At 43.8% G+C, this 141,379-nt stretch overlaps 3 protein-coding genes across 5 annotated transcripts; 1 reads left to right on the forward strand and 2 right to left on the reverse strand.

Annotated features, from left to right (window-relative positions):
* On the forward strand, positions 9,857-97,968 carry STK4 (serine/threonine kinase 4). Of its 3 annotated transcripts, XM_021077861.1 has the most exons (13): positions 9,933-10,000; positions 15,556-15,636; positions 16,694-16,919; positions 17,571-19,670; positions 21,780-21,908; positions 25,149-25,263; positions 28,467-28,631; positions 31,663-31,830; positions 34,158-34,295; positions 36,894-37,022; positions 37,786-37,972; positions 58,257-58,414; positions 93,853-97,968. In XM_021077861.1, exons 5-13 carry the CDS (start codon positions 21,892-21,894, stop codon positions 94,009-94,011), a joined length of 1,236 nt encoding a protein of 411 aa, XP_020933520.1. In that variant the 5' UTR covers positions 9,933-10,000; positions 15,556-15,636; positions 16,694-16,919; positions 17,571-19,670; positions 21,780-21,891; the 3' UTR covers positions 94,012-97,968. The 3 variants fall into 3 exon arrangements, with proteins under 3 accessions (XP_020933519.1, XP_020933518.1, XP_020933520.1); XM_021077860.1 differs by having other exon boundaries at positions 9,857-10,000; positions 15,556-16,919; positions 17,571-21,908; XM_021077859.1 differs by lacking the exons at positions 16,694-16,919; positions 17,571-19,670 and having other exon boundaries at positions 9,857-10,000.
* Positions 106,206-113,334, reverse strand: KCNS1 (potassium voltage-gated channel modifier subfamily S member 1). The gene is made up of 2 exons (XM_013985402.2): positions 111,288-113,334; positions 106,206-108,613 (listed from the first exon to the last, which is right to left on the reverse strand). Exons 1-2 carry the CDS (start codon positions 112,419-112,421, stop codon positions 108,143-108,145), a joined length of 1,605 nt encoding a protein of 534 aa, XP_013840856.1. The 5' UTR covers positions 112,422-113,334; the 3' UTR covers positions 106,206-108,142.
* LOC100739507 (WAP four-disulfide core domain protein 5-like) lies at positions 122,063-128,561 on the reverse strand. Its single transcript, XM_003483964.2, has 4 exons — positions 128,405-128,561; positions 123,794-123,934; positions 123,562-123,702; positions 122,063-123,171 (listed from the first exon to the last, which is right to left on the reverse strand). Exons 1-3 carry the CDS (start codon positions 128,487-128,489, stop codon positions 123,563-123,565), a joined length of 366 nt encoding a protein of 121 aa, XP_003484012.1. The 5' UTR covers positions 128,490-128,561; the 3' UTR covers positions 122,063-123,171; position 123,562.

Consider the following 141,379-nt stretch of genomic DNA (forward strand, 5'->3'; position numbering starts at 1 on the left):
AGCCAAATTAGAGGATTATAACCCAGGAGCAGCATGTCAGAAAGCTCCAACAACTGTTTCACCCATTGGAAATTAAGGCACAGTTATGTATGTTTGAGACCGAGGGTTGTACACTAAATGAGGTATTATTGACAGTTACACAATCCCAATTAAGGGTCATTGTCCCTTACAAGATCAAGGAATGCTATCTTTTAAGGAGCTGTCTTATTGCCGGTAGGAGAATGTTGCTCTTTATGGCTGAGCAGGTATTTCTGCTGATGGGGGAGGTTTGCATGATGCATAATGCAGTACACAGTGCCCAGTAGAGAGGAGGCCAGAGGCAGAGAAAATTTTTTATTTTTATTGATTGATTGATTGCTTTTTAGGGCCACACCCGAGGCATATCCTAGGCTAGAGCTTGAATCAGCGCTACAGCTGCAGGCCTACACCACAGCCACAGCAACAAGGGATACGAGCCTCGTCTGCGACTTACACCAGAGCTCAGGGCAACGCCAGATCCCTGACCTACTGAGCAAGGCTGGAGATCGAACCCGCATCCTCATGGATACTAGTTGGATTAGTTCCACTGCACCACAACAAGAACTCCAAAAGAAAATTTAAAAAATTTTTCTTATCTTGCCATAAAATGTGAATTTTATTTCACATCAGTTAATGGTTTTTGTCAAAGACTGCAAGGTCTTTAAAGGCGGGAAGATCTTTACCTTTCTTTCACCAGACATAGTAAGTTCTGGCAGCCAACATGCACTTATAAAGGTTTGTTGAAAAAAACCTGGTCTCAGAGTTCCTGTCGTGGCTCAGTGGTAACGAACCCACCCAGTATCCACGAGGAGGAGGGTTCGATCCCTGGACTTGCTTGGTGGGTTAAGGACCAGCACTGCCATGAGCTGTGGTGTAGGTTGAAGATGCATCTTGGATCTTGCATTGCTGTGGCTGTGGCATAGGCCAGCAGCTGCAGCTCCTATTCGACCCCTAGCCTGGGAATTTCCATATGCCATGGATGCAGCCTTAAAAAAGACAAAAAACGGAAACAACAAAAAAAAAACCCAAAAGGGAGTTCCCATTGTGGCTCAGTGGTTAATGAATCCGACTAGGAACCATGAGGTTGCAGGTTCGATCCCTGGCCTTGCTCAGTGGGTTAAGGATCCGGCGTTGCCATGAGCTGTGGTGTAGGTTGCAGATGCAACTCGGATCCCGAGTTGCTGTTGCTCTGGTGTTGGCCAGCGGCTACAGCTCCGATTCGACCTCTAGCCTGGGAACCTCCATATGACGTGGAAGTGGCCCAAGAAATGACAAAAGAAAAAAAAAAAAAGACCAAAAAAACCAAACAAACCCAAAAAACAAACCCAAAAAACCCAACAAACAACCCCTCCCCCCAAAAAAAAAACAAAAACCCTGGTCTCTGCCATCACATACTTAGTCATACAGTTGACCCTTGAACAAGGAAGGAGTTAGGGACAACAACTACATGACTGAAAATCCCTGTGCTACTTCACACTCGGCCCCCTCTGCCCAAGTTTCTGCATCCTCGGATTCAACCACCCTCGGATTGTTTAGTAATGTAGTACACATAAAAAAAAAAAATCCACGTGGAACCATGCAACTCAAACCTGTGTTGTTCAAGGGTTAACTGTAATTATTTGTGTAAACTCATAACCCAACCAGACCTTAAACTTTCTGAGGGTTGGGTGGCTATTCCATCTGAATCCCCTCAGCCCAGCACAGGCCACACAAAAGCAAACAATGAACACAGTGTGGTGAGGAAGCTGGAACACACACACACACTCTGCTGGTTATCTACCCAACAACTTCCATCTTTACTTCCAGAAGTCTGATTTTGCCTGAGATTCTCCTGGCCCAGAAAGTGAATCAAGATTTCTCTAAACCAATCACAATGATCTTGTCCTTAATTGGGCAAGGGGTGAGCATGTGACCCTGATCTGACCAATGAGATAAAAGGATGTGTGCTGGGTGCTTATGGGAAAGTTATCCTTTCCTGATAAGAGAGAGGTACAGGACTTCACAACAGCCTTTTTTTTTTTTTTTTTTTTCCCCCACTCTCTTTCTGTTGGGTTAAGGACATGGTACCTGGAGATGTGGCAGCCATTTTGCAACTGTGAGTCAAGAAGCACAAGTATGAAAAGCCAACATGCAGAATAGGGCCAGAAGGGGAAGATGAAGGTGACACTTGGAGGGGAAAGATGAAATCAACATTGCTGAGCCACTGAATCAACCCCAAAACTGCTAACTTGTAGACTTCTTAGTAATGAAATGCCATGGTGCCTTAAGCCACAATTTAGATTTTTCTTTTTCAGTTGCTTGAAACTGAATATATTCTAAGTAATATACCAGACAAGTACATCTATGGCAAGTTGTATTTTCCCAAAATGGCTGAAAAAATAATTCCAATTCTCCATGCTCTTCCAGAATCTTGCAACCCTTTCATGAGATGGAATCTTATGTCTATTCTCCTTGAAACTGAGCAAGTTTTTGAGATCCCTTCAATGGAAAATGACATTATGTAAGTTCCAAAGCTATGACATTGAAAGGCATTAAAGCTTCTTCCTGGCTCTCCCTCAGAAATATACATTAGAATCCAGCCTTTGGAGTTCCTTCGTGGCTCAGTGGTTAACAAAACTGACTAGGATCCATGAGGAAGCGGGTTCGATCCCTGCTCTCTCTCAGTGGGTTAAGGATCTGGCGTTGCTGTGAGTTGTGGTGTAGTTCGAAGAGGCGGCTTGGATCTGGTGTTGCTGTGGCTGGAATGTAGGCCGGCAGCAGCTGTAACTCCGATTTGACCCCCAGCCTGGGAATTTTCATATGCGGAGGGTGCAGCCCTAAAATAGAAAAAGAAAAGAAAAAAAAAAATCCAGTCATTATTCTGTGAGGAGGCTCAAGAAAAATGAAGTCAGCCTCCCATCCTTGATCACCAAGTGGGCTTCCAGCCAACAGCCAACACCAACTTGTCAGCCATGTGAATGAGCCATTTTGGACAGGGATCCGAGCAAATGCTGACTTTTCCCTAACTGACACCATGGAGTAGAGATGAGCCTTGCCTGCTGATCCAGGCTCAAACTGAAGATTAATGACACAGAAAACAAAGATTGTTGTTTGATGCCACTAAATTTTGGGGGTGGTTTCTTACACAGCAGTCGATTACTAGAAATCTCTTTCCACAGTGCTTCTCATAAATGCCAGGAGTGATGAAAGCAGGATTAAAGGAATTTAGGGGAGGAAGACTTGGGGGGTGCGGTTAGGAGGAAGGGGCGGAGGGGAATAGGGAAGAATTTTAGGAGGAGTTGACTTTTTAATTTTTTTTTTGCCTTTAGTCGTGTGCCCCAGGCTAGGGGGCAAATCGCTGTAGCCACCAGCCTACACCACAGCCACACCACACCAGATCTGAGCTGGGTCTGCAACCTATACCACAGCCCACAGCAACGCTGGATCCTTAACCCAGGATTAAGCAAGGCCAGGGATTGAAGCCTCATCCTCATGGATACTAGCCATATTCATTTCCACTGAGCCATGATGGGAATTCCGAGATGAGTTTTTAAAAACAGCTTTATTGGGAATTCCCATTGTGGCACAGCAGAAACGCATCCAACTAGGAACCATGAGGTTGCAGGCTTGATCCCTGGCCTCTCTCAGTGATCCAGCGTTGCCATGAGCTGTGGTGTAGGTCACAAAAGTAGTTCAGATCCTGCATTGCTGTGGCGTGGTGCAGGCCGGCAGATGTAGCTCCAGTTCAACCTCTAACCTGGGACCCTCCATATGCTGCAGATGCAGCCCTAAACAGCAAAAACAAAAACAAAAATAAAACAAACCAGCTTTATTGGAGTTCTTTTGTGGCGCTGCGGTGGCCAAAAAAAAATTTAAAAATCTAAACACAGCTTTATTGAGAAATAATTCATAGAGCATATAATTCACCCATTTAAAGTATACAATTTAATGGCTTTCAGTGTACAGAGTTGTGAATCACCACTACAGTTAATTTTAGAATATTGTCATCACCCCAAAATGAAGCCCCACACTCTTTAGTCATTGCACCAGATTCACCATTCCCACCTCTCCTACCAGCCCCAAGCGTTAGACAACTACTAAACTGCTTTATGATAGATCTGCCTATTTTGGACATTTCATTCAAATAGAATCTTATAATATATGATCCTTTGTGATTGGCTTATTTCACACAGAATAATATTGTCAAGGTTCATTCATGTTATACCACGTATTGCAACTTCATTCCTTTTTATTGCTGAATAATACTGCATTTTGTTTATCCATTTATCAGTTGGTGGACATTTAGGTTCTATTTAGTTTTTGGCAGGCGGTGACTTTTTGACATTTATTAAGATTTTCATCTCCCTCAGAGTTAACTATCTCATCCAAGCCTCATTTAGGAGTTCCCCTGGTGGTACAACGGGTTAAGGATCCAGCCTTATCACTGCTATGGTTTAGGCTGCAGTTGTGGCGTGGGTTCGATTTCCAGCCCTGGAACTTTTGTATGCCTTGGGCACAGCCAGAGAGAGAGAGAGAGAGAGGGAGAGAGAGCGCGCGCAAGCCCGCGCACGCGCCCCACTTACTGTATTCAGCTCTGCTGGGGAAGGAATAGATATTAGAGCCATGGTCTCCCTAATGAATTACTGGACAGTTTTTCACTGTCGTTTAAACACTTCTTTCCAGGGTTAATTGATAGTATCTTTAAACGATATTTCTGCTTTCCTTGGTTGAGAGACACTGGCAAGTAAAGATGTGTTAAGATCAGGATAAGAATTACATTTCATTCGGTTGAGCTGGGCTCAGCCAATGCTTTTTATTTGTTGATTCCAAATCACGAGGCTGAAAACAATTAGTCTTGAGGAAAGAAGTATCAACAGCATCATAATTTGCCCATGTGCTATCCTGGATGATTTTCAACTCGGGTGTATCAATCACAGTGTACCCTGAAAACACACTCACTCTGAAGACGAGGCTTAGGGAAGAGATGTGAAAGAAACAAGGGGAATTTAATGCAGGGCATTGGCTTCACAGGTGACAAAAGAGCCAAGATGACAACAGGGGACAGTGACGCAGCCCACAGGCTAGCAACGGCAGGAAGTCACTGGTTTGGTGAAGCCCATAATATAAACAGGAAGTGGTGATATTAACAAAGTTTAGAGGCTGTTATAGAATGGAAGCTGGAACCAAGGCCGGCGTGTCTAAGAGCAACTGCATACGAAGTCACTGCTGGATACCTGATCAGAGGCAAAGAGGACAGACAAAGGCTCTGTCTTTTCTCTTATTCACACCAATGCCGGTAGAGACCAGCCAGAACTCAGCTGACATGGGAACCTGGGAAGTAAGCCTTCAGGGACAGTCTCCTCCTCAAGATTTCTTAGGTATGACCACAAAAGTATGACCCATAGGAGTTCCCATGGTGGCTCAGTGGTAAGGGAATCCGACAAGGAACCATGAGGTTGCAGGTTTGATCCCTGGCCTTGCTCAGTGGGTTAAGGATCTGGTGTTGCCATGAGCTGTGGTGTAGGTCGAAGACTCGGCTCTTGGATCCCTCATTGTTGTGGCTCTGGCATAGGCCAGTGGCTACAGCTCGGATTAGACCCCTAGCCTGGGAACCTCCATATGCCACGGATGCAGCCCTCAAAAGGCAAAAAGACAAAAAAAACACAAAAAACAAAAAACCACCAAAACCCAAACAACAACAACTATGACCCATAAAAGAAAAGAAATGGATAAATCTGACTTAATAAAAATTAAGGATTACTGCTCTTTGAATAACACTGTTAAGAGAATGAAAAGACAAACCTCAGAAAATGTTTGTAAATCATCTATCTAATAAAGGACTTGCACCCAGAATACTAAAAACTCAAAAAACTCAGTAATGAGAAAACAAACAATCCAATTTTAAGAAGGGCAAAAGACCTGAACAGATATTTCCAAAAGGAAAAGAGACAGATGACAAACACTTCAAAAGATGCTCCACACATCATTAGTGGCTGGGGAAATGCCAATTGCCACCTACAATGAGTTACCACTACGCACCTATTAGACTGGCTGAGATCATCAAGATTGAGCTTATCAAGAGTAGGTGAGGATGTAGAGCAATTGGAACTCATGCACCGTTGGTGGAAATGGCAGTGGAACAATTACCTGGGAAAGTAGTCTCTTAACCCATTAGACATTGATCTGCCACATGACCCAGCTATTTTGCACCTGCATTTTAACCCCAAAGAAATGAAATGTATGTTACGTACGTGTGCCTGTTAGGCATGTCTATACAGAGATTCGAACACAAATGGGCATAGCTGTTTTATTTGTAATAACCCCAAACTGGAAAGTAATTACCATTTTAAACCACTGGGCCTTGGGATGGTTTCTAACTTCTAATAATTGTTTGTACTTTTATGTGGCCCACATTCAATCTGGCTCCAGCTCATCTACCTCCTGTCCTCCTTTTCCTTATTCACTCTGCTCCAGACATGCCACCGTCTTGCTGCTTTTCTACCGTAAGCCTTTGCACTTGCTGTTCCTTCTTCCTTCAACAATCTTTCTTTAAATATTAGTGTGACTTACTCTCTCACTTCAGCCACATCTCTGTTCAAATATCACCTCCTCAGAAAAGCTTTCCTCAATCACTTAATCTAAATTACTTCCCGCCCCGCTTTCCATACTCTTAATTTGTTTCTCTTCATGTAATTTTAAATATCAGCCATATTATACATCGGGTCCTTTTTGGCTTGTTTACTATCTTTCCCACTTTACTATGAGATCTGTGAGGGTAGAAACTTGCCTGACACCTAGTACTGTGCTTGCCTCACAGCAGATACTTGGCATATGTTTGTTGAATGAATGACTGTTTGGCTTTCTCAGAGCTCTCCTGATCCTACTAGACTTGGTTAGGTGCTCATGTTTTTGTTTTCTATCACCATTTATCACTAAATTAATTAATTAATTATCTAATAACTATCTGTTCTATTACACTGTAAACTGCAAAAATGCTAGGACCCACAAATGCCTTAAATATTGTCATATACCCAGATCCTAGCCCAGTCCCGGACACAAAGAGCTCAGTAAGTGTTGAATGAATGAAGCATGAGTAGCCCTGCTCATCGGTCCTTTCTCTTAGGCTATTAGCATATTACAGTTGGCTGAGGTTTGCTATTTAAATGAAAATCAATTAATTAAATAAAAAATCCAGAGTTCCTGTCGTGGCACAGCAGATACGAATCCGACTAGGAACCATGAGGTTGCAGGTTCAGTCCCTGGCCTTGCTCAGTGGGTTAATGACCTGGCGTTGCTGTGAGCTGTGGTGTAGATCACAGATGCAGCTCGGATCTGGCATTGCTGGGGCTGTGGCGTAGGCCAGCAGCTGTAGCCCTGATTAGATCCCCTAGCCTGGGAATTTCTATATGCTGCAGGAGCAGCCCTAAAATAAAAATAAAAAATAAAAAAAAGAAGAAAAAACAAAAAAACCCAGTGTTTTAATCACACTAGCCACACTTAAAGTGCCTAATAGCCACATGTGGCTAGTGGCTACTGTTTTGACCATATGTAGAATATTCCATCACTGCAGAAATTTCTATGGGGCAGTGCCGGGCTGGATATTATGTGGAAAAAGAGGGTGACCTTAATACCCCTCCATCTTCTGGAAAGATCCTGGGAAGCAGACAAAGGAAGGATGTTTGACATTGTGCACTGGTAAGTTAACATTTGTTTTTAAAAAATGTTTATTGTGTGGACACAGTGGGAGCTTAGATTCAGAGCTGCCCTTCACGGAGGCAAAAATTCAGTGGGCAGCAGGGTCTGAACACCAGGTTAAAAGTACAGGGGAAATACAGGAAAAGTGCTAGGGGATTTCAGAGGACAGAGGTGACTTCTTGCAGGACGGATCCACCATGACTTCCTAAACTGTGTGGAAGCTTTTTCCTGATCTTAACTTCCCCAGGGTTCCCTCTGCCATTTGCCCAGATTCCTAACAGAGCAAAGTGGCAAATAAAATGTGGATTTTGTGGAGTCAGAAAACTGTTAGGTTAAAACCTTTGCTCTCACTAGCTGTATATATGTGAATCTCAGCTTCTTCACCTGTAAACGGAGGATAATAATTCTTACTTCGTGGGACTGTTTTGAAGATGAAGTATTAGCCTAGGATTGCGCCTGGCACATAGTAGATTATAAACACGTTCTCCAACTGTATCAGGGAATGCCTGTTATTCTTTTTTTTGTATGGCTTTATTATTTTTTTAATTAATTATTTTACTTACTTTTGTCTTTTCTAGGGCTGCACCCGCAGCATATGGAGGATCCCAGGCTAGGGGTCAAATCGGAGCTGTAGCCGCTGGCCTACACCACAGCCACAGCAACACCAGATCTGAGCTGGGTCTGCAACCTACACCACAGCTCACGGTCACGACGGATCCTTAACCCATTGAGCAAGGCCAGGGATCGAACCAACAACCTCATGGTTCCTAGTCGGATTCGTTAACCACTGAGCCATGACGGGAACTCCTTATTATTTTTTTAAATTTATGTTTAGCTTTTTTTTTCCCCTCCTTTTTAGGGCTGCACCTGCAGCATATGGAAGTTCCTGGGCTAGGTGCTGAATCGGAGCTGCAGCTGCTGGCCTATGCCACAGCCACAGCAGCGCCAGATCCAAGCCAAGCTTGCACCAATGCTGGATCCTTAATCCACTGTGTGAGGCCAGGGATAGAACCTGCATCTGCATGGATACTAGTCAGGTTCTTAGCAGCTGAGCCACAATGGGAACTGCTGTTACTCCATTTTTAGCATATGGAGTCCATACCTGGGTCGCCCTGAGAGGTTGCTCAGGTGTTGTTCTGAAGATGCTTTGAGAAAAACAGGACAATTAAAAATGGTGAGAGGTTGCTTTGGGTAAATTTTCTCCGGTAACGTTATGAGTGAATTGGGCGGAATCTTCCTTTTTCTTAATATTCACTGATGGTGGTGGCAACCGAGGATTTATGAATTTCTATAACTGGAACTGGAGCTCTGAGGGGACAGGAAGCTCTGAATCTCATGCCCAACCAAGGGTCCACAGTGACTGTCTAGTTTGATGGTGCAGGCTCTGGAATCAGGTCTATCTGGATATAACTCCCCAAACCTATACTTTTAGCTATTTGAGCTTCACCTCTCTGGCCTCACGAGAACAACAAAAGTATGCACCTTACAGCCTTAAGAGTATTAAATGAATTAGCATTAGTAGGGCATGAAAACGTGGTAATGGTAAGAGTGTCAAAAAATTAGCAGAGAAGATTGGGGTTAACGTTACAGGCTTGATATGAGGATTAAATGAAACAACACTTGAAAGCCAGTACATGGTAAGAGTTTAAAAAATAATAGCTATTTTTTATGTACACAGGTGAGGCTGTCAAGAGGGTGGAGCAATTTTCAGGCTGATGCTCTGTTACATCCACGAAGCGGTTTCGCACGTTCGAGCTTCCACCTGGAACAGGAATTCAATTAGTTCAGACCTGTAGAGTACCATAAATACCTCTGGGAGTCCCTGGAGCAGTGCTTCCCAGGAATCGCGCAGAACTTGGCTGGTTAAGAATCGACAGTTGTTATCAAGTATGTTGCTTCGCAAGAAACCTCAGTATCTCCGTCTGAGATATGAGAGGCGCGGCCCGAGGCAGCGATGGGTTCCAGGTCTGGGGGACCAAGTGTCTCGGGCTAACACCACCGCAAGAAACAACGCCGCCGAGACTCCAGTCTGCCTGACGACGTGCCCCAAGGCTGTCTCCGAGCCTCCTCGTTCCGCCCCAGCGTGCCACGTGACTCGAGTCCGCACCACGTGATCCAGGCCCGGCCCTCGCGGCCCCGCCCCTCCCCTGAGCAGCTCGCCGCTTCCGGTAGGGGCGGAAAGCGGAAGTGTGGGAGGGTCTGCGGGGCGGGCTCGGAGAAGTCCCGGGGGAGGATGGAGCACTGAGCGGGTCTGGGCGGCTGCCGGCAGCGCCATGGAGACGGTGCAGCTGAGGAACCCGCCGCGCCGGTGAGAGGCCGCTCGCTGGTCAAGAGGAAGGGGGGCGGGGAGGGAAAGGCGGGAACCGGCCGGAGGGGTGATGGGTGTGTGAGCCCGTGGAGCAGATGGACCTGCGGGGCCAGGCGACCGGGCTGATGGGGCACCTGCTGAATGGGCGACCCCTGGCCGGCGGGGGTCTGGACGAGGGGGGATAAACATGGGGCTGGTTAGAGATCACTTGTTTTTGGAGGGACAGCCTGGCAGGAGGGGAGCGACAGCCGGGGGGAGCAACTGCTGAGGAACGTGGGGACAAGTTAGGGAAAGCACCTGCTGAAGGCGGGGGTTGCCGCTGGGTGAGGGCTACTATACCAGAAGGGACTCATTGAGGTAGAGAGGATGCTGAAGCTGGGTGAGAACCAACGAGGGGGGATCTGTCTAAGGGATGGATCAGGAACAAGGAGAGAGAAGGGTTGGGTAGACTTTCTAAGGGACCGAGTCCCGCCCAACGGGTGCAGTGGGGAGGATCTGCTGAGGAGAAAAGCTGTGCGCCTGAGACTGAAGATGTGCCAAGAAAGGTTGAGAATGGGTGCCAAGCAAGGGTGGCTTCATGGAGGACAGCATTAGGAAGATGTTTTTGGTAGTGTCTCCACTCTAAGATAATGACACCTTTCCTTCCTGATGTCCAAGGTCTTCCTAATTTTCTTTACATCTGACACTGGGAGGTAGATAGGGAAGTAAGAGACAATTTTCTTTTTCTTTTTTTCCCTCAAGTATAGTTGGTTTACAACGTTGTGAGACTATTTTCAAGATGGGCAAACTGAGGCCCAGAAGAGTTGAGACACAGTCCTGTATGTTTCCTTCTTTGCTCTTGATCTGGGTCACTGGACCCGGCCAGACTTGCCTTTTTCAGATCTCTCTTGTTTTGCGTCGGTTCCAAAGGCTGCTGCTGCCTGGAGTTGTTTTACAACAAAATGGGGGGGGAGGGGGTAGCCTATCCTAGAAAGTCTCACCTCCTGAGGGGTTGCATTTGTGTCAATGATTTATTCAGTGGATGCCAGAGTCTTAAAGCACTCTGCCACATCTGGAGAAGAATCGAGAGTAGAGATTGAGGTGCCGTGCAGTTTGCCTCTGTTTCGCAGAGACCTCTGACTTCCTGCAGTAGAATGAGCTCTAAAGTAGGAAGTGTTCAGTGTGTGGGAGTATGGGGCAAAGGAGAGGTGAAAGGAAGGGATTGACAGCCGGGGCTGCGCCCATGGGTTTGTTTGAAGTGTACAAACAGTGCAGAAGGCAAATAGCTGGTTGGGATGGATTCATAATTCATCATATAGCGTGCTGAGTCTGACATTGAACTCACAGCACTTACTGGGTGCTAGACACTGTTCTTAGTGCTCTCCATGTCTCCTGTTGAACCGTATGAATTTGCTGATATTTGGCCATTTTGATGTGTAAAAATAGTGGTTTCATATGGTTCAACCTGTTATTGGCTCATTTGACCCTCACAACAATCCTATCACCTGTATCTCTGTATTTTACAGGTGATGCAACTGAGCCCAGAGAGGCTAGTGATTGGACAGGAGTTTCTCAGTTACTAAGTGACAGATCTGGGATTTTAATCCGAGCAGTCTGGTCTAAAGTCCATGCTGTTAGCTGCCTCACTCTGATGCCTCTCTGGAAGTACCCCTGTTTCACAAAGCCTTGTATACGTTAGCAGATATTTGCTCTAGTGCCATAGATCCAGTGATAAATGGACATGGTTATATTTCTTCCTGAATGTTCATTCTTTCTCCAAGGCCCTGGTTTAATTGAGAAGAGAATCGGGAATCTGAGTTTAGTTTTTACTTTGGTCTTATGTTGTGTAATCTTGGGCAAAAGAGTAAACCGTTTTGGTTTTCGACAGGCTCATTCCTAGACCTTTTAAATATTTCATTAAGTGTGCAAGAGAAAAGTATTGCAGGGCTGAATGACTGGTGCTTTCTGCTCATCATAACTAGTGAACTGCCTAATTTGCAGCCAATTAACTTTATTAGCATCTTATTAGTTTCTTAGGACTGCCTTGTCAGTTTCACAGACTGGGTGACTTAAATAACTGGGAAATTTATTTTCTCACAGATCTGGAGACTAGATCAAGGGGTCAGCAGGGTTGTTTCTTTTGAGGCCTCTCTCCTTGGCTTGCAGATGGCTTTCTCCTTCCTCTGTCTTCACATAATCTTCCCTCTGTACCTGGCTGTGGCCTCATCTCCTGTTCTAAGGACACCCATCATGTTGGATTAGCGCCTATGCATATGACCTCATCTTTACCTTAATTACCTCTTTAAGGGCCCTATCTCTAAATCAGGTTCTAAGGTATTGGGGGTTAGGACTAACATGAATTTGAGGGGATCAGTGGGGGGGGGCACATCGATTTTATTATCATTTAAAAACTTCCTTTATATTATAAAATGTTTGTCATAACCCATAAAAATTATATGCGGAAAGAAGGGTAAGCATACATAAGTAAAATGGCCCTTATAAGAGTTCTAGGATGGGAGAAAGAGGTTAGCCAAACCTGTAACTACTTCTTATTGGTGTTTGAAAAGATGTGGGTCTCTTTTCGGAGATTCAGATGGCATGTGTTTGCAACAAGGGAAAGCAATCCCAATGCAGGAAGTGCTCTTTGTGTTCAGGAGTTTGACACTTGTGTGTGACTAAGTGAATGATAATAGGCAAAAGTTGATGGTTTACAGGGGAGTTTATGATTTTTAAAAGTGAGTCGCCATTAGATAACAATAGCGTGGTGGAAGGTGTAGCGTGCGCGTTTCCGGGATGCTGGCTGGCCACGTGGCCATCTGCTTTAGCGGGGAGCCTCCACCTGTGTCTGGTCCACAGAGGCTGTGTGGGCCAGGCCTGTTCAGTTATGAGCAAGCAGTGAAACTACCAGGACCTGGGGAAGTCCAGCTGAGAGGGCTGAATCATCAGAGTTGGGCCATTTGGTTATAGCGCTTTTCCCAGAAAGACTCATGTATAAATGATCATGGAGACCCCTGTCAAAAGATTTTCCATGGAAATCTTATTTGTTGATAACACAGTAATACTTTTTAGGGTGAAATTGTTTTTTTTTTTTTGAAACCTCAGAAAGATTGCTGAGAAGGGTTTATGATTCTCATCATTGCTTTCCTTAGTCCCTTTAACAAATGTTTTTGCTGACCACTCTTAGTTCAGGTGCCAGAGATAAAAAGATCCCTTAAGGAGTTCCCGTCGTGGCGCAGTGGTTAACGAATCCGACTAGGAACCATGAGGTTGCGGGTTCGATCCCTGCCCTTGCTCAGTGGGTTAACGATCCGGCGTTGCCGTGAGCTGTGGTGTAGGTTGCAGACGCGGCTTGGATCCCGCGTTGCTGTGGCTCTGGCGTAGGCCGGTGGCTACAGCTCCGATTCGACCCCTAGCCTGGGAACCTCCATATGCCGCGGGAGCGGCCCAAGAAATAGCAACAATAACAACAACAAAAAAAGACAAAAGACCAAAAAAAAAAAAAAGATCCCTTAAGCCGGGACCCAAACCAAACAAAAACCCACTTAGATTGTTTTCAAGACGTATCTGAACAGTCATATAAAGTTTGTCAAAGTATTATCAGAGGCCTGCAGCTGTCCATCATGGCAGGAGCCGTTTCCTTTGTTATGCTGAGTTGAAATAGTGAATTTTGCTTTTTGTAAACCACGGAGTCAACCCTTCAAAGGAACACATTTGATCTTCCTTTATGCGGGCTGTTTATAAAACTTTAATTATACTTGAGAAATGAGGTATTGTCCATTGTTTGTACAGTTATAAATCCATTGCTTCACCCAAACCTCCCCTTTGTGCCCCGGGTTATGAGTTGTTCATTCTCGTTTCTGAGTTCATCAGAATTTCACTTCCGAAGGTGAGGAAGAGTTTCACTTCAGCCCTTTTTGTTTTGAAGCTGGGAGTTTTTGTGAAGTCATTGGAATTTTAATTTTAAGGACCTTTTGATTTTCAAAGGTCAGTGTGGTCATTTTGTTTTGCTATTTTTCAAGTTATGGCAATTATTGACTTGGAGCAGTTCTCCATTTCTTTAGTCTTTGATGTATATAAAATTCTCTAAGTTTGTGTTTTTAAATGAGATCAGTGTTTATTGGTAGGTCCACTTGGTGTGTTCAAGTGTGTGGGTTTTTGTTTTTTGGGGGGCTTCTCTTCTGGTTTTTCTCTAGGAAGGTACACATTTGTGTGTGTGTGTATTTTAAAAATATTTTCTTGTAAAAATTAGTATTGTCCAGCTAGTTTAAACATTTTACTTTACAAAGACATTGCCAGTGGACTACTTCCATATTTCACCATTTCCTGAGCTCTCCTTTCTTTGTTGTCCTTTGTAGTTTCAGGAAGCCCTTGTGTAGCACAGACACACGCACAAATATTCCTTAGCAAGTTCCTTCTTTATGCTGTTAGTAATTTTCAGAGGTCTCAGAGTTAGAGGGGAAAAAAACCCTGTTATTCCCTTTTTTTTTTTTTTTTTGTATTTTTAGGGCCACACCCATGGCATATGGAAGTTCCCAGGCCAGGGGTTGAATTGGAGCTGCAGCTGCCGGTCTGTGCCACAGCCATAGCAATGCAGGATCCAAGCCATGTCTGTGACCTACGCCACAGCTCACGGCAATGCCGGGTCCTTAACCCACTGATGGAGGCCAGGGATCGAACCCGCATCCTCATGGATACTCGTAGGGTTCATTACTGCTGAGCCACAACAGGAACTCTAAAAAACCCTATATTTAATTTTGGGGTCATGTTTATCAGGTTGTCATGTTCAGAAAAGTCTGAATTACCTGGAAGGTGTGTGCAGTATCTGTCTCTGATTTTGGGGAATAGTCAGGTACATGACTGCCTCTGGGTGTCTTGGTGAAGCTATTTGAAACTCCCAGTTGCCTGGTTATTTTTCACTTTTGATCATGTCTAAGCGTATATTCTCCACTTTCTGTTTCAGTGATACCTTTAGAATCCATGTGCTTTGACAAAATTACAAAATCTTGCTAACGAGAGCGAGACTCTTCTATGTCTTCCTTGGCCCCCACTCTAAGACCATGTTGCCCTTCATAGCTAAGCTTGCATTAAACATCTTTTCTGAACAGATCCTTATGCCATCTTCATTCTTGGGATCTCAAGATTGGAAATGGATTCTGAAGGTTATAGCTAATGCTCGAATCCACTTTACAGCGTTTCAGCTACCTGAGGACTCAGTTTCTGTTTCGGTTCTCCAGTGATGGGGATCTAGGGACTTCTTAAGGCAGTCTAAACCATTTTAGAACACCTTGTATTGTTAGAAAATTGTTACAGCTGTGAAACTGAAGCCAGCCTCGTGGTAACTCTTCACCTTCTGGTCCTGATTTGGCTCATCAAGGTGGCCCAGGACATGCATAACAGTTCCAGAGAACGGCCCTTCAGCTTCCTTAAAGGTCTCTTAACTTGCCTTTACTGTCACTGACTTGCAAAAACTTTGCAGAGAAATTCCCAAGAGGCTCACTGTAAAATAAATAATGCATTTTGGGTTCTAGTTGCTAGCAAGCAAACTATATTTTATGTTTATGTTTCTTCATTCACAGGCAGCTGAAAAAGTTGGATGAGGATAGTTTAACTAAACAACCAGAAGAAGTGTTTGATGTCTTGGAGAAACTTGGAGAAGGGTGAGTGCACAGAAAATGTAGGTGGACTTGTAGGTCCCAGTCTTTTTCCTGCCCCAAGACCAGAAGGATAGGAACCTTTCTCATGGCAATCATTTGCAAAGCTAGGAAAAAGAACGGGGCATGCTGCATAACAGCTCTGCTCTGGGTGGGAGGTCAGTTTACAGCTTGGAGTGCCCTTTCCCTCTTCCCCTAGTCACTGCTATGGGCAGATTTAGTGATTCCTGGTCTTTTTAACACCGTGGACATCTTTTGTTTTCTGTCTTGTAAAAGCTGTGGTTTGCATGATTTTATCTATTTAACAGATAACACTAGTTAGTTTATACTTCATTTAAAAATTTTTATTAATCAGATGTATTTTAATTTTCTGTTCATAGCTTCTGAGAGATAAATAACTTGTTTCTTTAAAAGAAACAGTGGAATTCAAGAAGGACTGTCACTACCTTTATAGCTTCCTAAGAGATCCAGAATCCTAGATTGGGAACCATTGAACTTCTTGAAACACAGATTTGTGTATCCGTTTATAAAATACTGGTGAAATGACATCTAGTGACAGAGTGGCCATCCTTGGCTTTCGTGATACAATAAAGGTTACATCATAATTTTTTCTACTTTTACATATACCTTTAATTTAATCTTTGTATGTATGTTTATTTCCTTTTTGTAATGATCGAGACATTAAAAGATTAGATACCCTTTAGTTTTTGTTGTTCATTTTTGAATGATCAAGTCATATGATTCAAAATTCAGAAAGCATAAAAGTGTTGCAATGAAAAATCTCCTTCCCATCTCTCTCAGCCACACAGAAGCAACCAGGCTAGCAGGTTTTTTAAATGTACTCTTGAGATCTAGTTTATGCCTATATAGCAAATAAGTGTGTGGGTGTGCGTTTGTGTATTTTTAAAAATCTCTTGGGAGATTTTTTTAAAAATCTCAAAAGAAGACCTAAAATGTTAACTTGTAAAAATGGCTATTGTCTAATTAATGTGCATGCTTTAAAATCAGCTTTTATATATCATTAGATTATTTTGGAGTTTGGTGTTATTTATGCCTAATATAGATACGCAGTGTTAAACCCAATCTTGGATTACACGGAATGGATTTTCATGGACCACCTCCTTGTAAAAAACATTAGTCATTATCTTTTTGTAAGTTGGAAAAATACTCTTTGGAATCAAGCAAGGAATCAAGCAGAGACAAGAAGCAAAAAGATGACACCAGCTGTGCTGCTAAAAGACAAGTACAAGATGAATCTGAAACCACGAGTTGATTTGGCATCGTTAAAGGTACGGGGGAAGGAGAGGGGAACAGTCCCTCTATATCTCTCGCCTGCCCTTTTTAGCTTTCGTTTGATATCTTTGGTATTTTCCTCGAGGCAGTGAGTCCAAGGCCCTTAGTCTAACCATGTTCACAGGTTGTACTTAGAATAAGATAAAGAATGGTAGGCGCACTTGACTATGTGTGTAACTAACTTGTTTCTTTCATTTTTAATGGAAGTGTGTTACAGCAGTAAAGAGCACAGACTCGGAAGTCAGACATACCTGGGTTAAATCTCTTGCTGAGCTAATTGCTTAATATTTTGAAGCTTTGCAAATCCCAGCTATAAAGTGGGGTTGTTAGTATCTCCTTCATAGAGTCATGTCGAGGATTATGTGAGATAATGGGAGTCAGTCCTTAGAACAGTGCTTGTCACTTATAAATGCTCAGTAAATGGCAACTATTATTATTTTATTTTTAAATGCATCAACTGAAGCATTTTTCAGATCTTATGTCAAATCAAAGTTAAGTCTTCAAGCATATTTAGGTATTCTTAAAGGGAACTTTGGGTTGATTGCTTTCAGGGAATGTCAAAAGAAAACTACAGCTAGAGATTATATCAGAAATATAAAATAAGGAAAAACTAAGCCTAATTATAATTATTTTAAATTATGTTTTAGATCTATGGGTGTCTTCATGAAGGATCTTGGAAATTTCCCTGTAAAGGTATCACCAGAGAGAAAACAAGCAAAGCTTCAGATCTTCCCATCTGATCACCGTATTGTTTTCTTAAGGGATATCACAAATGTTGGATTTCTGTCATGAGCCTGAACAACCTTCATTTAAGTAGCAAAATTCCGAAGGAAAACCCAAGCTGCACCTCCTTTCCAAACACAAATCGCCATGCTATCCTTAACTGGTCCTGGAAAACGAATGGATCATGAACTCTCACTGGCTTGGGCCTTGTGAAGTGAACTCCAGCTAAAGGATTGCACTGGATTCCTGAGGCTGCAGCCGTTTTGCATTTTGAGGAAATCATGTGGATCCATGGCAGAGCAGAGCCAAAGCTCCAGACCGGGATGAAAGGACAGCACTCAGAAAGTGTTTGGGGTTGAGCCTAGCCCCTTTCTTCCTTGTATTACATTTGAAGTTTTTACCCATTGACTCATTTAAATTTTTCCCACAGGATAGTAACAAAACATCCTGCCCATGGTTTCATAGCTAGTGAGTGGTATTGTTAAGACTTGCGCCTGGTTAATCCAGCCTCAGTTACTGTTTCATTTCTGTTTTTCTACATCGATCCTTGCCTCATATCGCTTGTGTGAAGCACCTGCTTCCCCACCATCTTCTTTTCTCTGCCAGTTATCATTCATGAATCACTGTAGTTTTTGTTGTAGGGAATCCGATCTTAAGGGTCTTGCTTATAAGGGAGTATGAGTGCTGAAGTGCAGTCTGTGGAATTGTGCATCTTAAGTGTTCATACATGAGCTGTTGGAGTTCTCTTTGTTGTCAGGATAGCATAGAGAGATGTAGAGGGTGTTCTGGTCCAGATTGCTGAGGAAATTGCAGGCAGAGACCTCTCCTTTCTGCTTCAAATATGTAAGAATAATGAATGAATATTAAGTCTTAAGATATAAGGATACATAGCCAGCTAGAGCCCTGGGATAGAAAAAGGTAACTGTAACAGTAAGAGGAGGTAAAGCATGCCTTGTCCTTGTTGAGAGGTAGGTGGGCCTTCCTGTATGAAGTTGTGGTATCATTTGCCTAGGGCCTGGGGAAAGGCAGCCGGACTGGTCTGACTATAGAAACTGGGCCTGGACTACATTCAGTGTGGTTTCTTGAAGGAGCAAAGCCCCAAATCCTAGTGCAAGACCTGGTTTAAGTTGTACAGCCTAGGTAACTGAGTTAAGGGAGCCATCAAACCATCGTGACATCATGAAACACTCTTGACAGTGAGCTTTGTCGAGGAGAATCATTTCAAATAAAAGGAAACCCATACAAGGAAATCCACTGCCGGGAGATAATCAGCAGACCTAATTAGCAGGAGAATTCCCACCCAAGGAAATAGAAAGAATGGGGCAATCGGAAATGGGATTTAATGTTTGTCTCTGATTTTTAGAAAGAAAAAAGGAGGGACTGGCATCCTTAAAAGAAGAACGTGAGATGATAAACATGAACAGTTGGTCCCATGAAAAAGAAAAAGTTGGGAACCTTGACAATGAACACTATAATAATTGAAATTCTAAAGCCCAGTAAATTGGATAAACAGCTAGACAAGCTGAAAAGAGAATTTGTGAATTGAGAGCTAGAAATGAGGCTGATCACAAAATGCAGGACAGAAATATAGCATTGGAAACCAGGAAGTCTGTATTGACTGAGGAGGCCCAGTAGGAACTCTCGAGGGAGATTGGAAGAGGTAGAGAGGAATTAAAAAGATAATGCTGAGAATTTTCCAGACTTGAAGAAAGACATATGCCTTTGAGTGGAAGAAGCTTCTGAAGTACCAAAAACTGACTCCGAGTTATGGTATAGTAAAATTACAGAAATGTTAAAGATAGGATATTTTAAAAGCTACAGAAAGAAAAGATTACCTATGAAAAATGGTAACAGCTGACTTCTTTACAACAAAAGAAGCTGGAAGACTGCAGTAAAAAAGCTGAGGAAAAGCCATTGTCAAAGAAGAGTTCTATATCCAGGAAAAGTTATTCCAGGGTGAATGTGAAATAAAGACCTTTTCACACATACAGGACCTGGGGTATCAGGAATAATTTTGGAGGAAGGTAACAGATTACCCAGTTAACCGTGGTTTACTAGTAAGGACATTTAATAACTAAGCGACAGTAAATCCGGGGGTGAAAGATTTCCAGAATGGCCTGCTGGCTTGGTAATAGTTTAACATTTGTTTAATTTTCATAGTCTCAAGATGGCCATGTTAGTTTCAAGCATCATTCCTCACATGTCGGTAACCAAAGCAGGAAAGGAAGTGGCAGGTAAAAATGGGCCACCATGTGTATTTCTCTGTTATCAGGGATGAAACTCTTTCTCAGAAACTCTTCAGCAGAATACCCTTCAAATTTCATTGGCCAGAATTAGGTCATCGGCTCACTGCTAGTTCAGTCACTGGCAGAAATCCTGTGACTGGCTTGGACCACCACGATATATCCTCTAGGACCAGGCATTTGCCACCCTCATTGATCGGGGGTTGTCATATCAGGGGAGAAGGGTCAGTGGTTGCATCTTCTGCATGTGGTCAGTGGTTGCCTTGCTCTGTCAAAAAGAAAGTAATTTAGGCAACATTTAAATATTTTTCTAGTTTTGCCAATATAAGGGATCGAAGAAATGGAAATGAAAATTTTTTATGTGTGCTGCATAGACTTTATTTTTTTCTTTTATTTTTATTTTTTCTTTTTAGTGCTGTACCCTTGGCATATGGAAGTTCCCAGGCTAGGGGTTGAGTCAGAACTGCAGCTGCTGGCCTATGCCACAGCTACAGCAATGCCAGATCCGAGCCACATCTGTAACCTACACTTCAGCTTGTGGCAACACCGGATCCTTAACCAGAGCGCAAGGCCAGGAATGGAACCCGCATCCTCATGGATACTAGTTGGGTTCATTATGGCTGAGCCACAATGGGAACTCTATTTCTATAGACTTTTTGAAATAATTCTTGAGCATCATTTTGTTAGCTAGAGCACTCAGCTACTTTAATGAATGAGGTGGCACTGTTATTTTGATCTTTTTTTCACCAAGAGAGTATGAAGAGACAGATGTTTGAGAAATACGAAGGTTTACTCGTTATTTTTTCACTGACAGCCAGGCAGGGTTTTAGTGAAGATATAAGCTATGCAAGATGATGATCTCTCATTTAACCATCACAATTGTCTTGTGAAGTAGCATTGTTGTCATTTTGCAGGTAAGAAAGTTGAGGCACAAACTTAATAACATGTCTGTAAATGACAGCTAACATCTAGTGGCGGTAGAACTCCAATCCTGGGTCTTTAAATTCTAAATCTGCTTCACTTTTAGCCCCCCAGTTAAATGGCTACATAAGCTTTTTATTTGTTTTGGTAGTAAACGCTTAAGGGAAGATGGAGCAAAAGGCAAAGGATGCCTGATCCTTAACCCACTGCTCTGGGCCAGGGATTGAACCTATGCCCCAGCAGCAACCTGAGCCACTGCAGAGATAATGCCAGATCCTTACTTAACGTGCTGCGCCACAGTGGGAACTCCAAAGGGCAGAAAAGAATCTGCATGTACTCTGTTCACCTAACACTAGCATGAAAGAGGCTTACATTTTTGGTTTTCTTAATCTTTTATGTGTTATTGCAAGTAAGAGGAGCACAGGGACTCAAAGACCTTGCGGCCCTAGAGTGAATGCAAGAAAACAGACTCCCATTTTTGTGCCCCAGTATGGATGTGGAGAGGATATAGGCTTTGTGTTCTGACACACCTGGATTCATATCCTGGACTGACCACTTAGGTATCACTTATGTGACCTTGGGCAGGTCATTTAACCTTTCTGAGCCTTTTCTCATTTGCCTGTAAAATAGGGATAATGACCCTCTCATTGCTTTTTTTGTAAGGATGAATCGCAGATGAGGAAATGCCCAGCCGACATCGCACATCGTAGCTGCTATAATTATTGTTTCATGCTAATATGGTCAGTAAAATTGCAATGTGAAGTTTTTTAAGATGCCGTTTTGTGGTAGTTCTCTTCATGACGATTTTCCCCCAAAGCCCTTTTAGCAGGCTCAATTTTGCAAGTGTAGCTAAGTACATATGTTTGGGGCACTTAAGGTTGTAAATTAGAACTGTGAGTTGCTTGTGTTTTACCGCTTTTTATCCTTTGACTTGCTTTGACTTTGTAAATGTTCTTCCCCCAATCGTAGGTCCTATGGCAGCGTGTACAAAGCTATTCATAAAGAGACCGGTCAGATTGTTGCTATTAAGCAAGTTCCTGTGGAATCGGACCTGCAGGAAATAATCAAAGAAATCTCTATAATGCAGCAATGTGACAGGTAAAGGCATCTGAATTTGCTGTGACTATTTAGAGTTTGACACCAGAGTTGCATTTACTTAGGTATTTTGCAAAAGGGAGAGTGCAGGGGAATCACTCTGCATGTTCTTTTCAGGAAAAAAAAATGATGAAAAAGTTTGTGTGTTTTAGCAGCTAAATCTTCATCGTTTCTATTTTTGCATAGTTTTGCTTTGTTTTGTTTCAGTTTAGACCTTTTCAAAACTAGGAAGAAGAGGCAAGAGGCAGAAGGTGGTGTTGACTAGCCCTTTTTTTTTTTTTTTTTTTTTTTTTTTTTTTGATAATGATCTCTTTTACTTCCTTTTGAGAAAACATTTCTACAGAGACAGCTAAGAAGAGATAATTCAAATGCTTTTAGTTCCAGAAACCTTAGGATATCAAATGGACTTATGAAAGAGAACACTTATTGGGGTATTACTATTCTGATCCTTCCTTCACAATTTTAAGAAATTATTCCACCTAGGAGTAGTTAAGTATTTTCTTTTTGAGGAACTAAGATTTGTCAAATGCTGCAAGCAGGAAGTCAGGCCAACAGCCGACCACAGAAAAGCACGTGGTTTGCCCTAAGTTCCATGACAACACTGGGGGGTGGTGCCACTGCAGTGGAGCTGGTTTCCTCAGTTTAGATCAGTGAGAAACAGGGGCAGTGCCCACTCTAGGGAGTTGAAAGGAGAATGAGAAAGTCTTGCAGCTTGGGGCTGCCTTCATTTTTTCTTTTTTCTTTTTTGCCTTTTAGGGCCTCACCTGCAGCATATGGAAGTTCCCAGGCTAAGGGTCGAGTTGGAGTAACAGCTGTCAGCCTACACCACAGCCACAGCAAGGCAAGATCCGAGCTGCTTCTGTGACCTACATCACAGCTCATGGTAACACTGGCTCCTTCACCCACTGAGCAAGACCAGGGATCGAACCCGCATCCTCATGGCTACTGGTTGGATTCGTTTCCACTGAGCCACGAAGGGAACTCCCCCTTTTTTTTATTCTTTATACCATTGTGGTTACTTGCTAGATAAAACCCTCCTATTTCTTCATTAGAGGGACCAGAGTGTGGTAGCAGTTTTTCTTTTTCTCGTCCATAAAATGCATTGTAGAAACTCTTTCCAGTTGGTATACTGAAACTTTGCCACTGAAAATTTTTTTATTTTATGGCCACACCTGCAGCCTATGCAAGTTCTGGCCAGGGATTGAATCTGAGCCACAGTTGTGACCTGCACTGTAGCTGTGGTAACACCAGATCCTTTAACCCACTGTTCCAGGTTGGGGGTTGAACCTGCTCTACCCCAGCTGTTGCACTTGGATTCTTAACCCACTGTGCCACAGCAGGAACTCTGAAACCTTGCTACTTAAAAAAAAAAAAACAAAAAACAAAAAAAAAAACTATTGAAGTATGATGTTGTATTAATTTCTGCAGTACCTCAAAGTGATTCACTTATACATATATATACATTCTTTTTCATATTCTTTTCCATCGTGATTTCCCACAGGATGTTGAATATAGTTCCTTTTGCTATACAGTAGGACCTTATTATTTATCCGTTCTATATATTATAGTTTGCATCTGCTGATCCCAAACTCCCAATCCATCCCTCCTCCACCCAGGACTTCTGCCACTTTTGATAGACTGTGCAAGAACTATGTTCCAAACAGGATATACAAATATCTCTAATTAAAGAGGAGATTTCAGGGAATTCCCTGGTGGTCTAGTGGTTAGGACTTGGTGCTTTCACTGCTGAAAGCTGGGTTCAGTCCTTCGTCCGGGAACTGAGATCCTACATCAGGCCACTGTATCCCCCCCCCCCAAAAAAAAAGAGGAAATAAAGAATACTCTGTTCTGAGCACCGTAAGAAATACAAAGAAGGAGTGCTGGTCCTCTTAGAGTTTGTAGACTTAAATTGGACAAGAAAATCTAGTTGACAATATAAGATTGTATAGGACATATTCAGCAAGTTCCTGACAGTGATTGTCTTGTGGAGGCATCCAATACTGTAGAAACAGGGAAGGGGAGCAGGTGTGGCTATCTGTATCTTAAGAGACCTATCCGTGTCTTCATAATTATTCATTTTGTGTGTATGTGTGTTTTTTTCCCTGCTGTCCTTGTCATTGGCATGTTTCCCAAGGATGAAAGAGCATTTGAAATTCTGAGAGTTAATGCCACTGAGATGGTTTTAGCATCTTCAGTTACTGTATTATGTAATATTATTTAGCCCTGATCACTGTCTAGCTAGTTAAAGCTAGTAGCTTTAGAGGACAAGTTATTTCGTTTTAAAAGGTTGTTTGACTTTTCTCTGAAATCTGTCTTTGAGACTCCAAATTCCAAGTCTGATCCTGAGTATTTTTTCTTTTTGATATATTGTAGTGTGATTTTATTTTTTTTCCTTATTACAAAGTATATGTGACCTCTTGGGAAAAATGCAAAGAAAAACAGGAAAGAAAACCACATTTTCCTTTGGAGAAATAATCGTTGTTAAGTACTACTTAGTATACATATCCTTCTGTGTCTCTTTTTGGAGTTCCACTACGCTTACTGTTCTGTAACCTGTGGTTTTTTTGTTTGTTTTTTGGTAAACTAGTATATCTTCCCATATTACCAAGTATTCTTCTATAACATTTTCCATGGATTCATGGTTATTCCATTATACAGATATACCATTACTTCTTCTTATTGCAATAAACTCCCTAATGTTAGACATCTAGATGGTATCTAAATTGTCACTTTTCTACACAGTACTATGATGTTAACTATTTCTTTTTGAATATCTGTACTTCTTTTCTTAGGATGAATTGTAGAGTTAGAAATGCAGGGTTAAGGGACCCACACAGTTTTTGCACTATTGTTACTCATTGCCCTCTAGGAATCAGTACTGTTTTACATTCTTATCAAGAGGATGACCATTTTAACCTTAAATATGAATAATCAATCTTTTTTTTTCTTCTTTTTTGGCTGCCCCTGTGGCACATAGGGTTCCCCGGCCATGGATCAGATCCGAGTCACAGTTGCAACCTGCTCCGCAGTTGCAGCGACACTGGATCCTTTAACCCACTGTGCCAGGCCAAGGATCAAATCTGCCTTCTGGCACTGCAGAGGCGCTGCTGATCCTGTTGTGCCACAGTGGGAACTCTGAATAATTGATCTTTGGAGCTGAAATTAATTTTCATGTATTTATAGCATGAATTACTAGAGCTGTTTGGAGGCCATTCCACTAACTTGTATTGTGTTTCTGTCTAGCCCTCACGTAGTCAAATATTATGGCAGTTATTTTAAGAACACAGACTTGTGGATTGTGATGGAGTACTGTGGGGCTGGTTCTGTGTCCGATATCATTCGATTACGAAATAAAACGGTAAGTTTACCTTCTGGAATCATGCGGCTGAGCTAGGCTCTTACACTGTCTTCTCTGCTTTTTATTCATGTACGCTCTCTGTGCTGTATCCAGAGAGAAGACTGTCCACTTTCCATGCTTCTTTCCCCCACTGCTTTTCTTTTTAATATCTCCTAAAGGCAGCAGTTTTATTTCTTTTTAAATTTTTTTTACTTTTTTTTGGGCCATACGCATGGCATATGGAAATTCCCGGGCCAGGGATCGAATTCCAGCTGCAGCTGTGACCCGTGCCACAGCTGTGGCAGTGCCAGATCCTTAACCCACTGCGCCACAGTGGAAATTCCTAAATGAAGCAGTTTTAATACCAACCAACAAAATCCAGTGAAATGCTCAGCTTAATTCTTCCTGGAAAACAAAATGGCCATCAAATCTTGGTTAAGCAGTGAGTTCTGAGTGTTGAAATTTGGTTGGGTTTTTCCCTTCCTCCCCAGCAAGTACATAGATTAGCTTCCACAAGGTTGTCCTTCTCAGTGAAAATGCCCGGTGAAAGATGATTCGCTTATTGTGATTGCTGGGAGAAAGCTAGGAGTCATGGGTTCTAGGCTCAATTCAGTTACTTTTTGTTTATTCATTCAGTAAGTGTTTCTGGAACACTGGTCCAGGCCTTGGGGATCCAGTAGTAAATAAGACCACAACTGTGCTCTCATGGTAGCATGTTTTCTATTAGGGCAACAAAAAGCAAATTAAAGGGAACCAGAAGATAAATACCAGATAGTGATAATTGCTCTGAAGAAAAGGCGTGGGGATAAAGTGATGAGTGTTTGGTGGGCTCTCTGAAAGGAGATGGTTGAGAAAGGATACCCAGAGACCTTTAGTTTTTAAAGTTTGAATGCAGTGAGTTCTAAAAGAACATGCCAGGTAGGCGAATGACCAGTGCAGAACCCCTGAGGCTGGAATGATTTTGGTGTGTTTAAGTGCTGGAAAGAAGGCCACTGTGACTTGAGGGGGGGATAGGTAAGGGGGAAACTGTAGGAGATGAGGTGAGGCAGGTGGGCAGGGCCAGACTATGTTGGGTATTGTTGGCCATCATAATGAGTTTGAATTATATATAATTATATATTATAATTACAATTATATATAATCCTCACCCTCGGCATATTGAGGTTCCCAGGTCAGGGGTTGAATTGCAGCTGTAGCTGCCGGCCTATGCCACAGCCACCTACTGGATCTGAGCCGTGTCTCTGACCTATACCACAGCTCACGGCAACGCCAGATCCTTAACCCACTGAGCAAGGCCAGGGATCAAACCCGTATCCTCATGGATACTGGTCAGGTTCGTTAACTGCTGAGCTACAACGGGAACTCCCACATGGATTCTTATATACTTTATTATATCATTTGATTTTTATGACCTTTTTTTTGGTTCTATAACTGAATACTTTTAATGAGTTTTATGCATATATCACTCATTAAAACCTTTCATAATAGCAGCTAATGTGTGTTATGGAGTTTCTTTTAAAAATTTTTTTTATTGGAGTTAGTTGATTTACAATGTTGTATTAGTTTCAGGTATACAGCAAAGTGAATCCGTTATGCATATACACATATCCATTCTTTTTTCCCATATAGGTTATTACAGAGCATTGAGTAGACTTTCCTGTGCTATGCAGTAGGTCCTTGTTAGTTACCTATTTTATATATAGTAATGTGTATGTGTTAATCCCATCTTCCCATTTGATCTCTCCCCACCATAGTTATCCCTTTGGTTGGTTCTCTTGACAGTCTTGAAGAAAGGTGATTTGTCTATTTTATAGATTGAGAAACTAAGAGACATTAGATAACTTACGTAAGTCACACATCTAGAAAGTAGAGCCAGGAGTGAAAACTAGGTCTTTCTAGTCCCACATCCCGTATTTTTTTCACCACAGCATATTCCCTTTTAAATGTGAGTTGTTTGTCATAAAGGGGGCCGATAGAGAGTTTGTTGATTGAGTTTGTTTAAGACTGGGTTTGGATCAGCACAAAGTCACCATCAGGCTGATCAGATATTCTTTGTTGATTGCCACCATTCTTGCTTACATTCATTCATCATCATTCAGCAAATATTTTTTCAAGACCTACTGTGTGCCAGGTGGCTTTCTTGGTGCTAGATTCAATAGTAAACAAATCAAATACATCTTTTAATGGAGCTTATGTTTCTAAAAGGGAAGACATCACATAAATAGGTATACAGATCATGTATAGAGTGTCAGCTGGTGATAATGCTACATTGACCAATAAGTAAGGTAAGGGAATAGAGAATGATTTAGGAATGAAGGGAGCTCTGATTTTCTGCTGAGGTGACATTTGGGCAGAGACAGTGAAGTAAGGGAGCAACTTACACAGAAATCTGGTTGAAGGGCATCGCAGGGAGAGAGAACAGCAGTTGAAAAGGCCCGGAAGTGGGAGCATGTTTAGTGTTCGAGGAAGATCAGAGACACCTACATGGCAGAAACAGGACAAGCAAGGTAGAAAGTGGAAGAGGATGAAGGTGGCCAGAACCCAGGTCATGTTAAGACCTTGGTGAGGACCGGCTGAATAGCTTAGGAAGCCATTGGTGGCTTTTGAGCAGAGCTGGCTTACATTATAGAAGATGCATTATGGCTTCCATGTGGAAAATACATTGTAGAGGATCAAGGGCAGAAGCAGTGAGACCAGTTAGGAGATTGTTAGAATAGCTCAGGCAGGACATGATGGTGGCTTGGACTAGGGTAAATACAGAGGATATAGTTGCATATATTTTGAAGACAGAGAAGAGCAAAGGTGACCTCAAGGTTTTTGGCCAGAGCAACTGGAGGAATGAAACTGCCTTTTACTAAGAGAGAGAAGCGTGGGAAGAGTAGAGTAGACAGGTGTGTGGTGAGAAGGTTAAGAGAATGGTAAAAATGAAGAATTCGATTTGGACATGTTATGCTTCTGATACTTGTTAGGTATTCAGTTGGAAGTGTTGTATAGGCAAATATATGAATCTGATATTTGGGGAGAGATCTGGGCTGGAAATATAACTTTAGGAGTGGTCAGCATAGTGATAGTATTATAAGCTGTCAAATGCTGTTCACTCGTTGCATGAGATCTTAAATTTATATTCTAGGAAAGGAGTTTGGGTCTAAATTTGTTTTCCTTTTTCAAAATGTGCTGATTTAAACAAATAGAATTTTAACTTCTCATTTTTTTTTTTTTCCCAGTTAACAGAAGATGAAATAGCTACAATATTACAATCAACACTTAAGGGACTGGAATACCTTCATTTTATGAGAAAAATACATCGAGATATCAAGGCAGGAAATATTTTGCTAAATACAGAAGGACATGCAAAACTTGCAGATTTTGGGGTAGCAGGTCAACTTACAGTAAGTAACAATGTTACTTGGTTTTTTTTTTTTTTTGTCTTTTTGCTATTTCTTGGGCCGCTCTGGTGGTATATGGAGGTTCCCAGGCTAGGGGTCGAATCGGAGCTGTAGCTGCCAGCCTACACCAGAGCCACAGCAACGCAGGATCCGAGCCGCATCTGCGACCTACACCACAGCTCATGGCAACGCCGGATCCTTAACCCACTGAGCGAGGCTAGGGATCAAACCCACAACCTCATGGTTCCTAGTCGGACTCGTTAACCACTGTGCCACGACGGGAACTCCACAATGTTACTTGTGTTGGTAACTTTCGGCTCTGTCTTGAGAAGCAATTCCTTTTACTTATCTATTAAAATGTAATATTTGATTTAATTGTATTAGTACAAAAAAATATTAAAGAATATACTAAAGCGCTGGTAGATAATTTTAGATCCTTTCCTAGAGTTCAGGGCCCCTAGTTTAACTTTGTTTACCTTTGATAAGAATAAAAACTAAGACAAGAAATGATAGAGCAGAAGTTTAAATTCTGTTGGGCTACCTCATCACATTTATAAAAGGAAGAAAAATTAAATCTAAATGGCTTTCGTTGAATAAGACATAATGTCATCTCATTCAGCCTTCAGGTAGCGGTCACTTCACTGAAATCACTCTCCACATTTGGTTCCAAAGTACAGCCTCCTGATTTTCCTCCTACCTCAGTAGTACATGGCAGTGAAAAAAAACATGTTTTCAAAACAGGAAGCCTAAAATTATCTGATTTTGTAAAACACAGAAGTATGTGTGAAATATGTGTAGAAAAATAGAATTCTGGACAGATACATACTAAAATTTGCAACAACATTATACATCGGTTTTCTTGGGTCGTAGGAAAAAATATATCATTTGTTTGTTTAGAGCTGGTATTATATACAGTTTTCATTTTTAAGAGTTTTAAATCTTCCTAGAACATGTTAGGGAGTTCCATAGGTATTGCAACAGCACGGAAATCGCTTTGATGTTTAAGAAAAAAACTCGGTAACTCATTCCATATTGTGATTTGCGGGCCCTTAAAAAGATTCTTTTGTTAACACATAAGTAAACTATAATATTGTTATAAATTATTATGTTATATTAATATTAATATACTATTAATAATATATTAATATTATTATTAATATATTAATATACTATTATATTATAATAGTATATTAATATTATCTCAATTGCAGTCTTACCAAGGAAACCAAATTGGCTTCATACTTCTTCTTCTTTTTTTTTTTTTTATACGGCATATGGAAGTTCCCAGGCTAGAGGTCAAATTGGAGCTACAGCTGCCGGCCTATACCATAGCCACAGCAACTTGGGATCCGTGCTGTGTCTGCGACCTATGCCACAGCTCATGGCAACACCAGATCTGTAACCCACTGAGCGAGGCCACCTCATGCATACTAGTTGGGTTTGCTGTTACCACTGAGTCACAATGGGAACTCCACTAATGTATATAATATTATATAAAACATGTATATTATAAAAAGAAATTATATATGGACAAATGAATGTACACACATATATTTTTTTCTTTTTCATTTCTTGATTTCACATGTAGTACATGCTCACACAATCCATCCAAGTGTTACAGAAATATGCAGGTAGAAAGTAAAAGTCCTTAGTGATTCTGTCTTCTAGATAGAGCTGTTGTTAATAGTTTGATGTATATTCCTTGGAGATTTTTTCGCTATCCATATAACAGCAATATTTATTATTATTGGTTATTTTTTTTTTAAATTATTGTTCTGATCATTACTTTTCTTCTACAAAGACAAGGCTATGTTATATGTAATTTTGAATCTAATATTTTTGCTTCACAGTGTGTCTCGTACATTTTTCCCATGTCAGAAAAATGTATCTAGGAGTTCCTGCTGTGGTGCAGTGGACTAAGCATCCAACTGCACTGGCTCAGGGCACTGCAAAAACATGGATTTAATCCCTGGCCCAGTGCAGTGGGTTAAAGGAATCCGGCGTTGCTGCACCTCTGGTGTAGTTTGCAGCTGTGGATCAGATTCAGTTCTGGCCCAGAAATGTCCATATGCTGCTGAGGCAGCAATAAAATTTAAAAAAAAATGTATCTAGCTCTTTTGTTTTGTTTTGTTTTTTCTGGGGTCACACCCGTGGCATATGGAGGTTCCCAGGCTAAGGGTCCAATTGGAGCTGTAGCCGCTGGCCTACACCACAGCTCACAGCAACGCTGGATCCCCAACCCACTGAGCAAGGTCAGGGATCGAACCCACAACCTCATGGTTCCCAGTCAGATTTGTTAACCACTGAGCCATGCCGGGAACTCCTAGCTCCTTTTTTTTTAATGTGGTGTTTCATTGTGTGGATATTTATTGTACTTAACTTGTTGCCTTTAGTTGGTAATTCGTGTTGTTTCCTTTTTCTTTTCTCCTTTCTATTACAAATATTTCTGAAATACTTATGCATATATCTTGGGGTACTTATACATAGGACACATTTCTAGAAACAGATTTTTTTTTATGGCTGTACCTGTGACATATGGAAGTGTCTGGGCCAGGGATTGAATCCAAGCCACAGCTATGGCAATACCGGATCCTTAACCCACTGAGCTGGGCCAGGGATCGAACCCGTGCCTCTGCAGCATCCCGAGCCACTGCAGTCAGATTCTTACTCCATTGCGCCACAGCAGGAACTCTCAGAAACTGATTTTGGTCAAAGGATATGGACGTTTAAATTTTATAAATGTTGCCAAATTGCCTATTATCAGTACTAGTTATTGTTAATCTTTTTAATTTTTGTCAATTTCATTTTAGTGGTTTTATTAATTGATTGTTATTTTTATGTTTAAATAATTGAGACTCTTTTACATGTCTGTGTCATTTGAATTTCTTTTGTGGCTGCTTGATCGATCATGCTTCTTTAATATGGTTTTTGTGTGTATTTCAAGTCCTAGTCGTGTCTTCTTGTTGGTTTGGACAGGACTCTCTTTCCCAGTAGTTTTAATGCTTGGTGTTGATCTTCCTCCTTTCTATTTTAGGATACCATGGCCAAAAGAAATACAGTGATAGGGACACCATTTTGGATGGCTCCAGAAGTGATTCAGGAAATAGGGTACAACTGTGTGGCAGACATCTGGTCACTGGGAATCACTGCCATAGAAATGGCCGAAGGAAAGCCGCCGTATGCCGATATCCATCCAATGAGGGTAAGAACATGGACAGAATATCAGCGGGGTGGTTAGTTACCAGTGATCATTAGAAGGTTGGTTCAGCGACTTACTTGGTTAGGTACCAAACAATAAATGAATTAATTTTAAATAGTTGATAAGTGTCAGTCTAGACTCCAGTTGTACACTTCCATTAGTTGTAGTCACTTATGAATTCAAGTGTAATCCACTCCTCTCCATTCCAAAGATTGTGTACTCGTAGCCCTCTGGCAGGACATGGGCCAAGAAATGCTTGGTTTGACTTGTGCATTGTGTGTGTTTTTAATAGTTCAGGTTCTCGCGTTTTAATATAACAGCATTAACTGGAGCTGAGGAGCAGTCCTGACCTTCATACAGGGGCGTGGGCTTAGCACTTTCCCAGTCTCCACGATTCCGTATTCACCAAGTACCAGTTATTGCTTATTGCAGTGTTTTCTGTTTTTCTTATAATAGTATTAAGAGGAAAGCAGACTGTTTTTTTGAACTCATGTCACTAACACCCAGCCTGATTCATTTGTTGTCTTTTTCCTGTCTCGTCCTTACATGAGTGAGTTCTGGAGGCTCTGTGCTTTCCAGGCTCCATCCGCTTGTGGAGTATGAAGGGCCCATAGAGTCATTCTCCATTGAAACTCCTTCTGTGTTGATAGCTAAGCAGTTTCCAGGCTTCAGCCACCATAGAACCCCCCTCGTCACAGCACTGTTGCAAGAGCTCAACCCGGCCTTCAAGGGCTCCGTAGTCCTCTCCAGACTGCCCATCCCAGCTCCTCCTCTCCTCTGATTAAGTAGTCCTTCTGTCAAAAGACCTAACAGTTTTTTTTAAAAGTATTTGTGTGAAAATAATATATATACAAAATAAAGTATTCGTGTGCTCAAAGATAAGCTCCGTCTTTGTAGGGGGCAGAAGTGGAGAAGGATGGGAAGATTTACTGGTTATATTTTTAGATTGAATGAATATAATGTAAGCTGCTTATTGCAGAGTTTTATTTTTTCTAGAAACTGTACTTCTTTTATTGGAAACACGATAAATAATATAGGCATACCTCGTTTTATTGCACTTTGCTTTATTGCTTTTAACAATTGAAGGTTTGTGGCAACCCTGCATCAAGAAGTCTGTTGGTGCCATTTTTCCAACAGCATTTGCTCACTTAACGTCTCTAGTCAACATTTTGGTAAATCTCGCAATATTTCAAACTTTTCCATTGCTGATATATTTGATATGGTATCAGTGATCTTTGACGTTACTATTTCAAAAAAAGATCATAACTCACTGAAGGCTCAGATGATGGTTAGCATTTTTAGCAATACATTATTTTTTTTAATGCAGGTATATACATTGTTTCTTTAGACATAAAACTATTGCACACTTAATAGACTACAGTATAGGGGAAGCATAACTGTTATATGCACTGGGAAACCGAAAAAATCATGTGATTTGCTCTATTGCAGCAGTCTGGAACTGAACCTACAGTATTTCCTATAGTTTTATTTTTTTTGGAAATAGTAGAATTTAATTGCCATGTAGTAGGCCAATTTTTTTTCAAGTATGTAGAATTAATGTGGCTTGGAGGCTGATGACTCTCTTGTGATTTGGGGGACTTCTAGGTTTATGACCTCCTTTCAGTCACTTTTTTTTTTCTCTGCTTTTTAGGGCCGCACACACGGCTTCTGGAGGTTCCCAGGCTAGGGGTTAAATCGGAGCTGTAGCTTCTGGCCTATGTCACAGCCACAGCAATGCGGAATCCCGAGCCGTGTCTTCGACCTAGACCACAGCTCACGGCAACCTCGGATCCTTAACCCACTGAGGGAGGCCAGGGATCGAACCTGCAACCTCATGGTTCCTAGCTGGATTTGTTTCTGCTGTGCCACAACGGGAACTCTGCAGTCACTTATTATATCCAGGGGTGGTGGTAACTTTTAGGGAAGAGGGAAACTTGACAGCTACAGGGCTGGGGTTCTCTTCAAGATGTTGATGTTTGGTCTTGCCTTTTCACTTTGAGTGGCAGTGTACTTTGGTCAGCAAAACCCCCAAAAAGCTTGCTGGATATCGTGAGGTTTATGGGACGAGAGTACAGATGAAAGAGGGAGAGAGAGAGAGGGAAATCAGAGGGAGGAAGAGGGGGAAGGAGAGCTCTATCAGCTTCTCTAATTGTCATAACTTCCTTCTTTGAGATACTCAGACTTTCATTGCAATTTGGGGGCTTATAGTGGGGAAGAGAAAAACCATTTCATCAAACTTCCAATGTATTTCTAGTCATATTTTTATTGGAGCATCACTTTCACTTTGCCAAATCTTTTTTTTTTTTTTTTTTTTTTTTTTTTTTCTTTAGGCAATCTTCATGATTCCTACCAACCCACCTCCCACATTCCGAAAGCCAGAACTGTGGTCAGATAGCTTCATGGATTTTGTGAAGCAGTGTCTTGTAAAGAGCCCTGAGCAGAGAGCCACGGCCACTCAACTCCTCCAGGTAGGAATCAGCCTGGGGTGCAGCGGTTTCACTCACAGGCTGACCAAAAGATGCTGTTAACCCACCTACATGGAGATGGTATAAGATATTCCCTGCCTCTAGGCAGGTTTAAATGTGAATGCTTAGAAAAGATATAGAAAAGAATGGGAGATCATTGAACAAGACAATAATGCAAGAAAATACAGTGCTCTGTGGGAATTAGAAAGCAGGAATTGACATTTATTGAGCACCTACTGTGTGCTATTTTGCACGTTGTGCCATTAATTTTAATTGACATTTATTGAGCACCTACTGTGTGCATACTTTGCATGTTATGCCATTGATTAATTTTTAATTAATTCATTAATTTTTGGCCATGGCTGCAGTGGCTTGACATAGGATCTCAGTTCCCAGACCAGGGATGGAGCTACTGAAGATGAAAGCACTCAGAGATGAAAGCACTGAATCCTAATCACTAGACCACCAGGGAACTCCCACATTATGCCATTTAATCATCACATACACGCTGTGAGAGATAGGTATTATTTATTTTTATAGGTGAGAAAATGGAGGTTTGGAGAGGTTAATCATTTAGAGCCACTCAGCTGGTAGACAGCAGAGCCAGGATGGGACCTAAGTAGTCTCTTTGATTCCAAAGCAGGAGTGATTCAGTGTCCCCAATTCTGACAAAGAACTGGGATTAATGGTAGGTGCTGCTGTAACTCAGGGTGGGAAGAGGCCACTTTGGACTGGAAATACGGAGGAATGCTTTCCTGGAGGAGGTGACCTCTGTGCTTGGGCTTTGAAGAATGGGTGGGATTTGGCGGGCAGCATCCTTCGTGGTTAGGAGCTTGGATTCTGGAGCCCAGTTGCCCAAGTTGGAGTCCTGGCTCTCTACGTACTGGCTTTATGACGTTGAGTGAGGAACCGCACCTCTCTGTCTATACAGTAGAGGTAAAGTACCTGTTCCATATGTTAGGATTAAGTGATATCATATGTGTAACTTCGAATAGTTCTTTACACATATCGGAGATACAGTATATTACGGATTTGATGAATATCTGCTGTTGTGTCAGGCCATGCCCAATAATGGTTTTCAGTCACATCAGACCCAGTGCCCCCTTTTTACAACCAATACATTTTATTTAAACATTCCTTACCTTTCCGGCATGAAACTCATAGATGATAAAATCTACTTATACCCATAATTTAAAAAGAATCAGTGTAATGCCTGTGATGTGATGGAGAAATATAAGGATAATAATTTATAATAAAATATGTGTCCATATAGAAATGCTCCAGCTTTTCAACTTATAGACATAATAAAGTAATTAGACACCTGTACCTAGCATCACAAATGAGTTTAGATTGAAGAGCAGAGAGAACAGAAAGCATTTCCTTCAAGAAACCCAGGAAAATGAGTGGAGGGGACACTAACATAATTGTAATGTCAAGTAATAGCAGAGCAGACTCATTTATATATAAGGTAGAGAAATGATCTTAAAGACTTTCTCAGTAGAGAGAACAAGGAAATTTGATATTCTTGCAAATGAGCTGCGTCTTATTTCTGAGAGTAGTGATGAATTCTTTTCCTACCTGGCTGGGGTGCTAATGCAGTTTTATGGAAAAGATATCTCCTGTATTTCTATCCCACCACATGGTGAGGCTATTGTACATATCTAGAGTACTTGCAAAGACCTTGGAAATCATATTCTCTGGTGGGTGGTGATTGCAAAGAGGAACACTGGGGACAAATGTCAGAATAAGTGTGGAAAACAGCAGGCAACCCCCCCCCCAAATTTCCAGACATAACTTTCATAGCATAGATTTCTTATCATTTGTGTCACAAAAGGCAGTAATACAAACGTAAGATGGTATTAATATTAAAAACTTTAAGCCATTTCTATAAATGAAAGTCAGCAGTATTCACAAGCATCTTTGCAGATTGAATAATATTGGACCTACATCTGTTACATATTTGTTACCAGTTTTAGTATTTCTGTAGGAACTGCATTTCGGCACTAAAATCCTTTTTACCTAAATCCGTAGTTGGAAATTCTATAGTACATTGACTAGAAAGAATAAACAGGATGAGTAAACTATTCAGCGATTTCTAAACAATGTCTCTATTCCATTGAAGCCCCCCCTCCAAAACCACCCCAAAATTTTTCAGTATTATTTATCAAAGTGTATATATGTTCTCTGACACATTTGAAAGATGTACAGAATGTGTTACAGTTCAATGCTGTATAAGATTGTTCCACACTTCACAGGATCGCTTGTGTCCCTGCCCCCTGTCCCACTTCCATGTAGTTTGTGTTCTCCAAACAAGCTCCCAGCATGTTTACAGAACTTCCTCTAGGGGGCGATAGTAGCCTGCTGAGAATCCCTAGAGTTTGCACAGAGAAATGGAGGAAACATTCTAGCCAAGCCAAAAAAGATGGGTAAAGCATGAATGCATCTGTTCAGTTATAAAGCGAGTATGAGTTAGCTGATGTCCAAACCATAAAGAGAAACAGATTCACTGGCCGATTGAACAGAAATCATCAAGTACCTGCTGTGTGCCAGGCAGTGTTTGGCACTCTACCATATAAACCATCTTCCACTTTCTTATTGAAGCACCCATTTGTCAAGAGTGCCAAAGGAGTGTCCATACTGCGGGACTTAATTAACGAAGCCATGGACGTGAAGCTGAAACGCCAGGAAGCCCAGCAGCGGGAGGTGGACCAGGACGATGAAGAAAACTCAGTGAGTGGCAGGCAGTGTGGTGGGCCTCGGGCATTCATGCTTGTTATTTCATGACTACCGGCCAGGCGAGATGAGTTGGGGATGTAGGATCCACCTGGAGCTGGAGACTCTTTTCAAGTGACTCTGTCCAGTCCGGGACCAGGGCTTGCTGGAGGCTTGCTGGATCTGTGCTTGTTCTTCTCACAGCGCTTCCTGAGGCACTTCCACATTTTATTCTTTTGCCTTCATATCTTTTCTTCAGTTTAACTTTTTATTCAGGAGAGAGAATGCTCAGGGCTGAGTCTGAGTTTTCCTTACCCATTTGGAGAATCTGGGAGCCATACTGAATAGGTAGATTTTTACACTTAGAGACTCCCCCACACCCTTGAGATCCCAAGAGTATGCACTCAGCTCCTTGGGTCAATGTTACAACATGTTACTAAGAAGGAGAGGGAAGGGGAGAGGGAGAGGGCCCTTTAGGGTTGGATGTGCAGCTCTCATGTGGATAAATTATGATCTTCTTTGGTTAAGAGTACTCTCAATGGAGTCTAACTCGTGAAAATTGTGAATCCATGTATTGTACACTTGTAACACATAGAGTGTCGTACATCAACCATAGTTCAGTGTGAAAAAAAAAAAAAAGAGTGCTCTCGGTTCTTCGTGGTGGGTTTAGAATCTAAGTGTCACATCAGAAATATTTGCACCAGGATGAATAAGAGTAATTCAGAAACCCTGTAAGATTTTGATCAAATTAGCCCTCATCTGAGATTTCATCCTCTTCCAGGAGGAGGATGAAATGGATTCTGGCACGATGGTCCGAGCCGCCGGGGACGAGATGGGCACCGTCCGCGTGGCCAGCACCATGAGTGACGGAGCCAATACCATGATCGAGCACGACGACACGTTGCCGTCCCAGCTGGGCACCATGGTGATCAATGCGGAGGAGGAGGAAGAGGAAGGCACTATGAAAAGTAAGGCTCTGACTAACTAGACCAACTTGGCAGGCAGGCCGCGCACGATCCAGGGAAAGCAGGTTCTGTGGTCCACACGGACTCAGTCCTGAAGCTCCTTTCTGTTGCCACAACCAAAGGAGTGAGAGAGCATTGGAAGGTTGGGGCGCAGCGGAGGGTCTGGGAGGGAGGAAGCTGGCACGTGGAGTCAGAGGTCGGCAGGCGACAGGAAGGGATCGACTTTCCGACCTGCATGACCATTCTCTTAGCATTTTTTTCTTTCTTTTCCGTGATCTGTGGAGGCGAGCATGTAGGTTTTGATGCGTAATTCAAAGTGTTAGGAAATTCTGAATGACTTATCAAACATACTCTTTTCAGTCTGTTTTCGTCAAACTGTTTGTCTGACCCAGGTTGAGCAATTCTCAGTCAGTCTCTTAAGGGTGAATGTGACAACTGAAGAGTCCCTTCCAGGCTCTTCTAATTTAAACCCATCTCTGCTGCTGTTCTTCCTCTTCCGATCCTTTTTATTTGGCCTGTGACCGAGGCCTGACGCCTGTGCTCAGTTCCTCGTGGGGGGCCGTCCTCTCCTCTCCCGTCGGTTTCCTTTCCCTTTACTCTGTGCGTGACAGACCGAGTCACAGAGGAAAGGAACTGGGAGTACCCAGTGGTCATACTAATTGAATTGAGTTCTCAGTGTACCGTTTAGCCTGAATTTTGCACAGGTTTAAAATATTAAGTCTCTGTGATCGTTCCATCATCTTTTTTTTTTTTTTTTTCTTTTCTTTTTTGAAAGTTAAAGCTTCCTCTTCTAAACCAAGGGCTTGATTGGCAAACAATGGTCCACAAGCCAAACCTGGCCTGCCACCTGGTTTTAGCAGTGAAGTGTTATTGGAACACAGCCATGCCCATTCATTTGCGTACTGTCTATACTGCTTTTGTGCTGCAGAGGCAGAGTGAAGCCGTTGTGACTGAGACCATGTGGCCCCCAAAGCCTGAAATGTCTGTTCTCTGGTCCTTTACCGACAGAAACGTTCTCTGACTACGGCTTTAGACCCTCTGCTCTGTGATTGGTTAATTCATTCAGTAAATTTCTCTTCAGTGTCCACTGTATCCACAGGTACTTTGCTGGATGCTGCAGCAGCCCTCACCCTGAAGGAGGTCGTTGTCTAGAGTGGGGGACAGACCATTAATTATACCTCGGTGTCTGAAACTGAGCTTTAAAACAGAGGTAATCGGAGGGTGTTGGCCAAGCAGAGTGGAAGAATATTTAACTCAGGCTGGGGATTACTGACAAATTCCTGGAGGAAGAGGGCAGGAAGGTTGGCTGTGAGTGGGGTGGGCGGAGATGTTCCAGCAGAGGTTGCCGTGTCCTCAAAGCCCCAGAGGCAAGTCCAGGGGAATGGTGGCTGGGTTGTTGCCGTGGAACAGACCATTCTAGGGCTGGGGTTCTCAGGCAGCCCCCTCTAATTTTCGCCTTCCAGGTCTGTGCGGTTTTAACCAACCTTTTGTTTTTGAAGGAAAGAGCTTTTCTTGTTTTCTTTTTTCTGTTTCGGGGCCAAGGCTCAGCCTTTGTTTGGCTTTGGGTCAGAATTACACAAATGGTGAAAGAGTAGTAATACTGCTGATGGGTGTGTGAGTTGGTCTAACTTTTGTGGAATGTAGTGCATATCAAGTATTTACAAAGTTCAAAGCTTTAACCAGCAAAGTCCACTTACGTATAAATTATTTATTATACCCGATAGGCATTGTAACTGTGAACAATAACTAGTAATGATTAGGTATTTAATGTCTGCCAGGCATGATGCTTAATCCTTTATCAGCATTTCATAGATTTTAATCCTTATGACCATGCTGGGTAGTTTTCCATAGCCACCCCCTCGTTTACTGCTGCAGAAACTGAATCGCAGAGAGATTAAGTAACTTGCTGTGGTTACACAGTGAGCAGTAGAAGAGCCAGGACCTGAAGCCAGATACATTGGACTTCAGAGCTCATGCTTGTAACCATTCGATCGTCCCGATCCTCAGTGGAGCCCCTTCACGAAGCTGTTGAGGGACAGGACTGAGGCTCATGTTACAGGGTGTCTGTTTGCAAGCCTCAGCCTGCAGTGGTGGTTTGAATAACCAGCCTCTCTGCACGTTTCCCTGGGATTTCTAGATGCAAAGCACATCGTTTTCAGATTTTCAAAGGGGACCTCCCTCTGATGGTAGGCTAATGACTTTGTTCCATCCGAAGGAGTAGGTCCTGGTTGGGAGTATCTGAAGCCACTGCAAAGAATCAGACTGCAGTTGCAGGGGATGGGGTTTGAGTAGGGTGAGATTTGATCGCTTTATAAGAGACCTCAAGAACCACACCTGTAAGAACCGCAGAGGTAAACCATGGCCCACGCTGCTTTGAAAACCCAAGTATTTGGATAAAAATATCAGTTTGGGGATCTTGGGAGGCTTCTTCTATTTGACTACGTCAGTGGTTTTTTTTTTTTTTTTTTTTTTTTTTGGTAAATGTCCCAGAAGAACTTTGCCCCCACAATCCAAAGGATACATTCCTGAGGCGACCTGAAGTGTCAGTGTCAGGGTCATTATACTTTCTCTGGGCCAGCAGAGGGAGCTCTGTAATAGGTTACGAATTGAATTTGTATTCCCATTTGTGTCCAGAAATCCACTTTCTGTGGAAGGCTTTATTCTAGATCAGGACCGTCATTTATTTATTTTAACATCTATTTTAAGTATCCACAGCAACACTAGGGCCATGTCCTTATTTTATTTAGGTAGGAGATTGGATACCTCATACTTGGCAAAGTTCAAACAAGACTGAAGTCAGTCTCAAAATAGTTGAACCTTTTCCTCTCTCTGCCCAGATTTCTCGGTAGACCTTAACCAAAACTGATGTTTTCTTTCTGCAGCATGATACTTTGCAGAGAGTTTTGAAACTGTCATCTGCTAAAATGGCCCTAACAAAGAAATCGAATACATTAAAGAAATAAAAGTTAAAATTCTTGTTCGGAACTGACTCAGGGAAAGTTATTTTATGTATCAAAATAAACATGAACAATGATGGGTTATAGCTTTTGTTGTGTAGCCTCTTTAGTTTTCATCTAATTAATTTCCATGTTGACTACACGAGTCTGATGCTTTTTTGGGGGAGTAGCCTTTGCCCTTTTTCCTTTTCTTTTTTGTTACTGGTTTGCAGTGTTCCTTATATTTGGGATACAAATTTTTTCTTTTTTAAAAAATGTTTTAATTTTTATTAATTTTTTTATTAAAGTATAGTTGACTTACAGTGTTTCCTCAATTTCTGTTGTACAGCAAAGTGATCCAATCACACAGTTTCCTGTGCCATACAACAGAACCCCATTGCCCATCTAGTCCAAGTGTTACTGTTCGCATCCATCATCTCCAAACTCTCCGTCCATCTGACTCCTCCTCCCCTCCTCACTGGCAACCACAAGTCTGTTCTCCAGGTCCATGATCTCTTTCTTTTTTGTCGATAGGATCATCTGTGCCATATTTTAGATTCCACATATAAGTGATTTCATGTGCTATTTGTCTTTCTCTTCCTTCACTTAGTATGAGAATCTCTAGTGCCATCTGTGTTGCTGCAAATGGCATTATTTTGTTCTTTTATATGGCTGAGTAGCATTCCATTATATATATATATATATATATATATATATATATACCACATCTTCTTAATCCATTCATCTGTCAATGGACATTGAGGCTGTTTCCATGTCTTGGCTGTTGTGAATAGTGCTACAGTGAACATAGGGGGGGCATGTGTCTTTTTGAGTGAATGTTTTGTCTGGATATATGCCCAGGAATGGGATTGCTGGATCATATGGTAGTTCTATATTTAGTTTCTGAGATACCTCCATACTGTTTTCCATAGTGCTCGTACAGTTTACATTCCCATCAACAGTGAAGGAGGGTTGCCTTTTCTCCACACCCTCTCCAGCATTTGTTATTTGTTGACTCATTAATGACGGCCATTCTGACAAGTACCTTATTGTAGTTTTGATTTGCATTTCCCTAATAATTAGTGATATTGAGCATTTCTTCATGTGCCTGTTGGCCATCCGTGTATCTTCTTTGGAGAAATGTCTATGCAGGTCTTTTGTTCATTTTTTTGTTGTTGAGTTATATGAGTTGTTTATATATTTTGGAGATTAGGCCTGTGTCTGTTGCACCATTTACAAAGATTTTCTCCAACATTCTGTGGGTTGTCTTTTCTTTTTTTTAATGGTTTCCTTTGCTATGCAAAAGCTTTTGGGTTTAATTAGGTCCCATTGGCTTGTTATTTTTATTGACCTTATTCTAGGAGGTAGATCAAACAAGATGTTGCTGTGATTTATGTAGAAGAGTGTTCTGCCTATGTTTTCCTCAAGGAATAGTATCTGGCCTTATATTTAGGTCTTTAATCCATTTCGAGTTTGCTGGATACTAATTTTTTGCAGTTATGTGCATTGTAAATATTTTCTACCAGCTTGTGACTTGTGCTTTTAATTTTGCAGGGTCTTTTTTTAGACAGCATCTTCAGTTTTTATGAAGTCACATCTGTCTGAATTTTCTTATATCATATGCTTTTTCATGTCTTCTTTAAGAAAATATTAATAGGAGTTCCTGCTGTGCTGCAGTGGGGTAAGAATCTGACTGCAGCAGCTTGGGTTGCTGCAGAGCCCCGGGCTTAATCCCCGGCCTGGCACAGTGGGTTAAAGGATCTGGCATTGCTGCAGCTATGGCATAGGTCATAGCCATGGCTCAGGTCTGGTCCCTGGCCTGGAAACTTCCATGTGCCATGGATGTAGCCATAGAAAAGAGAAATTCTTAATAATATTGTGATAATTTTGTCCTAGACTTAAGGTCATCTTTTCATAATGTATGCAAATGTCAAGTCATGTGATATACCTGGAACTAACATAATATTGCATGTCAACAATATTTCGATTAAAAAAAAGAAATTCTTTGCTATCCATATGTCTTCAAAATAGTCTCCTATTTTTTTTTTTCTGAAGTTTATAAAGTTTTACTGTTCACACTTAGGCCTTTAATATTTCAGGAACTTTTATCTTTTTTTTGCAATATGAGCTATAGTCATCTAATTTTATTCTTTCCATCTCAAAGACTTGCTTTTTCCTCAGATCTTTGGTCCTATTACCATCTCAGGCTTTCCTTGACCATCTATCAAAACTAAATTCCCAGAGTTCCAACTGTGGCTCAGCGGTAACAAACCCGACTAGTATCCATGAGGATGTGAGTTTGATCCCTGGCCTCCATCAGTGGGTTAAGGATCTGGCGTTGCCGTGAGCAGTGGTGTAGGTTGTAGACATGACCTGGATCTGGCGTTGCTGTGGCTGTGGTGTAGGCCGGCAGTTGTAGCTCCGATTCGACCCCTGGCCTGGGAACCTCCATATGCCATGGGTACAGCCCTCAAAAAAAAAAAGACAAAAAAATTCCCCTTCCTCTTCTTATTTTTCTTTCAGCATAGCTTACTCTTGAAATTTATATCATTATTTTTCCATGTAAATTTTAGCATCACGTTTCAGATTTTATAAAACCACTGGGATTTTGGCTGAATTGCATTGAATACATGGATTCATCTTAATGATGTTAATTCTTTCCATTCATGAAGGTGGTTTATCTTTCCATCTGTTTGGCCTATTTCTTCTATTCTTAGTTGATTTTATAATTTTATCCATGAAGATGTTTTGGATCTTTTTTTGTTAAATTATTTAAAAAAATTTTTAAATTATAGTTGATTTATATTGTTCTGTCAGTTTCTGCTGTACAGCAAAGTGACCCAGTCATACATCTTTACACACTCATTATCTTTCATCATGTTTAAATTACTTTTTATGGATTGTTTTATTTGTTCTAATAGGCTTTTGGAGGATTTTTTTAAAATGTAGTCTTAATTGTGAATTATAATCTTAGTTTTTCCTTTTGATCTTTATACTTACGTATTTTTCTGTCTTACTAAGACCTCCCGTAATAGAGGTGGTAGGGGGCATTCTTGTCTTATTCTTTATCTTAAAGAAAATTCTTCTAATGATTTACCATCCTGATTTTGTAGCAGGATTTGGTGTAGATACCCATTATCAGGCTAAAGAAGCTCTTTGTCTATTTCTAGTTTAAGAGATTTCTTTTTAAATCAAAATTGGTGTTAAATTTTATTGTTTGTTTTTTGAGTTGAACACTTAGCTGTTTAAATTTATTGCTTACTGTTGTATTCAGCTAACATTGTAATTTTTCCTCTAAGTTATATTTTCGCTGCATTTCCATAAGTGTCACATGGGGCATATTGTAAATATTTTTTCCCAGCTGTGGTGCATTGTGTTTTTTTACATATTTCTTTTTTAACCGATGAATTATTCAGAATTGCTTTTTAGAAACCAAATTGTAGGGAGTTCCTGTTGTGGCATAGTGGAAACGAAAACGAGGATGGTGGCCTCACCCAGTGGCTCAAGGATCCCGCATTGCTGTGAGCTGTGGTGTAGGTTGCAGTCACAGCTCGGATATCTGGTGTTACTGTGACTGTGGTATAGGCCGGCAGCTGTTGCTCAGATTCTACCCCTAGCCTGGCAACTTCCATATGCTATGGGTGGGGCCCGAACAAGCAAAAACCCAAATTGTATGAATTTTTTTTTTTTTAATTTATGGCTGCATCCAAGGCATATGGAAATTCCCAAGTCAAGGATCAAATCCAAGCCTCAGCTATGACCTACACCGTAGCTGCGGCAATGCTGGATACTTAACACGCTGTGCCACAGTGGAAACTCCTGTATAAATCTTAAAAACTGCTTTTTTTTTGCTTTTGGGGGTCGCACCCACCACATATGAAAGTTCCCAGGCTAGGGGTTGAATCAGAGCTGCAGCTGCCAGCCTACACCACAGCTACAGCAACTCAGGATCCAAGCCGTGTCTGTGACCTACACCACAAGCTCACGGCAACGCTAGATCCTTAACCCACTGAGCAAGGGCAGGGATCGAACCTGCAACCTCATGGTTCCTAGTAGATTTGTTTCCGCTGCACCACGATGGGAACTCCAAAAAACTGCTTATTTTTAATGTTTAATTTCAGAGAATTTTGGCTAAAGAATACAGTCTGTGACAGCAGGGTTTTTTAAAATACATTCTCAAGATGCTTGTGGCCTAATATGTCAAAAATTTTTGTAAAATTTTGTATGCCTTAGAAAGAATGTATGTTGTCTAATTGTTTGGTGTAGGAATTCGTATCTATCCAGTAAATTTAGCTTGCTAATTGTCTTCAAATATCACTATTTCCCCACTCATTTTTTATATTTGGTCTTTTGGTTTCTGAGGGAGAAGTCATTACTCTGTGGTTGTGAATTTGTTTATTTTTGTTAATTTTGAGATACATATTTTGGTGGCTGCATTGTCTGATGCATATAGATTTAGAATAGTTGACTTTTCCTGGGAATTATTACTTTTATATTTGACTTTTACATCTTCCCTGAGCTCTGGGTCCATTAGGTATGAGATTCCTGCCATACAGGAAGTTCAAGTTGAGAGAAAAGTCCAGCGTCTTGTCTAAAGTCAAACTAGGTCTCAAACCTTTGACTTCTCATCCTCATTGCTGCTGTGGTGTACAGGGCTTCTTGTTAAATATTGTGAAACCTGCCTTTCTTGTCTTTGGACGCTTGTGTCTAGGATCTTCAAACCTAAGGATTTTGTGATGGTGGTGTTTTGGGTTATCAAGACTCCCAAGTGTCATAATAAACAGACAAGGTTTAATAGCTAGCTAGCTAGATTGATTGAAAGAAGATAAAGCAAATGTAAAATGTTAGCATTCAAGGAATCTGGGTGAAGGGTCTCTGGATTGTCTTTGTAAATTGGAAGACTTTGTACACTGAAATTATATCAACATAAATCATTACATGATTTTTAATTTATGATTTTCATTTTCTAGAAATAAGCCTCAAGAAGTTAATTTGGGATAGCTCATACATTGAAAGAATTTCACTTAAAAGTTTCCTAATAAAATGGTATCCTGAGGTTGTCAGTTTTCACAGATTTAGCTATGACATCTATCATTAATACATTTTTTTAATGGTTGCACCTGCAGCATATGGAAGTTCCCAGCCCAGGGGTTAAATCTGAGCGGCGGCTGCAACCTATGTTGCAACTGCAACAACACCAGATCCCTTAACCTACCGCACAGGACTGGGCATAAACCCACACCTCTGCAGTGACTGAAGCCATGCAGATTCTTTTTTTTTTTTTTTTTCTTTGTAGGGCCATACCTGTGGCATATGGAAGTTCCCAGGCTAGGGGTCAAATTGGAGCTGCAACTGCTGGCCTACACCACAGCTACAGCAACTTGGGATCTGAACTGCATCTGTGACCTACACCACAGCTCACAGCAATGCTGGATCCTCAACCCACTGAGCAGGGCCAGGGATCACACCCACATCCTTATGGATACTAGTCAGGTTCATTACCACTGAACCACAACAGGAACTCCCATGCAAATTCTTAACCCACTACGCTATAGTAGGAACTCCATCTGTTATTAATATTGATAGAAATAAGTGCTTTAGAAAATCAAGCAGATCACACAAGTTTAGAAAAATGTTAATTTTTTAAATTAGCAGTCCTTTTATTGAAAGAAAATTATATTGTGTCCATTTTTTTATTGGGGTAAAGTTATTTTATTACAATGTATTGGTTTCAAGTATGCATCAAAGTGACTCAGTTATATTACTAATATATGTCATTTAGACATATATTCTCTGAATACATGCTGGGCACTGAATATCAGTATTAGAAATATGAAAATGAAATTTTGTATATATTGCCTTCTGTGTATTTTATATTAACTTGTATGCAGGTTTTTTTTGTGCATTTTAATATGCAGAAAGATAGTTTCACCACTTCATTCTCAAGCAAGTATCTTTTTTTAAGGCAGGGAATTTCTCCCGTTTTACTGGATTGTTATCAAATAGGATATTTAGGAGCTAAAATGAGAACTTATAGTCCTATAGTAAAAATATAGAATGAGTCCAAGCTTTCAAAATATATTGACTATTTTGTCAAGTAAACTTTATTATCATACTTTAATAATCTTATAAAGTATACTCAAAAACAACAAAAACATTTTTTTTCAGAGTCAGCAATAACAGAAACATCTTAGAGCAACCGAGATAGCCTAATTTGCACAAATATATAGCTTAGCAGTTAAATATTTTTGTCTCAGATGAGGCTGTGACAGGCCAAAGGATGGCTGCTAAAGATAACATGGACCTCATCTACGAAAGATTTGACACGCAGTGGCTCTCCCTTCCAAGACTCGTTGGCTATGATGTGGTTTTCTAGTCCTTACCCCATTCCCGAGATACATAGTGGCTGGTCCCTCCTTCTCATCTCCTAATAATGAGGCCATGGGGAGGCAGAACTTGGACCACTGAATTGAAAGATTATTTCTACTGACTCAAGCCTTTCAAGGTAGAGCTAAAGAGAGTGAATGGATGATTTCTATTTCAAACTTAAATTTTTAATCGTATTGTAGTTAATCTCTTTGAAATAGAATTTTAAAACATCGTGGCATAATTAAGTTAGGGCAACTCAGAACTATGTTTTGGGTAAACTGCTGTGGCAGTACTATGTGGTAAAACTTTTTATGTATTTGTAGTTTCCCAGAAAGTCCTAGGTCTCATGAAGGCCCCTATTATTGCTCTGAGTCTCCTCACGTTAAAACCAAAGTCCAGGATCTTGTTGAAATGATTTTATTTCAACACCATCCATCAGATGCTAATTTTGGAGCCACAGAAGCTGGAAATTCTTGACTCAGAGCCTGTTTTCTTTCCACCTGCAGTTGTTTGAAGGGGATTGTTATAACATTGGCTCCCTTGTGTGTTCTCTATCTCATGCTCTCTGACTCAGATTATAACATTTGCAAGGATGGTTAATAGAACATAAACTACTACAGGTATTTTAACGCTTTTTTTACTGTAGGAATCTTACTGTCTAATTTCAGATCCCCTCAGGATGTTTAAAACTATCATCAAAGAATATTAAGCGTCCGTGTATCTTGGCTGCAGCATCAGCATCATATGCGAGTTTCAGATAGCATTAGTGTGCTTATTCATACCGAAGCTGAAACTTAAAACATGTAGTTTTGTTAGAAACATGTCTCTCAATAAGGGTAGGAGAATGAAAAAGAAGTAGTGGAAAGATCATTAATTTTTGGAGCCTTCGGTTTGAAACTTGACCCAGAATCTTATAAACTTTGTCAGTTTGGCCAAGTTACTTCCTTTTTGTGAGCCTCAGTTTCCTAGCCTGAAAAAGTAGGGCATAAGAGTTCCTAATAGGTATGTAAAATGCTAAGCATATAAATGCTTAAACATTGTAAGTAGTACAATAAGTATATGAGTTTTTTAATATACGATAGTGGTTTTCTTCATTGGACCTAAAAATTCCTTCAGAGCTACTTTTCTGCATCCTAATTCATTTTCTCTTGCTAGTCTTTTTTTTTTTTTAATTTTACCTTTTTTTGGTCTTTTTTAAGTTTTACTTTTGCTTGCCATTAATGGTGTTTTGTAAGTGCCTCTTTTATATCTGAGTATCAGCATGAAGATGGTTGATCTAAAGGAAGGTCACTTGTCAGTTTCAGTAATGTTTTTAAAAATGTGCTGGGGTGGGGGTGGCTTCGAATTCCTTGACAATAAGCTAACAGATGTCTTGAGAATCCGTTAAGTAACTCAAAATACAAGATGATGGGTTTTAAGGAAGGTTAGGCTTTGGATCCACGTGAGGCTTCCTTTATGAAGTTTCAAACTGTTATCTCAATACTGTGGAATGTATTGCTGACTGGATCTATTATTTTTTTTTTCCCCATCCCTGAAAGACTATCACTGTAGTTCACTGCGCATTTATCAGAAGCTCCCTCCAGGGTGGGATTTGCAATAGAAGAGCAGAGCTCTTGGTCCTTAGACTTTGCTCACAGTTGCACAAATAATTCAAGGTCGTCCTGCCAGAGTGGAGACAAAATCCTAATTGTTTGTGCAGTTTTTCTAATTATATCCAGATGTTGGGCTCACTTTTATCTTTGGAAACCGTTAACATTCTTGATTCTTTTGCGATGAGCCAAAAAGCACAGACACGTGGTGCCTGAATATGTGTTCAAAACACCCAGCCAGACCACGTATTACGATATGAAAGTACCGGATCTCAGTGTGGCGTGGCTCAAGGCCTATATTTTGGGGAAGATAAGGTAGTATTCCATTGTAGTGAAATTGGTAAAAGGCCAAGAATAGCCATGGGGGGTTAATCTATTTTCCAAAAGAGAGCAGCAGCGTGGTAGTAATCAACAAAGGCAAGAGTCCAAAAGATACACTTTGGCCCTTATGCCTAAGAGGCAGAGAAATCAGTTTTGATCAGGTAGGGGAATATTTTTCTTTGGTGTTCTAAGCTGTTCTGACCTACCTACCCTTGTTCAGCAAGAAAATGGAGATGCATTTTGATCAGTTTACATGGATCTATAAAGAAAAAGTAAATGATTCTTTGAAGTGCTTATGCTCTAAAAAATATCAGCTTGGAACCAGTGTTTGTTGAAAGTAAATGTTTAATACCCACCAAAAAGTACTTATTAGGAAGTCGCTATGTGTCATTGCTGTGTAGTGTCCAAAAACCAAATGAGATGTTTGCTGCTGACCAAGAATTCATAAGTTAAAGGGGAAAGACGACATTTGTCATTATCATTATCTAATATGTATGGAGTGCCTACTGTATTATTTATTACTGTTCTTTCTAATTCCCTATATGTCCGGAGCATTAACCAGGTGCTCCAGATAGTGGTATTTGATGGTGACATAACTCAGTTGAAGAGGTAGGACCTCTGCATATGCAGGTAGTAATATAATATTAAGCCAAATGCTGGGTAAGTGGTTCAGAAAAGTGACAAAGGGTTTGTGAGAACTTTGATATACAAAAAGGCTGTGGGAGGATATTCCAGGCAGGTTCAGAGTCGGAAAGGAAGGGACATATATTGAACATTCAGTTTGGCTAGACTGGGTGCCGACCAGATATTAGAGGACCTTGAACGCCATAGTAAGAAGTTTGAACTTAATGTTGTTGGCAATAGGGTAATATAAAGACACTTTGATCAGCAAAGTGATAAAACAAAGTCGTTTTTTAGGAGAGTCAGTTGGGTGATACGAATATTGAAAAGACTAGAGATACACAGAAAAGAAATGCATGGACTTGGAGAACAGACTTGTGGTTGCCAAGTGGGATGGGGAAGGAGTGGGATGGACTGGGAGTGGGGTTAATAGATGCAAACTCTTACATTTGGAATGGATAAGCAATGAGATCCTGCACCAGGAACTATATCTAGTCACTTGTAATGGAACATGATGGAGGATAATATGAGAAAAAAAAGAATGTATGTATCTAGGTGTTGGCTGGGTCACCTTGCTGTAGAGTAGAAAATTGACAGAACGCTGTATAAACCAACTATAATGGGAGTTCCCGTCGTGGCACAGTGGTTAACGAATCCGACTAGGAACCATGAGGTTGCGGGTTCGATCCCTGCCATTGCTCAGTGGGTTGACAATCCGGCGTTGCCGTGAGCTGTGGTGTAGGTTGCAGATGCGGCTCGGATCCTGCTTTGCTGTGGCTCTGGCGTAGGCTGGCAGCTACAGCTCCGATTGGACCCCTAGCCTGGGAACCTCCATATGCCGCAGGAGTGGTCCAAGAAATGGCAAAAAGACAAGAAAAAAAAAAAAAAGCTATAATGGAAAAAAATTAAAAATCATTAAAAAGAAAAAGACTGGAAATAGTGAGACCAGTTAGGAAATTGTTGCAATAACCAAGATATGGATCATTCTCACCTGTGAACATTTTGTATCTTTTCAGATATCCTGCCTCTATTGCTCTAGCTAGTAACCCCTTTAAATTTAGGTCTCTTTGAATAGATATATGGTAGCACACTAGGCTTATAGAACCAGAGCATCATTGCCAGAAGTCAAGTCAGTTTATGTAGAAGCAATTACCAACAATGGTTACTGGAAGAGTTATTTGAGTTGGACTTTAGAGAACCTTATGTTAGGCTAAGGGTAATCTTAAAACTTGTAAGTCCAGTGAACCTTATGTTGGGCTCCAGGGAATCTTATAATTTATTTTTTTTTTTTTTTTTTTTTTTTTTTTTTTGTCTTTTTTTTTTTGTTGTTGTTGTTGCTATTTCTTGGGCCGCTCCTGCGGCATATGGAGGTTCCCAGGCTAGGGGTCTAATCGGAGCTGTAGCCACCAGCCTACGCCAGAGCCACAGCAACGCGGGATCCGAGCCGCGTCTGCGACCTACACCACAGCTCACGGCAACGCCGGATCGTTAACCCATTGAGCAAGGGCAGGGACCGAACCCGCAACCTCATGGTTCCTAGTCAGATTCGTTAACCACTGCGCCACGATGGGAACTCCGGAATCTTATAATTTATGATTCCAGCAATTCTTAGTGGTTTTGGAGAACATTCAAAGAATATTTTTGGCCACATACAGAAACTTGGATAAATCTTAAGTTAACTGAGTCAATACATGTAAAGCACTTAGGTGCTCAGTCACAAGAACAAAACCAAAAAGCACACACACGTAATAAATGTTACATTAAGAGTTCCTGTCATGGTGTAGCGGAAACAAATCCGACTAGTATCCATGAGGACTCGGTTTTGATTCCTGGCCTCGCTCAGTGGGTTAAGGACCTGATGTTGCTGTGAGCTCTGGTGTAGGTCACAGACCTGGCTCAGATCTGGTGTTGCTGTAGCTGTGGTGTCAGCCGGCAGCTGTAGCTCCTATTCAACCCCCAGCCTGGGAACTTCCATATGCTGCAGCTGCGGCCCTAAAAAGCAAAAAAAAAAAAGTTAGATTAAAAACCAAAACAAACAACCCTATGATAAGGCATATTATTCCAAGCCAGAAGAAAACATTTGAGCGATTACTTGAGTTTTGTTCTTGTAAATATTCATGTATGAAACAGAGAAGAAAATACACACTCTCCCCAGTTCTCTAGTTTAAACAGAAAGTTATTGTAGACATTAAAGAAAGAACAGATTGACCATTGTGGTTTACTTAGTGACAGCCTTGAAAGCGAGCATTTAGAATGGAAGGGCATAAAGTTTAATGTCTAGGAGATGGTCTTTCCAAAGGAAAAGATGGGCCTCGGTCTTTGGTCAGGCTCCTTCCCAGTGATGACTGCCTTGGCATTGTGTTGTAGTTCTTGTGAATCCAGAAATAAAAGTAGATAGTAGAGAAAAGAGGTCTTTCTGTTTTTTTTTTTTAATCGAGTTATTGATATATAGTTCACTCATTTAAAGCCTTTGATTCAGTGGTTTTTAGTGTATTTATGGAATTGCACAACTATCACCATAATCTAATTTTAAAAAATTTATTATTTCTTAATTGAGATAGAATTCACATATAAAATCCACCATTTTAAAGTTACAGTTCCGGAGTTCCTGTAGTGGCTCAGCGGAAATGAATCCAACTAGGAACCATGAGGATGCGGGTTCGATCCCTGACCTTGCTTAGTGGGTTAAGGGTCCGGTGTTGCCGTGAGCTGTGGTGTAGGTCGCAGATGATGCTTGGATCCCGAGTTGCTATGGCTGTGGTGTAGGCCGGCAGCTACAGCTCTGATTTGACCCCCTATCCTGGGAACTTCCATATGCTGCGGGTGCGGCCCTAAAAAGAAAAAAATGAAATAAAATAAAGTTACAGTTCTGTCATTAAAAAAAAAAAAATGTTAGCAAGGTTGCGCAACCATAACCACTGTTGGATTCCAGACATTTTCATCATCCCCAAAGAAACCACAATCCTGTTGACAGTCAGTTCTCATTACCTTTTCTCCCTGTCCCGAGGCAACCATTGATCTGCTTTCTGTCTCTATGGTTTGCCTATTCTGAATATTTTATATAAATTGAATCGTACAAAATATAGCCTTTGTTTCTGGCTTCTTTCACTTAGCTTAATGTTTTCAGTGTTCGTCAGTGTTGTAACATCTATCAGTACTGCATTCCTTTTGATGTCTGAGTAATATTCCATTGTACAGCTATACCATACAGTTGCTTACAATCTAATTTCAGAACATTTTTGATCCCTCTCAAAAGAAACTCTGTATCCGTTAGTAGTCACTCACCATCCTATCCACTCCCCCTGAGCCCTAGGCAGTCGCTAATCTACTTTCTGTCTCTATAGATCTGCCTATCCTAGACATTTCGTATAATTAGAGTCATAGAATGTGTGGTCTTTTGCGACGGGCTCCTTCCATTGAGCATAGTGTTTTTGATGTTCATCTACGTTGTACCAGGTATCGGTATTTCTTTCCTTTTTACTGCTGAATCGTATATTCCACTGTATGCGTATACCACATTTTATTTTTGCATTCATCAGTTGATGCATTTTGGATTCTTGGCTCCTCCTGCTTTTACATAGCATTTTTCAAATAAAAATAAATGTAAGATACAGTTGCTTATGAATTCACCACCTCGTGGGCTTAGACCGATTGTCCATTTAGCTGGCCAAATGCTGCTTTCAAAGAAAAATGGGCCAGTCACAGTATAAGAATTCATGCACTCCTTCCATCAGATAAAAGAATCAGAGCAAGACATGGCTGTTTTCAAAGTCTGACTTTTCTGCTCAGTTCATTCTCCCAATGGCATCAGGTTTCCAGTATTATCATTCAGTGGAATGTCTTCATTTCCTGGGATATGTCTGAAAAAGTACCTGGCTCACATTGAAACAAAAAGCCCACTGGCCAGCAGAAGCCCTGGAGACAGCCTTGCCCTTAGTCAGCTAGGAAGGCGTCTCACGCTTTTCAGCACCATCAGGCTGTTGTCCAGCCCACCTGATCGCCGAAAGAGCAGTTCAGAGATCAGTTTCCTGGGAAAATTCCATTCCCCCACTCTTTCTACGCTCAACCTAATTCCAGTTCTGATATGTCAAGAATTTTCATTTTGATGGTTAGAGAATTTGCCATACGAAATGCAGCTCAACAGCCTTAAAGCCTGATGATCCTGTCTTTAGATAGTTTTAGGCAAATTTCTTACTATAAAGTGGAAATAATAGTTCATACCTCAAAAAGATGTGAGGACTAAGTGAAAGGACCCATTGTCTGGCACTTGGCAGGTGGCGATGTGTCCAAATCCTCTTTCCGCCTTTGTTTACATGGTGGTCATGAAGTTGGGGTGGCAGTGTCTTGTGGAAGCACTTAGTGAAAAGCCTGAAACTTTTTCCTAAGTGCTAGGTAGCTCATGGCTAATGGGGGTGCCATTGCTTCAAGACCTTTTAATGAAGAAAGCTCAGCCAAAAATATTTTTTAATAAATCATGAGTTCTTATTAACACCTCAATTTAAATACAACACACCAGCATTTTTCTTTCCCTTCTTCACTTTCATATTTTGATATTTAAATATTGCCAGGTCCCCTTGGTAGGGCTAGTACTACTTCGCACAAGTATTCAGCCACATATGAGCGTGCCTGTGTCCCTATAGCCTTACCAACAAAAAGGGTATAGTCCCGCTTTTGAAGTTTTGTCAAGCTAAAATGTAAGAAATTGCATCTCTAAGATTTTTTTTCATTTGAAGGTCTAGTTGGGTATCTTTGTTTGTATACTATCTTTAATTTTTTTTTTTTAATGGCCACACCTGCAACATATGAAAGTTCCCGGGCCAGGGATTGAATCTGAGCCACAGCTGTGACAACACCAGATCCTTTAATCAACTGCACTGGGCTGGGGGCTGATCCTGTACCTCCACAGTGACCTGAGCTGCTGTAGTCAGATTCTCAACCCACTGCATCACAGCAGGAACTCCTACTACCTTTTAAGTCTTTAGTCCGTTTTTCTACCTTTTTTACCTTTTTTTCTTGGTCTTTTTTTTTTTTGTCTTTTTGTCTTTTGTTGTTGTTGTTGCTATGTCTTAGGCCCCTCCCGCAGCATATGGAGGTGCCCAGGCTAGGGGTTGAATCGGAGCTGTAGCCACCGGCCTACGCCAGAGCCACAGCAACGTGGGATCCGAGCCGCGTCTGCAACCTACACCACAGCTCATGGCAACGCCGGATCGTTAACCCACTGAGCAAGGGCAGGGACCGAACCCGCAACCTCATGGTTCCTAGTCGGATTCGTTAACCACTGTGCCACGACGGGAACTCCGGTCTTCTTTTCTTTTCTCTTCCTCCGCCCCCCCCCCCTTTTTTTTTTTTTTTGGCTGCACTTGCAGCATGTAAAAGTTCCAGGGCCAGGGCCTGAACCCAGGCCACAGTAGTACCCCTAGCCACAGCAGTGACCACATCAAGTCCTTAACCGCTAGGCCACCAGGGAACTCCTTGGTCATCTTTTCCTTGATTTTAGGAATTCTTTATGTATTTGGGAGGTTATCTAACTACAATGCCAAGAACTCTAAATTTTTTTTAAGAAAGTTCTTTTAAAACCTTTATGGTGTTGCAGATATTTTCTTTCAGTTCATCATTTATCTTTTCATCTTGGCTTACAGTGTATGTGTGCTTATTAATTTTTAAAAATGTTTGATGCTTTCTTCACACAAGGAAAACATCGTCTCCCTTTTTTATTGCATCTGGGGTTTTGTCGGGGCATGTGAGAAAGCCTTTGTCCACATCCAGGTTTTAAATGTGAACAGGGAGGGGTTCTCTCAAAGTGTGACAACTAGGATTAATTTGAGTTAAAGTCTTGTGTTTTTAAGATACCCTGAAGTGAGAAACTCTACTAAACATGATCACATAAAGGGAACAATATGTGCCTTTTTAGGCTCTTCAGGGCAAACGTTCATGCTTAATGAAAATTTGATCACCTAGGTCCCATCTTTATTTTATGCAAACCAATGCTCTCCCTCAATCGAGACCCTGTTGGGGACTGCATTCACACACCTTTTCTTCTAGTACTTCACAGTTGCCATTTCTACAATTCGAACTCTTATCCATTGGGAGTTTTTCTGGTGTAAGGTATGCAGTGCTGGATACAGTTTAATCTTTTTCCAAACAGCTCTGTAGTTTGGGCTTTCTGTTTTGTTTCTAGACTTTCTATTCTGTTCAGCTGGTCCGAACCTAGTATCCAGGCAGGATATTTTATATAAAAGTACCCAGCGTACTGTGTACTGTACCGCATGTGTCAGCCATCCATGGCACTGTCACAGATCCTTGGCCCATCATACCCAGAACAGAAAAAAACAGACATTCAGCACCTAATTGTTGACTGGTCCTTGCAAATATTGTGTGTAATCTCTAATAAATGAGAGGCAACAGTGAAGTAAGCTGTTGGCAGCATCTAGAAGTGGGCACATCTGGGGTTGGCTGCCGTTAAACTTGGCCGTGGTGGTAGTTAGATGACAAACATCTGAGATACAGTGGGATGCTGGCTTGAAACGGGGACTAGGCAGATGTCAGGAGATAAGATTGCTTGGAACGAGGGTGCTTAGAGAGAAACACTTGCTGTTCTTTATCTTCTGGACCCCTCCTTGTTCACTTCTTAAGGCTCTGAACTTTCTGGTCTTTTTTTTGTTTTTTTTTCTGGTTACCAGGGCAAAGGGCAGTATAAATCCACATGTTCATGAAAAGTACTGGAAAAAAAAAATCTTCCGTACTTCCCAGTGTTAGACTACTGTGAAATAGGTACATTCAGCTAACTGGGTTTTTAAGTCATGCCAGGTAAAGTTACTCTGTTTGTGATTGCTACTAGATCACTAGTAACTGCTGTATTCTCTGTCTTATAATAACTGCTATTCCATGAGTACTGATTCTGCTCTGCTATGTGACTGCCCTGCCACATGACTGATAATTTCATTTCTCAGGGATGCAGTGAAGCCCAAACTAAGCCCTTTCTACCAATCTTCCCTGACCGCCCGTCTTATAAGATTTCTCCATCTCCTGGGCGCATGTAACTCTTACAAGCAGTTCTATTTGATACTTTTCCTATACTGTCTTCTTTTAGAAAATATTTTAGGAGTTCCCGTTGTGGTGCAATGAAAATGAATCCAACTGGTGTCCATGAGGATGTGGGTTCGATCCCTGCCCTCACTCAGTAGGTCCTGTAGATCTTGTGTCGCTGTGGCAGTGTTGTCGGCCGGCAGCAGCATCTCCAGTGAGAACCCTAACCTGGGAACTTCCACATGCTGTGGGTGCAGCCACAAAAAGCCAATCAATCAATCAATCAATAAAAAGTATTTTTAAAAATTAAATAAAATCACCTATAATCCTACTACCAGAGACAAATCCTGGTTAACATTTTGTATACTTTTTCTAGTCTTTTTTCCTCCCCTTCTATGTATATGATTTTAAGGAGTTGAGATCCTACCGAATACATAGTATTGTATCCTATTTTTTTTCTCCTTAACTTTATCATCAATTTGTAAATAATGTTTTAAAAGTTATGTAATATTCTGTGGGATGGAGTGTGATTTACTGAGATTTTCTTTTGCCTGCACATTTTTCCCATTAGTGAAATTAGATCATGAAATCGCTAAGGGAAGAATCACTCTGTGGTGTCATCCCCGCTTCCCTGCTCCGGCGCCTGGAGAGCATGTCACATATGTAGATGAGGAATACATATTTTTGGCTTGCTTCTCTGTTCTCAGGCGAAATATTATAGAAACGCTTTGCTACCGAGGATCAAAAAAGTACTGCTTGCAGCTGACTCAGAGCAATTGAATCCCTGAGTCTTTCCATTTAGAAAAGAGGACCCTGGGAAAATCTTTGCATGTACTTTCAGGGGGACTATGAATCTTTTGAAATTCTATGAGAATTATTTTGAGTGAGCACTTGTACATTTGCGTGTAGTTTTCGCTAGAATCTTGAAGGAGTCCTTACTTAACAAAAAGCCACTGATTTCATGACAATAGCCCTTCCTGGAGATAGACCCATTTACTAAACATATCTGAAGTCTAAGACACTATATATATATATATATATATATATATATATATATTTTTTTTTTTTTTTTTTTTTTTTTGGCTACCCCATGGCATATGAAGTTCCCGGGGCCAGGGATCAGATCAGATCTGAGACCCTTAGATCTCATCGCTGGATCCTTAACGCACTGTGCCAGGCTGGGATCAAACTTGTGTACCAGTGCTCCAGAGTCACCACTGCTCCGTTGCAGCACCAAGACGTTGTTTGAATCCACTGATGTCAAGTCAGAAAGCAAGAGCAGAAACAAACAAGTTAAGGTTAACATTCCTGGGAACGAGAACAGGAGCACATGGGAGAGAAAAGGCCATGATCTGATCAGTCAGTCTTGCTTGTAGCTCTTGCCTAAGATACTATATTTCACCTTTTATTTGTCTTGGTTTTCAGGAAGGGATGAGACCATGCAGCCTGCAAGACCATCTTTCCTCGAATACTTTGAACAAAAAGAAAAGGAAAATCAGATCAACAGCTTTGGCCAGAGTGCCCCTGGTCCACTGAAGAACTCTTCAGATTGGAAAGTTCCACAGGATGGAGACTATGAATTTGTAAGTAGCCTTGGAAGCCAGAGAGAGTTGTTTGAAATCTCACACGTCCAGTTCTGCCATTTCACTGGAAGTGCAAAGTGCCTGAGCATTTTCTTGTGCAGCTCATGTCTTCTCTAAATGTCCCTGGCGGCAGCTTCTGGGCTGAGGCCCTCAGGAGTCTGAGACAGTATTTTCACTGGCATTTGAACCCTTCCAGAGGCCCCCAATGAGTGGCATCTTTTTTTTTTTTTTTTTTTTTTTTTTGCTTTAAAAAGTATTTATTCACTTGCCATTTTCTCCTCATTGCATTTGAAATTGTTAATGGGAAAAGAAATAGTTATCAACCGAAGATACACTGACTTTAATAATAGTTTATCTGGGATTGTGATTTTATGTTTAAGAACTAGACTGGAGGGTGTTTTCCCTTGTTCTGTAGTATCTTTGTTTTTTGCTGACTATTATCCTAATTTTAGACTCTCTAAGAGGATTATTCTGAATTTTGTCTGAGGGTGAATACTAAGTTACTCCACAGTTTCATATGAAAAACTGGGTGTGTTTTTCCTTTTTCTGCTGTGGAACATTCTCCCTCAACCACAGACACTTGTTAATGTTTACAGAGATCTAATGAGTAGAGGCAGTGGAAAATGTGGGAAAAAAAATAAGCCAAGAGGTCTGCATTCCTTTTCTAGAAAAGAATTTTCTCTTTAGGAAGATGTTGCATTCTTAAATTCTGTCATAATTCTGTTGCTGTTTATAAGAACTTGGTTTGGGCATTCTATTTGGATTGGGGGAGGCTTTCTAGTCCCGGCTTTGCACTATCCTACTGACTGGCCTAAAGGAAATTATGTCCCTCTTCCAAACATAGTTGTTGCTTTTGTAGAGGGGCAGGGGTGTCATCGTTTATACAACTACTGATAGAGATTTTTGAGGACCAGAATAGCTCACCTGAGGTTATCTAACCAGTTAGTCACTGAACCCATGTTAGAACCCGGGTTCATTTGTTTTATCACCTGTTCGTGCATTTATTCATTCCTCATCTGCTCTTCATCGTCTGCTGTTTGTTCACTCATTCACTCACTGGCTTTTTGATTTGCCAGTATGTGCTTGACACTTTCCTAGGGATGTAGTGATGAATAGAACAGTCAAAAACTCATGAATGTTTCACTTCTGAAGAAGGAAAAGGAGTTAGTAAAACTTTTTTTTTTTTTTTGCTATTTCTTTGGGCCACTTCTGCGGCATATGGAGGTTCCCAGGCTAGGGGTTGAATCGGAGCTGTAGCCACCGGCCTACGCCAGAGCCACAGCAACTCTCGATCCGAGCCGCGTCTGCAACCTACACCACAGCTCACGGCAACGCCAGATCGTTAACCCACTGAGCAAGGGCAGGGACCGAACCCACAACCTCATGGTTCCTAGTCGGATTCGTTAACCACTGCGCCATGACGGGAACTCCAGGAGTTAGTAAAATTTTTAGTGTGTTAGATAGTGGTAAGTGTTGTAGAAAATATAAAGCGGAAAAGGGATATTGGTGGGAAGGGAGGGAGGAGGAGGAAGCGTGTGTGTGTTTATGTTTGTGTAAATATGTAGCCGTTTTTTTCAAATAACTAGCTTTTTACTCTCTAAAACATGTTTTCATTTGAACAGTTTTTCTTGTAACTAATTAGAAAACATATTAGCTAATTTTTTCTTTTTTGTCTTCTTGGAGGAGAGTTGACTTACGATGTTGTATTAGTTTCAGATGTATAGCAAAGAGAATCAGTCATACATGTACATATTCATATATCCATATGGTTATTACATATGGGTATAGGTTATTACAGACTATTGAGTAGGTTTCCCTGTGTTATGCAGTAGGTCCTTGTTAGTTATTTTATATACAGTAGTGTGTATGTTTTTCCTATCGTCCTAATTTATCCCTCCCCCTATAGCAATTTTAAATAATGAGTTAAGGAAGATCTCATTGATAAGAAGATGAGGGAGTGAACTTTGTGCCTAATCCAGAGGAAAGGCAGCTGGAGTAGCAAATGTAAAGGAATTTGCTTAGTGTGTTTGCAGAGCAGTGAAGAGAACAGTGTGTTTAGTATGGCAATAAGGGACATGCAGCAGGAAAAGAGATCCGAGATGTGATGGGGAGTCAGATAACGTAGGGCTTTTTGTGTCCTAATGAGAACTTTAGTTTTTACCCTGAGTGAAATGGAAAGCAACTGGCAAGATGTGACTTGATCCTACCAATGTTTTGAGTGTTGTTGTGGTTGCCGTGTTAATACGCTACAGGAAGACTAGATTTTGTGAACACTGGTGTAGTGTTATCTCCTGTACAAAAGGGGCCAAATATGGGGCACATCCACTGCCATTTCTCTCTTCTGGGTCTTTGGCATTCGTATTTTCCACCAAGTCAGGCTTCAGCTTCAGAATCCTTCTTAACACAGTATTCCAGGCTTCCGCTATTGATCAGAATAGACAAATGAGATTTGAATCATCCTGTGTGCTATTCCGTGTTGCTTCTGTGGTTGTCTTGGACATATTTGTAAGGACTGATTTTCTCAGTTTAGTGAGCCTTTGGGCAAAGATGAAACAACTTCTGGGTACCAGGTCACATCACCATTGTGATGAAGGCTTAAGACTCCTCAGATCTGTATTCCTACATCTAGGGAGTGGGCCCAAGATTCCAGTCACTTTAACTTAATCATTACTTTTGGATCCGTAGTTCCAGTTTTGGAAGAATTCACTTCTCTCTACCATAGTTTTCTCATTCTAAGATCATTGGTGGAGAACTTATTTTGATTGTCAGGCTACTAATGCAAAGGGGCTGCGGTAGGTCTTTAGAAAGAGTGCTTTTTATTTTGGAAGTAGATGGCTGCTGGAGGGAGTGGCCCATGAGCACAGGAGCTAGGTAAGCAAGTTGCCCCAGCCTGTCCTATTCCTGGCCCGTGCAGGAGAAAGGGCCTCAGATGTACCAGACATTATAACTGGCATCATCCATCCCACAGACCTTTTTCTGTGCCCTATACAGTGTTTAAAATTTTTAAATTAGTTGCCTATGTTTAAAAAGTGAAAGCTTCTACATTAGATGTTGGAACTCCAGCTTATTTTGAAAAGTTGAAAGGTCTACCTTTTTTTTTTTTTTTTTTTGGCCCTTCCCTCGGGATGCAGAAGTTTCCAGGCCAGGGATCGAACATGCACCACAGCAGTGACATGCTGGATCCTTAACCCACTGAGCCATGAGGGAGCTCGTAGACCTACATTTTTGATTGGTGGTTGTCTGGAGCTGAGTCGCGGCTGCCCTCTTTGGGTATGACTGCTCCAGTTCTCAATGTCCAATCTACTTCATTCACTTGAATTAACTATTCAACTGTCTGGCCTGTAGGGCATTTGATCTTGGACTCTTGCTGTAAATTAGTTGGATTTGTATGTGTGCACATTGTGCTTGAGCCAACCCATCTTGACATACAAAATTTTATTCTAATTTTACTTTGAAAATTTCAGGAGAAGTTATTTTAGAATAAATAAATAAAAACTTACAGTTCTCTTAACTTTTAAGAGAATTTCAAACTAAGCAATGAAAGAAAATTAAGACGGGGTGTACATGAAGTACTGTACTAAAAATTCCAAAGATCAGATGAAAACTATTTTTAATGCCTTAATATTCTTGTGGTATAGCTTTCCCCTTAATCTGAAATCAAGCATTTAAAGTAATAGTCTAAAATAGTGTTTCAGGGGAGTTCCCTAGTGGCCTAATGATTAAGGACTTGGCACTGTCATTGCTGTAGCACACATTCGATCCCTGGCCCGGGAACCTCTGCATGCCTCAGACGTGGCGAAATAAATAAATAAATAAAATAGTGTTTTGCAAAGTATGGTTCCCAGACCAGTGTCACTATAACCTGGAAACTTGTGGAACATGGAGTTTCTCAGGCTCCTCCCGACACACTAAATCCAAATCTGGGGATAGCACCTGGTAATCTGTGTTTTAACCTACCTAATCTGTGTTTTAACCTACCACTAAATTCATATCAATTTCTTCTTTCTTTCCTGTTAGGTACTGGGGAAATTCGGAAATCAGGATGTATTCATATGATGTTAATATTGCACAGTGTGGTTTTTTGGCCTCTCCATGGTATGTGGAGTTCCTGGGCCAGGGATCAGATTCACACCTCAGTTATGACCTGCGCCACAGCTATGGCAATGCTGAGTCCTTAACCCACTGTGCCAGGCCGGGGATTGAACCTGTGTCCCAAGGCTCTAGAGACACTTGCCGATCCCCTCGTGCCACAGTGGGCACTCCCAAACATGATTTTTAAATTTCCTTTTTATTCTTCCTTTGAGTCTCTTGCATTCTTATTGGAGGTGCCAAAGCAGTACCTAAAATCAGGAAAATGTGCATTTGAAGGTGACATCTGGCAGAGAAGGAGTCAGTCCATGGAGAGAAGGATGTGTTCGGAGTAACCCCACTAAGCTCACGGGAGGATGTGTGTCAGACTGGCTGCCCTGCTCCCCACGGCGGTCTCTCAGGCAGACTTTCTGATTTACCAGCAGGCCGTGTTTAGTTGGGAAGAAGATATTCTCTCTCTTCCGTGAAGGCAATTGCTGTTTTGAAATGAAATTTTTTTTGCCCAAAGTGGCAAATGGGAAGTAATTCAATCAATCAACAGTGGCAAAGTTTGATACTGACAAAAACTTCATATTTTCATCTGAAACTGAATGCTTGTTGCATTTCTAAAATTGAATTGCCTTATTTGCCAAGATGAAAAGGCAACAAAGATTTCCTTTCATTTTTCAGACATACACAGATTTAAGTGTAAATAAAAAGTGCTTGAAAATGCAATATTCCCTAAAATTAGTGTTTCATAGCCTATAAACAGTTGCATTCTTGGAAATGAATGTTGCTTTTATTAGAATTCAAACCCTCCCATTTTGTCATCATAAAGCCACAAAAAGCTGTCAGCTTAAACCCACTATGGCTCATGGATCTTCAAAAACACACTGTAATATTTTAGTCTAAGAAGGCTGGAATACCAAGGGGATGAATAAGACGGGCAAGGCCCACACTCTTCTGGAGTTGACAGTATGGTGAGGGAAATAAACATGAAGTCAGGTGATAGACCAGTTCAGGGAATAATGGCTTTTTTTTTTGTTTGTTTTTTTTGCTTTTTAGGGCTGCACTCGTGGAATATGGAGGTTCCCAGGCTAGGGGTGGAACTGGAGCTACAGCTGCCAGCCACAGCCACATCAGATCTGAGCTGTGTCTGTGACCTACACCACAGCTCAGGGTAACGCCAGATCCTTAACCTACTGAGTGAGGCCAGGGATCGAACCCACAACCTCATGGTTCCTAGTTGGATTCGTTAACTACTGAGCCACAACAGGAACCCCCAATAATGGCTATTAAAAAAAAAAAAAAAAAAAAGCACATTACAAACTAGTGTGCGAGAAGGCCTTGCAAAGAGACAGGACACTCGGCAAGACCTAAATGAAGAAGGGAAGCCAGCCATGGGAAGGTGGAGGGAACATGTACCAAGGCTCTGAAGCAGGACATAGTGGGTGCATGTAAGGAGCAGCGTGACACATAGGATAGCAGTCCATTGTAAACACATCAGCAGTCACAATACATGTGTGTGCGTTAAAATAACCTGTTAAGGGAGTTCCCGTTGTGGCTTAGCAGGTTAAGAACCTAACTAGTATCCATGAGGATGTGGGTTCAATCGCTGTCCTTCCCTGTGGGTTGGGGATCCCTTGTTGCCGTGAACTGTGGTATAGTCTCAGATGTGCCTTGGCTCCTCCATCGCTGAGACTGTGGTGTAGGCCAGCAGCTACAGCTCCAATTCGACTCCTGGCCTGGGAACTTCCATATACCACCTGTGTGGCACCAAAAAGCAAAATAATAAAAAAATCTAGGAGTTCCCGTCATGGCGCAGTGGTTAACAAATCTGACTAGGAACCATGAGGTTGCGGGTTCGGTCCCTGCCCTTGCTCAGTGGGTTAACGATCCAGCGTTGCCGTGAGCTGTGGTGTAGGTTGCAGACGCGGCTCGGATCCCACGTTGCTGTGGCTCTGGCGTAGGCCGGTGGCTACAGCTCCGATTCAGCCCCTAGCCTGGGAACCTCCATGTGCCGCGGGAGCGGCCCAGGAAATAGCAACAACAACAACAACAACAAAAGACAAAAAGACAAAAAGACAAAAAAAAAAAAAATCTAAAAAATAAATAGACTAATTACTTAATTAAAAAATTACCTATTAAAAGACAAACTCTTTGACTAAAAAAATAAGTCAAAATTCAGCTAAATGCTATTTATAAGAGATATAACTAAAATAAAATACCACTGAAAAGTTTAAAAAACAGGAATGGAAAACGATCCGCTAAGCAAGGACTCACTAAAAGAAGGGTGGTGAAACAGTATTAATTCCAGATAAGATTGAACCTAAGACAAAGGGCTATTTCATGGGAAGCAGATATATTTTATATTGCTAAAAGGTGTACTTGATCTAGAGGGCGTAAGTCATGAACTTTTAAGCATGTATATTTATCCAAAACTGATAGAAATACAAGGAAAAATGAGAAAACTGCAGTTGATGGCTTACATATTCTTCTCTTGAAATTTGACATTTCAATTAGGCAGAAAAACAAGACAACACAATTAACAAGGTTGATAAAACAAAGTTGGGAGCACTTTTCAGATATTTATGAAACTTTTAAAACGTGGAATAGTTGCAAAATTCGACTGTGTTTTAAAGTGCTCAGGAAAAAAATCTCAATACAGAAATCACATAAGCCACATCCTCTGACTATAAAACAATAAAATTAAAAATCAATGGTAATAAATTAGCCAAGCCCACTTTACTCCACCTGGAAATGTAAAAGTATATCTAAATAATTCTTGCTTTAAAGATAAAATCAAAATAGGAATTACAAACTATTTAGAAATGAATATAAGAATCATGCAAAATCCAGATCACTGTGATTTAAACCTATAGGATGAAGCAAAAATGGTACTCAGAGGACGATTTGTAGCCTTAATGGCATTTTCTTTTTAGAATACAAGAAAGCTTGTAAGACAAAAATAAAGATAAAAGCAGGATTTAATGAAATCGAAAACAAAAACAGTTGATCAGTAAAATCAAAAGTTGGTTCTTTGAAAGGAGCAGACGTTTGGTAGATTTGGTCAAGTTAAAAAGGAAGAAGAGGGAGTTCCCACGGTGGCACAGTGGGTTAAGGATCTGGCTTGCCGCTGCTGTGGTGTAGGTCACTGCTGCATAATGGTTTGATCCCTGGCCCAGATACTTCCATATGCCTTGGGTGTGGCCATAAAATAATTTTTTTTTAAAAGAAGGAAGAAGATACCAAAAACTGTAGTAGCGGAAAGGAGGAGAGAATGTTATTAGAGAGAGAAGAATGTTACTGGGAAGAGAATATTATTGTTGATTATTATTGTTGCTAACTTTATATCATTACATTTGAAAATCTAGATAAATAGATGTTTCTTATCATGCCATAGTTACTTCCTATATGGAAGTGCAATTGCATGAAGACATTCAAGATACTTTTGGACAAGAAGACAAATGAGGTTGGATTTACATGCACAAAACCGCAATAATGAAACATTGTGATTTTGCCAGAAGAGTAGAATATAAATCAGTGGTACAGAGGATAGAGCTGAGAAACATACCTGTGTATGTATAGGAATTTATTACATAATAATGATAAAATGCAGAATGAGGTGTGATACCATTTGTGTACATTTTTTAAAAAAACCACAAACCATGCTGCATATTTTTATCTATGCACATATGCATAGGTGAAATGGTAGGATATAAAACTGCTTCATAAGAGTCACTACCTTTGAGGAGAACTTTAGTTTTAACTGTTTTTACAGCAAGAGTGTATTACTATAGGAGTTCCCGTCGTGGTGCAGTGGAAACGAATCTGACTAGGAACCATGAGGTTGTGGGTTCTATCCCTGGCCTTGCTCAGTGGGTTAAGGATCCGGCGTTGCCGTGAGCTGTGGTGTAGGTAACAGACGTGGCTCGGATCCGGCGTTGCTGTCACTCTGGCATAGGCCAGTGGCTACAGCTCCAATTAGACCCCTAGCCTGGGAACCTCCATATGCCATGGGAGTGGCCCTAGAAAAGGCAAAAAAAAAAAAAAGAGTATATTACTATATTAACCTATTACTTAAGAGATAGAGTGAGATACGTTTTTTAAAATTCTACTTCTACTTTCCTGGTTTTAGTCTAAGTAGAGTTAGCCAGCGTTTCTGCAGACCTAGATAAACCACAGTACTTTTCAAGCTTGTTAACTTTGCAAGGATTGCTGATTATTAGCTCTTGGTATTATGAGCTCTTGGGTTTTGAGGAGGTTTCCTATTTACTCAAAAGACGTTGTTTCCAAATTTCTTATGACTTAGTCTTTAAAAAGTAATAAAACTGACCCCCACATATTAATTAAATCTCTGTTCACTGAAGTCCTCTATGTGTGAATAGCCAAGACTATAAGATCCTTGACAGCTGGGGTTTTTACTCATCTTTGTATTTCTAACACCTAGCAATTGCCTGGCTTAAAGTTAGTACATACTTTTCAATTAAATTCAGACATAGTCTCTGAATTAATTCAACAGGTATCATCACTACCCTAAGAAATTACGTAGTGGAGCAGAAACGATAGATAATCAAATAATTTTGATACCTTTGCTATAATAGCTTACATTTATTTATTTATTTATTATTTTTATTTTTTTACTTTTTTAGGGCTGTACCCACGGCATATGGAGGTTCCCAGGCGAGGGGTTGAATAGGAGCTACAGCTGCAGGCCTACACCACAGCCACAGCAACACCAGATCTGAGCTGCCTCTGTGACCTCCACAGCAGCTCACGGCAACTCTGGATCCTTAACCTGCTGATCCAGGCCAGGGATTGAACCTGCAACCTCATGGTTCCTAGTCAGATTCATTTCTGCTGTACCCTGACGGGAACTCCAATAGCTTACATTTATTGAGAACTTGCTATGTGTTAGGTGTTGGTCTAAGGTCCTTATTTATATTAGCTCAGTCCTCATCACCATCCCAGAAGGTAGGCAATATTATTGCAGTTTTATGGGTGGGAACAGAGGCTTAAAGGGAGTAATTGAATAAAGTTATACAGATAGTTAGTGACCCAGCAGGGATTTGAACCAAAGCAGTTTGGCTCCAGGGCCTGTCCTCCTAACCACTTACACTCTATGGCCTCTCTCTAGGTTATTCTGGTAAATTCTGTTCATAATGCGCATATAAAAAGTACTGTAGGAGCCCAGAAGAGGGAGCAAGAACTTCAGCAAAAAGAACCCCAGAGGAGGTATCAAGACCTCTCATTTGAAGTGCATTTTGAAAAATGAATAAGAATTCTGAGAGTTCCTGTCGTGGCTCAGTGGTTAATGAACTGGACTAGTCCATGAGGATGCAGGTTCGATCCTTGGCCTCACTCAGTGGGTTAAGGATCTGGCATTGCGGTGAGCTGTGGTGTAGGTCGAAGATGTGGCTTAGATCCCGAGTTCCTGTGGCTGAGGTGTAGGCCAGCAGCTCCAGCTCCAACTCCAGCTCCAATTCGACCCCTAGCTTGAGAACCTCCATATGCCACAGGTGCAGCCCTTAAAAAAAAAAAAAAAATTCTGGAGGTGGGAAAGGGCACCAGAGGTGGAGAGACAGAGAGGGGGAAGCGTGTGTGAAGGCGTTAGAGGGTGTGGAATGGCCATGAAGCCTAAGTGATTGTATTTGGAGCCTGGAGGGTGTGGGTGGGTGAGGAAGGGGGAGAGGGGGGACAGTGAGCCCTTTAGGTGGAGTTAGTGGCTAGTGCGCCCTTACTTTTTCTGGAAATATTTAGTACTCTTCCATATTTTTCTTTGGTGTATCAGAGAAATTAAAAATAGAATCCTAATGCAGCACAGAGAGCTAAGCGGACATCCCTCTGAAGTTGTGTGATAATGGGTCCATCAGGATATAAAACCACTACACTGTTAATTCAGAATTAATTGGATAAAAGTAACAGCGCCTGAACAGGATTGTTTGTATTCCATGGATAGTTAAACACCATTTGGATGGCTTTTTGTGGTAGGGAAGGATAAATTTTAGCCCTGAGTTTCTCCCTGGAGGGTGACAGCAGCCTATGATTTTCTGAGATTTCATCTTAACCATTCTTTCCTAGATCAGGGCTCCAAATTGGATTGTGAAGTAGAGATTTCTTTAGGTTTTTATAAACAAGCTTTACTGAATGTTGGGACCTAGTCAAGTACTCGTTTTTGCTTTTGGCTGTACACTTTAGAAATTGGCGAGAGATGAGAATTATTGCTACCTTATTTATAATTTAAACTCGAGATTGATATAGTGGCAGAAATGTTTTATATACTCATGTTTAAATTAATACTCTCAAGGATGCATCTTAATGTTTTCTGGGAACCCAAATATCTGCAGCCTGAAACTCTGCCATTTCATAGAAACAAACACTCTCAAAACATTGTCTTTGAACTTATTGTCCATTTGTTTCAAAATGAGTTTTTTAAAAATAATGCATGTCCTTAAATATCCCAGCCCCCATTGGTTAAGCTTGACTCTAATGAAGTTCCTAGGCTCTAATTTAGTGGAAACACCTGTCTCACAGGGGCATGCGTAATCAGTGTCCTGGCAAATATTGGTAGATGCTCCAGGTAGCAGAATGTTGCCAGGTTGGTATTAAGAACTGAAGGACACCCTAGAGGCCCGGAATTCCTAATTCCTGCAATCAGAACCTGAAATTTCTTAGGTTTGGATCTCATTACAGGCAAAGCCAGATTTGGGTCCATTACTTTAATTTTGCTAAATATGAAGTCAAGAAAAGAAAAAGGAAAACAACTCCAAGTTTAGTATTACTTTTCAGCAGCCAGAAGGTTCTAAGCGTTTTAAAATGTACTTTGGTTATTAATCTAGAAAGCAGAATTTTCCATTTTCAGCTGAGATGAGTGCAAATTCCTTTTTTTATGGCTGAATCCACAGCCATGACATTGAATTGTGGTCTCAGTTACCTAGACCTGTCTTTTTTCACTCTTCGTCCTTTGAGCTGTCGGATGCCTTCTTCAGTCTTCTTTACTTTCCCTCCTCTTTTTTTTTCCCACATGGACAAGTCTTAGCAGGTCAGTCATCTGTATTCCTGGGACGTGAAATATTGAGAAGGCAGGAAAAGATTTATGCCGATTTTCTCACCCCCATCCAAAGACAGAATCTCTGGAAGGAGGCTGAACCTAGTATTTCCTTTTGTGCTTCTGAAAGGAAAGACATGACACAGGCTTTTTCTCATTCCCAGAAATGTAGTACTTACTTCCCTCCCCAGATGTGACAACCTTTACTTAAAAATCCCCGTGCTTCATCCCTCAAATGAAATACAACAGAATTGAGCATCTTTTGTCTTTGATGCCATGTTCACCCCAAGCACCGATAGTTTTGAATGGAAGGCATGTCTCTCTTTCTTCATCTCACCGTTGCAGTTCAATGCTGATGTTACCAAGATTTTGAGCTGACAGTGTAAGGAAGAAAAGGTTTGAGAAAATGATTTGGTGAGGAGAAGGCTGATTGAGGTTATTTATTGTACCGTAAAGACACAACTCATTGTGCGTATTGGTTGTTCTCCACATCCAAGTTTTGGGGCAGGAAAATATTAGATTTCACATATATTTAGAGGGTCTTTTAAGGTTGCAGTTGGGTCTAAGCAAATATATCATGCCTGTGTGTGCCAGGTGACTGCTGTTTGGGTTGAGGTGGTATATTTACCTAGGCAGTTTAGATCACTGCAATCTGTTAGATTTGTAATCCTGACTTTACTGAGTAGTTTGGGGCCAGTTTCTCCTCTCTGCCTCAGTTTCTTCACTACAGAATGGAGATACTACTACTGCCTTTAGAATAGATTTTGTGTGTGAGTGAGAATTAAGTGTGGTAACGCATGTAAAGTGCCCTCGACATAATAGGCATTTCATAAATGTTAATGTCCTTCTTTCCCTCCACCCTCCCTTTCTTTCTTGAAACGTCATCCACAAAGGAAATTTCAGCCCCCTAAGCCCCTTTCCCCAGTGATTTGCCATTGACCTTCATTGTAAAACCAGAGATATAGTCCCCCAAAAGAAAGGAATCAGAACTCTTACCAGCTGTAAATTGATTACCCCCAAAGTGGTCATGTGTATCATTGGTATTTTTATTTTTTAATTGAAAATTTTTTTTCTCTTTATAGCCGCACCTGCGGCATATGGAAGTTCCCAGGCTAGGGGTCGAATTGGAGCTGCAGCTGTCAGCCTACACCACGGCCACAGAAACGCTGGATCCTTAACCCACTGAGCAGGGCCAGGGATCAAACCCACATCTTCACAGAGACAGCGTCGGATCCTTAACCGGCTGAGCTACCACTGGGACTCTGTGTTTCACTTTTAGAACTTCCCAATGCTTTTTTGCTTTCCCTTCCTTCTCTGCTCTGTGTAGTTTTCCTTTGTACCCACCCCTCATTTCATAAACTCTTAACATTGCTGATATTTTTCGAATCTTGAAACACTCAGACCACTTCCAATTGCAGCACACATGTTTCACCAATAGATGCCGCCCTTGTGCTTCTTGTGTGCACAGCTTCCTGGGTGGAATAATTTCCTTGTGATGCAGAGAGGTTGCCAGCTGTGTAAAATTAATGATATCACTTCATCAGCCTGGAAGGTGGACATTGCGTGAAGTGAGTTTCCTTGAAAATAGGGGTACCTTGTAACATAGACCAGGAGAGTGAACATTAAATTATGTCAGAAGAGGGTTGAATGGCCTTGGCTTTAGCTGGGAGCTGGGATGAGTGACTTTTCTCTTTCAGGTTTGTGTTCTATAAAAATCAAGCATAATTCCACCTATCCCGCTTTTTCTCCAGGGTTATAGAGGAAAGATCGAATGAAATGTAGATTAGGGTTATTTGAACCTTTAGAACAGTGATAGAATTCTATTAGTAGAGAATTATAAAGCTGTTTATGTTTGGTTTTGGTTCATTGTGTCTTAGTATTATAGTTTATTTTATTATTATTTTACTTTTGATTTTACCTTTGTAAAAAAAAATTAGATCTTTGAACAATAATGGATAAGCCAGAGACAAGGCCATAGAAGCAATTAAGCCCAGACTTCTGTATGCATCTCTTTGCTCATGATAGTAAAATTATCATCACATTAGGTTAGTACAGCATTCAATATAGTTACAGGTACATTCATATTTCCCTCTCTGATTTGATGATTCTCACAGTGTACTTCTGAGGGAAGCAAGACAAAGTTTCTTCCCCCTCTTATAGTTCGAGGATCTGAAATCCAGACACCAAAAGGCAACTTTCCTACTAAAAGCCGGAGTCAAGTCTAGAACCCAGATCCCGGACTGCCTCCTGTCTCTGTTAATTCTTGGCTGTTTTCGCACATGAAAAACAAAACAAAACAAAAAGCTGGTGTGAGTTCCAGCAAGGTAGTAGGTACTTAATTAACTTTACAAAGCAGCTGAAAGACTCCTCTTTCTGAAATAACGTGTGACGGGGCTGTAGTGACCAGGAAGAGTGCTTTCAGGTTTATTGAGCCTTACTGGGAATTTTGTGACACTGGAACAGTATTTATTATTGGCCTGAATGATTTTTTTCATGTTTATTATGAACACAATGCAGATTGACAAGCTTTACATTTCATTAATTATTTACATAAGTAATTTCCCTGTTGGGACAGTGTAATTTTTACCTTCTTTTGATGTTCTTTGTTATTTACTTTGGAACCATGGGTTTTACAGTAATTGTGCTGTTGTTCAGGAAGTGTCATGCTAACTATAAAAAGGCGTTATTATTTCCAAAACACTTTGAGTTTCGACCAAATATAACCTCTGTGAAAACAAAGGTATCTTTCTCTCCTTTTTTTGTTTTCTTTTTTTTTTTTTTTTTTCTGTCTTTTTAGGGCCACACCCACGTCATACGGAGGTTCCCAGGCTAAGGGTCTTATCGGAGCTGTAGCTGCTGGTCTACACCACAGCCACACCAGATCCAAGCCACGTCTGCACTGTGCATCACAGCTCACGGCAACACCGGGTCCTTAACCCACTGAGCCCGCATCCTCATGGTTCCTGGTCGGATTCGTTAACCACTTAGCTATGATGGGAACTCCCAAGGTAGCTCTTGTAGAGGAGTCTTAGCGACTATAGCAAACACCTGATATAGCCTCTGGTGGCGTCTGTGTCTTGGCCTGCCTTTCAGTCTCATTCACGCACTTCTTCCTGAATTTTTCCTTGAGAGAGGTGTAATACCTCTTTAATATTAGCTCTTCTGTAAATTGACTTTTCTTACCTTAATGGTAGATACTGAATAATCTCTCTCATAGTATCTCTTTAATATCACCTTTTCTGTAAATTTACTTTTCTTACTTTAGTGGTAGATACTGAATATTTTTAGTAATCTTTTAAAAATTAATGTTTAAGATTTTTATAGTTTTTAAAGGTTCCACTCCATTTATAGTTCTTACAAAATATTGGCTCTATTCCCTTTGTTGTACAATACATCCTTATAGAGGGTCTTAGACCCAAAAGTTTGTCCCTCTCACTCCAGTAACCTTCATATTGATTGCTCATTATCTTTTCTCTCCCCCCCAACTTCTTAATTTATTATTATTATTATTATGTATATGATAGAAACACTTAATGTAAGACCTACCCTCTTGGAAGATTTTAATGTCTGTACAACACAGGACTGTAAACCGTAGGCGCCGTGCAGTGGGGTAGATCGCCAAGGCTTTTTCATCTTGTGTACCTGAATTCTGTGCCCTCTGACTAATACCTCCCTGATTCCCCATTTGTCTTATTTTAAGTTTTATTGATGAGGACACTCCCTCTCTTCAAGTGGTAGATTTCGGGAAGAAATGATGAGACTAGCAGGTGCTGGGTGCTTATCATGTGCTGGGTCCCTGCAGAAGTCTCGTCCCACTTGCCTCTCACAGCATCCTGGCAACAACTGGGGTGCCCACTCATGCGACAGAGGCTCAGAGCCTCCGGGTGTGTCCCACCCACAGCACATGATCCGGGAATGATGAAGTTCACCTTTCAACTTGAATTTGCCGATGTCAAGACCATTGTTTTTCTCAGAATAACATGCTTCTGTTCTGAGCAGGGCCATACACGTGCGGATGGTGAGTGTTGATCTGATTCCGGTGCCGAATTTTCTTTCTCTGCGGTGCCCAGCACCTGGCAAATTGCCCTGGTGCACAGGTGCTCGGAATGGGTTGTTTGATTACATTGTTTGAACCCCTTGTGCCTTTTTGGAAAAACTTTCCAAATCTTTCATGTTTTCTTTCTGTAATATCCATTCATCTGTGTGTACAAGAGTATGTCAATCAGCTGGAAAAATTGATAGGTGTGAAGTTCAAGGGTTTTTCCCCCCTTCTGTGATATAAATGGTAGGAGAAACCATTGACTGGAGCAGCAGTGCTAGGAATCCCCAGGTCAGAGCTAGATAAACATGTAAGGCATCTAGCAAAGTGCCTGGCGTTCCTGCTCTATTATTAATCTGTTGATTCCTTTCAGAGTGAGAGTGTGGACTAAAGAGCCGTGGGTTGGGAATCAGATCTCGGCCCTGACAGTAACTAGCTTTGTGTCCTTGAGCAAGTTGCCTCCTCTCTCTGGGTCTCTTGTTTCTTCATCTGCTCAATAAAAGTGAGATTAAAAAGCCCTCAAGAGCCCTCAAATTCTCTCAGCTTTTGTTTGCTAATCTTTAAGACCAGGAGAAAATGCATACCTGTCGAAGGGGTGATTTGAGCCTCAAGAGATAGCCTGACTAAAGCATATAAAAGATGCTTGGCATATGTAAGATTTTCCCCTGTCCTTTTAAAATGCATGGAGGGCCGCTGGACACCCTGGAAACCAAAATGGACGCAGGAGGCAGGGTAACACACTGAGCAAGAGCCAGGCAGACCTGGCTTCAGTCCCGGCTTCACTGTGGATGAGATCTGTAACTCTCGGCAAGGCGCTTAACCTGGAAGGAAGCGCCTCATCGTATTTTCCTCAGGGTTACGGAGAAGATTACATTAGAAGAGGCTTTCGAAGTGTTTAAGAGTGCCTGATGCGCGGTCGGCATTCAGTAAATTGTACATGCGTGTGTGAGACTGAGCGGGGAGAGATGAACTGGCCGAGGAAGAGTTGAAGGCCATGTGGCGGGTCGCCCTGAACCAGAGAGGCAGGAGGCAAGCCCCAAACTCATTTCACAGTTCCTTGGTGGGCCCTGCCGTCACTCCCACTTCCTCAGTAAATGGTGTTTGCTTTGAGGTATTTATTTAATACCTAAGGTGAGCTTAATTCTCTGTGACTTTCTTGTTCCTGGGGCTTAAATATCAAAATTACTGATTCATACAGACCTTTTGTGTTTTCTCTGATGAGAGTGCTCCCCTTCTGTCCCTCCCTGGAAGCTGTAGGACCTGGAATGTTCCCACATCTATGTCCTTTTTTTTTTTTTTTTTGGTCTTTTTAAGGTTGCACCTGCAGCATATGGAAGTTCCTGGGCCAGGGGTGGAATCAGATCTACACCATAGGTTACAGCAACGCTGGGTCCTTAACCTACTGAGCTACTGAGCGAGACCAGGGATCAAACCCCTATCCTCATGGATAGTAGTCAGGTTCTTAACTCATTGAGCCACAACGGGAACTCCCCAATCTGTGTTCAAAACAGCTTTAATCCTGATGGTGCAGTTGTTAGTATAGAATAGCTCGTGTGTGTGTGTGTGTGTGTGTGTGTGTGTGTGTGTGTGTGTGAGAGAGAGAGAGAGAGAGAGAGAGAGAATGAGATAGAGAAAATGATATTGAGAGATCCAGGCAGACCAATAGAATATCTGGAGCCATCAGCTGGCAGTTCCCCTATTTGAATAGCTGAGTTCCCATCACACACATCAGATCAGGAGGTGGCCAGTTCTGGAGGAAGAGCAAATCTACTTTGTAGCCCCACTGATCCCTTCTGTTTGCTCTTTATTCAGTGCAGTCATAGTAAAGACTCTTCTAGGATTTTGTAGCCTGCAGACATCTTTTTAAAAACTTTAATTATATTCTTTTTTTAAAGAAAAGACTAGGCTCTTTATTTTGAGATAAGCATAGATTCACATGCAATTGTAAGAATATAGGAGGATTGGGGCGTCTCTGCTGCTCTGGGACACAGGTTCAATCCCTAGCCTGGCACGGTGGATTAAGGATCTGACATTGCTGCAGCTGTGGCATGGGTTACAACTTTGGCTTAGATCTGATACCTGACCTGGGAACTCCACATGCCACAGGGCAGCCAATAATAATAATAATACAGAGAGATCTTGTGTACTCTATACCCAGCTTTCCCCAGTGGTAACATCTTGCAGAATCATGGCACAGTTTCACAACCAGGATATGGACATTCATCCGTGAAGACGGAAGATGATCACCCATCTGGACAAAAGAATAATTCCCTCACCATCGAGATTCCTCCTGTTGGGTTTTATAGGTACAGCCTCCCCACCCCATCTCCTAACTGGTGGCAACCGCACTAATCTGTTCTCCACCTGATGTATCTATTTAGGAGTTTGAAAAATCTTAAGGGAGTGGTGTTCAAAATGAAGTAAAGGCAAGGAATTGGCTGTCCTCTCCCAAGTGTCCTTACCCCCAGATGTGGCAGGACCGAGCATAAAGTTATTTGCCCTGGGGAGAAGGGTTCCATTCTGGACTCAGGTGGACATTTCCCACTTTCGATGTGCTGCTGAGACTGCAGTGATAAACTACGACCATTCTAGGATTCATTTAAACCGGTTCCTTGTGGTAAAAATACTGTATATATCATCTGTCACATCATGATGTGGCAGCCCTTCCGTGTGCCAGCTCAGTTAATGAGGGCAACAGCTGCCCCAGTGTTTACTGCTGAAGGAATGCTTGACAGTGCTGCTATGAATCCAGCGCTTCATGTGACCATTTTAAGAAATAGTGCTTAAGCTCCTGCCATTTGATCACTATGTGGAGTTTTATGTAGCAGTTATACAGAAGGTCTGCCATGCGGAGGATTTCACCTTTTCTCCTTCACCCTACCTCTCGTCCCATCTCAACCTCTCGTCCCGTCTCAGTTTTGTTCTTGCGAAAGATGAAAATCCCACAGGCACGCCTGCTTCCCTGACTGCTGGCCTTCCACGCCATCCCTGGCTTCTCTTTCCCCATCTACCTCCTGTCCCGGGGCCTCTTCAACAAGGTGGCACGTAGCCTCCAGGAAGCGTGTGGACTAGATGACCTTGAAGGTTTCATCCAATCCTGGGAGCCACTGGTACTGCATCACCGCAGTGCAACCGGGTACATGAGCATCACATGGTCCCAGTAAGGGGATCCTCCTAGGCAGGGGGCTGGGGCGGGGGTTGGTGCAGAGAGACCAGGCTGCAGCACAACCCTGAGAGGCTGTGAGGACCGGGGAAGGGAAAGGCAGTTTGGCCCAGGCACACATAATTTGCTTATTGAAATGGGTCTGAGCGCTCCGGTTCACCACACATTGCACCACTTCCTGTTGCCCTGTTTTAAATTTGGCTTGTTGAACCTGTGCCAGTCCCTGAAAACATCTGCATTTGTGACCTCTGATTTAAGTAATCCCCAAATCCTGAACTTTTAGGTGGCCTCTGACTTTTTAATATTAAACATTGTTTGAATGAACATCTTTGCAAAATGTATGTCCTTGGAATGATTTCCTGCAAGTAGAATGCTTGGGTCAAACTTCATAAATTTGAGATTGTGATATGGATTGTCAGATTCTCCTATCGTTTTGGTGTCTGAAATTGTCAGTTTGTGTTCTCTATCAGCAGAATTCTGACTTTTTTTTTATTGATCTCAAAAGAGTTCTTCTTATATTAAGATTGTGAACCTTTAAACGTATAAAAATATTTTGCTATTTTAAAAAAACTTTAAAATACTGTTTCATCAGTATTTTTAATATTTTTTTGTTGTTGTTTAATTTTTTGTTGTTGTTGTTGTTGTTGTTATTGCTATTTCTTGGGCCGCTCCCACGGCATATGGAGGTTCCCAGGCTAGGGGTTGAATCGGAGCTGTAGCCACCGGCCTACGCCAGAGCCACAGCAACTCGGGATCCGAGCCGTGTCTGCAACCTACACCACAGCTCACGGCAACGCCGGATCCTTAACCCACTGAGCAAGGCCAGGGACCGAACCCGCAACCTCATGGTTCCTAGTTGGATTCGTTAACCACTGCGCCACGACGGGAACTCCCTCATCAGTATTTTTAAAATGGTTTTTATTTTTTCCATTATACTCGGTGTGCAGTGTTCTGTCAGTTTTGTCCTATAGAGCAAAGTGACCCAGTCACACATAGATATATACATTCTTTTTCTCACGTAATCCTCCACCATGCTCCATCACAGTGACTAGAGTTCCCTGTGCTGTACAGCAGGATCTCATTACTTATCTGTTCAAGTATTTTTAATTTTATGTATTTTGATTTAGCAGCTTTTCCTTTGTGGTTTCTGGAATTGTATGCGCTGTTTAGAAGTTTTTCAGATCCCAACATTATACAAATATTAACCCTTACTTTGTTTTAGAATGTTTACTTTTTCTTTTTCAATATTTATTCTGTCTGGAATGTGTCCTGGTGTAAAGAATAAAGCGATTCAGCTTCATATTTTTCTAAACAGCCAGCCAATTTTTCTAACAACCAACAATTTTTAATGTACATGGTGAATTTGGAATTACCAAATCTTGATGGCTTCTAGTGTCTAAAAGTGGCTTGTTTTTACGGATAGCAAGTTTCTACTTCAAACTTTGATCTAAAATATTTTTCTGCTTTTAAAACCTCTCGAAAGGAGCTGTGAACAGAACACTGTATTGGTTTTGGCATTAACTTTAATGTATCTCAAATAAGCTGATTCTACAGAATTTGATCCAGAGCACTTCTGTGTCTTGATGCCTTTTTTTGCCAAGCAAAATTGATTATTTCTGACCAAACAGCCTTCAGTGCTGGACTGAAAAAGAGCCAGGGGGTCCTCTTAGGCTGGTTACAGGTTATGTAATTTGGCATCAGGTACAATGCTTTTTATGTTTCTCTTAAGCTCCTTTCTACTCTCTAGCTTCTGATGGTTAGTACCTCTTTTGCTGGGGACTTTATATTTGGGGGGCAAGTTGAGATCCTCTGTCCACATCCTAGTAATTGTAATTTTAAAATGTTTTTATTTTGTCTTGGCAGTTTGAGAAATAGATATCCAAGGCCTTTCTTTGACAGTGATTCCCAGCATTTTCTTATATTGTAGAATTAAATTGTGGATGGAATTTGTTGTGTTGGTATATATTATATTCACCTGCAGTGATGATTTGCTCTTTCATATTGTTTTTTTGTTGTTGTTGTTTTTTGTTTTGTTTTGTTTTTAGGGCTGCACCCATGGCATATGGAAGTTCCCAGGCTAGGAGTCGAATCAGAGCTATAGCTGTCTGTTGAGGTGAATGAAGCCTCAGCAACATAGGATCCAAGCTGTGTCTGCGACCTGCACCACAGCTCACGGCAACATGGGATCCCCAACCCACTGAGCAGGGTCAAGGATCCAACCCACATCCTCATGGTTACTAGTCGGATTTGTTACCACCACGCCACAACGGGAACTGCCCATACGGGTTTTCTTTATAAAAACTTTAATTAGAAGTGCTTTTAGCTCTTCTAGTTTGAAAACATACTTGGAACCTCAGCATCTTTGCAGATTCCTCTTTGGTAGTCATATTCTCCTAAATTCTCCTAAGTGTCCTTTTCTTGCATGCCCATGCCCATGGCATGCAGAAGTTCCTGGGCCAGGGATTGCACCTAAGCCATAGCAGTGACCCAAGCTGCTGCAGTGACAGTGCTGGATCCTAACCCACTGTGCCCCAAGGGGACTCCTTAATAGTGCCTTTTAAAGAAGATTTTAGCACTGATGCTTTTTGGTCCAATCTGCAAGTAGAAAGGCAGATTCTGCTGCTTTGGCCGAGAGGCTGAATAGGTAGTGGTTAAAACCAGCAGTCATCCTGTAAGGCTTCACGTCCCATCTTCTCCATGTGTCACATCACCTAGCTAACCTTTAGTTTCCTTATCTGTCAAATGCAGATAAAATCAAACCCACCTCATAGGGCTGTTGTGAAAACCAAATGTGATAATGCATGTAAGGCACTAAGAGCAGTGCCTGGCCAGTAGTAAACACTTAATAAATGCTATTTCTCGTCTTCTTTTTTAGTGTTGGTTTGCTCTTCTAGGCCATTGCTATGCTATTCCCCCCCCACCCCCTTTCAATTGTAAAAAGAATACACACCTATTATATAAAGTTTAGAAATTGAAAAGCTTAGAGAAGAAAATTTCTCCTATGGTTCTCCTATGGTTCCAGCAATAATCAGTTTACATTTTAATGTATTTGGTTCTAGATTTTTTATACTTGTATATTGTTGTAAACAGCTGAGATCATTCTGTGTGCATAATATGGCATTAGAAACATTTATAAAATGATCATTCTGATGGCCTCCTAAGAGTCCCTCACGTCTTGTTATTTTGATTGGCTTCCTCGTTCTCCTTTGATTTGGTGTTTAGTATGGGGAGCTTTTTTGGTTGGAGTTAGGTTGCTTTTAAGATCCTTCTAACTAATTAGGCCAGACTTGCTCTTCTTGTCAGTGAGAGGTTTAGGAGTTGAGGCTTTTGTGTTTGCTTTTGTGGTTGGTGTTCTGTCTGTTGAGGTGAATGAAGCCAGGATTTTAAACCTCAGATGCTACTACCCTCTCTGTCCTCTTGCCACCATCTTTCTGTCCTGGACTCACTCCCCGCTGGTTTACTTTTTAACCTTTCTTTGATGAGTTTCTCTTCGTAATCCTGTGCTGGAAGAAAGATGAATGGAGACCATGATTGGTGCCTTGGTCTCCGACCCTCTGGTGCCTTGTGAGTGCCTGGGAGCCAGCCAGGGTAAACACCAGTGGCACGTTAGTGGGTCTTTACTGGGTAACCATGCTGAGCGGTTCCTGGTGAGAAGACTGTCCTAAATTGTTCCTGACAAGGTATACTATTTTTGTTTCAGATTTCTTATTTTTCCTGTAAAGCTGGGCTTAAAGTATGTTAAGGCTGAATTCATTTGAACTTGGGAATATAATGAGATCTTGTACTTTTTACTTGCAGAAAACCAGCCAAGAACAGCAATTGGAAAAAGAAATATGTATCCAAAATTGCCAGGGAAACCTGCTGTTTAGATACGCTTTCTGAGAAACCACATGGCAGATGAATGTCGTCTTTGTCTCAAGTCACAGCGGCTTCTTTCTGCTGGGAAACCGCGCGAGCTGATGGAGGCTTGGTTTTTCACTGGGTTATTGAAACGGCACTGAGAGCTAGGCTTAAATACTGTGGCTTGTGACCCCAAAGGGTTGCTTAAAACTGTATCAGCCTGTGTGAGCTTGACACTGCTTTTCATTTCCTCTGTTTGGTTCTGAGACTGCCTTGACCCGTGGCTGCTTGGCCACCTCCTTTCAAGTTCATTCTTCGAGGCCAGTTATTCTCTGCTGTTACAATATATAGGCTGGTTCTTATCTCAGCCACGGTAAGCCAAAGCACTTGGTCCAGACAGTAGGTTTTGTGCATTTGGGTAGCAGGACTAGGAATAGTGGTAGGAAATAATTTAGACCTAGATGGCTTAGAACAGATCAGCAGTGGATCCCAGGACCCGCAGACAGGCCCTGGGAAGGGCTGTCCTGAGGTCACTTCCACCTGGCTTCATTAAAAGCACAGGTGACAAATGGCCTATGTCTTGAATTCCTGGAAGCCATCGTCTTTCTCAATTAGTTTTTCTGGCGCTGTGTCAGGAAGAAGATACAGCTTTCCAAACGGAAAGGGGCCTTAAAGAGCCTGTCTCCAGCAAGAGGCATCATCCAGAGTTTTCTTGACCACTTCTGGTCATTTCTGAGCAGGGGCGATTCCACATTTGGAAAAAAGTACATACCATTGCTTTAAACGCTCTGTCTGAAGATACTGTATATTTTTTAAAATTTCAGCCAAAATTTATTTCAAACTTCTACCCTTGTATTTATTTTGACTACTCCTCACAGAAGCTTTCCAGAAGGTTAGTTTGGATTATCTGAATTATCCATTTTGCAGATGGAGAGAGCCAGTCGGTTTTAGTCTCTACCCCCTGGCTGACTGTGTAACCTCAGAGAGAGTATGTCATTCTGCAGACCTCAAATTCCTCATCTGTAGAAGCAAGTGAACAATTATAGCTGTAAGATTTAATGATGATCAAAGGAGCTAATACACAGCAGTACTTTAGGTAGCGGCCAGCTAATAGTGGCTAATAGATGTTTTGAAAATGCGGGCTTATGTTCTTGTTCTTATTACTATAATCATTATACAACAACTTCCTTAAATCCCAGGCAACTGCAGGAGGGCTTCTGCTTATCCTTCTGTCCTACTGTTCTTTATGTTTTCTTGATTTACCAGGCATAGCAATGTTAGTATTGTAAGAAGGTGGGGTTGGGAGTTCCCATCATGGCTCAGTCGTAATGAACCCGACTAATATCCACGAGGTTGCGGGTTGGATCCCTGGCCCTGTTCACTGGATTAAGGATCTGGCATTGCCGTGAGCTGTGGTGCAGGTCGCAGATGTGGCTCAGATCTGGCGTGGCTGTGGCTGTGGCGTAGGCCAGCAGCTGCAGCTCCAATCAAACCCCTAGCCTGGGAACTTCCATATGCCACTGGTATGTCCCTAAAAAGAAAAAAAAGAAGGTGGGGTTAGTGGGTTAGTACTATAACAGTGTTTCTAGGCTCTGGAGATTTCCCTTCTTTCATAGGAGGAAGTTTCAGGAGTTTATCAGTTGTGAGAACTGGAAATTGGGAGTTAACAACCCCCCACACCCTGGCCCCTACTTATGGGGAAGCAGCTTTGCTAATAATATCATAATTGTCTCTATTTTCCAAAGATTGCTTTGTCCTCTGTAGCTCTATTATTTAAGCATATTTTTTTTTTTTCCGCTTTTTTAGGCCTGTGCCCGTGGCATATGGAGGTTCCCAGGCTAGGTGATCGAATTGGAGCTACAGGTGCCGGTCTATGCCATAGCCACAGCAACTCAGGATCCAAGCCACGTCTGCGACCTACACCACAGCTCACAACAATGCCAGATCCTTACTTAACCCACAGAGCAGGGCCAGGGCTCGAACCTGCGTACTCATGGATACTAGTCGGGCTCACTGCTGCTGAGCCACAAACGGAACTCCAGTTTTGGATTTTAAAATTTGTAGAATCTGCAGTTCCAGCTTGCTTTGCTTTCCTAGTGATTGTAGGTTTTTTTTGAAGAAACCTATCAGAAGTTTTCTAGTGTTTTTTTTTTTTTTAAGTCATTTGAAAGAATTAAATTTTGGCTTTGTAGGTCCTTGCCATTGAGCATTAGGTTCGAATTCATAAATTTATATTACTTTTATCTACTTTCTATGGGTTTATTCTCGTTTTCTTCTTCTCTAATTAGCCAATTAAATTTCATAATTTAAAATCATCTCTCTTAGAGTTCCTGTCGTGGCTCAGTGGGTAACGAACCCAGCTAGCTCCATGAGGATGTGGATTCAATCCCTGGCCTTGCCTAGTGGTTTAAGGATGCAGCATTGCTGTGAGCTGTGGCGTAGGCTTGAATCTGGCATTGCTGTGGCTGTGGCATAGGCCAACTAGTGCAGCTCCAATTTGACCCCTAGCCTGGAAACCTCCATATGCTGTGGGTGTGGCCCCAAAAAGACAAAAAAATAAAATAAAAAAATGAATTAAATCATCTCTCCTTTGGACCATATGCACATGAGGCTGCAAAATTCCCTTTAAGTATTACTCTGTCTTCCACAATTTTTTATATGTAGTGTTTTGCTTTTACAAAGCAAATCTGACTTTACAAGTCAGATTTATTGAGGTTTAATTTATATGCCATAAAATTGGCTTACTAAATTGAGTGTGCAGGAGTTCCCTTCATGGCGCAGTGGTTAACGAATCCGATTAGGAACCATGAGGTCTCGGGTTTGATCCTGGCCTTGCTCAGTGGGTTAAGGACCCGGCGTTGCCGTGAGCTGTGGTGTGGGTCGCAGACGCGGCTCGGATCTGGCGTTCCTGCTGCTGTGGCTCTAGCGTAGGCCAGTGGCTACAGCTCCAATTGGACCCCTCGCCTGGGAACCTCCATGTGCTATGGGAACGGCCCTAGAAATGGCAAAAAGACCAAAAAAAAAAAATCAAGTGTGCAGTTTGATGAGTTGTGACAGTTGTGTAAACACAGCCACAATCAGGGATATAGAACATTTCCATCGTCCCCAAGAGTTCCCTCACACTCTGTGTCTGGTCGTGACAGTTTTGTCTTTTCTCCGATGCCATGTGGATGGAGCCATTCAGTGTGTGGGCTCCCGTGGTGGATTCTTTCATTTAGCAGGCTGTTTGAGCGTCATCGGTGTGGTTGCCTGACATTCTGGAGTTGTTCCTGTTGATTGCTGGGCAGTTTTGATCGTGTGGCTAAACCAGTTTGTTTACCTGCTCCCCGTTAGTACAGTTTCAGTGGGAGCACACGAGCAGTTTTTCTTTCTGCACTTGGGCTATAAATAAACACATGAGGCTATTCTGGTTTTGAAATTGCCTGGACATTTTTCAAATTGAATTTTTTCGTTGGGGTTTGGCATTTTGGATGTTTTTCCATTAGTGGGCAAGCACGTGCTCATGCCTGTGTTCTGCCTGGCACCCTTCTTCCCTGGAGCTGTCTGGGTCCAGTCAGGAGCTAGAAACCGCACAGTAGGTTAAACAGAGGAGGTTTCATACAAGGAATGATTCCCTGTGATGAAAGAGGAACTGTCAGATACCAGGAAACTCTGTATGGTTCCCTAGGGCTGAGGAAGAACAAGCTACCAGGGCTTTGCCCTCGGCAGAGAAGGTGGGGTGCAGCCCACGGCAGAGCAGCCTGGCCCAAAGGTTCTGGGCAAGCCAGAGACGGCCCTCTGGAGTGTAGGCAGTGCCATGGATGTGCCCAGGGGGCCAGGGTACTGGCGGGGACAGGAGAGGCCTCCAGAGCCTGCAAGTCCCATATCCACGTTGACAGGGCTGCTGAAAGATTGTAGCCAGGCTGAGGCTGTGGTCACGGAGGAGCCAGGTTCTGAGCTGTGGCTGGGGCACGCTCCCCGCGACGTCCTCGCATCCACATCGCCAGCCCAAATGCTGGACGCTCTGGGGAGCAGCCTCCTCCCCGAACCGTCCCTCCAGCCTCTGCTGGGAAAGCTTAACATCACACACACCTCAAAGCGGAAGCGCTGGACGTGCGTCTGTTTATTGCAGAGAAGGGTGCATTTGGAGCTGAGAGACGGTCAACTGGTAACTGATACACTCTTCCTGTTCTTTTAAAAAGAAATGCTATCAAGTCAGAAGCAGTACTAATCATATACTTGTGCTGTTAACAGACATTTCAGGAAGGGAAAAGGTTTTAAGAAAATTAGAACTTAGAATATGTTTATCGACACATATAAACATCATATTCATCATGAACCACCCTTCCGATTGTATCGCGCACATACACGTCGAGGTACTAGCGCCATTCTCCCCTCTCCCCGTCGTTATAGATCCCAGGTTTTGTGTCACACCCCTGATTGGAGACAGTTTCTTTGTTTATGGTGCTTGCTCACTATAGAAAACATTTAGGACAGGGCTTAAAGAACACTTTTGGAGGTTCCGTTGTGGCTCAGCAGGTTAAAGACCTGATGTTGTTTCTGTGGAGATGCTGGTTTGATCCCTGCCTTCGCTCAGTGGGTTAGGGATCTGGCATTGCCGCAAGCCATGGTGAAGGGTCATAGATACAGCTCAGATCTGGTGTTTTTGTGGCTGTGGTGTAGGCCTCAGCTGCAGCTCCATTTCGACCTCTTGCCTGGGAATATCCATGTGCAGGTGCAGCTGTTAAAAACAAACAAACAAACAGATTCATACCCAAGAGGCTAAATGCTTTTAACTGTGAGCTTGGGGGTTCCTTTTGTGGCTCAGTGGTTAACGAACCTGACTGGTATCCGTGAGGACGAAGGTTCAATCTCTGGGTTAAGTTTCCAGTGTTGCCATGAGTTGTGGCATAGGCCGGCAGCTATAGCTCTGATTCAACCCCTAGGCTGGGAACCTCCTATAGGCTGTGGGTGTGGCCCTAAAAAGACAAAAGGCCAAAAAAAAGAAAAAACAAAAAAACAAAACAAAACTGTGAGCTCAGGTGAGCTTACTGCTAGGAATATGGTGAGTGTTGTTTCTGAACCAAAAAACTGGGACACAAGGTCTTTACAAAGAATGTTTTCTGGCTTGTGAATTTATACACATTTGAAAAGTATTACCATGGCATAAATTAAAGTACATTTAATTATCCGTGCTGATTAAACATTTGCTGAAGAGAATAAAGAACAAAGTATTTAGGACACATACATATTAATGCTTTTTATTTTTTGATTTAAGACTCTAAAAAAGATGACTTTTTAAAGAAACCTTAAATCAGAAAAATAGAAGAAAAAATGGTAGAAATCCCTATTTAGCAGTTATGTGGTTTTGGCAGAATCTTTAATTCTTTTACACACACACACACACACACACACACACACACACACACACACACACCGTTCTCTATCTGGACCTAATTTTTTTTTTTTCTGATATTGTGAGGAATTCAGGTCCCCAAACTGGATGGCCATTGCAGAAAGATTCCGACATGCCTTGCAGATAGAACTTACCTGCTTTTATTGGCAGCATTCTTTTTTTTTTTTTCTCAAAAGGGTATGGAGAGAATATTTCCGTTTGTGTATTTAGGTTGTACGTCTCTGACCCTTCACCACACGGGCGCGCCCAGCAGTGAGGCTTCCAGCTGTCTTAGATACTTTCAAAAAACTGAGTGCTGTTCACTAATAAGTTTCCCCACTTTAAGAAAAAGCCCAAGTTGTGGAAACTCAGGCCTGGTAGCTTTTACGCAGAGAGCTTTTACTTTCCTTCTCAAGTAGTTTCTGTTAACATTTTGTCCTTTCAGTGTATCTAGATTGGGCCCTTTTAAGATCTGAAGATACTTTAAAGACTACCTTCATGCAATAAAGTGAGGTTAAAGTTTGTGTTTCAGCTTTTCGGTTTTGCTTGGGATTCTTTGACCTTCTTTTATTTGGCAAGAAAAGAGAGGAAAAGCCTGGACTTGTTGTCTCGGAAATTTCCAGCCCAAGAAAGTGTTCAGAGGCACAGTGCGCGGGGATTCTTATGTGATTAGCTAGGTTGCTTCCTGAATTATTCAGCTGCATTAAAGCAGCAGCTGGGTACAGTTGGTGTTGTAGGTTTTCGTTTCATCTGAAAGATTAATATCCCCACAAGAATGAAACTATCGACGTCTCCCTTTAGTGCTTTCAACTATCAGGAGCCTCCTATGCTACTCTATTCTTATACTCTGCCTCCTTTAGACATCAGCGATCACTTTAGGACATTTAATTATCCGGGGAGGCTTTGTGTTTGCTAACTTTCTGAAAGTTTTCCCCTCATAGTTTGGCTTCCTTAAGTGTGAAATTTATAAACCAACTTAGAGCCACTCTTAAAATTTCTCTCAAAGCGCAGTCTTTAGCAATCAAGACCAGTATGAGTTTTCCTGGCATTTTCCCTTGTAACTTTATTGCAGTCCTGACACTGGATGGGCTGTTGGGTTTGATTTTGGCATGTGCATGAGTCAGCTTGGAGTAATCATCATAACCTTACTTAACACACTTATATTATACTCTCGGGCCTATTTATTGATTACCTATTTTCAAAGCTTCCAAAAAGCCCGGAGTCTTACTAGTAATTGAGGGAACCCAATAAAAAGTCAGTATCCTTTTCAAGCAAAGGCTTCAAGATTTAAGGAACTATTTCTCTATTAAATATTCACGGAGAACTTTTTTCTGCTGGCCTGACTCTGAAAATATGTTAGATGTAGTTCCTACTCTTAAATAGCTCCCACTTTAGTAAAAGGAAAAGATAGGTGGAGCTTGGGCCGGGCTGCAAGATCAAATGGGCCCTCCCTAAACTGAAGACAGAGAAAATTCTGCAGAAGCATGAAGGTGTGAAAAAAATAGGGCACCCAAAGGAATTTTGAGCAGCTGTTTGTAATATTGACACGTGAACTCATAAATCCTTTCATTTACTTAACCTAGTTTTATTAGTCCCCTGTATCTCAAGGGTGATGGTTTCTTGAAGTAACAAGATTTGCATTTCACTTTTTTTTTTTTTTTGGTCTTTTTAGGGCCACACCACAGCATATGGAGGTTCTCAGGCAAGGGGTCAAATTGGAGCTGTAGCCGCTGGCCTACGCCTCAGCCACAGCAACTTGGGATTCGAACCGTGTCTGCGACCTACACCACAGCTCATGGCAACGCTGGAGCCTTAATACTGAGTGAGGCCAGGGATCGAACCCATGTCCTCATGGATGCTAGTCGGGTTCATTAACCACTGAGCTGCAACAGGAACTCTCTGCATTTCACTTTTAAAAATTCTACATTTCAGACTTTTCCCTGAATTAGAGTGAGTGCCCCTTCTTTGCACTATGAACGTGGCAAGATCCTTCTCTCAGAAATTCTCACTGCAGGAATTCTTCCTTCTCTCAACTGCAGCGCATGTCGCCTTGACAACGGCGTTGGCTTGGCTTTGCATTCAGACAGGCAAGGGCTCACATCCTAACCCGACCACTTACACTTACTGGCGCCTGGGTCATGGGGAAAATTCCTGTATCGAAGTCACATCCCACCTGGATACTATTGCTTATTTCGTGGACCCTTCTTAGAATTACATGAGCTGATGTGTGTAAAATGCTGAGCACAATGCCCAGCACATAGCACTTAATTGAAAGTAGTTCTAATTAGGGAGTTCCCTGGTGGCATGGCGGGTTAAGGATCTGACGTTGACACAGTTGTAGCTCGGGTTTGATCCCTGGCCCAGGAACTTTCACATGCCATGGGTGCAGCCAAAAAAAAAAAAGTAGCTCTAATTAGCATTAGCAGGTATAACAGCAATGCCTCAGATTGTAGCTTGCTTTCACGACTTCTCTACCTCATTTATCTCCACTTCTAGGCTTAAAGGATCTTGCCATACACCTTTTGTCCCCTGTACACCCTCACTCAGCCACACCCCTCTGTCATCCCTACTCCTGCCCCATTCAGGCCAAGCACAAGTGTCTGACACAGAGCAGGCACTCATTGCATCTTTATAATTAAAGATATGGTGCTAAACATTAGCAGTGCAGTGCTTCTTGAAAGCCATTCTTCTTTTGTATTGGGGTATAAAATTTATTTATGGGTTCTTGTTGCACAAAGCCAGAATCCTGATAGTAGAAAAATCTAGGTTTGGTCAAAACTTGAGTATCTTCGTCTGTGATACTACACCACAGCTCACAGCAACTCCGGATCCTTAACCCACTGAATGAGGCCAGGGATCGAACCCACAACCTCATGGTTCCTCGTCAGATTCGTTAACCACTGAGCCATGACGGGAACTCCTGGCCAGTGGCTGTTTATAAAACTCACAAAACCAAACCAAACCAAAATAACCAAAAGCATTTTGATTTTCAGAGTAAGTTGTGAAAGTTCACGCCAGAACAGAGTTGGAATAAATTGTAAACATGTAAAAAGTACTACTTCAAAAATTAATTTCGTCATGAAAGTTTGATGACTTTCACATCACAAATACCAAAGAGAATGAAAGTAATACTTTGTATTAAAGTAAAATCCCATTATTTAAAGAAAAAACTTTTGCTTTTTGTCTTTCTACTTATACCATTACTCAGATTACATCCTTCTCACGTACATACACACACACGCGTGCGCGTACATGCACATGTACAATTCACACTGCACCCTCTCTCGGCGGGAGGCTCTCTGGATACAATCTTCAGGTTGTTCAAGGCCAATCTTATGACCCCTGTCAGAGCTTTTGTCGTTATATCCCATGCCTGCTTAGAGCCAGATTTCTTTATTTTACCCAGGCTTAAAGTCTGCCTTTCATTGCAGCCCACCTTGGTGAATATTTTATGTACATGCAGTCATGTTATCTTTGGTTGGAAGTCTGGTAACAGGTCCATATAGTGATTTGAAGTCATCATAGACGCAGGATGAGATTGAAAATCATAATTCACTGGTAACAGTTTTGCAACTTTTCTTCCTTGTTGGAGAAGCATGAGGAAGTTTTTATAAGGAACTGATGGAAGCATGATTTGACGTGACCACCATTTGAGTCAGAGGAAATCTCTCATTAGAATTCTCCCAGGTTTCATTTAGGGAGCAAGATCTTTTGAAATTGAATGGTCTGTGCTTTCTTAATCCACACAAGCTGTGATTTGATTGGCCGCATCCTTGCTTTTCTGTTTGGCTATCTTCTCACTCCCCTGCTGAGAGGCGACTGCATCACCCGAGAGTCTTATCTGATTGGAATCACCTCCCCCCAACGGAGGATCCCCACCTGGATAGAGTCAGGGTCACATCGAGAAAGGGTACGCAGCTTTGGTGGAACAAAATCAACGTCCCAGATGCCTTTGGCTTGACCTTTGCATGTTTTCTCCTTTGCACTTTTGCTCACCTTCCAGTGGTGGGTGTTAAAGGTATGGGGTGACGTGCTGGTGGTAGCTTCTATCAAGCTTCCTTGCCATCTTGCTAAATTCCAAGGGTGTGTTCTTTCCTCGTTCTTGGCCGCAGTAAAACATCACCTGTGACAGGCATCAGCCTGACTTACCTATCCCGGAGGGGTGACAGTGTACACTTAAATCCCAGGGGATAGATACTAAATGGTGTTACTTCCTTTAGCTGGTGAAAACCGCCAAACCGCCAAAGCTACCTATGTGGCCGATATGAGAATGTGCTCCATCAGGATGCTGGCTGTAGCAAAACTGTAGCAGCATGGTTAATTCACCGCAGGATATTATCCATTTGAAATTTATTTATGCCACCAAGGACCAGGAAGGTGAAATGCTACTCTCGGCGCCATAAAACCATTCTCTGAGCTCGTTTTCAGAAAAATCCATATCTGGAGGGTGTCTTCGGCTGGCTGTGTTCTCATAGGTCAGGTGTAACTTAAGCCCCCAAGGCCTTGGGGCCAGTAAATTAGTCTGAAGTGGCTGAGATAAAGGCAGGGTGCATATTGTTGCTTCCAGATTAGAATCAAGGGCGAAAGAACTGCTTAGAAATTGGAAACCTAGAAGAAGCTTTGACCGGAGACAGGCAGCAATTACTTTGTGAGAATTTTACCGCCAGGAAAACAAGAAGGAAGATGTAGGATTATGTTTATCAAAGTTGAGAGCTTATAAGAAACACCTGAATAGCTTCTCTAGCCTTTGCAGTCCAGCGCCTCACCTCCCACGGAGCTTGATCAAGCAGCTCCGGGCTGGGGAGGTGAGGAGTCTGTTTTTTCAGCAAGAGATTCTGTTGCAGGTGATCCGTGGATCGTGCTTCGAGAAACACTGGGTTTTAAAAGGCCTTTGAGATCATTTAGGCAGCCTCTCTTATACGTGGGGAAGCTGAGGCATGGGGAGGCGGAGGGGCTTGCCTGTGGCGGCAGAGTGGGAAAGCCACTGTGGTCCCGCTGCCTTTTACTTCTTCATCTTGTGGTTGGGTCTTTATCCCAGTGGATGGATTGAAAGCAGGCTCATTTCCCAATTCCCATCTCCCCTTCCTTCACTGGACTTTTTCTTTTCTTTTTCGTACAGCATCACCTTCCATTGTAAGAGTCATTTACTCATTTACTGTGTTAATTGTTTTTTGTCTTGCCTCACTAAAATATAAGCTTTACAGGGGCAACTTTTTTTTTTTTTTTAGAGCTTAACTGAAGTATAGTTGATTCACAAGGTTGTGACAATTTCTGTGCTACAATGAAGTGATTCATTTATACCTATACACACATCCTTTCTCTTTCAGATTCTTTTTCCACATAGATTGTCACAGAATATAGGCAACGGTTTTTGTTTTGGGGAGCTTTTTTTTTGGCCACGCCCATGGCCTACGCAAGTTCCCAGGCCAGGGAGCAAACCCAAACCACAGTAGTGACAGTACCAGATCCTTAACCTGCTAGGCCACCAGGGAACCCTGGACAGCTCTTGTTTTTGACTGCCCAGCATCTTTCCCCTTGATCTTCCCTGGGCACTCATCCCCCCTCTCCCACTGCAGTTCCAGGGAGCTCCCCTTTTTTTTGTTCTTTTTTTTCACTGAAGGATGCCATGTGCCTTGGACAGTGCCTGGCCCATAGTAGGTATCCAGTGAATATTTGATAAATGGATGGATGGAAAGTTTTGTTAAACTATAAAGACGTTAATGAGCATTGTGGGAAAGTGCCAGCCCTTAGGCATTATTAACCCAAAGTAGAGTAGAATATTTTCTCTTTGACTCATTTGGTTCTGGTTCAGATCAGAGGTTACAGGAGCAGCTTGTCGATGGGAGACTAATTAGAGACTTCCTGGTAATATTAACAATAAGGATAATATTAATATTTGTGGCATGCTCACTATCCACCAAATCCCTAACGTGAAGTCCCTTCCGCACTAAGAACGTTACACCCGGCATAAACTCAGCCACTTCTCATTACAGCCCAACGGTAGAGGAACTGGTATTGTCTGTTTTCCAGAGGAGGAAAGCGAGGCTCAGAGAGGTCAAGTTATTTGTCCAAGGTTGCACAGCCAGTGCAGTTAGGGTCTGTCCTTAACCATCAGTAACATTCAGTATTAGGTTTGAGGTGTCCTGTCTTTGGAGAAGAAATCAGAAAAGTGAAAGATCAAGCCAGCATCACTCTGGGCTGTCCCAGGGCCAAGAACTCCCACCTCCTAGATGGTATAAAACCACACCGGCTGGAAGGCAAGATAGATTTTTTTTTTTTAGCCCAACTTTCCAGCCTTTCCCCCTCCCCCCTAAGTCTTTCCATTCTCACATTACAAAGAACCTTTCGCCTTGAACTGTGAGGCTTTTCTCACTTCTCAGACCACTGCCCTGAAGCGGGCCAGGGGACATTCCTGTGGCGACAGGTCCCTGAGCCATTTCTAGGGAGGCCACTGTAGCATTCCCACTTGTTCACACCCCACCCTCTCAAGGGAGGGGGCGCTGAAAGGGGCTCCTTCCCTGCCCTTGAACACCTCTTCCCTGCTGAGGCCTCGGGAGGGGCTGGGCGAGCGATGCTCCATAACTCTCCCGTAATACTTGAGGGAGCCTCGAGTTCCTGAAACACTGTGCCTTGTTGCCCCGGACTCGAGCGCACGGAATTGATCACCAGCTGCTGTGGATAATGTCGCATTCATTCCCACCCCGCCAGCCTGGACTGGCCTCGCCCGGATGCAGTGAGCGCTCCGCACACACAGCAACAGCCACAAGGCCACTGGCCTGGCAGGTGGAGAGGTGTGACCCTGGAGCGGCTGTCACAGCGCTGCCTCTAAGCACACAGGGCACCAGGCGCTATGCCGGCAACTTGACAGCCACGGTCTCACTTAATTCTTACCAAAAACACCACGAGCCCTGCAGTTCTGCCTCTGTAGGTGTGAAAGCCCTGGAGAGATGAGTCACTTGCCTGTGTGCCACAGCAGCTGCGTGAGGCAGACGCGTGTTTTAGCACAGGTTGAGTTGGTCCTAAAACCTGTGCTCTTGGGAGTCTGCTTTCCTCCAGTGCTGGTTAAGAGCGGGGCCTCTAGGTTGGACTCTTGACCCTGCCACTTAGCCGGGAGGCATTGGGCAAGTCCCTGAGCTACCCTCTTCCTTGGTTTGTTCATCTGTAACCCAGAGGTAATCCGGTACTCAAAGCGCGGGATTGTCGTGAGGATTCAATTAACCAGTGTTTGGCGCGTGTAAAGCTCACGGTGCATGGTGGGCCCTCTCTAAGTACCAGTCCGTGGCATTAATTTATATAGCACACCCTCTTTGGTCCTTCTGCGTGATGGAAACTCCATCTCAGAAGTTTCAGGCTTTCTCCACCCACCCCTACCCCCACGCCACGTGAAGGCTGCGTTCCCAAGACCCTTCTGCAGATGATCCGCAGAAAGTGCTTTGAGGGGTGCCCTCGGGAAATGCTCGTGATGATTGGCATGACGGTGCCGAGACACGAGGGTGTGGGGAGGCCGAGTGGGGGACAGCATCTGGTCCTCAATGAGCATCCGTCCCCCCAGCAGAGTGCCCAGAAGGAGACACAGCCACGTGCACGTGCCCATCTCACGGGTAGGACGAGAACTAGCAGCAGCCGTTTTGTTACACACACCACGCTGCTGTCACTTCAGTGCTCCGGCAGTGAATCCACATGTCATCAACTTACAAGGGAGGGGTGATGAAAGTCTTACTAAGTTCTTGGTCAAGGAACAGTGACATCAAAGAGATTAGCGCTTAGAACACGTCCAAGGATAAGCTGTCTCAAAAAAGCCCTGGTCCTCTGCTCCTCTTCCCCTGGGGGTCTGGAGATGCTGGGCTTCACCATCCTGCTGCTGACCTGGGCTTTGCCGTGACTGTACTTTCCACCTCTCTCCTAGCTCAAGAGCTGGACAGTGGAGGACCTTCAGAAGAGGCTCCTGGCCCTGGACCCCATGATGGAGCAGGAGATTGAGGAGATCCGGCAGAAGTACCAGTCGAAGCGGCAGCCGATCCTGGATGCCATTGAGGCCAAGAAGCGGCGGCAGCAGAACTTCTGAGCGAGGCCAGGCCAGGAGGGGGGGCCTGCCTCCGCCCCAGGCCTGCTGTCTGTGCACCCGTGGGTTCGCAGGCTCACTCGCCCCTCCACCCTCCAGCTCCCTGACGCTTCCACTCCGTCATCTCTCCAGAGCACCGCTGTGAACACAGGAACGTGTGCCCGGGGGCAGGGCTGCCGTGACAGTCCCTGGCCGCCTTGACGTGTGTACTGAAACCAGGCAGGTACATCATTTCACAGGATTGATGCTGGCGCTTTGAAACTCACTTTTCAACCCAAGAAACAGAGTCTCCTAGTTGGGTGGTAGCTGGGAAAGTTTCACATGGTCCTTTGTTTTTCTTCTCCTGATAGCTTTCAATGGTTCTTTCCAGAAGACTTTTAAAAAATATATAAATATGCATATATATATATAAATTATAACTAGATTCCCCACATGGTGTGGTGGCATCTCTGTACAGGTACAGTTTTAAACGGTTGCCTCTTTTCTGTTAAGACTATGGTACCGTGGGACACCAGGGCAGAGGACACCCGGAGGCTGCTGGGGGCCCCCCCCGGAGCCCACCTCACTCTCCTGCAGGGCTGCAATGACACACAAGATGGGGGCCTGTTCCTTCACCCTCCGTTCAGCTCCGCGTGGGCCATCCCTGGTTTCTGGAGCCATAAGTGACGTCCCAGGGAAGCCCTTGAGAGGCCGTGTTTACTTCCTGAGTCCCAGGAGCAGCCTGGAGCCCTCTTTGCAAGATTGACCTCTGCAGTTTCAATGCCTTTCACCCCTCTCCCCCCTCCCAACTGCCTAGAGTCACAGCACAGATACTGCCCAGTGCCTTAAGAGGAGATGTGATCCGGCGAGGGGACAGACCTGCCAGGAACTCCCAGCAGTGCAGGGCTGTGTTCAGTCCGCACAAGGGAAAGGGTTTTCGAAGTTCTCATTGTTGACGCGAAGATTACAGACACAGCATTTGGCTCCACGTTCCTCACAGATGGGGGTAGAGGGCATTGCTTTTGTGATCCACATTCAAACACGTGACTGTTTTCTTTTTCCTTATACTTCTCCCGGGTCTGGAAAGGGTAAAGGAATATCAGGCTGATACTTGTTCTCCAGGAGACTCAACCCAGGCGGGTGGAGTGTGCCAGAGCCGGAAGGCCCCAAGGACATCCATCTGCTCTGACAGAGGCTAAGAGAGGGGAAGTGACATGGCCCAAGTCACAGAGCAAATTCAAGGAAGAGCTGGGGGCTCCTCATGCCTGCTTCACTGAACCACGCAGCCCCTGCTCTGAGGAGGGCATGCGTGTGTCGGTTTTGGTGAAGCTGTTCCAGGAAACTCCGCGAACAGGAACCTGCTCTTGCCGCATCTCCTCAGTAGGCACCTGGCTGTGAAGAGACTCCCAGGGGGAGCCAGGTCGCTGTTTTCTGCCATTCCATGAGCTCTGAAGCATCTGCCAGGTAGCAGACAGGCATCACACAGGCAGATATAGGACCTGAAGCAGACCAGAGGGCTTTGCAGCCAAAAGCACTGAGCCATCCCTCCTTGGCATTGGCTCAAGGCCACGTGCTGCCACTTGGGAAAGGCAACTGTCTTTTTATTTTCCAGTATCTCTTCCCCTCAGAGAGGGGAGCTCTGACTAGGTTGCACCTAAGGATAAGGTAATTTGATTCCGTAATTGCCTTTGCTACCCAAGCCTGGGAATCACTGGGGAGGCGGGGAAATGTTCCTTTTCTGTGGCCAGATTCCCTTCTTTGCAACTGCAGCCAGTTTTTAAAAATGCAAGAGGCCATTGTTGGTCTGCGAGGCTTGGCCAGTTATGCAGCTGTGTGGCAGATACAGAGAAGAGAGGACAACTCGAGGGTCCCACTGTAATAATAAATGGCAGCTACCCATCATTGACCACTTATTCAATGCCAGGCACTGAGCTAGGTAGGTAGGTTCTTTTTGTGTGTCACCTCCAAACTTCCCAGTAACTCTGTGAATTACATACTGTATCTCCGTTTCATAGATGAAGAAACAAGTTCAGAGAGAAAAGGTTCTTTCCCAAGGCAGTACAGCTAGTAAGTGGGAGGATCAGGATTCAGAGCATCATCATGTAGTGTTTACAGGGGGAAAAAAAGGAAAGTCACAAATCTTCTTAAAACGAAGGGACCACTTTTCTCGCAGAGCCTGAAAAACTCTAACTGGCATTCTTGGGTTGGGAAACCGCTGAATTAGTAGTCAGGTCTGACGGCCAGGTAGGTTTTAAAAATAAGCTATGGAGCATGAATTTCCCCACAGCATCTGCCGTGCTAACTAACAGTTCTGCCTCGGTCGTGCTCTCTGCCCACCCCTCCCTCTCGCTAAAGGACTTTGCACGTGGCCAGACATGAGGGGAGTGCCCATTTTCTCCCTTCCTAAACTGGATCCAAGTAAAAGAAGGTTCGGTTTTTCCCCATAAATCTTCCTGGGGGATGAATCTTGATCTGAAGTTTATTTTGCCTCAAGCATGTGTGCATCCAGCACGCTGGTCCAGCACAGTCCCCCACTCTCCAGTCTCGCTAGACAGAGCATTTGGCCAGAAGTCAATTTATTTTGGATGAGACAAATTTCCTGACAAGGTGTATTTGTTTTCATGTGACAGGAAGGCAGAGAAGCAAATCCTAGTCTTTTTTTTTTCCTTGAATACTAAATGCAGGATAGGTCAGCCGGTTGCCACTGCGCCCTGAGCATCAGGCCTTGCTTGAGCATTTATGACTCAAGCTTCCAGGAGACTGTTTCTCTCCTAAGAAACAGTGACCCAGACCTAACTGTCTTTTAAAAATCTCAGATTCTCTAGGAATATTTTTATTGCCTGTTCACTAGTAATTTTGAAGCAAATTTCTATTTTTCTTGGTTCCTGTTCCTTTCCCCAGCCACCAACTGGATGGATTGGTGGGTGAATATTTGGCTTGATGGATAGATGGATAAAGAGACAGGCAGAACCAATACTCTGAAGCAATTAAGAAGTAGAGCCTTGACTCCTTGAGACTGTAGATTCTGATCCAGGAAAAACTTATTTAGCACCTGCTGCCAGAAATTTATTATACCATTTTAAACTCAATAGCACTTACCAACATCAGGAATGAGAGCGGCGACATCAGTATGGATCCTACCGGAATTATTAAATGGCTGCTAATTTTATGAAAAACTTTGTGCTGATAAATCAACAGCTTAAATAAAATGGACCAATTCCTTAAAAGATAGAGCATACCAAAGCTCACGCAAGAAGAAATAGATAATCTGAAGCGCCCTATCTCTGTTTAAACATAGTGGCTCTGGGAGATAGAGGTATTCTTGTCCCCACTTTACAGAGGAGGAAACTGAGGCTCAGGGGGGTCAAGTCTGTTGCCCAAGATCACATGGCTGGAATATAGCAGAGTCAGAATTCAAATCCACGTCTTCTGAGTCTCATTTCAGTGCCCTTTCTCCCACACCACGTTGCCTCTAAAGATCGCAGCTCCTTTTTTACTGGAACCTAGTTCTGGCCAGCCCACATCCTCTCACCCCAGCCTTTCGTAAGCGCCGTGTCTGTGTTTTCATCAGGATGGGAGTCATTGTACTTGGAATCCATGTTCTTTTTTATGTGTTTGGGAAAAAAAAGGAATCTCTTCCACCAGCTCGCCCTTGGACCAACTTGGAGAACGAAGAGCTTGAATGTTGTCGCAGATGTACCACTTAAAAAAATGTGAAGTTTGTAGCTTTAACTTTTTGTAACAAAAACGAATGACACTGGCGAAAGTGCTGACTGGAAATGCTATTTTATAAAGTGTGGGTGTAAATAATCAATCGAGGTCAGCAGTTTGTATATGTATGAGACATAGCTTCCTCCATCGCCCTTTAAAAAAAAAATGAGATGCTTCCTATGTGCTTTTATGTTAGAATTAGCATTCTCCCCCTTCCTACTTCCTGTATCTTGTCACCTTTGTTTTAAATAAACTGTCCTTTGGACCAGAGACTGTTCTCTTTTTAAAATGAGGTCCTCCATCTGTAGTCTGGATAACGGCGTGGTGAACCTTTGTGAGGCTGACACTGTGGTGTGTTTATTCTAGAATCCAAAGCCAGGGAAGAGGTCGGTGGCAGAGGGGCCAAACTTTTGTTCTCCAGGTACTGAGCTAGCTGTCAGGGATATAAAGATGAGCCAGACACAGCTCTTTCAGATCACACGGGGCCACATGTAGGCTTGCAGCCCACGAGCACCCAACACTGGAAATACCGTGGTAGAAGGAAGCGCTCAGCCTGTGGACACAGGAGGAAGGAGCCACCATCAGTTCTGCTGGGATGTCTCAGGAAGCTTTTCTGGAGGAGATAAAACATCCTGAGGAAGAGATGGCCAGGAGGAGAGAGGGTGGGCAGTGAGGGAGAGGAGGCATCCTGGGCAGAGGGACCAGCCTGTGAAGGATCTAGTGTGAGAATCTGGACATAGGATCGCCTTGCATCCCTCATCCCTGTCTGTTGTTGACAAAGCCAGGCCAGGCACCGGCCAGCATTCAGAGAGGATCAGCTGGGTGGTGGCCTTGTCTGGCTCATCCTCATCCAGAAAAAATTCCCTAGCCAGAGCCTGGGTTCTCTTAGTCTTTAAAGTTTACTCCTGAGTTCCCACTGTGGTGCAGTGAGTTAAGGATCCAGTGTTGTCTTTGCTGCAGCTCAGGTCGCTGCTGAGGTGAGGATTCAGTCCCTGGCCCGGGAACAAGAGTTACACCGAAAAGCAAGTAGAGGTAGGCCTCTTGGAGTCAAACTGCTCTATGGTATTTCTTTGTTTCTCGGCCATGCACACAGCATGCGAAAGTTCCCAGGCCAGGGGTTGAACCTGCACCACAGCAGCAACCAGAGCCACAGCGGTGAGAGTGCCAGATCCTTAACCCTCTGAGCCACCAGAGACCTCCTACAGTGTTTCATATAATAGATCCATCATCTACTTGTGCAGCTGTCGTGCTGTTCTGCCAGCTTTTCTGGGAGGGGGGCTGATGTGTGTTTCTTGTTGCCTGATTTACTGGCTCACTCCCTTAAATATTTCGGCATCAGCATACCTTCCTTGCTGCTGCCAGGGTTGATGGGAGATGTCCCCTCTTGGTCAGACTGAGAACTTCTGGCCGGAGGAAGAAAGGAAGGAGAGAGAAAGCAGATAAACGTTTACTGAGCACTTACATGTCAGACACAATACAGAGCCTTTGAAGTTTTTTTTTTTTTTTTTTTCCCACTGACCCTGAGGTATATAGTATGAAACCCTTCCTCTAGCTATGTGATTCTCACAGTGGGCAGTACTGCCCACCAGGAAGCGGCCTAGAAATGTGTGAGGGTGTTTTTCTGTGACAAGGATCCCAGGGACCTATCAGCATTTAATGGAGAGAGGTGGGGATGCTAGAGGTCCTGCCATGCGTTCTGGAACAGTCCTGCATGGCCAGAACGTTGTCCTGCATTCAGCATCACGAGCAGATGTCCCACTGGACATGTATGTTGGTGAGAAACCCATTGATAAACACGTGGTGCTAAGACGAACTTCATTTACTTCTTTTTTTTTTTTTTTGTCTGTTTTTTTGTTTTTGCTATTTCTTTGGGCCGCTCCCGCGGCATATGAAGGTTCCCAGGCTAGGGGTCCAATCGGAGCTGTAGCCACTGGCCTACGCCAGAGCCACAGCAACGCGGGATCCGAGCCGCGTCTGCAACCTACACCACAGCTCACGGCAACGCCGGATCGTTAACCCACTGAGCAAGGGCAGGGACCGAACCTGCAACCTCATGGTTCCTAGTCAGATTCGTTAACCACTGCGCCACGACGGGAACTCCTTCATTTACTTCTAAATGCAAAGTATTTTGTACAGAGTTTTACTATTAATTTGGCCAGAATGAACTATGTAGAACAGAGAGACACTTGGAAGTTTCTGTGTTGGGATCTACCAAGAGTTGGTCTCCATTTCGGAAGATCAGATGCAGCGACACCTGCAATATTTGAGTCACTAGTGCAAAACAGCACAGCAAGATCCATCATTTAGACCTGTTGCCATCATGTTCACAGTGCTTCCATGTACCATGTAAACAAACAAAGGATTGTCTTCAAGAAAGGCCAAGTGGAGTTCCTGTCGTGGCTCAGTGGTTAACGAATTCGACTAGGAGCCATGAGGTTGCGGGTTCGGTCCCTGCCCTTGCTCAGTGGGTTAACGATCCAGTGTTACCGTGAGCTGTGGTGTAGGTTGCAGACGCGGCTCGGATCCCGAGTTGCTGTGGCTCTGGCATAGGCCGGTGGCTACAGCTCCAATTCGACCCCTAGCCTGGGAACCTCCATATGCCGCAGGTATGGCCCTAGAAATAGCAAAAAGACAAAAAAAAAAAAAAAAGGCGAAGTGTCAGAAAGAAGAGAAGGCTGAGTAATGAGACTGAGACCAGGTGCTGTGCGCATTTTAAGAGAGACGACTTTTGTTTTTTGTTTTCCTTAGTTCCAAACTCCCATTTATTCCTCCCCTACTCCCTTCCCTTTTGAGAGCTATAAATTTGTTTCCTGTATCTGTGAGTCTGTTTCTGTTTTGTAAATAAGTTCATTTGTGCCATCTCTTAGATTCCACATAGACGTGATCTCATATGAGCGGTCTTTCTCTTTCTGACTTAATTCACTTAGTGGATAATCTTTGGGTCCATCCACGTTACTGCAAGTGGCAATATTTCATTCTTCTTTTATGGCCAAGTGATATTCCATGGCATGTGTATGTGCGTGTGTGTGTGTCCATCTTTTCAAAAGAGGGAACTTTTGAAATGAGACCTGAATGACAGGGAGCCAACCAGGCAGAAGACATGGTGATAAGAATTCCAAGCTGAGGGAACAGCAAGAACAAAGGCCCTGAGGTGAGAACAAAAGTTTGACTTGCTGGAAGATGGCCAGTGCGCCTGGAAAAGAATGTGCAAAGGGGAGAATAGATGGCAGTGAGTTCAGAGAGGTGAGTGGAAGACAAGAGTGGTCCGGGGGGGTGGTGTTGCCCCTGAGGAGATGGACAGCCATTCTGAGCGACACTACCCAGCCCCCTGCAAAGGTAAGGGGTGGCTGTTCTCAGCCCTTAGCATTGGTCTCAGCCAGCATCCTGCTTTGACAGTGATGCAACTGAAGCCCACGGTTTGGCCATGTTGAGTCTAGACTCAAATTCAGGTTTTTTGTCCGCTCCCCCCCCACCCCACCACTTCATTCTTCGACCCCAGCTGTGGCCTCGAGTGCAAGAGTGAGTCTGGTTTGTGATCTCTGGTTATGCAAACTACTTCCTTCCCAGTGCCCTCTGCTCAGAGTTGCTTTACCATTTCCATGGAGAACAGGAGCTCTGATGGGGCCTGCCAAGCTCTCTTTCCTTCCTATGCATTTGTGGGGGAGTTAATATTTAACATTTATTATACCAGGCATTTGGCTTTTTAGGGTCGCACCAACGGCATATAGAAGTTCCCAGCCTCAGGGTCAAATTTGAGCTACAACTGCTGGCCTACGCCACAACTCACGGCAATGCCAGATCCTTAACCCATTGAGCAAGGCCAGGGGTCAAACCCACATCCTCCTGGATCCTAGTTGGGTTCATTAACCACTGAGCCACGAAGGGAACTCCCAGGCATTTTCACATCTATTATCTCACTTGATGTTAATGCTGAGATGTAGATATTTACTAGCTCAGGGCAAGTGAAGGAACAGGGTCAGAGAGGCAAAGAAATCCAACCAAAACCACACAGCTAGCTCCTGGCGGCAGAGATTCGAGCCCAAGTCTCTCTGGCTTTAGGGCCCATATTCTTTTCTCTGCACCACATGGTAACCCTCACAGTATCCCATCATATGCAGATAATTTTCCTAACTCCCCACCTGAGAATGAAGCCAAGGCAGGAAGGTAGAGCAGAGAGAGCAGCAGGGAGAGAAGAGCTGATGACCTCAGCTGAACCTCCGGACCCCTGTACATAAGCCACCTGGTTGATTTTCTGTCATTTGTACCTGAAAGACTCCTCACCAATCCAAGCTGGAGAGAAGGTAGGCGAGGGCTTTGGGTTCTAGCCTGGTTGGAGGTTGGAGGTTGGTCCTGAGATGAGTTTCTTGGAGATCAGCAGGTCCCATCCGAGGTCATGCAACCAGTAAGTGGCAGGGCCAGCATCTGGATCCAGGTCTGACTCAGAGAACAAGCTGTGCACAGTCCATCCTTCTGAATGTGTGAGTTTCCTGAGGGTTCTGAACCCAGTCCTTGTAAACTAGGTCAAGCACCAGTCAGCCTCTGCCCTGGCCCTGCTTCTCATTTTGAGCAGCCGTGATTCTGAAAGACAATGTCCCTTTCATCTGAAAGGCTCCTGCCTTATGAGGTTAGCTTCTCAACTTATTCAACTTTCTGGAGAACTCTTTCCACACTCAGGCACAGGGCCTGGCTGGCCTGAATTAGGAGGGCTGGTAGCCGTCGAGGACTGTCTTAGCCAGCACCTAAGGGCTGCATCCAGAGCTGAAGGAGAGAAGAAATTCCTTTTTAAAAATATTTATTCTTATTTTTTTTGCTTTTTAGGGCCGCACCCTCTGCATATGCTGGCCTACACCACAGCCACAGCAACATGAGAGCCGAGCCGCATCTGCGACCCACGCCACAGCTCACACAATGCCAGATCCCCGACCCACTGAGCGAGGCCAGGGATTGAACCCGCGTCCTCATGGGTACTAGTTGGGATCAAAGCTGCATGCATCCTCGTGGATACTAGTTGGATTCATTTCCACTGAGCCAGAACGGGAACTCCTCTTATTTTTTAAGTATAGTTGATTTATTATGTCGTGCCAATTTTTGCTGCATAGCAAAGTGACCCAGTCATACATTCCCTTTCTTATATTATCTTCCATCATGGTCAGTCACGAGAGATTTCCTATAGCTCCCTGTGCTGTACAGTAGGACCTCAATGTGTTTGCATTCGAAATAGAATAGTTTGCATCTTCGAACCCCAAACCCCCCATCCATCCCATTCCCTCCCCTTCCCCCACCCCCTTGGCAACCAGGACTCTGCTCAATGTCTGTGAGTCTGTTTCTGTTTTGTAGATTGGTTCGTTTGGGCCATACTTCAGATTCCACATATAAGTGATATCATATGGTATTTGTCTTTCTCTTTCTGACTTAGAGAAGAAATTCTTAAGGACCCACATTTCAAAGCCACTTCTTTCAGTGGTGCCTGGGGAGTCAAGTTTGCCAGACAAAGTGATGACCATGGGATGTGATACCAACAAGTAGAGTATGGTATTAGGAATTAATCCCTGATTTTTTTTTTTATTCACCACTTTTGACTGTCTGTGGGTTGTATTTTCCTAAATCTGCCAAATAACGATTATACTATTGTATTAATTGTTGCTGTTGTCTTACAGAATTACTGTGAAACATATATGATATAAAATATGTGAAATCCCTTGTAAACTGTAGTGTGCCACAGACATGTGAAGGGTGATCCTGTTATTAGTCGATTGGTCCTTTTCCCTCTTGGGAGCCTCAAAAAGTAACTTAGGAGTCAACCAGACTCCTTACCACCTCCACCTTCCAGTGTGAACACACTATGTGGTCCTTATTTGGGCTAAAAAGCTTTCTCCACATAAACGGACTTAGGTATGACCTCCGATCACTCTGGGTCTCAGTTTTCCAATCTGTAATATGGGGCTGGGGATGGGGCAGAGTTTAAATCTGATCATCCCTAGGGAACAGTATGTCTCACTTACCAAGGAAGTACACCTGCTTCTCCCCGCCAAGGTCACTGCAAACAGGGAGAGACTATCACACAGCTCCCACCTGGAGCCCTGACACCTGTCCATTGTACTTGGCGGGCCCAGGGCCCCCGTGACTCCTGAACGTCTCAGAATGTTGCGTCTCCATTTTACAGAAGATGAAACTGAAGCCCAAGGAAGCACAGCTGCTAGAGAGACCTTGAGGAATCTGTCCAGCATTCCCTCCTCTTCTGGAAAATGCCAGACTCCCACATCAGCCCTGGGTTCATGTGATGGCTGCTGGGTCCTCACAGACCCAACTGGTTTCCAAGCAGTTGAGTGACCCAGTCACCTCTTCTGGACCTGGGCCAATCAGAGCTCTTCTGCGCATTTTTCAAACTGGATCCAGCATGGAGTTCTCTGGCAGGGGTGCTTCAAAACGTGGAATTAACTGGGAGATGCTAACTGTGTTGTCTGCCATGGGATATAGAAGTCAATCGCTGTCTGTTTCTGTCCTTCTCTCTCATTCCTGTATTCTGTTGTTGATGAAACTGAGCTGCCTAGCAACCATCATTCACCAGTGAGTGATACTGTAATAGATATTTGTTGGGTTTCACCCATCCAGGATTCCTTTCCCTCATTGTAATGAAAGCACCCCGCCTTTTCTTCAGGGAACTACGCCTCCACCATCTGTGTCCTGGTGAGACCTCCGGTGGTGGTTCCTCCAGCCCCACCCATGTGATCAGCCTGTGACCCAAACCAGTCCATTTAGATCAGTCTTTTGTGAATCTTTAGCTTGAGCGGAGTGATACATACCAGAGAGGCAGGTGTCACCAAGGCATTTTAATCGCAGTGCCCTGAAGAGGTGATTCATGGCTTCCAACTAACTTGGTTCCCATCTTGCCCTCATTCCTATCATTCTCAGAGCCTGGTTGTTTAATTTTCTTTCAATTCTCTCCACTACTTCTCTGATGCAGCTTTTTTTTTTTTTTTTGTAATTATAATTTTTAAAATAGTTGTTTCCCCAATGCAATTTTTTTTCCTGCTGTACAGCATGGTGACCCAGTTACACATACATGTACACATTCTATTTTCTCACATTATCATGCTCCATCATAAGTGACTAGACATGGTTCCCAGTGCTACACAGCAGGATCTCATTGCTAATCCATTCCAAAGGCAATAGTTTGTATCTATTAACCCCAAGCTCCCCAACCACCCCACTCCCTCCCCCTCCCCCTTGGCAACCACAAGTCTATTCTCCAAGTCCATGAGTTTCTTTTCTGTGGAAAGTTTCATTTATGCTTTATATTAGATTCCAGATATAAGTGATATCATATGGTATTTGTCTTTCTCTTTCTGACTTACTTCACTCAGTATGAGAGTCTCTAGTTCCATCCATGTTGCTGCAAAGGGCATTATTTCATTCTTTTTTATGGCTGAGTAGTATTCCATTGTGTATATATAATATATACCACATCTTCCTAATCCAATCGTCTGTCGATGGACATTTGGGTTGTTTCCATGTCTTGGCTATTGTGAATGGAGCTGCAATGAACATGCGGGTGCATGTGTCTTTTTTAAGGAAAGTTTTGTCCGGATATATGTCCAAGAGTGGGATTGCTGGGTCATATGGTAGTTCTGTGTATAGATTTCTAAGGTATCTCCATACTGATCTCCATAGTGGTCGTACCAGCTTACATTCCCACCAACAGTGCAGGAGGGTTCCCTCTTCTCCACCCCCTCTCCAGCATTTGTTATTTGTGGACTTGTTAATGATGCCCATTCTGACTGGTGTAAGGTGGTATCTCATGGTGGTTTTGATTTGCACTTCTCTAATAATCAGTGATGTTGAGGATTTTTCCATGTGCTTGTTGGCCATCTGATGCAGTCATTTTTTGCTTAAATTTTCTAGAGTTTGATTCTGTTGCTTGCAACCAAAGACCTCTAACTGATACAGAGACTGGAATTAGAGTGGTGACAGGCAACACATCCTCCATAACTGGGCTGTCATGGGGCAAAACACAGTGAGGCCACTGCTCATGCTCTAGGCTGGGACACCAGCAGACCATGGGAAACAGGGGTGAAGGGCTATTTCCTGTTATTACTTGTTATCAACTGACCACCGAGGATCTGGTTCTCAGAGAAGGGGTAGCTTCTTGTTATCATTTGACAACCCAGGATCTGAACACAGCCACCCCCACAGCCAGGTACACTTCAATTTTTTTTTCTTTTGTCTATTTACAGCTGCACTCATGGCCTGTGGAAGGTCTCAGGCTCAGGATCAAATCAGAGCCACAGCCACCAGCCTATGCCACAGCCACAGCAATACAGGATCCAAGCCACATCTGCAACCTATGCCACAGCTTGTGACAACACTGGATCCTTAACCCACTGAGGGAGGCCAGGGATCAAACCTGCATCCTGGGGATACTAAGGAGTCAGGTTCTTAACCCCACCAAGCTAGAAGGAGAATTCCATGTCACACTTCAATTTGAAGGAGGTAAGGAAAGCCCAGGCTGTGGGATGGAGTGCTTTATTTCTAACTGTACAGAATATAACATAAAGAGAAAGTCAACAAACAAGTCCAACTATAATGGGAGGGGCAGAAAATAAGGTATAGAGTGTTTCTATGGCCACAGTGAAAGAATCTCTTATGACTTTCGGTTGGGCTGAATGCCAAAGGCATTCAAATTAAAAAAAAATACTAAAAATACTGTTCAGCCAAACAAAACACATCTGCAGGCCACACGTGAGGCCTCAGCTTCCAAAAGATCTTTGCTAAATGAGTGTGTGAAGAATTTACAAGGAAGTCATTTTAAAATCCTCCAGAAAGCAAGGAGGTAGAGGGAGGCAGAACTGAAAGGACCTTCTTTTCAGTCTTGCTCTGCCACCTTTTTTTTTTTAATATACAAATATTCCCACTGAGTTGATTTATTTATTTATCTTGGCTGCGCCCACATGACAACATCAAGTCCTCAACTGCTAGGCCACCAGGGAACACTCTCGTCTCTGCCATCTTGAGAACAAAGTCTCCCCCTGGCCATTTGCTCTTCCTCCTCGGTGCTCGGCACACAGCAGGTGGTACGAATTGGTAGATCCACTCAACATTTACTAAACACCTGTTCTGCACCAAGCCGGCTTCAACCAGACAGTGTTTTCCATCTTGGAGCTCAGTACAGTGGGACAGACCAGAGCCACCATCTGGTAATGACGGTACGGGGCTGGGCATCCTGGCCGCCATATGTGCAAAGAGCTGTGGGAACCCTTCCCTCCCAACTTTCTCAGCAAGCATAGCGAGGATTCAGCAGATGAGTATAAGACATGTGGCCCCAGCAAGGATGGGAGGGCTGGACCTGGCCAAAAGGAACAGGAGTCTCAAGCATTTGCCTGGATGATAACCAAGGCAGGGCTGGAGGTCTGCATTGTGGCCAGAAGGGACCTGCCACGGACAGACTGGGGGGATCCAGGAAGGGGGGGCTCGATGTCCACGTGTGACAGCTCCTTGCTACCAATATTTCAGAACTGGCACCCCTGCTCCATTTGGCTTTCAGGTCCCTGGGGGGCACAGACTGGGACCATTTGATAGATGGGCTGAAATCTGGAGATGGAGTAGGCCCTAGCATGGGTTGGTCTAGACCTCAGGCCTTAGGCCAGGGCCCCTTCAGACTTTCTGTATCTTAAGCCAGCCCTGGGAGGAAGCCTCACGGCTATGGTTTATCACGTCTTCCCCACCCGCTAAGGAGCCAGCCCTCTCTTCCCTCCTCCCAGACCTCATCTTTGAAAGCTGACTCCCGTTGGAAGCTCCCAGAAAAGAATCATCGCTGAAGTCCAGGGATCTGACATCTGAATCCCCCATACAGGCCTTTCCCTAGCTCTAACAGAAGGTTCTAACCCTATAAACCGACTCTGGGGATCCATGAACTCCCTTAAACCACAAGCAAACTTTGTGAGGGTAGAAGAAGGACCAGTGGAAGGAATGTTGGCCTCTGCAGACCAACAAGCCAGGATTCTAATCTTGGTTCCACCACTTCTAATTGTGTGACATTTGGGCAGGTCACTGTACCTCTCTGAGCCTCAGTTTCCTCATCTGTGAAATGGGGATAATTCACATCCTCCAACACAGGGCCAGTGTGACATGGCTAACAGATAGGAGATGTTCAGGAATTGTTAGCATCCTTTTGACTTTCCCTCTTTGGCTCATGCCTGTGTCGTGGGTGGCTTGGAGGTTCATTTATAAAGGTCTCTGGGTTGCTCCCCAGGCTCATAGAATCTAGGCTAACACTAGGCTGCCCTGCATCTTTGAAGGAAAGGACCCAGCCTCCCGTGCCATTTTTGAGGCCAGAATGAATGATCTTGCGAGGTGATGCTACCAGGGAGAACTTAAGCAGCGCAGGAATCTCTGCTCCATTTCAGCTGAATGTAGGGGGTGGGAGTGGGGGCATGGAGCCCTGGTTTTAATAAACCTGAGAGTTTGGAGGCCCTTTGGAGGCCTGGGCCCCCAGGTCTTCAGATCTTCCTTCCTGGGAGGTCTCACGGGATGTCTCCAGAGATGCCTCTGACACCTCATCAATGCTGCTCAGCAAATCCTCAAACTCCCGGTGGTCGCTGTTGCGCACGGCGGCCTCCAGAGCCTTCTGGCGCCGGTAGAAGTGGGAGAACTTGTTGAAGATGATGGTGATGGGGAGTGCCACCACCAGGATGCCCCCCAGGATGCAGCCTGAGGCTGCCAGCTTGCCAGCCACCGTCACTGGGACCACATCCCCGTAGCCCACGGTGGTCATGCTCACTGTGCCCCACCACCAGCAGGCTGGGATCGTGTCAAAGCCCACATCCTCCTCCTTCTCGGCTGTGTAGGCCACGCCGGAGAACACGGACACCCCCACGGCAAGGTACAGCAGCAGGATGCCCACCTCACGGTAGCTGTGCTGGAAGAGAATGCAGGATGCCAAGTCAGAGCAGGCTGGGCTTACACACCCGGTCCAGGGCATATGGGGACACTGAGGCCCAGAGAGTAGCAGCGGTAGGTCCAAAGACACACAGCACAGCAGAGCTGGTGCCAAGACCCAGCTCTCCTGCCTGCAAACTACAATCTTTCAACTACAACAGCCAGCAAATTGCCCTGGGATTGAACACAGGCCTGACTTCTATGACCAAGGTGCCTGCCTGCTAAACTGCAGCTCTTTCTTCTGACGCTGGGGGCACTGGTGGTACCAGCCAGTTAATGGAAAGCTCAGGATTTTTATACCATTGTGGAGCCAAGCGACAACCCCAGTTTATATTCCACAAGGCCAAGAGCCGGTTTCGTGTCCTTTGACTGGTCTATCCCATTTCTGATAAGTACAAAAATATTTTCTGCCTCTCAAGGAAGCTGAGATGATACGGGATGCACCTGCCCACTGAAGGCATTGGTTCTCAAATATGGCAATTATGCCTCCCCCCTCCCCCACCAGGAGACACGTGGTAAGGTCAGGAGACTTTTTTGGCCATCACAGCCGGGACTGGTGTGCTACTGGCCTCTAGCGGGCAGGGGCCAGGGATGCCGCTAAACATCCTACGGTGCACAGGACAGCCTCCCTCCCCTCGACAAGACATAATCTGAGCCCCCAAGGTCAACAGTGTCAAGGCTGAGCACCCCTGGTCTGGAAGAGGGCCTCCCCGACTGTAATGTGCGGAGAAGTCACGTAGGGGGAACCCAACTGAGTAGGTCTGGGATAGGGCCAGAGATTTTTAGCAAGCTCCCAGGCAATGAGAAAGCTGCTGCTGGCCAGGGGCCTCGCTTTGAGTGGCAAGGCTCTCGTCCAGAGTCTTACGCCCACGTCTTGGACCCTGCAGCTTCGATCGATACTCTTCTTCCTGGCAGAAAAAGCTAGTAACATCAGGCCCTGGCTCCCTGCGTGGTGGACACAAGGCAGAGTTCTGGGGCGGATCTTCCCTGGAGAGATGCTGAGTTCAGAGGGTCTGGCTAATGGAAGTCTTGTACTTGCCCAGGCTTTTTTTTTTTTTTTTTTTAAGGGCTGAACCTGCCGCAATGGAAGTTCCCAGGCTAAGGGTTGAATTGGAGCTGTAGCTGCCAGCCTACCCCCCAGCCACAGCAATACAGGATCCAAGCCTCGTCTGCAACCTACACTGCAGCTCATGGCAACGCGGGATCCTTAACCCACTGGGCGAGGCCAGGGATCCAACCCATGTCCTCATGGATACTGTCAGGTTTGTTAGCACTGAGGTATGATGGCAACTCCATGCCCAGACATTCTGCCCAGGTCACACTGCCCGCATCCAGCATCCTGGCTGCCCTGCTGGGAGGGCATGAGGAAAGCTTTCCTGAGCCAAGGGTGCAAGGGCTTTTCGAGTAACTTTTTAGGGATTCTTAACAGAATTTTAGGAGAAAGAGCTGAGGTCTTCTTCTCTGGTCTGTACCACTCACTCATTGAGGAACATGACAAGTCCTGTCACCTCCTGGAGCCTCAGTTTCCACATCTGTAAAGTAGTGACCAAAAAAAAAAAAAAAATACTTGCCTCTGGAGTTCCCACTGTGGCTCAGTGGGTTAAGAACCCGATTAACATCCATAAGGATGCAGGTTTGATCCCTGGCCTCACTCAATAGATTAACAATCTGGTGTTGCCATGAGCTGCAGTGTAGGCAGCAGATGCTGCTCAGATCTGGTGTTACTGTGGCTCTGGCGTAGGCCGGAGCTGCAGCTCTGATTCGACTCCTAGCCTGAGAACTTCCATTTGCCAAAGGTGAGGCACTTAAAAGAAAAAACAAACAAACAAACAAACAAAAACTTGCCCCTGTTTACAACTCTCCTAGGGTCTCCTATTGCCACAGGATAAATCCACGATTGTGGGCCAAAAAGTCCATGGCCCTTCAGTACCTTGCCCGCTCACCTCCCTCACTGCGTCAGTGGCAGACCCTTTTCCTCCCTGGACTTCTCCCAGCATCATCCTTTCCCCTCTCTGGGGCCTTCATCCAAGCTGTTCACAGCCCCTTCCTCCCTAAACCAGGCTAATTTCACCCCCTGGAGGGTAAGCTTGCCAGGGTTTCACCCCCAGTGCAGGGCCTAACACAGGGCAGGTGCTCAGTAAGTTGCAACCAGGCTTTTAAAAGCCAACCCTCCAACCTCCACTTCTTCGTCTACAGGAAGGAAATAAATAATGGCACCTTCCTGAGGATGAAATCGATAATGCATATGAAATTGGCACAGAGTTAGCATTCAGTTAAGTGTGAGTTCTGGAGCCACTGCTGGATTTAGCTTATTAAGGGTGACCCGTGACACCTGTGCTCCCTGATAAAGCCAGCACAAAGGCTCGGCGAAGCCAGGGAGCATCCTGCTTTGCATATTTTTGTGAGGTTTGACAGATAAACCCAAAGTGACCTTGGTCTCGGTTTGGTTTGGGAAAGAAAGACAAACAAAGCTCTGCCTCAATTTTCAGTTTCGCTGCTGGGAAAGAGAGATAACAGAAAGCCCTTCCTACCTACTGAGCTATTGGGAAGGCTGGACTGCACGTGAAATGCAAACCTGGTGTCTAGCCCTGCTAACCTGCCCCATGGTTACACCCGCGTCCCAGCAACCCCCAACCCGGCCTCAGAGCTCTTACCTTGAGCGTGGCGCCCAGGGAGCGCAGCCCAGTGGAGTGGCGCGCCAACTTGAGTACGCGGAAGATGCGCATGAGACGGAACACCTGCACCACTTTGCCCAGGTCGCCCAGCTCCTCGCCGCTTGCACCGCCTCGGTCTCGGAGCGCCGCGCCGGCCAGCAGCGTGAGATAGAAGGGCAACACCGACACAATGTCAATGAGGTTGAGCGGGTGGCAGAAGAAGTTGCGCGTACTGGGCGCCAGCAGGAGGCGCGACGACACCTCGAAGCTGAACCAGGCGATGCAGAAGTACTCGAGGCGCCGCAGCACCGGGTCATCGCGCACGCCCTCCGCGCCGCGGCCCGCGGCCACCGCCGCCACAGCGGCTGCCGCCTCGCGAGCCTGGTACTCGGGCAGGCTGTGGATGCACATGGCGGCGATGGAGGCGAGCACCACGCCGATGGAGACGCAGCTAAAGAGCTTGCTGGGCAGCGAATAGCCCGGGTTCTCCATGGTGAGCCACAGGCGGCGGCGCAGGCGGCCGCAGCGCGCCGCCCCGTAGCGCGCCAGCTCGCGCTGCACGTCGGAGATCTCGTCCGGGCACGGGTCCACGCTGCTGGGCGTGTCACTGTCCTCGTCCCAGGCGCGCGGCCGCACCACGCGCCGCTCCAGGTAGCGCGCGCGGCAGCACGTGGCCAGGGCGCTCTCGCCCAGGCCCCAGTAGTCGGCCTCCTGGCCGAAGGCGAAGACGCACAGCTCGTCGAGGACGTGCAGGTGGCCGGTGCGATAGAAGTGCAGCAGGCCCAGGAAGAAGCCCGGGTGCCGGTCAAAGTAGAACTCGCGCGCCGCCGCGTCGTAGTCATCGCACAGGCGTCGTGCCTGCTCCTCGGACGCCGCAGCCTGCAGGCGACCCAGCCGCGTGCCCGGGAAGCGCGCCAGGGCGCGTGCGCTCAGCCGCCGCCGCACGCCGCCCACGTTCACGCGCAGAGCCTCGTCACTTCGCCGCCAAGGGACCCGGGTGCCGGGTCCTGGGGATTCGCTCACCATGGCTGCGGTGCACCGGCCTGCGGACACAAGACGGGCGTGCTGAAGTGGCAGGGGTGGAGGTCCCCGGACCTCCCTTCCACGAAGATCACGTTTAAATCCCTGCTCCATCCACCAGCCGGGGGTACTGGAGGATCTGTGTGAAGTGTCTGGTATGCCCTAGGTGCCCAGTACCCGTCAAGCGCCCCCTGGCCTCAAGAGTTAGGCTTGGGTTTGAATGTCCCTCACTCCCCTCCTGGAGGCGGGGAGGGGGGGCGGGGGGTGCTTGGCCAAATCCCTGGGCCTCCCCTGTCCCCATTTCATTTACGGAGCATGACTGCTGAGGTGTACCTTGGAGGATTATGGAAGCTGTTGAATGGCAGGATGTCTTGGCACCTGGTTGGTGCTCGTCTAGGCTATCTCCTTGCCCAAATTTGGATTTTTGTATACCATAGGCTTACTATGGGATCTTGGACAAGCCAGCACTCGGAACCTCAGTGTCCCCATCTGCACAATGGGATAGTAATGTTTACCACCAAGGATTGTTGGGAGAATCGCTTAGACTGGAAGTTCTTAAAGTGTGTTCCCTGGACTAGCAGCTTTACCACCACCTGGGAAAGACGCATGTTCTCCGCCTGATCTGGATTTGCTGGGGACAGGGGCCAGCAGTCTGGGTTTCAGCAAGCTTGGAAGGTGATTCTGATGCCCAGACAAGATTGAGAGCCATTGGCTTAGACTATTTAAGACATCTTTAGAGTCACACTGAATTTTGGCCCTCTTGTGTGATCATAAGCAAGGCATGTCAGCGCTCTGAACTTCTGCCAAAGGAAAATAAAAATATCCATCTCCAAGGGTGGTGAAAAAGATTAAGTGACCAAATGTCGTCAAAGGAGTGTAAATAAATCACACTCCCGGAAGTCAGGCAGACCTGGATGTCTCGCCACCCTTGGTGCACCTGGAGCCTTGAGGAAGAAGATACTTTTCTCTGGGTTTCAGTTTCTGGCGCAGACAATAGCACCTGCTGGGAAGGCAGGCTGGAGGGTGAAGGTAGGTTATGGATGTGCTCGGCCTTAAAGGATACGCAGGAAATGTTAGATCTTCCACTGCTCACTGTCTCCAAGCTCTGCAGGACCTGAGGGCCAGTGGCTCACCTCCTGACCCTCAGTCATCTCACCTGCACTGTGGGTTCAGTCATGCCGGTGTCCCAGAGTGCATGCGGGCCTGAGTGTATCAAGCATCTGGCCCAGTGCCTGGCAGGGACCCAGCAGAGTGCCCTTCGCTTACCTGGGCTTGGTGTTTAAACGGGTCGGGGTTTTGACCTTAGCTCTGTCACTTGTGTGAACTCCAGCCAGTCTCCTCCAGCTCTGAGTTTTGACTCTCTAATCTGCAGAATGTGGGTAACAGTACTTCCGGAGAAAGGTTATTGTGAGTGTGTGTGCAAAGCCCCCGGAATACAGTAGGCACTCAAATATTCATCTCTTGCACTTCTCTCATCAGACCTGCCTTCAAATTCTGAGTCTACCACTTAGAAACTGTGGACCTTGGGCAGAATCATTCCCCTCTCTGAGCTTTGGTTTCTTCATCTTAAACTGGGAAACAGCTGGTTTTCCTTGAGAAGTTTTGAGGCTTAAATGAAGCCAGATGTTTATCACCAGCATAGTCTCTGCCCATAATTTGTGCCCAATAAATACAAACGTGGTGCAGTTCCTACCCTCCTACCAGGACTTGGCATCAAAGGATGGAGTTTCTAATCCAGTTCCACCGCCCATTAGCTGCATGACTGTGGGCAAATTCTGTTGTCTTTTTTTCTGAAACTCACCTTCCTGCTTTTTGAAACCCGATGATTAATTCACTGAAACTTTCTCTGACAAGCCTCTGAATATCAGTAAGAAAGATTAAGTGATTTGCTCAAAATGACCCAACTAGCTCATGGCACAGATGAGGTCGGAAACTAGACTTTTTGATTCAAGACTCTATCCACACACATTTATTTTGAGCACCTACTGTGCACTAGTCACTTCGCTGGGCTCCACACTCATTTCACTGGGTTTAATTCCTTCACCAACCCTGGCTGGGAGGTTTTCGAATCCCATTGTACAGGTGAGAAACAAGATAGCCCCCAAAGGCAGTCATCCTACATGGCTCCCTCCTTGGGGGGGTTTTAGATCGGGCACTTGGGCACCGGGAACCCAGGGTAGCCTGGCCTCCCACTGTCGCAGCCCCTGACCCTTCCCCAGACCACGCCCCCTTGCCCACCCAGGAGGTCCCTTACCTGTGGTGGCCTCTCCAGCACGCCTGCCGGCCTCGTGGTCCTCCCCAAAGGCAACGAGGCAGGGGAGCTGCCGACCGCGTAGCCCAGCGCCCCGCTGTCTCTGCCCTGCGCCCCACTGAGGTTCTTTGCTGTCGGAGGCCCTGCTGTCCCCTCCCTCCCCCTCTTCCTCCGTCCCCCGCGGCTGAGGCTTCATCGATCGCTGGCTGCCGGGGGAGGGAGGGAGGCCTCGGGCAGCCGGAGGTGGAGGCGGTGGTTTCTATTCCTGACTCAGTTAGGGAAAAGGGGGTGTATCTGGAGACAGGGCCCAGAGCTGGGGCATCCCCCCAAGTCAGGGACCAGGGGATGAGGGATAACTTAGGGGTGGGGCGGGGTCCCTCGAGAAAGGAATTTCAGCCAGAGCTTCTCTGACAAAGGAACAACAACAACAGCAGCAGTAATAATACTTCCTTAATTGAGGCCTTGGTATGGGCCAGGCCCTCTCCTTCAGGTGACTTTTCTGAGCTGGTCCTGACACAAACGACAGGGACAGAGTCGTCTGTTCCTCATTTTACAGGTGAGGCCAGTCACTTGTTCAGGGCACTCAGCTTCCACGATTGCCACCGGGAAATCTTGGAACAGCTGAAGCCTAAAACTGATCAAAACCCCTACCTCCACCCCACCTGGGACCAAATAATTCAGTGTCCTCACCTGCCCCAGGATTCCTGATTTGTCCTTCCAAGTGGTGGTGAAGGTAAGAGAAAAGTGTACCAAAGAGCTTTGTCAAGGTTGTGTAACCCACAAGCATTTATTGAGCGCCTACTGCGTGCCTGGTTGGGGAGAGGGTCCCTGGAGATCAGGACCTGGGTACAAGAAAGGATTCCTCCTTTGCAAGGATGGATTGTTATTAACAATAATGGCTTATTTCTTGAGCATTTACCTTGGGGCCAGTATTCTCCAGGCCTCTTCTCTTAAACTGCAAATACATCTGTGGCGTAGGTGTTGTTATTATTCCAATCTCATGGACAAGAAATGTAAGATTTTGAGAGGTGAGGTGACTTGCTCAAGGTCATGTAGCTGACTTCTGAGTTCTCTAGGCCTGTCACTGCCCAATAGATACAATGTAAGCCACGTATAGAATTTAAAATTTTCTGATAGCAACGTTTTAGAAAAGTGAAAAGAAACAAATGACGTTAGGCTTAATGGATATACATTTTCATTTTTTTTTTTTTTTTTTCTTTTTGGCTACCCCGTGGCATATGGAGTTCCCAGGCCAGGGATCAGATCTGAGCCACAGTTGTGGCCTGCGCTGGATCCTTTAACCCACTGTGCCAGGCTGGGAATCAAACCTGCATCCTGGTGCAGAGACGACATCAATCTTGTGTACCCCAGCGGGAACTCCTTAATATATTTTATTTAAACCAAAATATTATAATTTCAACAAGGAATTAATAAAGAAATTATTAACAGGACAGTTTACATTTTCATTTTTGTGCTAAGTCTTCAACATCCAGTGTGTTAGGTTTTCATTGCTGTGTAACAAATTACCAGCAACTTGGCAACTTAAAGCAATACAGATTTATCATCTCATTAGTTTCTGTGAGTCAGAAGTCTGGGCGTGGCATGGCTAGATTGTCTACTCAGGGTCTTACTAGGTTGAGGTTAGGTTGTTGGACAGGCCTTAGTTCTCATCTGGGGTTTGGGGTTCTCTTCCAGCTCATAGGTTGTTGGCAGAAGTCATTTCCTTGTGGCCATAGTACTGAGGTCCCTCTTTTCCTGCTTGCTGTCTGCTGGGGACTCACTCTCAGCCCCTAGAGGCTGCCTGGGGTTCCTTGGCACATGGCCCTGCAGGCAGTTCACAGCACGGATGTTCCCTTTCTCCTAGGCAAACTAGAGTGCTGTGTGAGCAGCCAGAGAAAATGCTCTGCTTTTAAAGGACTTTGCCTGCTTAGGCCAGGCCCACCCAGGACAATCGCCCTTTTACCTGTATTCAAAGAGGAAGCGATGAAACAGGGGCGAGGGTCACTGGTAGTCATCTTAGAATTCTGCCTACCACATTTGCCAACAGTACATATCTGGGTTAGTTGCATTTCGCATGAGCAGTAGCCAGATGTGGCTAGTAGCTACCATATTGGCCAGTGCACCTCTAAGCTCTGCCACTTCAGTTCTTCCCTCAAAACAAGAAGTTAGGAGTTCCCATTGTGGCTCAGTGGAAACAAAACTGACTAGCATCCATGAGGACACAGGTTCAATCCCTGGCCTTGCTTTCGATCCCTGGTCTTGCTCAGTGGGCTTAGGATCCAGCATTGCTGTGAGCTGTGGTGTAGGTCGCAGTTGTGGCTCGGATCTGGCACTGCTGTGGCTGTGGTATAGGCTGGCAGCTGTAGCTCCGATTGGACTCCTAGCCTGGGAACATCCATACGCCAGGGGTGCAGCCCTAAAAAAAAAATGGGAGAAGTTAGAGCAGAAAGATGCTCTTATCTGATTCCCTCATTTTACCAAGGAGGAAACCTCTTGGTATTCATGCCCTTATGTAATCCCTCCCCCTCAAGTGTGGGCAGGATTTACAGATTTGCCTCTAATGAACAGACCACGGCAAAGGTGATGGAGAGTTGCTTCCGGGATTAGGTTGCATAAGACCGTGACTTCCTGTTGGCTTTGAGGAAGCAAGTTGCCATGCTAGAGGGGCAAAGGAATGAGAGCAACTTCTGGCCAGTGACCAGCTAGGAATTGAGGAGGTCAGTCCACCAGCTTGTCAGGAACTGAAATTCCGCCAACAACCACATGAACTTGAAAGTGGGTCCTTCTCCAAGTGAGGCTAAGATGAGACCCCCAGCCCTGGCCAAAACCTCCACCTTGTGAGACCCAGAAGCTAAGGACCTAGCTAAACAGTGCCTGGATTCTTGACCCACAGAAACTGTGAGATAATTAAATGTATGCTGTTTTAAACCACTATATGTGCAGTAATTTGGTACAGGTAATAGATGACTAATATCCTGGGTTCAAGTCCTGCCTTTACCACTAAATTGTGGTGGGGCCGTTGTTCAGGTGATGTCTCCTCTTGGATTCTTTTCTACCTCATCTGTAAAATGGGAGCAATGATTACCTTTCAGGATTGAGGTGAGGAGTAGTACGTGCTGTTCCCTCTCCATGGCCAGCTCTTCCTGCCCTTTCTTCACCCAGTGTGTCAGTTAAGATTGAATTAGCTGCAAAATCAGAAACTGAATTTTCTTTGGTGGTCCAGGGCTGGTGCAGTTGGCCACAAATGGCACTGAAGACTCAGGCTCCTTGGCACTTCCTTGTCCATTATTCTCGTGTGGCTTTCATCCTCACAGCAGATGATGTCAGCACTTTGCCCACATCCGCTTGGATCCCTTTACCACTTTTGTGCCCACTGGCTCCCAGGATGCCTTCTTTCCTTTCTGATTGCTCGTGTCTGTATCTCTTGGTCAAAGGGTTTCCTTAAGACTGCGGAGCCTGCCGTTTCTGCACACAGGGGAGCCCGAAGTACCTGGGAATGTATGTCCCCAACCCCCCACCCCATAGTTCTTAACTGCTAATAAAATGGGGAAGAACAAATCTGACTCCATATTAGATCTGTTCCTTTTATTTTGACCTTACTTTAACCTTTGTCCTCTGTCACTTGGGCTTTGCAAAAGGATGCTGCCAGTGGTCTGAAATATACAGGAAAGCCTATTCTTAAAGCCATGACCTTTAGGAGTATTACATTTTTGGATTAAAAGTTGCAGAATAAGAATAATATTTGTTTTGTTGGAGGTTTACAGGAACATTCTGATCTGGCCTACTGGAAAGCTGTAAGAACAAAGGATCTGACACCAGGAAATGTCCAATAACTAACCATGTGTCCCACCCCCACCCCACCCCTTGCCTTTGAAAGTCTTCAGGGGGTTCGGGCCTTTTGGGGCAGGAGCCACCCGTTTCCTTGCATGGCTCTGCTCCAAACTCCACCAGTTTAATACCGTTTGGCTTCACTGTGCTTCAGGCACATGGACTTGCATCTGGTAACAGTAATGGAGAGGTACAGAGGTGCAGATGCTCCAGCTCCCTTGCCCCATGGGGACAACTCTAAAGAGTCACCTGCACTTGTCTCGAGAACTCCCTCTGGGACTTTGCTTGAGGTCACATGGGCAGAAGGTTGAGTCAATCTCATTTGTTAGAAAAACGATAGCTTTCTGAGCAGCCCCTCATTAGACTTCTCTTAACTTCTGATTGGCCAGTCCTGAGTCACGTGGCCATCCCTAGCTTCGAGGGATGTTTCCTAGGGAGGAAACAAATTTTTTAAAATTTGATTTATTATTTTGGAGTTCCCGTCTCAGCTCCAAGGTTAACGAACCCGACTAGGATCCATGAGGATGCGGGTTCAATCCCAGGCCATGCTTGGTGGGTTGAGGATCCGGGGTTGCTGTGAGCTGTGGTGTAAGTTGCAGATGCGGCTCAGATCTGGCAGTGCTGTGACTGTGGTGTAGGCCAGCAGCTGCAGCTCCGATTCAATCCCTAGCCTGGGAGCTTCCATATGCCGCGGGTGAGGCCCTAAAAAAGATTTTTAAAAATTTAATTTACTTAAAAAAATTCAAGTATAATGTTCTTATAGTAAAGAGTACAGATCTTAAGTTACAGCTGAATAAAATTTTTTACAGATGTAGGTGTGTGTATGATTGCCACCCAAGTCAAAACATAGAATGTCATCAGCATGCCAGGAGCTTGGGAAATGGGCAAATATATCTGAGAACATTGCTGTTGGTGTCATACTGGACGAACTTCTAAAACTCACGATCTTGACTTGACTCTCATCTCCTTCAGGAGGTCTCTGGTCTCCAGACTGAGTTAGGTTCCTCCTGACCTCCCATGGTGTCCTGGGTTCCTCCAGTCTGATGCATGACATACAGCTCTTTGGCTAGATCTGTGTCTTATCCTCTAGCGGGTGAGCTTTGTGAAGGCATGGCCTACAGTCTGTATGACCAGCTCAGCAAACACTTAGTGGATGGGGAAGGAACGAAAACAAGACAGCAGATTGAAGACCCAGGCTTGCGGACCCAGGTGTCCAGCCTCTCAGCAGACCTTTCAGAAGGGCAGTGGAGACAAGCAGGGGAGATAGAGCTGATCAGGCTGGAATTTCATAGCTAAGGACAGAGCTGGCACTGCAAAGACCAAAGCACAAACCTGCTGGTACAGGTAGTGAGTTAGCCAGGAAGCTGAGCAGGTGACTCCAGAATGGGCTGCATAGGTGCTGCAACCTGTAGCCAGAGAAGTCATGGCCTGTGACCTGCCATCTCTGGCTGTGCCAGGAAACTAACTCCGAACTCAGGGCTTCGGGACGTGGAGCCCTCACCAGCCAAGTTCTAAGTGGCTCACTTGGGAATCTCTTCCTCCGGATGCCTTTCAGAAAAGAAACCCAGGGCAATGAGCCACACACCCTCCGACTCAAGTTCCAAGTGCCTGGAATTAAGGCTGGTCACTCACTCTTCTTGAGCCTTGGGTTTTGTAATCGCCATTTTTCAGATGTGGAAACTGAGTCTTTAGAGCTGGAAGGGATTTTCAAAGACAATGTAATTAATATGGTCAATAAGTTTCTAAGCTTTGACATCAGAGGTTGAATCCCGGCTCTACTAATTATAATCTGCACAATCTTGGCCAAATTAACTTCTTGGTGTGCCGTTTCCTCATACGTGAAATGGGCAACATGATAAAGCCTACCTAGTAAAGCCGTGAGGATTTAATGAGGTTATACACGTCAAGTGACTAGAATGACACCTGGCACAGGGTAAGTGTGAGCAGTTTTACCTGTGGCTGATTTGATCAGTATTTAAGGAGGAACACGATATGGTTTAATTTGGGCTATTTTACCTCTTAGCTCAAAGCCTCTGCTTCTTCACTGTCAAATGGGAATAACAATAACCACCTTTCTCAGGTAGGATGGCTGGAATGATGTTTTAAATTGCGAAGCATAGCATGAGCATTCGCTAAAAAATAGTAGCCATTATCTGAATGAGACCAGCTCTTTGTGTGATAAAACTGTAAGGTACTGCCCCTAAATCTCACTGGCTTCCTATCACAAACACTTATTTTTTGTTTGTTTTCTTCTTTTTCTTTTTTTTTTTTGTTTGTTTGTTTTTTTTTAGGGCCACATCCATGGCATATGAAAGTTCCCAGGCTAGGGGTTGAACCAGAGCTATAGCTGCCAGCCTACAGCACCAACAATGCCACATCCAAGTTGAGTCTGCAACCTACAGCGCAGTTCATGGCAACACCGGATCTTCAACCCACTGAGTGAGGCCAGGGATTGAATCCATATCCTCATGGATACTAGTCAGATTCGCCACCACTGAGCCACAACGAGAACTCCCACAAACACTTATTTCCCTCTCAAAACCTGAGGATGAGCTGGGACACCTCAACTTCAGCCCCGTCCCTCCCTACCCCTAGTAGGTATCTTTCATCCTGAGACCAGTGGCTTCTGGGTAACTCTTCTCATGGCAGAGGGTGGAAGCTTCAAGAAGCCTGGTCCCTCACCTTGAAATTGGCACCTTGTCACTTGCAGCCAAGTCCCATTGGCCCAAACAAGTCCTAGAGCCAGGACCCAAATCACCTCGCCAGGGTAGGGGTGGAGAGGGAAGATTATAGGTAAACAGTACAATGTATTGTTTTAACCACCTGAGTTTATAGATGGGGCAGCTGAGGCCCAGAGAGAGGAAGGGAAATATCACAGCCCACAGGTAGTCAGTGACTCCCTGATTGTTCTGTCTCCTCCCCCTCGCAGACCTCACCTTAAATCCATATAATTAGCATGTGCTGCTTTTGAGTCAATAGTTCAGGCATTTGAACCCCATGAGAAGGTCTATGGCAGTGAGGAAGTAAAATTCTTGCATCTTCCAACAGGGCCATCTGAAGTCCAGAGTGATGTCTCACCTGTGACCACACTCAAGGTCAAGGGAACAAGGAAAGAAGATCCAGGATCCTCAAGTTCACCTCCACAGTTGACTGTCAGCCCCAGATTCTATCAGGACACAGGAGACCCAGCAGATAAAGCAGGAAGGGGTCCACCCACCTCCTTCCCCTCCTCAAAGTAAGTCCTGGGTAAGAGGAACAGGCAGGGATCTAGCTGTCTGGGTCCAGGAATGTCCTTTGAGATGGCTGTCATTCCCTCATTTACACCCCTACTCATTAAGCCCTGACTATGGACCAGGCCCTCAAGAAATAGAGGCCAAGGAGGTATTGCCTGGCGATGGAGACAGACCTACCCACTAATGACATCCCAACTGTTCAGGCAACATCTCCCCCAAATGGAGAGCAATTTGAAGTGATCTCAGGAGTTCCCGTCGTGGCTCAGTGGTTAACAAATCCGACTAGGAACCATGAGGTTGCATGTTCAACCCCTGGCCTCGCTCAGTGGTTAAGGATCTGGCATTGCCATGAGCTGTGGTGTAGGTCTCAGACAAGGCTCGGATCCTGTGTTGCTGTGGCTGTGGTGTAGGCCAGCAGCTACAGCTCCAATTCGACCCTTAGTCTGGCATTTTCCATAGGCCATGGGTGCAGCCCTAAAAAAGAAAAGAAATAGCCTTAGGTTATGCCTGGACACAACATCATGCATTGACTCTTGGATTGAGAAAATTCTCTTTTCAGTCTTTGCAACTACACCAGGAAAAAAGTCTCAGTTTATTTGTTTGTTGGATGTTTTTTAATCACAGTTTCAATTTCAGTTCCTGTGATTGGTCTGCTCATCTTTTCTATTCCATCTTGGTTTAGTCTTGGAAGATTGCTTCTTTCTAAGAATTTGTCCATTTCTTCTAGGTTTTCCGTGAAAGTCTCAGTTTAGCAGCTCTTTAAGTCTTGTAAATCTTCCTTTATTACAACAGAGACAGAGAGCAGGCTTCGGGCACATAGTCTTGACAGGTGGCAGCATCTAGCCAGAATTTAATACTATTATTTACTATAATTTAATCTGGTGTGATTTACTTCAGTGGAACTTAGCTGTTTTCATTGCATCTGCTTATACAATTACATCTTATTTGTGACAAGTGATCCTGCGTGTCCCCTGTAGGGTAGTGATATCCAATTTTTCTTTTGAAATGAATTTATTTATATACAACAGTGAGTCCATTTAAGGGAAAACTTAGGTAAATAGTAGCACAGGCAATACGCAAAATATCAGGATGCTCTTCTGCAGGTATGGCAGACATTGTGAAACAGGTGTATGTGAATAGATTGATGTTTGGGAAATTCTGCTGGGATATACGTTTGGAGTGGTTGGGCTGCCTGAGGGAGGGGTCAGGTCTCCACAAAGAGAGGCCAGCCTGAACTGGGCATTTCAGGTGGAAGAAACACACATCCAAAGAGATGGGAAAGTGGGCGTTAGGAAGGCTGAGAAGCTCAGGCAACAGAGAGGAGTCCTTTGAGGTCTGGCTATTGACCTTGACTCCCAGGAGGAGGATCCAGGGGTGGATGGGTTGCAGGGGAAGTGACAGCAGATCAGTGTTCATCAGAAGGTGGAATTGCCCCTGGCAAAGAGGGCTACATCTAGGTGACAGGGTCCCAGGCCCGCCATCATCCCATCTTCCTGCAGGGAGGGAACCCCAATCTGAGGTTCAGAGCTGTGGATCCTTAGCCGGAATTGACCTGAGGAGAGAGAAGGAAAGAGTTAACCTCCCCCTCCCACAATAAAGCTCTGGGTCTGATCCTCCATCCAGACACCCCCTGCCCTGGCCCACCCAGCCCAGCCACTCCGGCAGGACTCCCCACCCTCCTTCACAAGGCAAACTGAAGCCCAGAGTGTTTGGAGCTGTGGTCCAGGAGAGGCAGGAAGTTCAGTAAGAGAACAAGGTTCCTCGGTTCCTCCCTCATCCTCACAGCATCCCCAACCCCACCCCTGCATCCACTTCCCCAGTTCCAGCCATGGGCGCGCCAGGCTTCTGGGCAGGCATCTGTTAAACCCTGTTGAACTGGAGGAATCGCCTAGGGCTGGGGCTCAGAGAGGGAAAGAACTCACCCAGGCACACACAGCCATACCTCAGACAGGGTTTCTGCAGTCCCGGCCGCAGGCGCCGAGGCAGCACCGGCTGAGGCCCCGACAGTCTGAGTCCTTGGAGCACAGGTGCTGCACGCGACTGAGGCAGCGCAGTGGGTCCTTGGGGCAGCTGCCCTTCTTCACTGCAACACAGGGGCCCGGTGAGCCTCGCCTGCACCCTGGCCCTGGGCCCTGGGGCTTGGCTGGGGGTCAGCAGGGTGGAGAGAGACTTACCTGAGACTTTTCGGACACACTGGCGGAAGCAAGCCTGGTGGCAGCACTTCATCCTCGAGGGACACTGGCTGTCGTCCACACACTGGTCAGGCACTGATAGGAGGCAGGGCCCATCATCCGGTGGGCAGCCCCCAGACTTCTCTGTAAGAGACCCCCCCAAATTTCGCAGTCGGAGGCAGTTCAGAATTAGGCATAAACGCTGCCCTGGGCATCAGATGATCTAAATTCTCCACTCCTTACTTCTTGCCTGTCCTTTGGCAATTTTTTTTTTCCATGAACTATCTTGTATGTATTTATTTTCTTTTTCCCCTTTTTTGCCCACTGCATGGCTTATGGTTCCCAGGCCAAGGATCAGATCCAAGGCACAGTTGTGACCGACGCCGAAGCTGTGGCACCGCTGGATCCTTTAACCCACTGTGCTGGACAGGGGATTGAACTTGCTGGCGCTGCAGAGACACTGCTGATCCCATTGTGCCGCAGCGGGAACTCCTATTTTTAATTTCATGTTTTAACTGAGGTCTAATTGACACTGACATTCTCGTAGTTACAGGTGCACAGCCATGATTTAATATTTGTAGGTACTTGAATGATCACCATAGGCCCCATTAACAGAGGTCACCATCTACAGCTGCAAATTTTTTTTCTTGTGATGAGAATGTTTAAGATCAGCTCCTTTAGCAACTTTCAAATATGCAGTTTAGCGCTATTAACTGTAGTCACCCTGCTGTACATTATAACTTCATGGGTTATTTACTGTTTTTCTGGAGGTTTGTTTCTTTTGACCCCCCTCACCCATTTCGCCCCTCCTCTGCAACTACCAACCGTTTTCTGTATCCAGGAGCTTAATTTTTTTTAGTTTTATTTTTTAGATTCCATATAAATGAGATCATACAGTGTTGTCTTTCTCTCTCTGATTTATTTCACTTAGTATCGTGCCCTCGAGGTCCATCTGTATTGTTGCAAATGGCTGGTAAATTTTTTTTTTTTTTGGTACTCTAAGCCTCAGTTTTCTGTCTGTGAAATGGGAGGCTGGACTCCCTCCTTCCAGGGCTGGTTTGAGACTCAGATGGCATAAAAGACAGGGAAAAACAAAATTCAAGATCTCCACCTGGGCCAACAAGGCTGTGTCTCATGCCTGTCCGTCTCTCTGGTCTCATCGCTCTTTCTACTTGGTGGCTCCTGATCAACTCCAAGCCCCTTCTCTGTGTAGGGCCTGCTTTTTGCTGTGCCCTTTGCCCAGTGCATCACATGCAAGTCTTCACCTGCCTTTCCTAACCTTCCCTCCAAATCCAGGCTCCCCACTCACAGGTGTCTACATAGAGACACAGACATATGTATTCATATATACTCTCTGAAAGGAACACAGTCTGGGGATGTCTTAGGGAGAGGAAGACTTAGGGAATGAAAGACACGTTTACACAGATATCTGAACACACACACACAGGTACACATGCAGGGTCAAATATGCAAACATATTTAGATAAATACACACACATAGATATGAGCTTAACCATATAAAACTGCTGATATTCAACTTTTTTGATCTATAAAAATAGCCTTTTTTTTTTGTATTTTTGGGGCTGCACCTGCCGCATATGGAGGTTCCCAGGCTAGGTGTCGAATCGGAGCTGTAGCTGCTGACCCAGGCCACAGCCACAGCAATGCCAGATCTGAGCTGATCTGTGACCTACACCACAGCTCACAGCAATGCTGGATCCTTTAACCCTGATCGAGGCCAGGGATCGAACCTGCATCCTCATGGATGCTAGTCAGATTCGTTTCTGCTGAGCCATGAGGGGAACTCCCAAAAATAGCCATTTAATCGAGTTTGATCTGTGCATATACATGTGCGTATATGTTATACGTATGTATATACAGATCCAGACATTCACAAGAAAGTTATATACATGTATAAACACAGCCATGTATGTACATATGAACTGGAACGTATACACATAGTCAAATATAGAGGCCCACTGTCATATACACATGCCTACATGAGTAAATATATACACTCAGATAATTATAGGCACAATCAGACATACATAGTTATATGTATATATGAGTATATAGCATATGTGTGGGTGTGAACAGAGAGACATATACATGCATACACAGTCATACACACACAGTCGTATGCCCAGAGCCACGCAGACGCAGATCTATTCATATAACCATTGAAAACGTTTGTCGGGCAGTTACTATTGACCAGGCACTGGGCCGGGCTCTTAATATCAGAGACGCCCTGATGAGTGAGGTGGGGGTGTCTTTTATTTTTTCAAAGTTAATTTTTTAAAATTACTCAATGAATTTATTGCATTTATAGTTGTGCACTGATCATCACAATCCAATTTTATAGGATTTCCATCGAGGGGGGTGTCTTTTTTTTTTTTTTTTTTGCTATTTCTTTGGGCCACTTATGCGGCATATGGAGGTTCCCAGGCTAGGGGTCTAATCGGAGCTGTAGCTGCCGGTCTACACCAGAGCCACAGCAACACGGGATCCGAGCCGCGTCTGCAACCTACACCACAGCTCACGGCAATGCCAGATCCTTAACCCACTGAGCAAGGGCAGGGACCGAACCCGAAACCTCATGGTTTCTAGTCGGATTCGTTAACCACTGCGCCACCATGGGAACTCCCTTAGGGGGTGTCTTTTAGACAGAGGTGTCTGGGTTTCTACCGACCACAAGCCAAGACTTCCCTACGCTCAACCCTGTCACTCTCCATTGTCTGACATTCTAGAGAGCCAGGCCACCGTCTCATGGGGGAGAGTCAGGACAGAACGGAGTTGTGTGAAGTGGGGGGAGACCAGCACATCCTGCTTGACCATGAGGCAGGTTCTGCGCAGGCTCAGGTTCTGCGGGCGCTGGCTCTCGTCCACCTCTGAGCCGCTGGGCAGGGTATCAGGGCGTCCTCTCCCAGTGCCCCCAGCAGCCCTCCTAAAGTGCCCACTTAGGCGCCCTTATCAGCTGCCAGGACCTGATTCCTCAAGACACCCTTTATTCCTGGGAGAGAGGCATGTGATCGCAGTTGACAAGGAGTAAGTTGGGATGGGGGGTCGCCCTGATTCCACACACCTGCATTCAAATGCCACCTTTGACACTAACTCAAGATCAGGTCTCTGGCCTTGGGCAGAGGGTTTCCCATTGAGCCTGTTTCCTGATCTGGAAAATGAGGATAAAGATAATCCTGACCTCACAACATTGCAATGAGGAGGAGTGTGGGGATGGTGCATGAATCACAGCCAGCACGGGGCTGGCATTGGAACTTGCCAGCATCCTTCCCGGCTCAGCCTAGGGGACCTTTGAGCACTCTCTTCCCCAAACCAGCTCACACCCCACGGAGACAGCTCTGTTCTGAGGAAGGCATATGTTAGGCAGAAACTGCTCCCCAGGACCCTCTGGAGGAAGGGACCTGTCCCCATGACTGTCTCCTTCCCCCGAGGCAGGGCCAGGGCTGCACAGGTGTATGTAGGTCAGAGTGTTACGGAAGGGGTGGAGGTGGAGGCATCACCCAGATAGGGAGGCACCTGTCTAGCTACTCCATCAGCACCAGCCTCCCTCACCTGTTGACAGGTGGGATCGAGCCTTTTGGGGGAGGTGGGGGAGAAGAGAGGTAGAGGGGTAGCACTTCCTCCCAACAGGTCCCAGAAACCACACCCCCTACTCAGCTCTGGCATCCCTTTCCCAGATGGGGCTGCGGGGACAGAGAAGGCCCGAGAAGAACAGAGAAAAGATGGGCAGGGGCCAGACCAGGCCTAGTTGGCCACAGAAGATGACAGAGGGGGTCACCTCCCTGCCCTGCAAACCCACAGATCCAGACACCTCCATGGAAGCAACCAAAGGGCAGGTACCAGCTGTCTCCTGTCGTCCCCAGAGGCACAGGGAGACAGGCACACATGTGGACAGGCACATAGCTCAGTCACACGTGGATGTGGTCATTCCTAAGTAATATATATGCTGACACAGATCCCACAGATGAGCGGGTGCAAAGATACACATGGATGTAGAGATAGATGCATGCGTGTAAACCAAACTCGCACTCAGACATGTGACAGGCACAGACCAGGACCAAAGAGCTGGCAGGAAGATGTTTATAGTTACAGACGCAGGCAGGCTGATAGGCATCAAGATGTACAAACAAAAGGCAAGCTGCTGGAAGCACTAAGAAGCAGACGTCAGAATTCCTATTGTGGCTCAGCAAGTTAAGGACCTGACGTTGTCTCTGTGAGGATGTGGGTTCAATCCCTGGCCTTGCTCAGTGGGTTAAGGATCCAGCATTGCCATGAGCTGCGACGTAGGTTGCAGATGTGGCTCGGATCCTGCATTGCTGTGGCTGTGGTGTAGGCGACCAGATTCGACCCCCAGCCTGGGAACTTCCATATGCCACGGGTGTGGCCCTAAAAAGAAAAGGAAAAAAAAAGTAGGCATCCACAGTCACATACACACAGACACACACACACACACACACAGACACACACACACACACACACACACACACACACACACACACACACACTGCATTACTGGCCTTCCTCCAAGCCCTGATTCTCCGCTAAGCGGTAAAAACCACCTCTGTCCCTGGAGCAGAGAAACCTGCCCATACTCACCTCCCTTCTTCCTGCCCAAAGCAGCAGGCAGCTGGCTCCCCAAAGCCAGGAGGGCCACCAGGAGGAGGAGGCTCTGGGCCCTCATGTTTCTGCTGCCAACAACTAGTAAGGATGGACTCAGAGGCTCCTAAATGAAGACCTGTCGCCTCAGAGACTAGAGCAACTGAGTCAAGGGAGGAAGGAGCGGGGGTGGATGGAGTGACACGTGTCTGCCATGTCCCGGCCACGCCCCTGCTCAGGAACCTCAGTGCAAGGGCACTTGTGCAAGAATTGATGATGGGTGGGGGCAGGTCCCGGGTGTTGGGGGCTAGGATCCAGTCCTGCCGGGTGTCGCTGACTTGGGCTGGGAGTTGGACAAATCCTTTCTCTCTTTGGACCTAGGTTTTTCTCATCTATATAAAGGGTAAAATTTGTTGAGTCAGCTGCTCCCATTCCTGGTTCTCTAAGATCTTGAAGCTCCAGCCGTGGCTTGGGCAGAGGATAGAAGTCAGCTTTGACTGGCCGGGCGGCGGGGAGGGGGTTTTGCAGAGGTCTTGATGCCTAGGAAAACTCGGAAGGGCAGAGCTCTCTGCTGGAGAAGGCTGGCCCCAGCTGGCACGGTGGGTGAGGCCCGCCCTGTCATCTCCTCTTGGGCTTTCTGTCCCGTGGGGGCCGGAGAGCTTCTTGCCTTTGATGAGGTCACCTCCAGTGGCATCTGGTAGAACTGCCCTCTGCCTGGGCTGGCTCAGCTGTCAGGGGTGGCTGGAGCAGGGGTTTGGGTTTGGCTGTGGTCACGGGTCATAGCAGATGGAGGTGGCCTCTGGGACCCCTTCTGTCATCCTAAGGGATCCTGAGCAAAAAAAAAAAATCCTCTCCACCAAGGATCCCACCTTAGGTTTCACATCATCTGGCTCCTGCATTTGGTGGAACAGAGACAGCGGGGCTCCCATAAGAAACCGCACTGAACCAAGTAGCTTAGCAGGACTAGTGGAGATCGAGACCCTCCTGGTCACCCTCCCACTTGAAAGATGAGGCGACCGTAGGCTGGAGATGGGAGGGGACTGGCCCAAGGACACATAGGTCATTCCTAACTGGGGCCGGGACGTCTGCCACTGACTCTCCATGATTCCCATCCGCTTCCTGGGTCTTGGAAGTGGGGCAATACCTCATCTGAGACCCTGAGAAAGGAAGAGGATGTTCCAGCCCCAAACCACCCTTGCCGTCAGGAAGTTCTTCCTTGGGTTTAACTCGAATCCCTCATGTTGTCTTCCAAGCTCTCAGGAAAAGAGAGGCCCTGTATTCTATGTTCTGATGTGATGTTTGGAATTCTAGCATCCCCTCAACAGCTTGGTTTAGAAGGAGAATCTGATGAGGCTAAATTTTTTTCCTGATTATAGACTACGCATGTATATTGAAGAAATGCATTTTCTTTTCTTTCTTTTTTTTGGCTTTTTAGGGCCGCACTCGCGGCATATGAACGTTCCCAGGCTAGGGGTTGAACCAGAGCTGCAGCTGCTGGTCTACACCACAGCCCCAGCAACTTGGGATCCGAGCTGCACCTGTGACCTACACCACAGCTCACCACAATGCCAGATCCTTAACCAACTGAGTGAGGTCAGGGATCGAACCCACAACCTCATGATTACTAGTCAGATTCGTTTCTGCTGTGCCATGACGGGAACTCCAAGAAATGCTTTTTCAATTAAGATTATGTTGTAGACATTTTCCTGTGTGTTGAAGCATTCTCCAATATTGTCGTTTCTAATGGTTACCTGGTATTTTGTAAGACTGAGATGCCCAAGCATATGCAATTTGTGCCCTGTTGTGAAACACATAGATTTCTATTTTTAAACTTTCAACACATAAAGCTCTGACAATGACCGTTTCACATACCTTTTGAGCCACATCTCTGACTATTTTCTTAGGGTAAATTTGTTTCAAAGTAGAAATGTACAAAGTGAAACTTTCAGATATGAACTAAATAAATCCTGGAGCTCTAATGTACAGCATGGTGACTACAGTTAATAATATCGGGTTGCATATTTGAGGTTGCTAAAAGAGTAGATTTTAAAAGTTCTCATCACAAGGAGAAAACTCTTAAGTATGTATGGCCACGGATGTTAACTCAACTTATTGCTGCCATCATTTCATAATGTATACAAATATTAAATCTTTATGTGTGTTACACCCGGAAGTAATATAATTTTATGTGTCAATTAAACTGCAATTAAAAACAGGAAAAAAGAAATGCTAGAGCAAAGGACACAATCATTTTCAGGCTTTGAATAGCCGGTCCAATTACATTTCAGAAAGGAAGGAAATGAGTGTAGGAGAGCCTCCACCCGCTCGCTCTGCAGTAGACGTCTCTCATTTTTGTTTGCCCAGCATCCCTTCCTTTGATGGAGCCACTGTTCCCCAGCTCCTATCATTCTGGTTGGCTGCCAATCATCGGGTCATTTCCTATCACAGGGAAGGGCTTTTGACCCAGGTTAGAGCCACTGGACTCTTCCATGACCTCTGAGCTGCCCACCCCTCCATTCAAATCCTGAACAGAGAAGGCAGCACTCTAAGGAGAACAGTCTCAGGAGTTCCCTGGTGGTCTAGTGGTTAGGACTTGGCGCTTTCACCACTGTGGCCCTGGGTCAATCCCTAGTCTGAGAACTGAGATCCCACATCAAGCTGCCACATACCGCCACCAAAAATAAATAAATAAATAAATAAATAAATAAATAAATAAATAAAACAGTCTAAAATTCAGTTGCTGTTGCTCACAACCAAATTCTTAACAGATACACTCACCAAATACAGGATATTTTTAAAAAAGTAAATAAATTCTCTGCCAGTGGAAAACGGGGTCTCATTTTAATTCACCTCTCTCTGAATATTGGTGAGGAAGAGCATTTCTTTATGTGTTCATACTGACCAGTTGTGTCTCTTCTCATGTGCATTATTTGATTTTTTTATTGGGGTCACTTTTATTTTTATTATTGAGTTTTAAGAACTCTTTATATATTAAGGATATTACTACCTTGTCATACATAAGAGGCAGTATGGTAACGTCGTTAGTAGATGTAAACTGGAGTCAGGCAGAGCTTTTTTTTTTACAGATATAAAAAAATTTGTTTTATATTGGCATATAGTTGATTTACAATGTTGTATTAGTTTCAGGTGTATAGCAAAGTAATTCAGTTATACATATATATCAGCCCTACCTTTTAACTTTATTTGTGTTAATACGTTTTTTTAGTTTTTAATGTAGTTTTTAAAGGCTAAAGCCCTTTTAGAGTTATTATAAAATACTGACTTTATTCCCTGTGTTGTATAATACATCTCTGTAGCCTTTTACCTGAGAGTCTGTACCTCCCGCTCCCCTGTATTCCCCCCATACACACTTGTAACCATTAGTTTGTTCTCTGTATCTGTGACCCTGCTTCTTGGGCAGAACTACTTTTGAATCCTAGTGCCTCCAGGTTCTAGCATGTGACTTTGGACAAGTTACTTAACTTTCTTAAGCCTCCGTTTACTCTCCTATAAAATAGAGATAATAATATTTATTTTATAGGATGCTTCTGAGGATTGAATGAGTGTGATAAACGCTTTTTTCTTTTTTTCTTTTTTTTTCTTTTTTTGGCCATGCCCAAGGAATGTGGAAGTTCCTGAGCCAGGGATCAAACCTGCACCACAGCAGCAACCCAAGCCACTGCACTGACAAATGCCGGTTCCTTAACCTGCTGCGCAAGAGAACTCCAATGCTTATTTTAATCTTAGCCTGCAAATATTTCTTTCCTGTATTTTGCTTTGTACCAATGTTCTACATTTTGAAGTAGTCAAATCACTCTTTTCATTTGTGTTTTCTCCCTTTGTTTTTATGCCGAAGAGCCTTTTTAACTCTGATGTCAGATGCAAGTTTGCTGTATTTACTGAGAATTTTTTGTGGTTTCTGAAAAGCATGTTAATTCTTAATTCATCTGAAATCTATTTTGGCATAGGGATATGAGATAGGGAGATATTTTTTTTCTAAGTTATTAAGCAATTGTCCTAATAACATTTAGTAAATAATTCAAACTTTGCCATTGATTGGAAATTACGTCTTTATAAAAACTAGTTTTATGTGTAACAGAGGCTGTGTCTGAGGTTTCTATTCTTTTTCATTGACTGTTTATTATTGTGCCATCATTGCTTTTGTAATTGTAGCTTCACAATACATTTTCGTGACTAGTGGTGTCCATTACCCTTTATTAATCTATATCTTCAATTGTCCATGTCACAAGTATTTCCGCTCTTCCATATGGACCCTAACAATCATTTTTTTAAGTTTCAGAAATAAATTTATTGTTTTCTTTTTCTTTTTATGGACGCACCCAAGTCTGCCCTATGTCCAAGTTATTGGTGTCTAGAGGACACTGCTCATGTCACTAAATTATTCTAAAGAGGCAGAGACTCAGGGTGTTTTGCCTCATCTTTTATTTCTCCAAAGAGACTGCAGGAGAGGTTACCATGTCATCCAGGGGGATGGAGTACCTGCCAGTGGAGACTGCATCTCAGACTCCAACAGGGAAGATGCCTAAAGAGCAGGGACCTCCAAGTAGCTGTTGCAGCAAAACTTTCTGATATTCCTGGGACATAATTAGGCACTGCGAGTCCCTCCAGAGTGGGTCTCAGGATTTGTCTGGTGACAAGCAGAGCTGAGGGTTGTTGGTCCGAGCTGGAGATTGCGGTGAAAGCGGGTATGCCGGGTAGGGAGCTACCTGTAGATGTGGGGAAGGGATTTCCAGATGTGCAACATCCAGTGTGGAGACTTCATTTTCCTTGGCTGTCTGAATTGGCTTCTGGGCATTAGCTAAAACAGCTTCCTCTCCCAGTCTTGATGGTGTGGCCTCCTGTAGGAGGTGAACCTCAGCGTTCCGCCCTCCCAGGCTCTTGGTTGTCTCTTCAACCTTTGTGATTATCGAAGCTGCCTTCTTCGTTCTCAGTGGCTCCCCGTGGTTGAGGGTAGACCAAGATCCATTTCAATGTGGGTATCTTCTCGCTTGCCCAATATGTAGAATCAACTCCGCTAGTTGCTGGATTTCTTTCAGGAGAATTGCTCTGTGTGCAGCTGTAAATTTTGTGTGACCATGGGTGGAGGTGAGTTCCAGAGCTTCCTATGTCTTGGTCATGGACCGGATCTTCCTGTTTTCAGTTCTTTTAGGTATATATCCGGGAGTGGAAGTGCTGAGTTACCTGGTAATTCTGTACCGACCTTTTTGAGGAACAGTTTTCAATCTGTTTTCCACAGAGGCTGAACCATTTTACCAGCAGTGTACAAGGATTCCAGCTTCTCTACCTTCTTGCCAACACTTGTCAGTTTCCATTAATTTTCTATTATAGTCACTCTATTGGGTATGAAGTGATTATCTTGTAATTTTGAATTGCATCTTCCTAATGACTAATAATGTTGAGTATCTTTTCCTGCGCTTCCTGGCCTTTTGTATATCTTCTTCAGAGAAAAGGCTGTTCAAGTTCTTTGCCCTTTTTTATTCATTTATTTTTATTTAAAAAAAATTTTATTGGGCATTCCCATCATGGCACAGCGGAAACGAATCTGATTAGGTACCATGAAGTTGTGGGTTCGATCCCTGGCCTTGCTCAGTGGGTTAAGGATCTGGTGTTTCTGAGCTGTGGTGTAGGTCGCAGACATGGCTCGGATCTGGCGTTGCTGTGGCTGTGGTGTAGGCTGGCAGCTGCAGCTCCGGTTCAACCCCTAGCCTGGAAACCTCCATATGCCTCCATAAGACAAAAAACAAACAAAAAAATTTTTTTTATTGACATATATAGTTAATTTACAATGTTGTGTTAGTTTCCGGTGTACAACAAAGTGATTATTTTCCATTATGGTTTATTATAGGATGTTGGATATAGGTGCCGTATGGTGGGACCTTGTTGTTTATCTATCTTATATATAGTAGTTTTATATCTGCTGATACCAAACTCCTAATTTATCTCTCCCCCACCAGTTCCCTTTTGGTAACTGACCATAAATTTGTCTTCTATGTCTGTGAGGATGTTTCTGTTTTGTAAATAAACTCATTTGTACCATATTTTAGATTCCATATATAAGTGATATCATATGGCATTTGTCTTTCTCTTTCTGATGTAACTCACTCAGCATGAGCGTCTCTACTTGCACCCATGTTGCTGCAGATGGTGATACTTCATTCTTTTTTATGACTGAGTAATATTCCATGTGTATATGTACCACATCTTCTGTATCTATTCATCTGTTGATGGTCATTCAGGTTGCCTCCACCTCTTTCTTGGCTATTGTAAATAGTGCTGCAGTGAACAATGGGGTGAATACGTCTTTTCAGGTTTGAGTTTCCTCCAGATGTATGCCCAGGAGTGGGATTGAGGGATCATATTTTGCCCATTTTTGTTGTTGTTGTTGTTGTTGTTGTTGTTAGGGCCACACCCGAGGTATATGGAGGTTCCCAGGCTGGGGTCTAATCGGAGCTGTAGCTCCCAGCCTACACCACAGTTGCAGCAACACCAGATCTGAGCCACGTCTGTGACCTACACCACAGCTCATGGCAACGCCAGATCCTTAACCCACTGAGTGAGGCCAGGGATCGAACTTGCAACCTCATGGTTCCTAGTCGGATTCGTTTCTTCCATGCCACGACAGGAACTCCAGTTTGCCCATTTTTAAATTGAGTTGCTTATCTCTTTATTGTTGAATTATAAGAGTTTTTTATATATTCTGGATCCTAGGCCCTTATCACTCACCAATTTACAAATATTTTCTCTTTCTCTGCAGGTGGTCTTCTCACTATCCTAATAATGTCCTCTGAGGCACAAAAGTTTTTTATTTTGTTGAAGCTTATGTTTTAAATAACCTTTGACTTGAAGCTATTATACATAAAGCAATCAGCAAGCTTACTCTTTGATCCAGCTTCTCTCTCTCTCATCCTCCGAGTTGATGGAGGTTTTGCTGTTTCTACATTTTCACAGCAAAGCATATTTATGTACTGTTTCTTACTCCTTCGTGTAGACTTAGTTCCACAATTAGAATGTTCAGTATTCAGCAGTGATCATTTTGCTAATTCCCAAAAATGTTTCTTGGTTGGATAACTCTTGTCCCTTTATAAACTCTTCAAGGAAGCTCTTAGAAACAACAGTTCCTGAGTTCTCGCACATTTAGAAATATATTCTTGTAGGCTGTTACATCAAGGACAAATTAGTTGTAAAAATTCCTCAGGACACACTTTGTTTCCTTGAATGTCGAAGTTTTGCTTCACAATTTTCTGGCATTGATTATCGCTGTCATACAATTTGACTCTTTTAGATTTTACTTTTTTGATGGGGGGGTGGGAAGTTTGGCTTCCTGAAGTCTTCTATTTTTATCTTGAAAGTCCAAACATTTTACTTACATACATCGCATACTTAACTATGATGTAAACTTTTAATATGTATAGACTCAAGTCTTTTATTTCAGAAGTATTTCCCCAATTATATATTTTTTTGTCTTTTGTCTTTTTAGGGCCACGCTTGCAGCATATGGAGGTTCCCAGGCTAGGGGTGAATCAGAGCTGGAGCTGCTGGCCTACACCACAGCCACAGCAACACGGGATCTGAGCTGCATCTGTGACCTACACCACAGCTCAGGGCAACACCGGATCCTTAACCCACTGAGCGAGACCAGGGATTGAACCCACATCCTCACGGATACTAGTCAGGTTTGTTAACCACTGAGCTGTGACAGGAACTCCTCCCCAGTTATAGTTTTAAATAATTCTTCTATTTTGTTGTTTTGGTTTTCTTCTTTGTGGAACTGGAGTTATTTATTTGTCTGGGTCTCCATTGACTTTTTAATATTTAAAACTTTCTCCGTAATCATTTTATGTTCTTTTTTTTTCTTTCTGAGACCACACCTGTGGCATATGGAAGTTCCCAGGCTAGGGATCGAATTGGAGCTGCACCTGCAGCCTACGCCACAGCCATGGCAATGCCAGATCCTTAACCCACTGAGCCAGGCCAAGGATCGAACCTGCATCCTCACAGAGACAATGTCAGGCTTTAAAGCGATTTATTTTTGTTTCCTATTCTTTGCTTTTCTTATTTTCCCCCCTTTCCTTTCTTACTTTACTTAGTCCTTATTTCTGAACTGTTCTCCTTTTTCTCTACTCTCTGTCAGATCCCATTTCACACCTTCCTGCTACCTCGCTATCTTCTCTTTGAGTGTCTGGATTTTTGCTTGATGATGGCTCCTCATACCTTCAGTTTGCTTTAAGGTTAGAATGATTTTCTTAGTTTCTTAGCTCAAGGGCTCCCTCCTCTGTTGCTACAATAATGGGCAGTTTCCTTAATACATGTACGGACTCCTGCTTTTGGGGGTTTTTTTTAGGGCTGCACCCGTGGCATATGGAGGTCCCCTGGATAGGGGTCCAATTGGAGCCGTAGCTGCCAGCCTACACCAGAGCCACAGCAACTCAGCATCCAAGCCACGTCTTCAATCTGCACCACAGCTCACGGCAACGCTAGATCCTTAACCCACTGAGCAAGGCCAAGGATCGAATCCACATCCTCATGGATGCTAGTCGGGTTCATTAACCACTGAGCCACAACAGGAACTCCTGGACTTCTAATTCTTAAGGCTTGGTTCCCACCATCAGCCATGGCCACTAAGAGGTATTATTCCAGTATTTCGAGGTAATAACTTCTCATAAATACCCCAACTTCTTTTCCCTAATGCGTTTTAAATTTATTTCTCTACATCTCTCTGCACTTGTGTCCTACCCTTCCTGTCAGCAGACCCACTCGCTTCAACTACCTACCACTCAGGGTGGGCATTTTGCCTTCTGGGAGGTGAGTTTTTGCTGATATTTTGAAGTGTAGGTAAGGGAGGGAGCAGGGGGGTGGCATAAACTGTGTAGTGTCTGTATCACCATGCACTTCAACTGCTCCCAGAAGGCCTTGCTGCAGAGCTTGTCAATCAAATGCGTGTCTTTCCCAGATTCTTTTCCCAGATCCAGGACTTCACGTGTGATTCAGGTTCTTACAATGAAATGCATTCATGCAAAGAGCTGAGTCCTTTTCCTGCTTGAACTATCTAGAGTGATTTCCTTTTTTAAAAAAATGTATTGGAGTATCGTTGATTTACAGTGTTGTGTTAGCTTCAGGTATACAGCAAAGTGAATCAGTTATAGGTATACATATACCCATTTGTTTTCAGATTTTTTTTCCCATATAGGCCATCACAGAGTATTGAGTAGATTTCCCTGAGCCATAGAATAGGTTCTTGCTACTTACCAAATTTTTTTTTCTGGCTTTTTTTTTTTGCCTTTTCTAGGGCCACACCTGCGGCATATGGAGGTTCCCAGGCTAGGGGTCCAATCAGAGCTGTTGCTGCCGGCCTACACTACAGCCACAGCAACACAGGTTCCGAGCCATGTCTGCAACCTACACCACAGCTCACGGCGACGCCAGATCCTTAAACCACTGAGCAGAGCCAGAGATCGAACCCACAACCTCATGGTTCCTAGTCAGATTCGTTAACCACTGAGCCACGACGGGAACTCCACTTACCGATTTTATATGTGGTGGTGTGTGTATGCCAATCCCAACTTCCAGTTTATCCTCCCCCCAAACATTTCTTCTTTGGTAACCGTAAGTTTGGTTTTGAAATCTTTGAATCTGTTTCTATTTTGTGAATAAGTTCCTTCGTATCATTTTGTATGAGATTCCACATATTCGTGATCTCATATGATATTTGTCTTTCTCTGTCTGACTTACTTCACTTAGTATGATAATCTCTAGGTCCATCCGTGTTGCTGCAAATGTCATTATTTTGTTCTTTTTAATGGTTGAGTAATATTCCACTGTATATATTTACCACACCTTCTTATATATTCCTCTGTCAATGGACGTTTAGGTTGCTTCCATGTCTTGGCTATTGTAAATAGTGCTGCAGTGAACACTGGGGTGCATGTACCTATTTGAATTATGGTTTTCTGTGGATATATGCCCAGGAGTGAGATTGCCAAGTCATATGGTAGTTCTATCTTTAGTTTTTTAAGGAACCTCCATCCTGTTCTCCAAAGTGATGGCACCAATTACCTTCCCACCACAGTGTAGGAGAGTTCCTTTCTCTCCACACCTTCTCCAGCATTTATTGTTTGTAGACTTTTTGAGACGGCCATTCTGACTAGCATGAGGTGATACCTCCTTATAGTTTTGATTTGCATTTCTCTAATAACTAGTGATGTTGAGCATCTTTTCATGTGCTATTTGGCCATCTGTCTGTCTCCTTTGAAGAAATGTCTATTTAGATCTCCTGACCATTTTTTAAAATATGTATTTAAAAAATATTTTAGGAATTCCTGTTGTGGCACAGTGGAAACGAATCCAACTAGGAGCCATGAGGTTGCAGTTTCAATCCCTGGCCTCGCTCGGTGGGTTGAGGATCCCATGTTGCCATGAGCTGTGGTGTAGTCTGCAGATGCAGCTTGGATCTGGCGGTGCTGTGGCTGTGACATAGGCCAGTGGCTATAGCTCTGATTTGACCCCTAGCCTGGGAACCTCCATATGAAACGGGTGTGGCTCTAAAAAAAAAAGACAAAAAATTTTTTTAATAAAGTAAAATATGTATAAAGCTGCATGAGATTTTTGTTTATTTTGGAGATGAATCCCTTGTCAGTCACTTGTTTACAAAGATTTTCTCCCATTCTGTGTGTTATTATTTCACTTTTTTTTATGATTTCCTTTGCTATGCAGGAGCTTTTAAGTTTAATTAGGTCCCAGTTTTGTTTTACTCTGGAAGGTATATTCAAAAAAATATTGCTGGGGTTCCCGTCATGGCTCAGTGGTTAGCAAATCCGACTAGGAACCATGAGGTTGTGGGTTCGACCCCTGGCCTCACTCAGTGGGTTAAAGATCTGGGGTTGCTGTGAGCTGTGGTGTAGGTCACAGATGTGGCTCGGATCCCGCGTTGCTGTGGCTCTGGTGTAGGCCGGTGGCTACAGCTCCGATTCGACCCCTAGCCTGGGAACCTCCATATGCTGCGGGTGCGGCCCTAAAAAGACAAAAAGCCAAAAAAACCATATTGCTTCAATTCATGTCAAGGAGTGCTCTGCCTATTTTTTTTTAATGAATTTTATAGTATCCAGCCTTACGTTTAGGTCTTTAATTCATTTTTTGTTTATTTTTGTAAATGGTTAAGAGAATGTCCTAACATCCTTCTTTTACATGTAACTGTCCGTTTTTCCTAGCGCTAGAGTGATTTTTTTTTTTTTACTGCATCTGAATTGTAGATGACAGAGACTATTATAATATGGTTTTACATTATGACATATATTTTAAGCATCTCTTCTTAACACTTGCATTAATAGTTACATGTATAGGAGTTCCCGTCGTGGTGCAGTGGTTAATGAATCCGACTAGAAACCATGAGGTTGCAGGTTCAATCCCTGGCCTTGCTCAGTGGATTAAGGATCTGGCATGGCCATGAGCTGTGGTGTAGGTTGAAGACGCAGCTCAGATCCCATGTTGCTGGGGCCCTGGCGTAGGCTGGTGGCTACAGCTCCTATTGGACCCCTAGCCTGGGAACCTCCATATGCCGCGGGAGTGGCCCTAGAAAAGACAAAAAAAAAAAATAAAAAATAAAAGTTACATGTATATAGTCATTACTTAAATACAACTGTCAATTACCCTGTTTTCTTCATGCACATGCAATTTTCTTTATTTGATATGTTCAGATCACAATAGTCGTGATTTTTGTTGAGATGAAATAAAATTTACATTCTAAGGCAGGAAGAAAAGAATTAAACATAAAATTCTCTCTGTGTCCGTTTGGACCTCCTCCCTCTTTCCCTCCCTCATGTGCAGTGTGTGTATCTTCTTTACACATTAACCAAACTTCCTCAAAGGTGGGAGTGCCTGCTTCATCATAAAGATATTTTTTTTCCTTCTTCTGACCCTAGCAATATAATTTCTTAAAAGAATAGCATTCTTTCCCAACTCTGAAGGGGGTCAAGGACTTGCTGCTCGCTTTGTGTGTGCTTACCTGGACTGTGTATCTTTGGTGAACTTTATGTACAGTATCATTGAGTCATTTTGATGTATGATCCTTTGCTTCACAAATGTATGCGACTGCACCTTCTACTTCCGCCTGGCGGAACAGTTCTCAGAGGTTTCTGGGAGTCCGTCTTCCGGGTTATAATTCTCAGTTTGGCTCAGTAAGATTCCCCTTTTTCTGCTTCACTTGATGGTTAACTGAACTTTTGTTAACAGGTGACAAGAGAAAAAATTAGAACTAATATGTAGAAAGGAAAAGCTACTCATGCTTGTCCCCTTTCTGCTGCCATCATCGTGATGTAACCAATGTGAAGAGCAGTGTACATTCCTTTAAACGCACATACCGTCATATACAGGAGTTCCGTATTCCACTGAAATATTATCAAAACACATATATTACTCTCCAAGTTTTCTTTTCTTCGTTGGTAAGTTTTCATGGACATTGCTAAAAATCAGGAAGCAGAGATCTTGTGATATTCATTTTTTGATAATATATATGTAAATGTAATAAGATTACATCAGACATGGTTAATTTTTTGGTAAAGCAATAATTATTAATTTATTTATTTTTATTTGCCTTCACTTTCCTTCTATCCTACTTTCTTTACCTGTACCCCCCTAACAACCACTCCTGGAACCAACGGAGTAATGTATAACCATAGCAATATTTCTTTAATATAACCAAGTTAAAAACATACTCTGCGTACAATCGTCTGTTTTTGGACGCTCTACTCTGTTTCACTTGTATGATTATCATTGTGCTAATACTACTTTATCATAATTATTACAGCTTTTTAAAGTAAACCTTGCTATCTGCTATATTAAGTCTTGTTAAAGTATTCTTCTTCAAGGGTATCTTGGCTCTTTTGCCTTTTGCATTTTTTGTATGTGGTTCAGAATCATATTGCCAAAAAATGATGGGGAGGGGCTTACTTTTACAAAAAC

This window comes from Sus scrofa, chromosome 17 (assembly GCF_000003025.6).
Source record: "Sus scrofa isolate TJ Tabasco breed Duroc chromosome 17, Sscrofa11.1, whole genome shotgun sequence".
Classification (NCBI taxonomy): domain Eukaryota; kingdom Metazoa; phylum Chordata; class Mammalia; order Artiodactyla; family Suidae; genus Sus; species Sus scrofa.

Excerpts from the sequence above, each read along its gene's own strand:
- STK4 (XM_021077859.1), top strand. The coding sequence starts at position 9,966 with ATGGAGACGGTGCAGCTGAGGAACCCGCCGCGCCG. Across the intron at positions 37,023-37,785 it reads AGGACGATGAAGAAAACTCA|GAGGAGGATGAAATGGATTC; the intron begins GTGAGTGGCAGG and ends ATCCTCTTCCAG. Across the intron at positions 37,973-58,256 it reads AGAGGAAGGCACTATGAAAA|GAAGGGATGAGACCATGCAG; the intron begins GTAAGGCTCTGA and ends CTTGGTTTTCAG.
- KCNS1 (XM_013985402.2), bottom strand. The coding sequence starts at position 112,421 with ATGGAGCAGGGATTTAAACGTGATCTTCGTGGAAGGGAGGTCCGGGGA. Across the intron at positions 108,614-111,287 it reads CCCTGGGCGCCACGCTCAAG|CACAGCTACCGTGAGGTGGG; the intron begins GTAAGAGCTCTG and ends ATTCTCTTCCAG.
- LOC100739507 (XM_003483964.2), bottom strand. The coding sequence starts at position 128,489 with ATGAGGGCCCAGAGCCTCCTCCTCCTGGTGGCCCTCCTGGCTTTGGGG. Across the intron at positions 123,935-128,404 it reads TTTGGGCAGGAAGAAGGGAG|AGAAGTCTGGGGGCTGCCCA; the intron begins GTGAGTATGGGC and ends GGTCTCTTACAG. Across the intron at positions 123,703-123,793 it reads GTGTGTCCGAAAAGTCTCAG|TGAAGAAGGGCAGCTGCCCC; the intron begins GTAAGTCTCTCT and ends CCTGTGTTGCAG.